The 111090-nt window shown below is 39.2% G+C and overlaps 2 protein-coding genes and 1 pseudogene across 3 annotated transcripts; all 3 read right to left on the minus strand.

The window, feature by feature from the left end:
• Positions 1 to 5166: 5166 nt before the first annotated feature.
• Positions 5167 to 32968, minus strand: LOC110311760 (OX-2 membrane glycoprotein). 2 transcript variants are annotated; one of them, XM_021185278.2, is made up of 6 exons: positions 32795 to 32968; positions 23765 to 23846; positions 20522 to 20848; positions 18120 to 18392; positions 15739 to 15882; positions 5168 to 6487 (listed from the first exon to the last, which is right to left on the minus strand). In XM_021185278.2, exons 1-5 carry the CDS (start codon positions 32804 to 32806, stop codon positions 15740 to 15742), a joined length of 837 nt encoding a protein of 278 aa, XP_021040937.1. In that variant the 5' UTR covers positions 32807 to 32968; the 3' UTR covers positions 5168 to 6487; position 15739. The 2 variants fall into 2 exon arrangements, with proteins under 2 accessions (XP_029326546.1, XP_021040937.1); XM_029470686.2 differs by lacking the exon at positions 23765 to 23846 and having other exon boundaries at positions 5167 to 6487; positions 32795 to 32961.
• A 209-nt stretch (positions 32969 to 33177) lies between these two features.
• LOC110311628 (OX-2 membrane glycoprotein-like) lies at positions 33178 to 73998 on the minus strand. The gene is made up of 6 exons (XM_085832277.1): positions 73886 to 73998; positions 64435 to 64773; positions 63050 to 63349; positions 45080 to 45191; positions 40296 to 40425; positions 33178 to 33356 (listed from the first exon to the last, which is right to left on the minus strand). Exons 1-5 carry the CDS (start codon positions 73947 to 73949, stop codon positions 40302 to 40304), a joined length of 939 nt encoding a protein of 312 aa, XP_085688403.1. The 5' UTR covers positions 73950 to 73998; the 3' UTR covers positions 33178 to 33356; positions 40296 to 40301.
• A 17215-nt stretch (positions 73999 to 91213) lies between these two features.
• On the minus strand, positions 91214 to 95139 carry LOC147000647 (OX-2 membrane glycoprotein-like; annotated as a pseudogene).
• Between the last annotated feature and the right edge of the window lie 15951 nt (positions 95140 to 111090).

Here is a 111090-nt window from a genome sequence, read left to right on the forward strand (position 1 = left end):
TGGGTCACAGTGCAGTTATGGGTGTGGACGGAAGTTTGAAGGACAAATGCTGGACAGGAAACCTAGATGTTGGAGCTGGAATTTTAACCCTATTTCAAATTCCTACTGCTGTCTACACTCTCACTTCGGATATCTATAAAAATGGGATTCAATATCTTTCCTACTCTGGAGGCTCAAATGAATGATACCTGTGCATGGGTTGAGTTGTATCATAACTCTCTAAGAATTCGTGGTCTCCTAAGAATTAATTTGCCTCAGCAACTCTAGGGAATGTGGAGGTCAAATTGGAATATTTCAAGGATACAGAGCAATTTAATCACTAAAACATACTGGGGGATTATTTTCAGTTTATTTCAGAAAGTAAAATCCTTGTATATAAGAATAACAAGTTTAGTTACTTAGTTTGATTTGCCTATGTGTTTGAGAAAAGGTATACTGTATTGTCCTGGCTTGGTTTGGAACTCACTATGTAAAGGGAAAGCCTACAGTGTCTAGTAACAATATGGATTTTGTTCTCTTTGTGCCCATGGTTGTGAATCACTCTCAGAGTTAGTGACTAAGCTGTGAGACAATCAGACCTCATCTCCAGTTTCAGATCAGCACCAAAGAATTCTTTTGTTTCCCCCTTGGTTCTAAATGAGCTATCACTACCATGGAATTTTTCTAAAATTTTTAGCTAAGATGTATGTGACTGAACTATTGTGAACCAAAAACTTTACAACTTTCCCAGTTTTGCTTTAATGTGCAAAGTTCAAATTATTCTTTCTAATTCATAAACATACAAAAGAGCTTTCATAGTTGAAATTTCAGAATGAGCATGGGAGAGCTGGTCTTTTTCTGGCTGTCCTGAAACTCAACTCTGTAGACCAGGCTGGCCTCCAACTCAGAAATCTGCCTACCTCTGCCTCCCAAGTGCTGGGATTAAAGGTGTGCACCACCACTGCCTGGCTGGGAGCATGTTCTTTTTTTTTTTTTTTTTTTAATTTTTTATTAGGTATTTTCCTCATTTATATTTCCAATGCTATCCCAAAAGCCCCCCATACCCACCCCCCCACTCCCCTATCCACCCACTCCCCCTTTTTGGTCCTGGGCCCATATGGTCCAGTACAGTTCCCCTGTTGGGGCATATGAAGTTTGCAAGTCCAATGGGCCTCTTTTTCCAGTGATGGCCGACTAGGCCATCTTTTGATACATATGCAGCTAGAGACAAGAGCTCCGGGGTACTGGTTAGTTCATATTGTTGTTCCACCTATAGGGTTGCAGTTCCCTTTAGCTCCTTGGGTACTTTCTCTAGCTCCTCCATTGGGGGCCCTGTGATCCATCCAATAGCTGACTGTGAGCATCCACTTCTGTGTTTGGTAGGCGCCGGCATAGTCTCACAAGAGCCATCTATATCTGGGTCCTTTCAGCAAAATCTTGCTAGTGTATGCAATGGTGTCAGCGTTTGGAAGCTGATTATGGGATGGATCCCTGGATATGGCAATCACTAGATGGTCCATCCTTTCGTCACAGCTCCAAATTTTGTCTCTGTAACTCCTTCCATGGGTGTAAGAAGGCATGGTCCCTCTCTCCCTTCCCACTTGTGATTGCTTTCTTCTCTCTCCCAAATGGGACTGAGGTGTCCTCACTTGGGCACTTCAGCTTGTTGACCTTTTTGAGTTCTGTGGACTGTATCTTGTGTATTCTGTAATTTTTTTGGGCTAATATCCACTTATTAGTGAGTACATACCATGCATGTCCTTTTGGGTCTGAGTTACCTCACTCAGGATGATATTTTCTAGTTCCATCCACTTGCCTGCAAAACTCAGGATGTCCTTTTTCTTAATAGCTGAGTAGTATTCCATTGTGTAAATGAACCACATTTTCTGTAATCATTTTCTTGTCATGGGAAATCTAGGTTATTTCCAGCTTCTGGTTATCATAAATAAGTCCGCTATGAACATAGTGGATTTCATGCCCCTGTGGCATGGTGGGGCATCTTTTGGGGTATATTCCCAAGAGTGGTATAGCTGGATCTTCAGGTAGATCTATTTCCAATTTTCTGAGGATCCTCCAGATTGATTTCCAGAGTGGTTGTACCAGTTTGCAATCACACTGACAATTGAAGAGTGTTCCTCTTTCTCCACATCCTCTTCAATTTGTGTTGTTATCTGAGGTTTTGATCTTAGCTATTCTGATTGATGTAAGTGGAATCTCAGGGTTGTTTTGATTTGTATTTCTCTGATCACTAAGGACTTTGAACATTTCTTTAGGTGTTTCTCAGCCATTAGAGATTCATCAGTTGGGAATTCTAGGTTTAGATCTATACCTGGTTTTTTGATTGGGTTGTTCGGCTTTTTGGTGATTAACTTCTTGAGTTCTTTATATATTTTGGATATTAGATCTCTGTTGGATATGGGGTTAGTGAAGATTTTTTTTTCCCAATTTGTTGCCTATTTGTCTTGTTGACTATGTCCTTTGCCTTACAGAAGCTTTCCAGTTTCATGAGGTTTCTTTGATCAATTCTTGATCTTAGAGCATGAGCCATAAAGACCAAACAAACAGCTGAAAGAGTCAGATTCAGATATTTGCACACAACTAATGGACAGAAGCATCTGACCTCTGTTGTTGAATTAGGGAAGGCTGAAAGATGCTAGAGAGCATGCCCAGAGGTGTAACATTAAGTGATCCCATCAGCATTGCCAGGGCCATCCCTGGCGCTTCCCATTCTATTACTTCTTTTGTGGCCTCTGGAGTGACATCTCGTGGTGCAAATCCCGTTCCTCCAGTTGTTAATATCAAATTAAGTTCCTTTTCATCACACCAGTCTATGAGTGTTTCCTTGATTTCTTCTATTTCATCTGGTACTATCTTGTATGCCGATATAGTCCCACCCAACAAAGAAGGATCTTGGACAAGATCTTTTAGATTTATCCCACTGCGGTCTTCTGCAAGATTCCTGAAGCAGCTATCACTCACTTCTTCTCAGCACCTCATGGTAACTTCTCCAAAATTGACCACATAATTGGTCACAAGACAAGCCTCAACATATACAAAAATATTGAAATTGCTCTTCCGGTCTGACCAGCACCGGAGTAGCTAGGGCGCAGGGTCGGCTGACACTCGCCAGCTACCCACAACACCTGCCACAGGATCTTAAGACTTCTGGTGAGTGGAACACAGCTTCTGCTCCAATCCAATTGCACGCGAGACCTGAGACTGCATTAGTTAGGGAAGCAGAAAACCGGCCTGAGTAGGGCCACAAGCCTCTTCCGGCCTGACCAGCAATGGGATAGCTAGGGCGCAGGGTCGGCTGACACCCGCCAGCTGCCAACGACACCCGCCACAGGATCTTGGGCAAGCATGTTCTTAATTACCACTTTTTGTCTTTTTTATTTCTCTCCAACCCTGCTACTTGTTGTCTCCATCAAACATGCCTGCCTTAAGTACAACTGCCTCAATATTCTGATAGGCAATTGATTAGCCATTCAACATGCAGATATAATCTGAACTATAGTGAACCAAAAATAATTAATCCAGGTATTCTCCCTCATCCAGTAGTCTGGGGATGGGTGACCCTAGCTGAGGTTTCTACCAGATAGGGATCTGGAGACTGAAGTGGCCATCTTCTGTATCCAACAAGGTCTTTCAGAGAAGGGGAGGGAGCATTAATCTACCCACAAAAACCTTCAACCCAAATTTTGTCTTGTCTACAAGATGTGCAGGGATGAAGATGGAGCAGAGACTGTATCAATAGCTAACTAATGACTCCCCCATGTTGAGACCCATCCCATGTGAGAGAGCCAACCCCTGACACTATTAATGGTACACTGCTATGCTTTCAGACAGGAATATAGAATAATTGTTTCCTGAGAGGCTTCATCCAGCAGCAGATGACACACACCCAAACATCAAGTGAAGTTCAGAGTGTCTTGTGGAAGAGTGGGGAATAGAATTGAGCAAGTCTGAGGGGTCAATGACACCACAAGAAGACCTACAGACTCAACTAACCTGGGTTGATAGGCGCTCACAGAGATTGGGCCATGTACAAAGGAACATACATTTGCTGGAACATGGCCTCCTACACATCAAATTTGTATCAAATGTGCAGCTTGGTCTTCATGTGGATCTTCTAAAAAGTGGAGCAAGGACTGTCCATGCTATTGGATATCTTCCTCTACCTGGACTACCTGATTGGGCTTCAGTGTGAGAGGATGTGCCTAGTCCTGTTGGGACTAGATGTCCCAGGATGGGGTGGTACCCAAGGTTGGGGGGGGGGGTCCACCTTTTCTGAGGACAATGGGAGGAACAGTGAGAGGATTTGTAAGAATATGACTGAAAGGAGAAGAGAGATGGAGCTATGATGGGGATGTAAAGTGAATAAAAAGTAAATTATGGGAAAAGTGAAAAAAAATAATTTAGGGCTTTCTGAAGTCTTTACTTGGAAGATGAACTCTAAGAAAGGCAATGGCCTCAATAAAGGGATAGTCCAATGATCAAACACTTATGGACATATCTATCTAGGTAGGAGTTGCTTTGAGAAAGGCACACAAAGCTTCATCCTATCCTTTAATTTACCCAACTTTAATTTTATTCCAAGACCATTTCAATGGGTCTGCTGAGTGAAGGTTACTTTTCCAACAGCAGCAATGAACTATTTGCCCTTTTTACCCTCAATCATTTGCTAGTGTGCTGTGGAGTTGGCCATAAACTCTGGCAGGTGGTGTTCAAAACACTGACAGCTCCATGTACTTATATATTTCTCTTTTAAATTTTATGTTTTCCTCTCAGATATGGTAGCTATCAAGATACAGAATTAATTTCACATAGAAATTCTTTGTGGGCCTCAGTAATGTCTTTGAATGATGAGAGGAGATTAGTCCTGAGAACACATGTTGGAGAAGTATTTCTTTCATTCTTCTTGCCTGACACAGCCGGGATTCAGCCAAGGTACCAGAAACACAGCAAGACAGAGTGCTAATTACTATGGTGCCAGAAACCATCTAAGCTACTCCTTTGTGAGGTCTGGTATTTAAAGTTAAAACCAAGAGAGCACACACAGGAACTATAACTCTAGAAATACATCAAAAGACTCTTACTTGCAGTAGCTCTCATTGACCACAACAGATACCACCCCCAACGAAGCAGAAAGGTTAAGTGACAATTTCGCATAGAGAAAAAAAAATTCAAGTGTTATTCTTTATTTCTATATTTCTCAAGGGAATGCCACATCAAATATTTAGTTGACACTTTTAATTGCTCAATATTTTAATACAAATATAGGAAATTATACAGAATTAAATAACACGTGAAAAGCATACCAAGTATATAAATATCCAGTTCAACAATGAAAACAACTTACACTCGAATTCCTAGGTCACTCTATAAAGACAGATGAAGCAAAAGATACAGAAAACAACTTCACTAGTTTTGTCAAAGGGTTAAGAATTAATAGTTCACGATGTCTTCAGAACAAAGCAATTGTATTCAGGAGATGCCTTCTCTTTGTGAAAAACAAAGTCACAGAAAAAGAAGCTGGGGTGGAGGGAGAGAGAGAGAGAGCGAGAGAGAGCGCATAAACAACTGACTGCTGTACAGGAAATTCTTAAAGTATCTGTTTTCATAATATATTATCGTTACACGAGACAGGATTCAGAATGGCCTCAAAGAGAGTGTTATTGTGGGCCCAATGGATAGGGAGAGCATGCTTTTGTAAAGGTGTGAACTACTCACTAAGACTAACAATATTGCCTAAGTGCTATAAAAATAAGTTAAATGGACACATTACAGTTGCCAATGTTACTTCACACTATATTCTGCTCTATTTTCATCATAGTAACCCTCATAGAAGCACATAGAGAACGGCAGGGGAGTCAGGGATTCTAGCAAGGCCAACCATCAGCAGAACAGTAGCAGGTAGTCAACTAGATACTCAAACAACAGGGAAACACACTGGCGGACCTAAGAACAAAACCAGAGCTGGGACACCAACAGAAAAGGCAAAAGGTACTCTCAGAAGCTCTTTGGACCCTTCTGTGTTCTTTCTTCTTTTGCTTATTCTTCAGTTTTCTTCCTAAAAATTCCATCAGATTTCAGACATGGCAAATTTTCTGGTCCCACTCCTTTCTACTTTGTGTAAGGACCAGAGAGCTCTGTGAGGTAAGTTGACTACAATTTGTCCCTCCGGTGGGAGTCCTAGTCGGTCTGAGAGCTGTCTTGGCACTGGTGGTTCTAAGTCTGGAGCCTTTCTAACAGCATGGCACTCATTGCTCTACCAAAAAAAATCAAGTCCTACAACAGACCCGAGGCACTCGACTTCTTCTTGGAATGCAAACACCAAGGATCTGGGACAACAGCAAAAAGTCAAATCCCTCACAGGCTCGCTTCTGGTCTTTTGCTCTTCTTAGGTCCTATGGAGAATGACCTTTTCCCTCCTGCTTTTCTTTCACATCAGATTCAAGTAGACCAGGGAAACGCGTTCAGGGTTCTGTATAATTTCTCTAGAGCTCTGAATAAAAGAAAGAGAAGTGTGTCAACATTGGACATTTCTAATTTCTCAACATACTTTAAGCAGTTAGCAACAGAATTAAGAAACATGGAAATTCAGAGATATATTAGTGTATAGTTCTCTGTCTCTCTCTCTCTGTGTTTTTTCTTTTCTTTTCTCTTCTTTTCTTCTTCTTTTTTGGATATAAAGTTTCACTCTGTAACCAAGGAGTCTGTCCTGGAACTCACTGATTCACTGAGAAGCCCAGAATGGCTTTGAAGTAGCAATGATCTAGTTCAAGGACCCTACCTCCTTGGTCTCTCGAGTGGTGGGATCACAGACTTCTGACCTAGTAATGAACTAGAGAATCACCTATCCAAAGAAAGACGCCTGGTTCAGAATAACAAATGATCAAAGAGGTTCTAATTAAGAAGAACTCTCAGCTCTGTTCCCTCTGGGTCTTAACTTGTGGACATCAGACAAGGAATCATCACTGAGGAGACAGAAAGTTTTCCAAGAGTTACTGATCGCCTAGCACGTAAAATGGGAGGATGTCAGCTTCCCCACAAGGAATGTAGACAGTGAGATAACAGCCCTAGAATTTAACCTCGGTCCCTCCCTCTCATCTGTGTCCTCTTAGGTCATTTTACTGGATCTTCCAGAGTTCTGCATATTTTAGATGCCAACATTTTAAGCATCAGTTATCAGCGATTCATGCAATCACTACCTTCTCCCTTAACATGGCCCAAGTGAGTTGTTACAATAAAAAGAAAATAAAAGAGAAGACATTTATGCAGTAATTGATTTTTAAAAATTATTGTGCTTAACAGACATGAACTTTCCCTGTCAAGTTGTTATAACACCATCCATTTCGTCTGAACCTATACTCTACTGCAGACTAGTAAGAAGTGGGTTTTTGGTGGGCAAACCTTCTCAGACCATGTTCCATGTAAGAGTGTTCTAAAACTTTAACGGTTTCTTTCTTTGAGATTTTAAATTTGTAATTCTTTTGCTAGAGGTCAACTATCTCTGCTCTCCTCCATGGCTGGCTTTTTTTCTGTTTCCTCATCCTTAGTCTAATCAATTCCAAGAAGCTGACCTCAGACTAGTTGTCTTAAATAAGTGGCCCCGCTCCCCAATCTTCCCTTTCACTGTATGCTTATATATGGTTTGCTCACAATGCCATGTTCAGGTTTTCATAGTATCCTTAGTTAGTTCATCTATGGTTTCTCTGTTTAATATAAATGTCTCTATAACAAGTCATATAATACATACATGTGTTAAATAACCAGCTTTCCCATCATCCTAGCCTTCTTACTCCCCCCCCCCCGAAAAACAACCCAGTTTAACCAAAATAATTCCACATCTTCAAAATGAAACAATTTACATTACCTATATCAATAAATTAATGTTAGGCATCATAAGGTCATATATATATATATATATATATATATATATATATATATATATATGTTTTTGCTACATATACCTTCTGTCCTTTCTCCCCTCTCAGCTTATGTTGCTTCCAAACTTCTATCCTTGCTTGTGAAATGAATACTGTGTGTTCTGCCTTCCAGTACTCCTATCTGAGTTCTGTTCCCTCAAATCCTGCTTGCTGTAATCCCCATGTCTTTTTCTCTGTTCACTTCCTCGAGCTCTCCTCCTCTTATCATGTGTGCAAATGCTTAATTACACATTGACAAAACCAAAAGGGACCATAGCCTTAGTAACAACAGAATCCAGCACTTACTGGAAGCTTACTATGATTCAGTGATGTGAATGGCATAGGCCAATGGTCCAATTGCTGGTAGCTTGAAATTATAAACGATGAAAACATTTGTACTAAATAATTGGACAAGAGCAACCCAGCTGGCAATCCCTTAAGCTGGCATAAATCCCTTGGTGCTGGCATTTTAAAAACATTTTTCTAATTGCATGTACTTCTTTTAAAATCTTCACAGCATTTGTATAATTACAGTAATTGGTCCTAATTTCCAAATGCAGAGAAAGGAGCATAGGTCCAAAGGTCCCCAGCTATTTGTTTTAAAGAAATAGGACTTTATCAGAATCTGTAAAGAAGTGATTATAGTAGCTAATAAAACAAATGAATGATCAGAAAATAGCTAATTCTGTAGGTCATTTAGAATCTCCTTTGCTAAAAGCAAAAGTTAAAATATTGGCTTATTGAGGACAGCAATACAATTGTAGAATTATCTCAAGCAGCACTGGGAAGATGAGGAGAATTTCAGTTAGACAGAGGAATGAGTTCCAGAGACTATTCTAACACATGGTGTCTTGAGTAACAATGTCATCAAGCAGATGAAAATTACTGAAACCTTAGCTTGTAAGTGTTCTCATAAAGAAGTTTAACATATAATGAAGAAGACCTTCCTTAGCTTGATTTAGCCATTCTAGAATTTGTACATACATTCAAAGCATGGTACTATATGTTATTGATATAATTTTGTCAGTCTAAAAGGTAATACAAATAATCAAGTTGAAATTATCAATACATACATTTTGAAGATGAAAAGCCCCAATGATATTTAGTAAAAACAATCTTCAAAGGACTTACAAAATACAAGGCTAATCTTTTCTCTTTGTTGTATAAATGTCATAAACTTTGTAAACCATTGACCTCAGAGACTTTTGGAGTTGGGAGCACTGACTGATCATGGCAAGTTCTGTCTAGTTTGTTTACTCAAAAGAAAAATAAACTGTATTGTGGTGCTCTCTGGTCTAAAGAAGCTTCCAATAATACTCTATTGTGAAATAGGAGATTGTAGTGAAGGTTGTGAACGAAAAAGTCACCAAGAGGACATATGTCTATATGCTATAGTGTGTGTGTGTGTGTGTGTATGTGTATGTGTAAATGTGTGTGCATGCTCATGTGCATGCCAGAATACAGTACTTATTAGCCCTGTGGGTTTCTTTTTTTAAAGAACTATGTTATATATGGGCTGGTGACATCAATTGAGGCTTATTAGTACAGATTTTAAAGAGCGATGAGGAAAATACCCAGGTACTTGACATCTACAATGGCCTCATAATATTGTTCTTTCAGTATTAGAGACTCAGAAATCTCCATTTTCCCCCTCTTTAGTCAGTCTTTGACTACATAGCACAGGTTAATCTTAAACTTGAAATTCCTTTGTTTCAACATCTCAGTTGTTGATATTACAGGCTTGTACCGTCATGCCCAGTTAGAAACCTGTGTCTTATTAAGTTATAATCGATTGGAAATACCACTATGGTCCTGTCTGACATCATGATGTACAGTGCTAAGTGTAATATTTTACCTTGCTCTTACAGAAAATCCAAATGAACTATGACTAAGCTATCAGGACAAGGTCAGTAACAGTAGCTGCTGTGATGGGCCTATGAGTAGAAAGATGCAGGAAGTATGTAAGAATTGGGATTTCAATGAAAAGAACCCAGGTTGGTAATGTTACAGTCAGTGACTAGTAATGAAGAAAGCAGAAGTTACATTTTTGTGTTAGACTTGAGACACAAAATATAATCTTGAAAAATATTGTAAAGTCTTGCTTCACTGTAAGGAGGCAAGGCTTGAATAAGAAAGCTAAAGTGATGTGTTCAGAGAATCTGACCAGGGTTTGATGTTCTTTGATATAGAATTTCCCTGAACTGCATGAGGCTAAGGAATATAGGTATATATTCCTATATATGGATGCTTGTACTTGGAGATCAGATAACAGCAATCTCTCCACTTACTCCAGCCCACCTTAACCTGTGTGGTAGCAGAACAAGGTTGTCTTATATCATCTCCATCCTAATTTCAAGAGAGTGGAAAGGAATACCTTACATAGAAGGATGGATTTATCTGTATGATTCAATTAAGAGCCCAGAGATATAGATGGACCTGCTGCAAGCACACATGTCTTTATGAGGGTAAGAGAAGTTAGTGAGAAACTTAATTTGAGAATGGCCTAAGTGGTCATCACTACTTCTGTGTATGGGAACAAGTAAAAAAAAAAAAAAAAAAAAAAAAAGCAATCAAGCAAGCAAGCAAACAAACAATAACAAACAAAACAAACAAACAAACAAACAAAAAACAAGGAATGAAGTTGATCTGAAATGCCTGGATAAACACAGGCCATTGATTTTCTTCAAGAATTTGAAGAAAGGAAGATAGCTTTAAAAGCACCTTGATTTTAGCCTAATGACTCCTATGTTGGATTTCTGACCTGAAGGATTATAGGAAAATGAATTTTTGTGTTGTAGGCCATCAAGTTTCTGATTATTTGGTAAAGAAACAATAGAAAACATAGTATTTCTCTTCCATGGCTAAGCCATTTATTTATTTTGTAAAGTAACTGAACCTCTTCCAATTTAGAGAACATAAAGTTCACTTCTCTAGTAACGAAGACTAAAAGTGTGGATCTGTTCAGCCAACGTTCAAAGTGTAGACTACAATGGTGAGGGGCATAGCAGTTCCAAAGAACACAACTGGTACTAGACAGGACGGAAAGAACAGAAGCTAAAATTCAAGGTAACAATGACATGAGAGGATTACTTAGTTTAAAAATGTTCTATTCCTTGTTATTTCATTAATTTGTGTACTAAATAATGCTAATATGAACAGGCAATCTCTTTTCAAAAAAAACTCCATGGTCAAACAGCTAAGGAGAGAGATGTCCACTTGAGAGCTAAACTGCCATTTAGTTGCTATAGAGAAGATTATGATGTCTTCACTCCTGGAGGTGTTCTTGATATGGAGTGAAACTCAGGATTTGGTTCATTTATGCTGAGATTATTTTTTTAGGGTTTTGGAGAATAAAAAGGAATAGTTCCATGCAAGAAAACCAAGACTTTGAGAGCCTGGTGGTCAAGAAATTGGTGGTCAAATTTTGTCATGCCATTTCGGAATGATGAGTAGCATTTTTACATATGAAAACAACATGCTTTTTTTTTCATATAGGCTTGGAGTACATTTTTCCCAGCAATGCTAGCCTGAACAGTTTATTAAAGGTTCCCCATTGCTTTGTTCATATAGAGCATCATCTTCCTTCCTAATATTATGAAGATTCTGGATAGGGTAGGGATTCTTACTTACCCAGTCCTGTAATCTGGAGATCATTAGCATTATTATTTAACAACAAAGATTTTAATTGCTTAAATAATAAATCTTCTTTGGATTATCTTCCTAACTAATGATGAATTTTATCAACACAAAATTCATGGGAAATCTTTGTTCCTTGGCATAATAGTGTGCTTAAAAGAGGAATCAGTATATGTTTCTATCCAGGAAATAGTAAATTATTAATATAATCATTATGTATTGTCAAAAGCCCATTCATATCTCAGGCTACTAGGAAGTAAGGGAAGTCAAGCTAAATATAAATATTATGTGGTCAAAAATATCTTTTATATGAAATAGCCAGCACTTTGAAAAGAAGTGAAGTCCAGAATATATGTCTCACTTGAGTGTCTGTGTTCTTTTGTTTCCAACCCAGTCTTGAATCAAGCAAACCAAAGCAAAGAAAATAGCTACTCAAAACAAAGCGTTGTAACATGGCTGAGATCTACAGTGATCTGCTCCATAGCAGACCCAGAATTTCATTCATCGTTTCTGAGAACTCTATAATAAATGGTAGGTAATTGTTGTGAAATGCAAGATTATTCTCAGCCTCCTCTCTGGAGAAGGTATGAACTTATGACATCATCAACTGTTACTAGAAAAAATGGTTGGTATCCAGGGATCCATCCCATAATCAGCTTCTAAACGCGGACACCATTGCATACACTAGCAAGATTTTGCTGAAAGGACCCAAATATAGCTGTCTCTTGTGAGACTATGCAGGGGCCTAGCAAACACAGGAGTGGATGCTCACAGTCAGCTATTGGATGTATCACAGGGCTCCCAATGGAGAAGCTAGAGAAAGTACCCAAGGAGCTAAAGGGATCTGCAACCCTATAGTTGGAACAACATGATGAGCTAACCAGTACCCTGGAGCTCTTGTCTCTAGCTGCATATGTATCGAAAGATGGCCTATTCGGCCATCAATGGAAAGAGAGGCCCATTGGACTTGCAAACTTTATATGCCCCAATATAGGGGAATGCCAGGGCCAAAAAAATGGGAATGGGTGGGTAGGGAAGTGGGGGGCGCTATGGGGGACTTTTGGGATAGCATTGGAAATGTAATTGAGGAAAATATGTAATAAAAAATATTAAAAATTAAAAAAAGAAAAAAAAGAAAAAAATGGTTGGGCATGGTAGAAAATTTCCCCAGGAAACTTTGAACTCTTTCTCACTTTCTATTTCAATAATAAAATAATGATTCACGGAAACGAAAGAAAGCAAGCATATTCCTGAAAGCTGTCTTAGTTTTATAAGGGTAGAGTCCAGGGAAATAACTGTGGTGATCCTGCTAGGAGTTGGATATAAGTGGCCTAATAGTTATCATAAGTTCCTCCAGAGCACATTAGAGGACAACGTCCTGCACTGTACTGAATCACAAGAGGAGTTAGGGGAGGCTGACCTCGATGCAAAGGCAACAGCTGTTATTACAGATTGCCCCTCTGGGGAAAAATAAACCTGTTCTCACTTTTGTGGACCATGAATTGTGATTAGAATCTAAAAAGAGTTTTGTTTTGATGGATTAGCAAACAAAGGTTGACATAACTGACCACATCCCTACTGGCTACTGAGTCCTCCATGGAGATGAGTCTGTTTAGATTTAGTTAGTATAAACGTCATTTATCTTTCTTTTTATCTACCTGCAAAGCACACACTTGCACATTCACACACACACACACACACACACACTTTCACACACACACATAGACATGTACACACTCACACATTCCCACATACATTCATACATACACAGCATGTGTGCCTGTGTGCGTACACACACACACCTACTGGCACATACACATACACACTCATACAGATTTACACCCGCATTCATATTCATATACCCAGCATGTGTGCACCCCCCCACACACATACACCCTGACACACACACATACATACACACCACATTCTGTTCCACTTTCTCATTTCCTCTTTCATGTTCATAGCATGAGCCTTTTGGAACCTCTATGTTGGTTTTGCCTGACTGCATTTCCTTTCATATCTAAAAGTTCTACTACCTCAAAAAATGAGGGGAAGAAAAAGTGAAAGAGGATGGAAGTAAAGGAGGGAGCTATGGAAGGCAGGTGCTGACCTGTGTGTTCACCTGTTGTGTGAAAAAAAAAAGAAAGAAAGAGAAGTGTTACCATATTCTTCGACTGTTTTTGGCTTCTCACAATGTTCTGCAGAGCTTAAAATATGGTTCTTTGGGAACCAGTATTTCCTTAGCTCTGAGCAATTAGGCTTTCAATATAACTGACACTTGGTTTTAGTAGCTTTAACCACAGGAGTCAAACCGATGGCTGCTAAAGTTCTGAAATCTTAAAAAAGAAATCAAGTCACTCAAAATATGAGCATTCAGAGAAATTGACTGATGTGGCCATATGTCATGTCAACACTTGCCAACAAAATGGCAACTAATTGTTCACAAGGTTCATCTGAAGCAGGAACACATATTTCTTAAGTGAGGCGAGAGTGTAGCACAGACATTGACTGCCTCTTTCTGGCATGTAGCAATTCTATCCCCCAGAAAATCTAAGACTGCTAAATGAACAAAGAACTATTACTTTGCAAATACGCCTGTTTAGTGGAATTTATCTCGGGCTTAAATATAACTCTAGTTAAGAAATGAATTCAAATACTTTGGACATTTTTGTTTGCGACAGAGAATAATTTACAGTGAATTGCAACTGATAACCACTGCTTTTTTTCTTTTTTTTTCCTTTTCTTTTTTTCTTTTTTCATTTTTTTTGAGTCGGGAGAGATCCAGGAAAGCCATTTTGAAGTTCTAACATGCTTATAAGAACTGACTGTGACTTTCAAGAAGGAAACTGGCTTCCCTTGCTGGGATCACACTACTTAATTAAAAAACAGAATTGTTTGGATAAGATAGGATCAAAGTGATTTCTGCCTTTGATATTGTGCGGGAGGGTTTGGTGTTTTATGGCTTATGTTTATATACCATGGAATGTTCTGATCTCTAACCTCACAGACAGAACAAATCCCTTCATCTACTTTCTAAAAGTGGGCACGGACATTGCAGGCTCATGGCTCATTTTGTAAATTCATATGAATTAATCTGGTGTTTATTTAAGGTTTAGGCAAGATAAGGTGATCAAAAACATTGTGAGGACACGAAAAACTGCCCCAAAACCATAAAGAAACCATAAAGTGAAAAGGAAAATAAGATTTTGAGGGTGATTTTTAAATCCAAATCTAAAATATTATTTAAAACCAACTTTTTGTTTCTTTCCCTGACCCTGAAGTTCATCATCTGGGATGGAAGAAACTCCCACATTACCCCTTCACCCTAGGAATTTCCCATTTCAAAGAAAAAATAAAGCCCAGCTTTGTGCTTAATAGGTTGAGCACAGGCTTCAGAAAGGAAAGAAATGCATTTCTTTCCTGAAATACAGCTCACTTCTGTTTCAGTGGCAATCTTATTCTTTGATGCTTTACATTGTCTAAGACTTGGCTGATGTTCATAAGGTACTGAGTTACAACAAGAGGAAGAGAATTTGGAAAATATCTTATTCATGGTAGTTCCACCCATTCCCTCACTTAGTAAATGAACACTTAAAGAGCAATATATCACTATTGCAATATATATCATATATATATAAATATGTATATGATCCTGTGGCAAATGTTGGTGGTGGGGGATGAGGCGAAATTCTCAGCCTGGAAAGGCATGAAGAATGCTATGAAATAACAACTACATGTGTGAATCACTTGGATGGGGAGAGTGTTTGAGGAATCATGAAAGTGTAGCATAGGAAGTGCTATTTAATGAGGCAGAATTGGACAATGTCACAGTCTCTTAACTGGTCAAATGGCTGTGGCTTGATGTAAAAGGAGACAAGATTGGCCTCATTAGCAGGTGGAGAGGTCCTTGTGTGAGTGTCAGATTTTTCTATTTGTTTTCACAACAACCCACTATTATCCAATCAATATATTCCTGTTTTCTTTCTAGAGTTTTTACTCTTGACTTACGGAATAGCCTTTAAAATGTCCTAGGAAACAAACAGCTGAAATGTCCATTTGCAAGTAAGCAAACTTGTTGCTTTTCTTAAACAGCATCAATATTTATAAACAATAGATGTAACAATGCAGTCCCCCTTTGTTTATATATTCAAACAAACCCCAAGGTATTATAAAAAAAAAAAGGAATTTTTACCTTATTTCATTCTTTGCATCCCCTGTGATGACTCACCCCGCTCCTGATTTCGGTGACGTTTCCAGTATAGTAAGATGGAGATCAAGACCAGAAGAATTACCAGAGAAACAATGCTTAGCAACAGTGGAACTGAAAACCAAAATCCTGTGTGTAGAGATGGGAGAAGGAGAAAGGGGAGTCAGAAGAGGAGTCTGCTAAGCAAAACGTGAAAAAGCAAGAGGGGGTTTTTATAAGAACTGAGAGCTCTTCTAAAATGATCCTTAAGTGCATACGCAGTTACATCTACAGCCATGACCTCAGAGGGTTTGTAAAACAATTAGATGTTAGTAACAGCCAGCATATTTCATGCAGTTACATATAATAATAAGATTTTTCCAGGAGTTAAATGTTATTAATATGTATAAGACTTAAAAATGAAACCACTCCTAACTGGGGAGGCTAGCTGAACTCAACACCAGGGTAGAAAATTTAAAAGCTGAGGGTTAGTCAAATCTTGTTGCCTTCAAATCTCATGTTCTTTAAGATTAAATAAACTGGGAATTAGGCAAGGGAAAAATTCACGAATCCCGTGATGTCGACCATTGGAAGTAATTCCTTCATTGTTCTACCTCACTTCTCCCAGTCTGTTTTCATTACTAAATCTCCTCCAGGCATGCTCAGTGGAGTCCAGTTAAACCCCGGCTCCTTGGTGTGGATAACGCAAAGGCATGCTCAGTGGAGCCCAGCTAAACCCCGGCTCCTTGGTGTAGATAATGCAAAGGGAGAGGAAAGTTCTAGCACCTTCTCTGAAGCAGACTTTTCACAACTGAACCAAAAATCTTCGGGTTTGTCTCAGTTCCATGCTTTCTACAGCTGCCTATGGGGCTTTTGCATCATCAGTAAATATTCACAGAATAAATAAATGCTGTGCAAACAAAAGAAAACATTTTAGGTCACATAAGTCAAACTTAGAATTCCTGGAAAAGAACTTATTTGCCTTTTCAAGTTCTTATTTTTCAAGGACATTTGCTCTTGGCCTTCGTTGATCCTGAGGCTCTCTTCATGAAAGTCCAAACAAGGGTTTTTGACCAAAATTTAGCTAAACACCCCATTTCTAACTAGCATTGAGGTTTTAAGGAGCTCAGCCAGACACGTCTGTAGGAGCTACTCTCAAGAGGCCACTGCACAAGAAGGTAAAAAGGACAACTCTTCTAGCTTTTACTTATTGGAAAGTGCGCACACATGGCTGCCGCCATTTTAGGCGCTTACAGGTGTGCCACTTCCAGGGCTTCAAAACCAGAGACAAAGCCATGCTTGAAACCAAGCACACTACAGTCACCCACGCACCATTCTCAAACCATGTGTCCATGAGTCCCAGAGAGAGTCAACTGGAAGGAATCATCTGAGAAGTTAGAAAACCAAATGCTAATACAGTTTTTCTTAAAAAGACTGATGAGCCTTCTGATGGGGCTTTTCTCAGTGATGGTCATCCAAAGATTTTATCACAGCTGTGGATAGGGTCCTCCAGGAAACCTTCCTCATCCCCAGACTGAGGAAGGCCCCCACCTCCTTCACCTTAGGTATTTTCATGGTCTACTGTGGCTTTCTCACTGGACACACAGTTTTGTGATTGCCTAGAAAATATTTCTCTATTGATGGATATCAGCCATAGGTATGTAAGCAATATGTTTCTAAGGTACTCTTTCTGTCAATTTTACTTTCTAGAGCTTGGGTTAGCTGTCGTGTAATCCAAGAATATGAAAAAGAAATCTCAGAAAGACATAATTCACACATTTTAGCTCATGTGCTATTGTGAGTGATGGGTAACAACTGACGTCATCTCATCTCACCCCACCAAGGATGTGAATTGCCACTTGTAAGGACACTGTGTGTGATATCCTTCTCTTAATCATGGAGTAACTGCCTTGACTTTCATAGTGACTGTTGTGTTTTTGTTTTTGTTTTCTTTTTTTTTTTTGTTTTTGCACGCCATACTTATATTCAATGACTTTTTCCATAAAGAAATTCTAAATACAAATGTTCACTAAAGTAGATTTCTGTGTGATTGTATTTCCTTAATTGGTTTTCACTGTTTAATCTCTTACCATGTGTAATTTGAGAGCCAAGTTAATTATAGGTACATGTGCGCGTGCATGTGCATATGTGTGTGTGTGTGTGTAAAACATATGGTTCCATACTTGCTGCAGGTTTATGTCATCTCTGTGAATGGGAAGACTACAGCAAAACTTATTGTATTTGCTGCCTCATGCTCTTGCCCCTTGCCCCATGCTCTCTCTAACCATGGCCTTTGCTCAGCAGTTGAGAGTCTCTGAAGACCATTACTATCTTCCCAGTGCATAAACATAGACACACCACAGTCTACCTTACCCAGTCTCTCTTACCTTTGTCCAGACTCTGCTTGTAGTCAATCACACTCCCCAGGTATAAAACCTGGCAGATCACTTCCTTCCCAACTTGAGTTTTGGGGTCTTTGACCCGGAGGATGCTGGTGACAGATGTAGTCCCATTTGAATGGAAGTGACTCTCGGTACTATTCTCAATTCCTGTCCCAGTGCCCTTCCAGGAGATGGCAGGGGCTGGACGGGCAGTCGCAGAGCAAGTGATGTTTAGGTGGTCTTCAAAATAGTTGTAGTGAAGGTGTACTATGGGCTGTACTGCGACAAAAATAAAAAATGCATGGCCTGCCGTCAGTTAAGCACCTCCCCTGGGTTCTGCATTTTCTTACAGGGATGAGGGGAAATTCCTCACAGAGAGACAATGGGAGATATACAGATAAACTGGCACACCTTCCTCCCAAACTCTTCCAGTGAGTTCAAACCTTGCACGAGAATTGTCACATTGGCAGTTTGTCTCTACCATAGCTGACTGGTTAGATAGAAACATGAAGATAAGATATGAAATGATAGTTTTCTCCTCTGTATAGTGTAAGCCTAATTATTCTGCATCTTTTGTGTGAGCAATCTTTTCTGTTTTGTGTTTCTCAGAAATCATCTGACAGTATCCGCCCCCCCCTTCAGCACCCCTCTATGGGTACCCTTTACCTATCAGAAGCAAAGGCAGGGTACAGTTCCCAGAGCCTGTTGTTTAGAAAAAAAAATCCATTTTTTTTCTCCAAAAAGCAGAGAGGAGACCTGCCCCCTCCCTAAATTGCCTAGTTAGAAAACCTAATCAAAATGCAAACTAGGAACTCTGAATCCATAAATAAGAAAATCAGAGAGTGACTGTCAGAAGGGCCACAGGGTTCACCTGACAGACCTGGAAAATTTGTTTAGAAAAAACGGATATAATTTCCCCACGAGTTTCAGCCTGTCCGCTTTATAATGGCCTCCCCGGCTAACAACTATATTTCTGTTGGAATGCTGGCCTTATTTTGCCAACCAGTACAAACCAACTCTTCTGTAGCTGGCTTTGCAGCCCACGAGTTAATTAGAAGCCAGTGGTAAGTGAAAGCTTGTTTGTGCCTGTAGGTTCAAGAGACAGGTAGATTGCAGTAGCTGGGGGAGTGGAACTGTAGAAGGGTGCTCAAATTCCAAGAATCAGTAAGTGCTGGGAGAGATAAAAAGTAAGGAAAAATGACTATGATTTATGTGATTATACTGTGTCTCATAGTTTATGGGCTTATCAGAGAATGGCTTAGATAGATGCAAGTTGTATGGTTGGATAGAAAGGGGAGGATTTCCCATTTGGGGGATGGAGGGAGAATGAGCAGGAGAGAAAAGAACTAGAGAAAAACTGCAGAAATTATAAAGTGTGAAATGAGAAGCAAAACAAACAAACAAACAAACAAAACAAGGAAAAGAAGACAAGAGGGAGGGATATGAGAGGGAGGAAGAAAGACAGTAAGAGAAATAGACAAGTGAAAATTTGGGGACAAAGCCTGACCTACCATTGAGAAGGTCCATCATGGACCAAGTAAGTAGAAGATCCCTGCATCCATCAGATTTCACATATCCTTGTACCTAGTAAATCTCTCCTTGCCCATGGCCAATTCTCTCAGCGTGCTTAAAGCCTTGCTTCAATATCAGTAATGTCTCCGCTAGGTGTGTCTTCTCCCTCCTAAAGCCACCACATCACATTGGATGTTACAAAGTCATCCTCAGCCCCACTTCCTAATGCTCCAGGCGTTAGTAAAGAAGAAACAATCTCTTCACACCACTACGCCTAGGATGTTTAAAGAATGCTTTCTATCCTGTTATACTCCCAGTTAGGAAAAGGTTCTGCTGGCTGTACCCTTAGGAATCTTAAAACTGCTTCCTTGAACTAAAACAAGAAAGATATCATATTGGCTCCAGGTTAGACTACTTTGCCTCTATCGCTACTTCCAGAAGTTGTAACGGGCTCTAGAGATAATATATTGCACATTTGCTATCCAAAAGCAGAAGAAGTAATGAATTCACTGCTGCGTGGAGAATGTGTCTCCTTCATCATTGTCTTCAATGTTGGTGATGGCAAGACCCTAGAGAGAAGACAGTTCCAACCAAACAACTTAGTGCAGTGATGTTAGCTCTCGGAATTCTGCAATAATAGTGACAGCAGGCATGAAAGGCTAAGAGTCTTCTAGTTAACCTGTTCATGTTTATGAATCAAAAAATCCAAGTACCATAACCACATACTCAATGCTCCTGGAAATTATATTTCTGAAAAAGAGAGAGAGAGAGAGAGAGAGGGAGAGAGGGAGAGAGAGAGAGAGAGAGAGAGAGAGAGAGAGAGAGAGAGAGAGAGAGAGAGAGAGAGAGAGAGAGAGAGAGAGAGAGAGAGAGAATGTATTCTCAAAGATTCTCACCATAGAGGGTAAGGCAAGCTGTTCCTGAGACCTTCTGAGAACCAAACGTGTTGAAGAGACACATGTAGCAACCCTCATCTTCCAATGTTGTGTTCCAGAAGGTGATGCTTGAGTTCCAGAGTCCCAGCTCCGTGACGTTTATCCTGTCTTTGTAGGCAGGCTGGATTACAACCCCATGGGTTTTGCTGTAGGTGACCATGTTTTCTGGGCTTACGGCTTTCTTTTTCTGCCATGTCACAATCAAGGGTTCCTGGGATGTTTTTAGAGAACATCGTAAGGATGCAGTTGTGTGCAGCGCCTTTCTTTCATCCTGGGTCACCACTTCCACTACAGAAACAACAACAACGACAAATTCTATTTTAGAACCTTATTACACACACACACACACACACACACACACTCCTAGTAATGATTAAATTCATGCTGAAACTCAAATGTAGAAAAGAATAAAAGAGGCAAAGAAAAAGACAAAATGTATGTTCATGCCTATGTGCTAGCAGAGAAATGTGTCTGTTTGACCTAGAAAAGCGGAGGCAGAGTATAATAACAAGGCAATGATTGGTAACCAGGAAATTGTGAAGAATCCCTGTGAGCTAGAAAGACAAGAGTGTGAAAAGTGCCAGATGGAATCTGCTCATTAGGTGAGTTCATGCTTAGTGATGTATGAGCCAACAGTAAAGAAGAGCCAAAGAGCAACAGGCAGAGTGAACAGTTTAAGCAAAGATGAGGGAGGTGCTACACACACACACACACACACACACACACACACACACACACACACACACACACACACATCACAGAGGGCTCAGGCTCTGGAAAATGAGGAGAGTGATCAGCAGGATGATGCTCTGGGAAGCTTGCTATACACAGCAGGTTCAAAAGATTTTTGGTACCCAACTGTCATCACACTCTATTTTTAATTAGATGTCATGACAACAATTTCTTCTCTGCAATGCAGGCCACTTATACTCTGACAAGTGACTTAATGTATTAGTCCATGTATTAGTCACACCATCCATGTGATAGCGAATAACCAATAGCAAAGGACCAATGCTTTGTTTGAGAGAAGGGACACAATGAAAGAGGAGTAATAAATGCTACATCTAAGAACTCACAACAAATGAACCTGGACATCATAAATCAAGAAGCATTTTGGAATGAATATGGGTGAGTGAAGAAATGTGACATTTTAAGTGGTAGAAATTAGAGATCTGGAAAACAGGAAATACAAAATCTCAACACACTGTTCAACTTAGCAGAATGGCTGTGACTGAATGGAGAATTCATAGGCCAGAAGGCCAGGCTTCAGCATTCCCTGAGAATGTAACCCATTAGGGGTATATAGGCAAAGAATTAAAAAAAACTCAACAGATATGCTTAAGCATGTTAACACTACCCCAGCGGCAGTGTTACGCAGTTCTACGCAGAGAAACGAAAAAATAATGATGAAGGAGCAATCCAATGTCATACTAACCATGAAACCTCACGTACTTGACAACCTAACCCTGAGACACACAAAGCAAACATGGCTGAAGTACAATAGCGATTTATAAACCCACAGTGATAGTATGAGAGTTCTCTATATGTCTCTCAGAATCTTAAATTCCATAAGTTTAAATCATTAAGGCAAACATTTAAATATGATAATATAGAAAATTTTAAAATAAGCTTATAAGTGTCTATATTTAATTTGAATACACTAGATTTATGTAGCCATTATATATTCACATATATGGATATGTATTATATATATATGTATACTACTGAGTCATAAAATGTATAATCTTTTCAAAAAACAAAATCTTTCTCCAAACTGAACTTGAAGTTGATCTTAAAAATTTACTCTTTCTGAACACCCTCCACAATACAGTAAAACCAAAAATTCCCCAATTACTTTTCAAACTCCAACTATAGCTGAACTCATAACAAGATTCATAAATTACCAGGAACAAATGCTAACCAGAACATAATGCACTCAGTGTCTAGAAAGCTCAATGAAGCATTTCTTTGATGGAAAGATTTAACACAATTACATTTACTGGACACCAAAGAAACTGAAACTGAATAGATGCCTACATCCAAATCTCCCCCTCCATACATCAAACAGCAGCAGGGAACTAAATAATAAAATGATAGACAACATATAGATGAACAAAACCACTAAATTTTTTTCTTTAAGGGTAACCAAGCAGTTGAAATGCTAACAAGTATAAGCAGGAAATAAAGGCTGCACAAACGTTCCCCCGGAGTGTCACAGAATAAAGAGAACATAGCAGCCAGGATACCTTGGGCACCATGTTACCTAGCTGGGAACTTAAGGATGGGAACTCCTTGAAGGCAAGGACAGTTATGGAAAGCAGAATCCCACTGATGAAGTTGAGGTTTCCTGAAAACCTTTGGGGATTTTGAAGAATGTGTTTGAAAAAAAAAACAACGTTGCTTTTAGATTGCAGAGTGGAAAAGAAATTACAACTAGTATTGGACATGTGCTGTGCTTGCCTGTAGAGGAGATCCCATAGTGGGAAAGTTACCAACTCTTTGATGCTTGTTTGGAATCTTTTTTCGAATCCTTTTCGAATCTGCTAGTTGGTCAGTAAGTCCTGTAATGGACATCATGTGTCAGGGCTGTGGGTGGGGTGAGGCCTGCCAGCCCTTCATTGGCAGTGTCTTTCTCAGAGAAGCTAACGATGAATGACATCATACCACAGTGATCAGAAAAGAGCCAACAGAAAGGGAGCAGCAGCCTCCCTCCAAATGACAGGAAAAATTAGGAAATTCAGAGATGGTGGAACAAGCAAGGTTATTGTACAGGAGACAATGTAAGCTTTTGCATCTCTGAGTGACAGTATTTTTTTTTCTCTACCTTTTACTTTTTTAAAAACACAGATGAACTCAATTTTAAGGATGACCTTCCAAATATTCCCAGGTCTTTACATTTTAAGTCTGGGGAATTTCAAATTCATTCCCCCAATTCTCTGGGTGAAAATCTGACATCATATTTTACTAGGGAGGGGATTGTTTTTCTGAAATCTAGTTTATCTACTGGAATTGCTTCTGAGTGCCAAATTGTTCTGCTGCTCTGAAAACAAAAGTGTGAAGAGCGGGAAGAGGAACTCCCACTGTTCCAAGGCTGATAGCATGCCCTCAAGTACCTCCTGCAGATGAGTGGGCCAGCCTAGTAGGCAAAGAAGAGGCCATCCTTCACCCCAGAGGCTCTCCAGAGGAAGAACTGGGTATCTTTACCTTGAGCTGTGCTCAGCGCTACTGCTGCCATGCCCCAAATCAGGCTGTAGGTGGAGAGATGGCAGAAAGGTCTCCTGAATACCTGAAGACAGAAAGCAAACGACAGAAACAGAGGTTGCATTTGGACAGAGCCAGGGAAATGTCCTTATAATACCTGTGTTAGGAAACGCAGGAGTCAAGTGTTTACCCACCAGAGTTTTGTGGAAACAGAACCCAAGGCTATAAATGGAAGAAAAATCAGTGTGCTCAGGATGTGGGGTGAGGAAAGCTACTGTGTGGCTCTTTCATAGCCCTGCTAGTGCGAGCCTTGCTTTTAAAGCTACCATTGTTAAGAGCAAAGTCTTGAGCACATAGGCTCCTTGAGCCAAACTGTCTCACGCTAATAGAGAAAAATGCAGAAAATACAGATGCCAGACAGCTTACCCTTCCCAAATAATCAGCTGCTGTTCATATTAAGGACAAAGCTCAAAGGGAAAACATTTTTCAGAAATGTTACTGCCCTGAGCTTTGCTGGGGCTGACTCTCTTGAAAATACAACCAATTAAAAAAATATTTAGAAGCCAGTACTAATATTAACTTTGTTTATTCCTTCATTGCATTATTTTTCTTTACTGGGCCAGGAATCCTCTGCCCCGATAGATGTCCTGGCACTACTTAGGAAAATGTTATTCTGGGCATTGCCTTTCTATAAACTGAGGAGACAGAGTGTGCAGATCTGCTACCCTTTATGGTTGTCTCAGAACTGTTTTACTGGACCTAAAGTATGCTTTCTAGTATTTCTGTTTGGAACTAATTGTGTGTGTGTGTGTGTGTGTGTGTGTGTGTGTGCGTGCGTGCGCGCACGTGCATGCACGTGTGATGATGATGGGTGAATCACAAGCTACACTTTATGTGTGAAGGTCAGGGAACAATTTGGTAGATGCAGCTCTCTCCTTTCACTTTTATGTGAGTTTCAGAGACTGGACTTGAGTCACCAGACTTGTGAGGCAGGGGCCTCAACACATTGAGCCTTCTCACTGGCCATAATTCTCAAATTTTTATACTAAAGGAATGTAAGACATGGTAGTTTTCTCTGTAACTTTCATGAACTGAATTTCATTTTTCTCTCATGTTGCCATTCCAACTGGGGCTAGAAACTTCCTTTCAGTCAAAGTAGTACCTTCTCTGTCCATTCAGCTTACAAGTACCCCAACACTCTATTAAGCTCCTCATTTCTGACATCACATTTGCAACCCAGGAACTTATGGGGTCTTACAGCACACCAAGACAGAGCATAGGGCTACCAGTCTTTCATTACAACCATTTTTCTACCTTGTATTCGCTAAGATAGCTATGTTTCTCTCAGTCACCAAGGCCATCTTTCTAACAATTATTACTTCAAAGGCCAACTGGAGCTCTCCTGTGCTCTTATAAACTATCCTAGGTTCTCCTTGTACTGGGCAAAGAAAATTCATGAATTATCTCTCTAAATGTTTGTGTCACTCTGTTACACTGCACCTTGTCTTCTTTTGGAACGCAAGACAGGTCTATGTTTGAGTCTCTATGGCTGAAATAGCATACAGTGTTCCTTCTTTTTATACAAGTTGGTGCCTGGCTGTAGCTGTAGACACCAGTCAGCCCTTTTCTTCTCTTGGACTGGAAAATTCTTATCTCCCTAGGGTCAGAAAAGCTGGTTCTTCCACTACCCTGGAGCCTGTCATCATTTCTTGCTGGGATAAACTTTTCCCTCCTCTTTCAGCCTGTGGGGTTTTAAAGCTTGAATGCCTAGCTTAGAGTTATTACAAAGCTTTGTTTTCTGAAATGTCTCTGACTTTCAGTGATCACATTCTTCACCTAAGGTAGAAGGTACACGACTGTCTGGTTTGAAAGAATAAATGACCGGGATAGATACATATCTGATAAATGTATCAAAAGTTTTATTTCAACTTTTAGTTTGCTTTTGGTGACTAAACTACTAAAAACCACAAGACTAACAAATCTTTGGACACATTATGTGCCCGGTGCTGTCATCAACACTTGAGATCAACTACTGCACCCAACACTTCAGGAACCTGTGAGGAAGGTGCTACTCATATCAACTCTTGCACAATACAGAATGTGAAGGAGGAGAGATTTTAAGTAGTTTTCCTCAGGTAGCATAGCCAGGAAGTAGTAGAGACAAGACTCAAAGCCAAGCACTGGCTCCAAAGTTTACAATCTTATCCACACCAAAACACTGCCTGACCCCATGCACAAAGCACTGTTTCTTTATTATTATTATTATTGGATATTTTATTTATTTACATTTTGAAATCTTATCCCCCTTCCCAATTTTCCCTCTACAACCCTCTGATCCCATCCTCCTCTGCTTTTGTAAGGGTGCTCCTCCATCCACTCCTGCCTCACCACTCTAGCATTCCCCTACCCTGGGTCATCAAGCCTCCTCAGGACCAAGGGCCTCCCCTCCCATTGATGCTAGATAAGGCCATCCTCTGCTACATATGCAGTTGGAGCCATGGGTCCCTCCATGTGTACTCTTTGGTTGGTGCTTTAGTCCCTGGGAGCTCTGGGGAGTCTGGTTGGTTGATATTATTTTTCCTATGGGGTTGCAAACCCCTTCAGTTCTCCTTCAGTCCTTCCCCTAACTCCTCCGTTGGGGTCCCTGTGCTTAGTCCGATGATCGGCTGCAAGCATCCACATCTGTATTGGTCAGGATCAGGGGACAGCTATAGCATCGTTGGTTTTTAAAATTAGTCACAAATGTAAAAATATTTTTGTACCTTCTATCTCAGAAGCACCATTGTGAGGATCCTCAAGCTCTTGCTGATTTGGCAGGATAAGAGAATCACATTTAATGAAGCTTCCAGGCCCGAGCAATCTGACAGGCACTATGAAATTGGCTAAAAGTTACCAGCAGATGCTCCATGGACTCCTAGAGGCCCATTTCCTACTACCTGGAGCTCAGTACCTACACAGGTGCTCTATAGCCTCAGACTGCTGGGCCTCCTCCTTGCACACCAGGCTCTTCCTTGCCAACCTTTTAGATCTTTCAAATTGCCAAGCTTCCTTGAACTCCAGTTCCTTTGCGTCTTCCTTTCCCCTAATGATCCCAATTGAAAAGATAAACGGAACAGCCTGGGTTAACAACTTATGAATGACAGGAAATCCATCATCATTTCATTGTGTGAAGTGTTTCTTTTGGACTTTATTTCCGAGACAAGAGAGTCTTCCTGCCTGCCAGATCTTCTCTTTCCCAGATATTAATCACTTTATACAAGAAATTCTCCCATGTGAAGTCCTTGCTCTAGTACCCTGGTCTTGGCTCTTATAATTGGGTGTTTTGTCCAATTTTTAGTTCTTTTTATAGCATAACTACTTGTATAGAAAAGTAGGATTCCTTGTAAAACCTTCATACATGGCTGAGCCGTTGGCATTGCTTCTTTCTTCATCTACCGAGTTTGATCTAAGCTAGGCACTATGACCAGTGCTTTGGAGACTGATACGTAAAGTAGATAGAGACCCCCTACTCTATTAATTCATTTTACATATTGGCATGTTGGCATTTACATATTATTAAAGTAATCTTCCTTAAATTCATTGTTGTATGACTTGGTACTTACTTTTTTCCATTTAAATATTTTTGAGATTATAATAAATATATTCTCCCTTTCTTTGTTCTCTTTCAAATAATACATTATATGCATTATATATAATATATTACATATAAAATGATATATATTACATTATATACATATAATACATGTATATATACATATTATTATTTGTGTATATACAATACATGTATATATATATATATATATTCAACAACAATTAAAGAAAAAAGGGGCAAAGAATTTGAAAGACAGTAAGGGAAAGAGGAATGATTGATATATATATATGTATATATGTATATATCACATATATACTTATATATGTATGTATATACATGCATATATGTATATTTATATTATATATGTAATATATATGTATATATGTAACACATATATACATATATATGTAAGATTATTCCCCTTTTCCTTGTTGCCTTTCAAATTCTTGGACTCATTTTCTTGCTGTTGTATATACATGCTCAGTCTGTATAATATTAGTTGTTTGCATGTGTTTTCAGGGATGACCATTTTTATTGGATAATCAAGTGCACGTTCTTCCATCTGGAAGATTATTTCTCTTGCTCTCAGCAGCATTCCTTTAATTGCCTATAATTCTTTGCCTAGGGTTGAGGCCTCATGATCTTTCTCCCCAAACTATCTATACCCCCATAGTAGAAAAGCTTTCCTTTCTCTGCTTTGAAGTGCACACATGATTTTCTACCTTGGCAGTTTCCTATGATGCACACCTCTATGTGTATTGGCTTCACTGACTTTCCTTAGGTGTACATTTGCATAGGCTTTGTCTCTAAAGAACTTTTCAGGCTTGTGTTTGTTAGAACTGCTAATGCTTCAGAGAGCTTCCTCCCTAAGGGCCTAATGGGCCTTAATCCTTTGCAGATCATCTTACCATGTTTAGGTCTTTAAAGATTTATTTATTTATTTATTTAATGTATATGAGTACATTGTCACTCTCTTCAGACACACCAGAAGAGGGCATTAGATCCCATTGCAGATGGTTGTGAGCCACCATGTGGTTGCTTACTGGTAATTGAACTTAGGACCTTTGGAAGAGCAGTCAGTGCTTTTTTTTTATGTAAAATTTATCTTTTTTCCCATATTTTTTATTGGGTATTTATTTCAATTACATTTCCAATGCTATCCCAAAAGTCTCCCACACGCTCCCCCACCCACTCCCCTACCCACCCACTCCCACTTCTTGGGCCTGGCGTTCCCCTGTACTGAGGCATATAAAGTTTGCACAACCAATGGGCCTCTCTTTCCACTGATGGCCAACTAGGCCATCTTCTGATTCATATGCAGCTAGAGACACGAGCTCCAGGGGGGGTATTGGTTAGTTCATATTGTTGTTCTACCTATAGGATTGCAGATCCCTTCAGCTCCTTGAGTACTTTCTCTAGCTCCTCCATTGGGGGCCCTGTGATCCATCCAATAGCTGACTGTGAGCATCCATTTCTGTGTTTGCCAGGCCCCGGCATAGTCTCACAAGAGACAGCCATATCTGCGTCCTTTTAGCAAAATCTCCAGCCCCCAAACTTAGGTCTTGATTGAGCTTACTGGTCTGCTTTTGGCCATAACTTCTTCCTAAGCATAGTTCACCATATGCCTTAGAATGAAGACACTGTCTGTAATATATTAACCACCTGCCTAGCATTTTCCTTCACTCTTCCTAAGACTATTCTGCTTTTCCTTCTTTGTTGTGAATGGGGAAAAATCTAACACTACAGTGTGGTTTGCCAGACTCCCAGAAAATACCACTCGCAGAGAGCACTGGGTTCCTGGAGTTGGGGCCAAGGCTGTGTCTATAGAGGCAGTCTGTTATTTCACCTTTCTCCCCTTTTCTTAACTCACAAGAACACCAATACTCACCAAATCAAGTTGCTCTGATCTATTGCTACAACAAACCCAGTGTGGATACCCTATTCTAAATGTGTATGTTATCAGCCTCTGCTACCATGATAAACTGGAGCTTATTTCTAAATCATTGGACCATAGTCACTTAAATGACCTTGATTTGGGGATTTGGATAAAGACGGTGGTCAAAGAATGGTTTACCATCTGAGGGACTCTTTCATTCTCAAGGCATGCCTGAACAAACCTCTACTTTTGCCATGCCTTTTAGATACAGTGGCCTCTGGAGATTATTTTCCATAACACCTCTAAAGTGAGCCAATCTCATTGCCCTAAAATTTCTCTTTGTCTTATTATGTCTGTTTTCCTGTGGGTTTAGGGTATGATGATAGAGGAATTGAGTAGAGTCTTTAAAAAAATAAAGAGTCTGGTTGGGGTAGGATGAAACAGAATAGCACGTAGTCGAGGATGGTCCTGGAATTTGATATGTAGTCAAGGATAGCCTTGAACTCCTAATCCTTCTGTCTCTGTTTCCTGAGTTAGAATTGCTGGTATGTTCTACCACACCCAGCACTGGAAAACAGCATTTGAAGATCTGGAAGTAGTTTTGATATGGTACAAGAATTCCTCTACCCAGTGAGAGCGCTCCAACTTTAATATCCTTTTCCTTCCCACTGTATGGAATTGTTGCGTTGGTTTATGTATGCCATGACCTAAAACTTCATGGAGGAAATGCTACGGGGAGAAGTGACACACCAGTTCATGACACATGGTGTATCACAGAGATTAATCTCATTATGTAAACTTGAGTTTTCTTAAACAAGTAGCTTTTTAAGTAGAGGCAGAATCTTAACTGGTAAAGGTCAATACTTGTCTTCCTTTGGGTTTAGGTAACATAAGAAGGAGAGTTGTGCTAGCCAGGGTCTGCAGTTTGGACTCAGAGAATGGACAGCAGAACAGTGTGTATGCCTCTCTTGAGGCCAATGGTACCTTGTAGGCATAGGCACTATAGTCAGGGAGAAGACTTGGCTCTGCCAGCACTCTTTGAAAGTGTCATAGACCCAAAACTTCCATCCTGGTGTTCCTTGTTATCTTCCATCACCCTGAAAGAGGTGATGTTTCGTCCTGTGGACATCTCCAATGCCACCCCATACCTAAGTGCTTTTCTGTTTTCACACCTCAGCCTTTCAGACTTTCTGCCTGGACTCCATGGAGAGTCATAAAGGTGTATGCTCTGGTACCCCATCTACATGGCAGAGTTGAGTCTTCCTTACAAACCTAAGGCTACAGAAAATTAAAAATTCCATCGTCTGAGTGATCCTTGGTACACATTATTATTCACCCAGAGAATTTGTTTTGGGGGTGGAGGTGGGGTGGGTATACCATGAGTATGCCACGCCTACTTTGAGACTTCTCTTGACTTCATTGATTTAAGGTTCACAACTAAGTCACTACCCTTTAGGAAGTTAAAAGTGATGAACTCCCTAAAAGGATACAACTTCGCTCTCCCTCCCCCTTTTCATGCATACCAATACCACCTTCTAAAAGGGCTGTGCCCTGGAGACTTCATCTATTTTTTTCTCCCTATTGTTGAGCCTATTCTCCATTTGTTCTTATCATGTAGGATAGCTGGAAAAAAAAAATCTAGCCAAATGTATCCTCTGGTTCTGCAGCTAGGGATCAATACATTTTACTTTATCTCCAGCTAACAGATTGTGGCGTGCTAATTCTACACCATTATTTTTAACCACTATGCCTTTCTCTCTCAATGAAGCCCAGGCCCTAGCAAAGACTGTAATAAGAAAATGCAGGGATATCTGGCTTTTGTAGTGAAAAAATAACAGTGTTATAGGACAAAAGAAAAAGCAGATGCACACAGACGACTGAGGAGTGGTTCCTGGGGATGGTGAAAACCAAAAACACAGAGACTGGGGACCAGGGAGTCAAAGGATAGGCTTCACTATGAAAAATTCACATCATATTTATTATATTCTCCTCTAGTTCATGCCAGACAGTGGTAGGCTTTCTGTTTCTCAGAAAGATGACGTGGAATTGCCGGGTGGTAACCAGGGAACACTCCAGTCTAGAATGAATCCAAAATGTATTAGGTAAGACACATTATTTAACCTCCCTGGAGCCTGGGGCCCGGGGGGGGGGGGGGAGACATTAGTACTAATCTCAGAGTTAAATGAAACATAGGTGGGAAACTGAAAGATCATAATGCTTCAGTATCTGAAACTTCTGAGTACTGACAATGTTATAATGAAAAATTCCACACCTGCCATCATGTGATAGTTACAGTCATCAAGAGGAACTGTATAATCATGGCATTATCTGAGGGTGTGTGTGTGTGAGAGACCTACATGAAAAATGAATGAATTTCCTGCTTAGTCTCGAGTCCCACTCCCAAGAGATCTTATTGTGCATATGCAAATATACAAAAATCTTTATTAAATAGCATTTTTGAATGGTAAAGATCCTAGAAGCTTGCTTGCCTACTGCAAACCCAGCAAGTCAGAGCTGCAGCAATATCACAGGTGTGAGGTGACAATTCCACGGTTAAAACCCTGAAGACAGTGCCCAGAATTTAAGGGATGCTAAAAGATTAACCAATCAAGAATTAACTAGAGAGTCCAATCATGAAGATAAAAAAAAATCCTCCTACAATTCTTATCAAGAAGGTGGATGTTCATTAGCTCCTGGGTCTTAGCTGACAACTCCACACCTGCTTGGTGCATAGCCCCCAATCCCCGATTCTTTCTAGGTCTGATTTTGTACCTTATTTCATTGCAGCCACAGAGACTTGGAGAAAAAAGAAAAGAACCCCTCTCTCCAATTCTTTGTAAAACAGAAAAACAATTCCTTATTTGAACATTAAGAGCATTTAGCTGACAGACCCACATTCCTCTTTGTTAAGAAAGGTAACACAAGTCGGTCTTTGCCAGCCTGATGAAAAGCAGTACCTGGGGGTTTAATTGCGTTTAGATTCGCGTTCAATTCTACCAATTCCGTGTGTATAAAGAATAAGGCGTATGGCCACCCTTCCTTTTACAATTTTCTGCCTTGTAAACAGTACCAAAGACTCAAAATGTCGGCCTCTCCTCTAAATACCTTGGCATTTAACAAGACCACTAAGCTGGGGCTGACAATCCTCTTGGAAGCTTGCTCGCTGCAGTACTACTAGATGCTTCATGGTTTCCTAGGCAAGGACCAGAAATGCAGCAAGAGAGAGGGTGAGAAAGAGAGCAAGCGAGATTACTAGGCTACACCCCTGCTGCAGGTTAAGGACCAACATAGGGAACGCAAAGACCTACTCCTCCCCTTCTGGGAGCCATGGAGCCCAGGCCGTGTTTTCGCAATGGAATCGCAGCAAGGAGCAAAGCCGCCCACCCCAGATACACGCCTTCCCCGGGCTTTCTACGGCCGATGCCTCCTTACAGAGCTCTGAGCCCCGGATACCACTTCTCCAAAGAACAGCTTCTTTGCTTTTCTCGCAGGCTCCACTGGCTTCTGAGAGCCGCGGCTCCAGATCGCCCATTCCGCCCTCCTTCGCATCTCTGACTCCACTCACCGGACTGCCCATCCTTGCTCTGGGCCGCAGCTAGACACCAGCTTCTCGGGGTCTGAGCTCTTCCACGATGGAGGCTATCTCCGCAACACCTGTGAGCAGGGACACTAGTATTCTCCGTAGAAAGAGCCCCCTCCACCGCACGCGCAGACTCTACAGCTCCTCTAGTGAGGAGGAAGAGACCGACCGACCACGCCCTCTCCCAACCTAGTCGCCCCTAGCCCCCGCCCCCGCCAGGTTCTCGCCTTTTAGAGTAATATAGCAAAAATGTGAAAGAATCACTCCATACTTTTTTCATTTTAGATTTATTTATCTTATTTTACATGTGTATGCATGTTTCGTCTGCATTCCCATCACTGGCCTCTCTCCCGTGCCAAATGGCAGTGAAGGGTGACGTAGTCTATATAGAAAAATCAGAGTGGGAACTAACTTGAGTGGACAGTAATTTGAGTCAGAAACCTGGTGCATCCTGTGGTTCTGTACAGCAAAAGATAAACACGGAGAACAGAACAATAGTGTGTGTGTGTGTGGGGGGGGGGAAGGTAAGGAGATTCATACAGACACCCTGGGGGAAAAAAAAGAGAAACTTTATTTTACGATTTGTTATATTAAAGGCCAGTGCATGCGTCTATGTGTGTCTGTGCGTGTGCGTGCGTGTGCGCGTGTGTGCGTGTGTGCCAGGCTGTGAACTCTCAAAGCCTGGTCCCAGCTACCTACTACCTCCATCAAGGCCACACCCCCAAAAGATTTCATAACATCCCTCAGACAATGCCACCAACTGGGGATCACGAGTTTAAATACCTGGCTCATGGAAGACTTTTATAACCCCCAAATTAAGATGTGTTGCAAAACAAAGTGTGTCTTTCTTACTCATAAACACCTACTGGTCTCTCCTCCAAGTCTTTGACTAACTCCATTCTAGTTGACCTCTTCCTGTAAATATTGTAATATAATATCAATCCCTCCAAAGCTATACTACACAGCCTAGTATGTGATTAAGAGTGGGTAAGCATGTGCCAACATTAGTATTCTGGGAAGGCCATACCTTGAAAATAAAGTACAAGAGAAGTTTCTGGAAGATTTTTTTTTTTTTTTTTAATTTGGAAGTTGTATCAGTTACTTTTCTCATTGGGGAGACATAGAACATGATCAAAGTAACATAAGGAAGGAAGATGGTTTTTGATCTGATAGGTCTAGATTATGGTACATCACAGTGAAGAAGGTATAGCATCAGAAACATCAACCTCTAAACCAAAGGTCTTCCTCAAGTCCCTTCCCTCTGACTGCATCCTGTCCCTTCTCAGTACTATCTGTGCCCAGATAGCACACAAACTCTACCTTAGCCTCTCAAGTACTGGGATTACATGTGAGCAACCATGGAAGGTTATTTTTTACGTTGGTGCCAACAATATTCTTTTCGTATAGATGGCATTTCATAAGTATGCATGAGGACGTGTGTTTGTGTGTGCAAGTCATTCTATTGGGGTACCTTTGAATATATCTTTCTCCTTGGAACTTTCTCTATTCTTATTATTTTATTGATATGTAAATGACACTTTACTAGGCATTGTTTTGCTTTACATCTACTAAAGCTTGAGCAGTAGATTTCAAGAGCTGAGTTATACAATAAAAGAATGAAAAAGGGCAAGGGAACCATGGGATTCTTAGGATATGTATTATATCCAGACTAACTGAAAAAAATTTAAAATAAATATTCTAATAAATGGAAAAATGAATCCATATATAGGCTACAAGATGTATGTAAGCACAAATAACTACTAAATCTATTATTGTGTAAAATTTGCATATATCAACTATTAAATAATTCACACAGACCTATATGGAAAGGAATCTTGATTAGAAAGTAAGATTATGGGGGGTGGGTGGGATAGGAGGTTTTCAAAAGGGAAAGCAGGAAAGGGGATAATATTTGAAATATAAATAAAGAAAATATTGAATAATAAATAAATAAATATTGTGGAAAAAAAAGAAAGTAAGTAAGATTATGATAGGTAGAGAAAATTATGCTAAGCTGTATGTTTGAAAATGTTTAAAGATGGCATTAAAAATGAGCATATGAGAGCTGGAGAGGTGGCTCAGTGTTTAAGTTCACTCACTGCTTTGCCAGAGGTCTTCAGTTCAATTCTCAGCAACCACATGGTGGCTCACAACCATCTGTAATGGGATCAGATGCCCTCTTCTGGTGTGTCTGAAGACAGCTACAGTGTACTCATAAAATAGAGAAGTAAATCTAAAAAAATATATACTAAAAAATGAGCCTATGCATTGTCTTCAATAAATAAGAAAAGAAAGTTGGAATAAAATTTATAAACACATATTTTTATGTATGAGTCTCAAGCTAGCAAAAAATAATTTAATGAAAGCAGGACAGAAATGTGAAAATGAAATATGAATACTAGGAATAAAATAGAAATACATGCTGTTGTATTAGTCAGGGTTCTCTAGAGGAACACAACAGAGAGAATGAGTGTGTATCAGGAGGTAGACAGCGGTTTTCAGAGAGTAGCATTACAGGCTGTGATACAGCTCATTCAACAATGACTGCCTACCAAAGGAAGGTCCAAGAACCCAGTAGTTGTCCACTCTACAAAGCTGGATGCCTCGACTGGTCTTTAGTATATGTTGGAATCCTGTCTCTACCTCTCCATCACACACTGGAAATACAAGCATACACCAGCATGCCTGTCATTTTCATATGGACTCTGGGGATAGAACTCAAGTCCTCATGCTTGCAAGATAAGCGATTTACTTAGAATCTCATTTCCCCAGGCATCATTCACCCTTTTATGGTAAACATTTATAAACTCAGAATAATAAGATATTTCTCATTCTCAATAATATTCTTAAATAGCCAGCATTAAACAAATGACATCTTAGATATTATGTTTAAATTCAGAAATCCTGTATTATTTGTGAGAGACAAGCCTATGCATGGAGAACTATCAGAATCTATCAAGACTTTGAATCTTGTCTCATTTCAGGTCTCTCTGCTGTGATGAAACACCATGACAAAAAGTTGGGAAGAAAGCGTTTCTTTGGATTATACTTTCACATGACTATTTACCAACAAAGAGAGTCAGAACCTGGAGGAAGGAACTGATGCAGAGGCCATGGATGACTACTGCTTACTGGCTTGCTCTTCATGGCTTGTTCCATGAACCCAGGATCATCTGCCACAAAGGCCTGAACCCACGCACATCAATCACTAATTAAGTTCAATTCACAGGAAACCACATGGTGTCTCACATCTATTTCTAATGGGATCTGATGCCCTCTTCTGGTTAGTTGACATAAAAACTAGCAAGCACAACTAGCCCTTTGTCAACTTAACCCACAACTATATCACTAAATTACTCCACAGTCCTTTCTTTCTTATTCATCCAAGATCTCACATTAAATACCCAAATAGCTTTAAAAGTCTCATAGTCTTTACAAATTCAAACATGTTAATATTCACTCTCCTTAAGAAAATCCGAAGTCTCTTAAAACTGAGGTATCTTTTAAATGCAATCTCTCAATTGCATGTTCCTGTAAAATAAAATAAAATAAAATAAAATAAAAAAAAATCAATGAAGTTCTTTCTTATTTCAAGAGAGAAGACCTAGGGCGCAGTCACAATCTGAACCAAACAAAACTAAATGCCAACAGAATAAATAACTCAACGCCTGATATCGACAGTTTACTCATGGTATCCTGAAGCCTTGGGTCACTTCCCTGGCTCTGCTCTCTTCAGCACACACAGCTCCCCTGCTGGCTCCTCTCCTCTGCTGTTGCTGTTCTTTGGTAGTCATTACATGTTTCTTACATTTCCAAAATTGCAGGGTCTTCTGCTGCAGTTGGGCTGCACTTTTACCAATAGCTTCTCCTAGGTTCTCTTCGTGGTGACAAAACAAGCATCCACTTCTCCGCATGCCCCTTTCAATTCTGCACCTTTGAAGTCCTCTCCTGACCTTTTACATGACAAGCCTCAGCTGTTCTCCATGATCTCTTCATGCCTTCAAAACTAGTACCACCGGGGTGACTCACTCTTACACTATCGTATTCAGTTGGCACCACCAGCTATAACCGTGGCCACCACTGAAACACAACTTCTGTGTGCTGACTCACGTAGAACCCTTCCCAAAAAGATTGTTCCTCAGTAATGCAGATTTCTCTTAATCACCACTAATTTCTCAGCTTCAGGAAACCAGCATCAATCACCCCAGCAAATCAAAGGTTTCACTTTAGTAGTTCTGATATCATGTTAATCACAGATTCTTTAGCCTCAGCTAACCAAACCCACAGAATCTTAATTTTTATTTCATTTTATTCAATCACTTTACCTTCTGATATCGGCTCACCTTTCCTCCCAGTCCTCCCAAACCCTCCTATTCAGCTCTTCCCCCATCTCTTCTGCACTTCTCCTCTGAGAAGGGAAACCCTTCCCGGGTATCTCCCTTCTCAAACCTCAGCACCTCAGTCACTGTAGGACTAGGGGCATCCTCTCTCATTGAGGCCAGACAAGACTGACCAGTTAGAGGAATGAGAGTCACAGACAGGCAACATATTCAGGGGCAGCCTCCACTGCAATTGTGTGCCCTCAATATTCTTATCTTCCAAGAGTCTACAAAACAACTCATCAAGCATTAGATGAACAACACTCAATGGCTTTTCTTGCACAAAGTTCCAAAGTCCTCCCACAATCCTCCCCCAGACAACATGATCAGGCTTAACACAGACATAGCCTATAACCCTGGCATTAACTTGTCTTAGTTAGGGTTTCTGTTTCTTCAACAAAACACTATGGCAAAAAGCAACTTGGGGAAGAAAGGATTTATTTGGCTTTCACTTGGGTTACTGTTCATCATCAAAGAAAGTCAGGACAGGAACTCAACAGGAAAAGAACATGGAGACAGGAACTGATACAGATAACATGGAGGGGTGCTTGCTATCTATGGCATGTGCAACCTGCTTTCTTATAGAACCCAGGAACACCAGCCTAGGGATGGCACCACCCACAAGGGTTTGGGCCCTACTACATCAATCACTAACAAAGAAAATAACCTATAGGCTTGCCTACAACCCAATCTCATTGAGGCATTTTCTCAATTGAGGCTCCCTCTCTCTCCAGTGTCTGTAGCTTGTCTTAACTTGACGGAAAACTAGCCAGCTCAACTCTATAAAGATTGAGAATCATTCCAAACACAAGTATATCTCAATACCCAGGAATTCTCCTTGCCACTGACAGCCACCAAGATTTCACTCTAAACAAAGTATGTTCATGACAGCAAACAAGAAACTAGGCCGTTAGCTCAGGGAAACTTACACAACTCAGATACAGAGAAAACACTCAGCTTTCTAAAGAGGAGCAACTAGAAGAAATGTATAACAAAGATTAGGTGAGAGAAATTACATTGAAATGACACTCAGCCTTCCCAAAGGTTTCCACGGTGAAAAAGAAGTCACAAAACATTAGACAAAGAAACCAAAAAAGACACACACACTGAAAAGACATCCTGTACTCAAAGACTGGGGGAATTCAATTCATAAAAAATACCTGCACTACTCAAAGTGATCCAGAGAGTTCATGTGATTTCAGTGCAGTTCTACACAGAACTAGCAAAAAAAAAAAAAAAAAAAAAAACAAAAACAAAACAAAACAAAAAAAACAAAACCCTGGAGACCTCCTGACTTCAAAATATACCATAAAGCTACAAACAAAACAAAACAGAGACACATAGACCAGCAGAACAGAATAGAAACTCTGTGATAAACCCACCTATCTACAGAGAACTAATTTTCAATAAAGATGCTAAGAATACAACCCCCCCCCCACATATACACACAAGTACTGATAAAAGACAGTGTTGTCGATGAATAGTGTTGCGGATTGGATAACCCACATGCAAGAGTGTAAAACTAGAGCTGTCTTTCACAGAAATTGCAAAAATCAAATCCAACTAGAGGGAAGGTTCAAATACTGTATTTGAAAACCTATATAACATATTGCATTATATAGTTTTCAAGTATATATTAAATATAAATATCAAATTCTATAAATATAGAATTATGAGTATTAAATATAAATATCAAATATAAATATAAAACTCTATAAATATAGAATTATAAAGCCACTAGAACAAATCTTGGGAAAAATACTCAGGAAAGTGGAATCAATAAGAACAATTCAGACAAGATCCCAAAAGCTCAGACAACAAAATCAAAACAGAAAATGAATTACATGATACTAAAACATTTCTGGTCAACATGGAAAACAGTTGCCAATAACATGAAAGACCATCTTATGAAAAGAAGATAATATTTGAAAAGTCCACATCTGCCAAGACTTTGATATTTAAAGACATATTAGGAACTTAAGAATTCAATAAAATTACTTGATTTTATTGGCAATAAACTTAAATAGGCATATCTGAAGGAAGGCATACAAAATGGCATTTAATGGGACATGAAAAATGCTTAATATCATTAGTCATCATGGAAATGCAAATCAAACCACCAGAAGGTAGCAGCTTACCACACAGGAGAATTTATTATTTAAGGCACCAAAGAAAATTGATGTATGCATATGGAGAAGGGAATCCTCACATAGTGTAGGTGAAATATAAATTAATATGGCCATTACTGAAAACACCATGAAGGATTCTCGAAAAGTTAAAAATAAAACTGCTATGTAATCAGGCTATCCCATTATTGGATATATATTGAAAAGGAAAAGAAATCAATATGTTGAAAATGTTGAGAAGATATCTGGACTTCCACATTTTTTTTGTAACACTATTCACAACAGATGAAGACTAAAGCAACCACTTGACTAGAACTGATGAGCAGAGTAAGAAAACATGATACACACAACTGTGTGAATATTATTTGGCCATAAAAGGAAATTCTGTCATTTGCAACAATGTGGATGGAACTCGGGGTTCATCCATACCAAGCCCACCCCCCAAAAAAAATCCAGGTACTTAAAGACAAGTGATAAGTGATCAAGATAAGGAATACACAATTCATGTCATAGAGTTGAGAATAGAATGGTATTGTTTAGAGACTGGGTTAGTAGAGGGTAGGAGAGATGAGGAAAAAGTGCTCAAAACTAAGTTTATAGTTAGAAGTGAGACTTTCTTGAGCTTCTGCACAGGAGGGTAATTATAGATAACAACTGTGTGCTGCATATTTTTAAAACCCTACAGGAAAGATTTGAAAAGTTTTAGGCACAAAGAAATGATAAATGTCTGAGTAAACAGATATGTTTAACTTGCTATCAAAATATACATGATACTCCATAAATATCTATAATTATTATGTATCAGTTAAATCTAATTTTAACTTCAAAATGCGAAGACATTAACATAAATAAAACCTCACTTGAAACAAATTCTTCTCTCCACTTATTTCTAACATGATAACTGATGCTAGTGAATGCATGTTCAAAAATTTGAAACATTCTTAAATTTAAAGATGTAGTGACAGAATAAAAATCACATACAATCAATTATGTCTCAGTCTGGCAATGATGTCTCATTAAGTTCTGAGTCTCTGTTGATGGTGGTGTGGGTACCAGTGTTGATAGTGGGTTAGGCATCTGTGTTGATGAGGGCTCGGGCATGTTATTTGACCTACAGAAACATAACACTGATATGCAAATAAACCGAATACGGAACAAACATTCCCTACCCCCTCCACGGCAGCACATTGCAAAAGCAGGCTATTAGTTAAAATTTGAGAGAGTTATACAAGAAAATCCCCTTGAGAGTTTGATCAAATTAGTAGAACTTGATTATTATTTTTGCCTTAAGTTGTGAAAACAATAATTTAAGATCTGCCTCAGTGGTGATCATATCTTCTATATTACAAAACTTACCATCCGTTCCAGAAAGCCCAGGTTTATACATGTGGGTACTTAATTAATACAGTTTCTGGGGTATAAAGTAGACATTTAAAAATGGCATGGCTCCAAACAGAATTCTTAATTCTCCCTGCAAAGCTTGCTATTTCTTTATTCTTTTGCATGGTTGTACAGGTTTTCTTTAGTGCTAACCTTACCTTTATGCTTTAATGCTTACCTGGAGTAAGATAAATCCTGCCTCTTACTCTTTCTCCACAGCTATCAGTCAGGAGATTCCATCCTGAATATAGCTTTAATACCTCCTCATCTTTTCTACCTCTTGATTCTAGACATGCCATCCTGACTAGTACAGCAGACTCTCCAAAATGGTCCTTCATTCTTGTCTTATAAGGCACATCTTCCCCATTCCAATGAGAGAGCCTTCTAGATATAAGATTCTCAAGCTTCTTTGGTTTATGCATTTCCTTGGATTAAGATGTTGTGGAACGCTAGGTGGTGGTGGGGGCACACGCCTTTAATCCCAGCACTTGAGAGGCAGAGGCAGGCGGATTTCTGAGTTCGAGGCCAGAGAGAGTTCTCACAAAAAAAAAGAATTACACATTAAAGCAATCATCCATCCTGACCAAGTAGGTTTTATTCCAGGGATGCAGGGATGGTTTAATATACGGAAATCCATCAATGTAATCCATTATATAAACAAACTCAAAGACAAAAACCATATGATCATCTCGTTAGATTCGGAAAAAGCATTCGACAAGATCCAACACCTATTCATGATAAAAAGTCTTGGAAAGATCAGGAATCAAAGGCCCATACCTAACCATGATAAAAGCAATCTACAACAAACCAGTAGCCAACATCAAAGTAAATGGTGAGAAGCTTGAAGCAATCCCTCTAAAATCAGGGACTAGACAAGGCTGTCCACTTTCTCCATACCTATTCAACATTGTACTTGAAGTCCTAGCCAGAGCAATTCGACAACAAAAGGAGATCAAGGGGATACAAATTGGAAAAGATGAAGTCAAAATATCACTTTTTGCAGATGATATGATAGTATATATAAGTGACCCTAAAAATTCCACCAGAGAACTCCTAAACCTGATAAACAGCTTCTGTGAAGTAGCTGGATATAAAAACTCAAAGAAGTCAATGGCCTTTCTCTACACAAAGAATAAACAGGCTGAGAAAGAAATTAAGGAAACAACACCCTTCTCAATAGTCACAAATAATATAAAATATCTTGGCGTGACTCTAACTAAGGAAGTGAAAGATCTGTATAATAAAAACTTCAAGTCTCTGAAGAAAGAAATTATAGAAGATCTCAGAAGATGGAAAGATCTCCCATGCTCATGGATTGGCAGGATCAACATTGTAAAAATGGCTATCTTGCCAAAAGCAATCTACCGATTCAATGCAATCCCCATCAAAATTCCAACTCAATTCTTCAACGAATTAGAAAATGCAATCTGCAAATTCATCTGGAATAACAAAAAACCTAGGATAGCAAAAACTCTTCTCAAGGATAAAAGAACCTCTGGTGGAATCACCATGCCGGACCTAAAGCTTTACTACAGAGCAATTGTGATAAAAACTGCGTGGTACTGGTATAGTGACAGACAAATAGACCAATGGAATAGAATTGAAGACCCAGAAAAGAACCCACACAGCTACGGTCACTTGATCTTCGACAAGGGAGCTAAAACCATCCAGTGGAAGAAAGACAGCATTTTCAACAAATGGTGCTGGCACAACTGGTTGTTAACATGTAGAAGAATGCGAATGGATCCATTCCTATCTCCTTGTACTAAGGTCAAGTCTAAGTGGATCAAGGAACTTCACATAAAACCAGAGACACTGAAACTTATAGAGGAGAAAGTGGGGGAAAACCTTGAAGATATGGGCACAGGGGAAAAATTCTTGAATAGAAGAGCAATGGCTTGTGCTATAAGATCGAGAATTGACAAGTGGGACCTCATGAAACTGCAAAGCTTCTGCAAGGCAAAAGACACCATCAATAAGACAAAAAAACCACCAACAGATTGGAAAAGGATCTTTACCTATCCTAAATCAGATAAGGGACTAATATCCAATATATATAAAGAACTCAAGAAGGTGGACTCCAGAAAGTCAAATAACCCCATTAAAAAATGGGGCTCAGAACTGAACAAAGAATTCTCACCTGAGGAATACCGAATGGCAGAGAAGCACCTGAAAAAATGTTCAACATCCTTAATCATCAGGGAAATACAAATCAAAACAACCCTGAGATTCCACCTCACACCAGTCAGAATGGCTAAGATCAAAAATTCAGGTGACAGCAGATGCTGACGAGGATGTGGAGAAAGAGGAACACTCCTCCATTGTTGGTGGGATTGCAAGCTTGTACAACCACTCTGGAAATCAGTCTGGCGGTTCCTCAGAAAACTGGACATAGTACTACCGGAGGATCCAGCAATACCTCTCCTGGGCATATATCCAGAAGATGTCCCAACTGGTAAGAAGGACACATGCTCCACTATGTTCATAGCAGCCCTATTTATAATAGCCAGAAGCTGGAAAGAACCCAGATGTCCCTCAACAGAGGAATGGATACAGAAATTATGGTACATTTACACAATGGAGTACTACTCAGCTATTAAAAAGAATGAATTTATGAAATTCCTAGCCAAATGGATGAACCTGGAGGGCATCATCTTGAGTGAGGTAACACAATCACAAAGGAACTCACACAATATGTATTCACTGATAAGTGGATATTAGCCCAAAACTTAGGATACCCAAGATATAAGATACAATTTGCTAAACGCATGAAACTCAAGAAGAATGAAGACCAAAGTGTGGACACTATGCCCCTTCTTAGAATTGGGAACAAAACACCCATGGAAGGAGTTACAGAGACAAAGTTTCGAGCTGTGATGAAAGGATGGACCATCTAGAGACTGCCATATCCAGGGATCCATCCCATAATCAGCTTCCAAACGCTGACACCATCGCATACACTAGCAAGATTTTGCTGAAAGGACCCAAATATAGCTGTCTCTTGTGAGACTATGCAGGGGCCTAGCAAACACAGGAGTGGATGCTCACAGTCAGCTATTGGATGTATCACAGGGCTCCCAATGGAGAAGCTAGAGAAAGTACCCAAGGAGCTAAAGGGATCTGCAACCCTATAGTTGGAACAACATGATGAACTAACCAGTACCCCGGAGCTCTTGTCTCTAGCTGCATATGTATCGAAAGATGGCCTAGTCGGCCATCACTGGAAAGAGAGGCCCATTGGACTTGCAAACTTTATATGCCCCAATATAGGGGAATGCCAGGGCCAAAAGAATGGGAATGGGTGGGTAGGGAAGTGGGGGGCAGTATGGGGGACTTTTGGGATAGCATTGGAAATGTAATTGAGGAAAATATGTAATAAAAAATATTAAAAAAAAAAACCAAAAAAAATGTCGTGGAACAAATATACCAAAGATTTTTAAATTTAAAGAATATACAATGACAGCAAAACAAGTCACATGCTACCAATTATGTATATAGTTTTTACTGCCACTGCCTAGTGTCTTATTTCCATTTATCTTCCCATCATGCATTGCAGTCCACCAGGGAGCTGAATAAATGGTGTGTATTTTATTATATTAATCCTATAAAGTAAGATTGCCATTTCATCTTATGGCTCAGTTGGATCTGTTTCAGGCTTCCTGGCTCTACATCTCTCTCCCACCAATTTCTTTGGACCTTGTGCTTTCTTCTGTGAAAATTTATTCTCAATAAAGAAGCTTAAGCTTGTGATAGAGAGATGGCTCATCAGTTAAGGCAAGTTGTTGCTTGATCAGAGGACCCTGGTTCAGCTCTCAGCACCCTAATGGAGGTTTCACAACTGCCTGCAACATGAGTTTTAACAACCTCTTCAGTGCCCCACAGGCACCAAACACACATTTAACATACAGAAACACACGGGTAAAACACATACACACATAACATATAAACGTTTTTGTTTTAAAAACAGTACACTCAATTCAGTATTATATAAAATGCTTGCCAGCAATCAAGTTTTGAATCATTGAATGTCAGGAACCATCCAGCAAATGGAGATAAGTTTCCCTTCACTAGTCTGGATGGATTTTTTTCCAGAACCCCTGGAATTTAAAAACTATTTTTTAAATAATTCTTTAAAGATTTATTTATTTATTATATGTAAATACACTGTATCTGTCTTCAGACACCCCAGAAGAGGGCATCAGATCTCATTACAGATGGCTGTGAGCCACCATGTGGTTGCTGGAATTTGAACTCAGAACCTTCAGAAGAGCAGTCAGTGCTCTTAACCACTGAGCCATTTCTCCAGCTTTAAAAAAATATTTCTATCTAGCTCTATTGTACCTAGTTTCTCTGTCATATCAGCTTGCTATATATATATAGCTTACCTTTTCTTTTGGAAATAAATGTAGAGAACAGCACTGATGATGCATGAAACCAAAAACAAAATGATGAGTGCAATTGCAGTTATCATCCACTTTAAACAAGGATTCGTGGTACCTGAAAAACATGAACCAGAATACATTAATTCTCTGGCTACACTGTGCTGCTATCTTGGGGTCTTGACTTTGTAAAGCTTTCTTGTCTTGCTACAGCTTGATTGACATTCAGATTTACTCTATAATAGACTTTGCCGTTACCATGGAATAAAAACTAAGATCCTGAATGGCAGCTGCTACTTCTCTTTATTAATTAGGAGTGTGCGTCTTTCTCAGCGAGGCAGTATGGCGTTACTTTTGGCTGCACCAATGTGGTTTTATCTAGTTATTACTATTCTTTTTCAACAAGATACTACATAACCATTTTAGATAGGTAGAGATTGAACGTGAAGAATTTTACACAGAAATACGAACTCTTTTCTAAAGATAATTCCAACAAAGCAGAAAAGCTACAAATGGCATTTCACCAGAATGAGAAATTCACATCCCTAATATTTAACATAAAAATAAGCAAGGCATAAGCTTCTTTTGAATTAATAAATACCCTATTATTGACACCTGCATTTTAATAAATAATTAAAATTTACCATAATGAGGGAGCCAATAAATTTATAGATGATACCTGTGGTATTTAGCTCATATAGTGAAGTCATTTGAGTTGGAAACATTGACCAGAAAAAGGAGTTGGTCAACAAGTAATTAAGAGAAGTCTTTAAAGGAACAAGCAATTTTAGCCCAGAGACTGCTAAGCCTGGGTGGAGCAGGGGCTCAATGCTTCCCACCACTCACTGCTGAGGTATTTCCTACTGATACATCCAGGGAAAGTGGGTAGCCTTGCCTGCAGTTGTGTGTCCATCCCCTGGTGACACCCAGTCTCCAGTGGATATTGCCACTAATGGACCTGGTTAAATTGAGTGGATCACAAGGCAAGACCAAAAATCATGAACCTAAGATGATAAGTCATGGGAAGAAGGGGCATGAGTGTGAGATGATAGGATTGGGATGGACATTAGAAAGGAGAAGAGAGCTGGGCGTGGTGGTGCACGCCTTTAACCCCAGCACTTGGGAGGCAGGGGCAGGCAGATTTCTGAGTTCGAGGCCAGCCTGGTCTACAGAGTGAGTTCCAGAACAGCCAGGGCTATATAAAGAAACCCTGTCTCTAAAAAACCAAAAACCAAAAAAAAAAAAGAAAAAAGAAAAAAAAAAGAAAGAAAGAAAAGAAAAAAAGGAGAAGAGAACAGAAAAGAATCAGAATGCATCATATACATACATGAAATTGTGAAATATATAACTTAATTCATAAAATGAACAACTTTCATTTTAAGTTGAAAAATAAATTTGTAAATTAAAAACTTGTTTCTTTGACATCTCCTATAGATGCCTCCCAGCCCATCAACTGCATATTTCTATTCAATCTCTTGGCCCTCTGGCCCTCTCTCCTGTTTCTCCTCACATATGTTCCTGAACCCCTTCATTTTCCTCCACATTCCCTCTCCTACCCAGGTCTCTCCCTCCCTCTACCTCCTATGACTCTTTTATTCCCACTTCTAAATGAGATTCAAGCATCCTCACTTGGACCTTCCTTCTTGTTTAGTTTCTTTGGGTCTGTGGGGTGTACGGTTGGCATCCTGTACTTTATGGCTTATTAGCCACAAATAAATGAGTACATACTATGTATGTCTTTTGAGTCTAGTTTACCTACGTACGCAGGATGATTTTTCTAGTTCCATCCATATGCCTGCAAAATTCATGATGTCCTTGCTTTTAATATCTGAGTAGTGTAAATGAACCACATTTTCTGTATCCGTCTTCAGTTGAGGGACATCTCGGTTATTCTGCTTATTATGAATTAAGCTGCTATGAATATAGTGGAGCATATGAACTTGAGGTATGGTGGGACATCTTTTGGGTATATGCCCAGGAGCAGTATATCTGGGTCTTCTGGTAGAACTATTTCCAATTTTCTGAAAAACTGCCAGATTGATTACCTGAGTGGTTGTACAAGTGTGCATTTCCACCAGCAATGGAAGAGTCTTCCCCCTTATCCACATCCTTTCCAACATATGTTGTTTCTTGAGTTTTGTTTTTTAGTTTGTTTTTGTTTTTGTTTTTTACACTCCAGATTTTATTCCTCACCCCATCCTGTTCCACATCCCATGCCTACCCCCCTCAACCCCTGTCTTGACAAGGATTTTCCTGCCCCCTACCTCCAATCCCACCTAACCTCTAAGCTCCCTGGGGCCTCCAATTTCTTGAGAGTTAGGTGCATCATCTCTGATTGAACACAGACCTGGAAGTTCTCTGATATATATGTGTTGGGAGCCTCATATCTGCTGGTGTATGCTGCCTGTTTGGCGGTCCAGTGTTTGAGAGACCTCAGGGGTCCAGAATAATTGAGACTGCTGGTCCTCCTACAGGGTCACCTTCCTCTGTAGCCTGAGTAATAATGTCAGGCCTTGGGACCTGCCCTTGAGCTGGATCCCACTTTGGGCCTGTCACTGGACCTTCTTTTCCTCAGGTTTCTCTCCATTTCCATCCCTGTAATTCTTTCAGACAGGAACAATTTTGGGTCAGAGTTTTGACTGTGGAATGGCAACCCCTCATTTGATGCCCTGTCTTCCTGTTGGAGATGGCTCTATAAGTTCCCTCTCCCTACTATTGGGCATTTCATCTAAGGTCCCTTCCTTTGAGTCCTGAGAGTCTCTCACCTCCCAGGTCTCTAGTGCATTCTGGAGGGTCCCCCCAACCTCCTACCTCCCTAGGTTGCCTGTTTCAATTCTTTTTGCTGGCCCTCAGGGCTTCAGTCCTTTTCTGTCACCCAAAACCAGATCAGGTTACCCTTTCCCTCTCCACACTGTCCACTTTCCATCCCAGGCCCCTCCTTCCCTCCTCACTTGTGATTGCTTTCTTCTCCCTACAAAATAGGACTGAGGAGTTCTCACTTGGACACTTCAGCTTGTTAACCTTTTTTGAGTTCTGTGGACTGTATCTTGGGTATTCTGTACTTTTTGGGGGGAGGCGTAATATCCACATATTAGTGAGTACATACCATGCATGTAATTTTGGGTCTGAGTTATCTCAGGATGTCCTAGTTCTTAATAGCTGAGTAGTAATTCCATTGTGTAAATGAACCACATTTTCTGTATCCATTCTTCTGTCGAGGGACATCTGGGTTCTTTCCAGCTTCTGGCTGTCACAAATAAGGCTGCTATGAACATAGTGGAACACATGCTCCTCTGGCATGGTGGGGCATCTTTTAAGATGAAATTTCAGAGTTGTTTTGATTTGCATTTCCCTGATGACTAAGGATGTTGGGGAAGGTTCCTAGGAGTCAATGCAGGTACCTTAGTGGAGACTTCTAGTAGTGGGGATATGGAACCTGAAGATGCCACCTCCTATAGCCAGGCAGGAGCCCCCCCCCCACTCCCCAGTGGAAGGATAAGGACAACAGCCTACCCACAAAACTCAAGATCCAAAATTTGTCCTGTCTAAAAGAAATGCAGGGACAAATGTGGAACAGAGACTAAGGGAATGGCCAACTAATAACTGGTCCAATTTGAGATCCAAACCATGGGCAAACATCAATCCCTGTCACTATTAATGATGTTCTCTTATGTTTGCAGACAGGAGCCTAGCATAACTGTCCTCTGAGAGGCTCCACTCAGTAGCTGACTAAAACAGATGTAGAAACCCATAGCCAACACATTCGATGGAGCTGAGGCACTCATATGGACAAGCTGGGGTAAAGGTTGAGGGAGTTGAGGGGCTGGATAGGAGCTCTACAGCAAGACCAAGAGAGTCAACTAACCTGGACCCAGATGGGTTCTCAGAGACTGAGACACCAACAAGTGAGCCTACATGGATTGCACCAAGGCCCCTGGCACATATGTATCAGATGTGGAGCTCAGTCTCCATTTGTGTCTCCCAACTACTGGAGTGGTGACTGTCCATAAAGCTGTTGTCTGTCCATTCCTCTAACCGGGATGACTTTTCTGGACTTAATAGGAGAGGATGCACTTAACTGCAGAGACTTGATGTGTCAGGGTTGAGGAGTATACCTGGGGTTGGGGAGGCGCTCCACTTTTTCAGAGAAGGGGAGTGGAGATAGGTAAGGGATTTTGTGAGGTGGTGTTTGGGAGATAGAGGTCGTGATCTGGCTGTAAAATGAATAAATAGATTAATTGAAAAAGAAAAAAAAAACTTGCTTCTTGAAAGAAGAAAAAAAAGTCCATGAACGAACTTGAAGAAAATGTTTATACAGTCTCCCAGATAATATGAAGAATTGAAAAAAAATCATGGATATGCCAGCCTGGTCTACAAAGTGAGTTCCAGGACAGCCAGGGCTACACAGAAAAACCCTGTCTTGAAAAAAACAAAACAAAACAAAACAAAAACAAACAAACAAACAAACAAAAAATGAAATAAAATAAAATAAGATAAAAAAGGCTTTGATGTTCAATAGCAATCCAGATGAAAACTCTATTTCAAACAGGTATTTGTTAATCCAAATAATTGGTTCATATATCAAAATGGTATATCTCCTGGCAAGATAGTTACCAAAATCTAATCTATGGAACAAAATGATTTAGAGGGTTTCTCTACAGTGTGAAAGATCTACTGTGGCTTCAACTCTCCAGTTTATTCAAGAAGGGAGAGGACCCTCTTTCTAGACATTAGAGAATAATGAAGGATGTTTGCTTGTTGCTGAATTCTTAGGTAGTCACTATATGAGGCACTGTATTTTGCCATAGACTAAAATTAAAAAGTTGGAAGGGAACTAGAAACAAAGAACAAACTCTCTTCCAGTTTGGAAAGTGTAAAGTTGAGAATCTTACATAATCATGCTGAGAGACGAATGGGTTAATACCCTTGACTTTTTTAAAAGTTCAGAAAAAGCCGGGCATGGTGGCATACACCTTTAATCACAGCACTCGGGAGGCAGAGGAAGGCGGATTTCTGAGTTCGAGGCCAGCCTGGACTCCAAAGTGAGTTCCAGGACAGCCAGGGCTATACAGAGAAACTCTGTCTCGAAAAACCAAAAACAAACAAACAAACAAACAAAAACCTTCAGAAAAAATCTTTCATTTGGTAAAAATTTTGTGATTGGAGATTTCATTAGGCTGTTCTTAATGTATTCAAATGTTATTCTAATTTTATATGATTTTAAATGTTATTACCTTACCCATATCACCGGTATAATAATTATCAGCACATCATGAAATCAAGCATGTTAATAGATACAGCCACATTCATAAAAAGAGCTCCTAATGAATGACTTCAAAACTGTATCTGGATTAACTATGGGGACAATGTCATTTGCATTAATGGTACATTGTTGGTTAGTGCACACAAGGAATAAACTAACAGAATGAAGACTTGAGATGCTTGAAATACATTAAAACTAGATTGAAGGCAATGGTAATCTTGATGAAAAAACATATTCTATTGACAGTGAAATATGAAATGAGTAGGCTGGTAGTTAATGTATATACCCCTTGGAGAGATTATTGTATAATATTTGAGTGTTATGCGAGTAAGATACAAGTATGTGTCCCTTACTGTTGTGGTTTGAGTATAAATGGTTCCCAGAGGTCCACATATCTGAATGCTTAGTCAACAAGCAGTGGTGCTGCTTAAGAAGAAATAGGAGTTGTGCCCTTATTGGAGGAAGTATAGCTTGGTTTGAAGAAGTGTGTCACTGGGTTGGGCTAGTTCAAACCAATCTCAGTGTCCCTCTTTTACTGCGTCCTGCAGGTCAAGATTGTAAAATTCTTAACCAGTTCTCCAGCAACATATGTGCTCACATGTCACCATGCTCCCTGCCATAACAGTAATGAACAACACCACTGAAACAGGCCCCAATTAAGTGCTTTCTTTTATGGGTTCCCATAGTCATTATATCTCTTCACAATCATAGAACAGTGGTTGAGACAGAAGTGGGTACTAAGGAGCAGGGTATTTTTCTGATAGGCCTGACTATGCTGTCTCTCAGAACAGGACAGACCTTGGGACTTCAGTCCAGAAAATCACTTGGATGCTTCAAGCTGGGCTTAGGAGGATCACAGAAGACAGTGATGCTGAGGCAATGTGGAATGCAGAGGCTCAGCTGGAGAAGTTTCAGAGGAGAAGAATATTAGGAAGAGGTCTAGAGATGATTATTGTGATATTTTGGAAAGGAATGTGGCTGCTTTTTGCCCCTGTCCTTAAAATCTGCCTGAGGCTAAATTGAAGAGTTTTGGATTAATGAATCAGAAGAGGAGATTTCAAGAGCACCTAGTATTGACTTTGTGGTGTGCTTATTAGTTATCACTCTTTATGCAGATCTATAATGAAAAGGATCAAGGAAAAAGGCACAGTTTGAGGAGAGAAGAAGTATCAGGAAGTGCAATGTAGGTAAGTCCAGTGTTCACACACCACACACCGCTTGTCTTCTAAGCTCCCACTGGCTCCATACCTCTGCTCCTCCTGTTCTTGGTGGTCATCCCAAGGCTTTGGCATCTCCAAAATGCTTGGGTCCCTTGCTACATTTGGAGTATACTTTCACCAATAGCACCACCCTGCCACGCAGTGCCATTCTTTAGCTGTTCTTCATGACCCTTTCAAGCCTTCAAAACCAGTACCACCTCGAAGACTTACATTGCCACATTTGACTGTTAGTGCAGGGTACAACCTTGGCCATGTTTGTAAGAGAGCTTCTTTGTATACACTCTGAGGAAACACCTTCCAGAGATTTTTTAACTCAGTGATGCAAGTCTTTTCTTAATCACCACTAATTTCTTCTCTCCAGGTGAGCAGTATCTACTGTCCCAGTAATGCAAAGATTTTACTTTATTGGCTCTGGTGTCTTGCTAATCACAGCTGATTTTTCAATCACAGCTAACCAGAACCACAGACTCTCAACTCAAAATATCAAATGGTCCTGATGTAGACTTTAATGGTCCCTTTGAAATTTCACAAGCCATGGTCTTCATATTCTGCATTGCTCTAAAAATTCTGAGTTTCCCAATTCCTAAAAAATATCCCACTGATCCCTCAATACTCAACAGGTTTGTTAGCCCAAAGTTCCAAAGGGCTTCCACAATCTACCAGAAAAGCCACATGGCCAGGCCTATCACAATGGTACCCTATAATCCTGATATAAACTTGTCCTAGTTAGAATTATTAATGCTCCAATGAAACACCATGACCAAAAAGTAAGTTAGATAGGTGCCATTTCACTATTCATTATCAAATGAAGTCAGGAAAGGAATTCAAATGGGGCAGAAAACTGGAGGCAGGAGCTGATGCAGAAGCCGTGGAGGGGTGCTGTTTACTAGTGTGCTGTACATGACTAGTTAAGCCTGCTTTATCATATAACCAAGGACCACTAGACCAAAGATAGCATTACCCACATGGACTGGGCCTGACGTCACCCATCATTAATGATTAAAATGCCACATAGGCTTGTCCACAGCTTGAACCAACACTTCATTTTTGACTATTAAGAAAATGTGAATAAATTATTTTAATGTCTTTTTTAAAATATCAAAGATTTAGCAAATCATAAAGCGTTCATCAGACCCAGACTTAGTGGGTGGAAGCATCCAGGTGACAAGCTTGACATTTAGAAACATATTTCACCTGACAAAATACGAATTATTAAATTCAAATTTAATACTGAGCTGCTGAAAGCCAAACGGAAATGTCAGCAATAAAATTGAACAATAAACATTGGAGGTAAATATTTGCCAGTGCAAAGAGCTGTGACATCTACCTCAGGCTTAGATCTCCATAGTAACATCTCAAGAGTTAAGCAGAAAGAGCCCTGGCTTATCTAAGACAGGAGCATATGTTAAATGATTTATATTCCACTTTTTCCAGTGCTAGAGATCAAACCTAGAGCCTTGCCCCTGGCAACCAATCACTGTCCCACTAAGGCATAGCCTTTCCTATCTATTTTTACCTTGAGTAAGGAAACTGTCTACCATAGACACTTAGACAGCTACAGCAAATATACTTTGGAGGGATATATTGCAAAGCCATTCACTACAAAAGTTCATGTATACAATACAGCTTCTGGGTGTATTATTACCAGGGAACTGAAACTATATGTTTATGCTCTTCTCATTGTGTCCTGGATTTCCTGGATGTTTTGGATTAGGAGGTTTGTGCATTTTGCATTTTCTTTGACTGTTGTTTCAATGTTTTCTATGGTATCTTCTGCACCCTCGATTCTCTCTTCTGTCTCTTGTATTCTGTTGGTGATGCTTGCATCTGTGACTCCTGATCTCTTTCCTAGGTTTTCTTATCTCCAGCATAGTCTCCCTTTGTGATTTCTTTTTGTTTTTGATTTTTTGCTGCTGTTTTGTTTTGTTTTCCATTTTTAGATCCTGGATGACTTTGTTCAAATCCTTCACCTGTTTGTTTGTGTTTTCCTGCAATTCTTTAAGTGATTCTTGTGTTTCCTATTTAAGGGCTTTTAGCTGTTTACATGAGTTCTCTGGTATTTTTTTTTTAAAGGGAGTTATTTATGTCCTTCTTAAAGTCCTCCATCATCATCATGAGAAGTGATTTTAGATCTTTTCTGCTGTGATGCATTTTCCAGGACTTGCTATGTTGGGAAAACTGGGTTCTGATGATGCCAAGTAACCTTGGTTTCTGTTACTTATATTCTTGCACTTGCCTCTTGCCATCTGGTTATCTCTAGTGCTACCTGCCCTCACGGTCTCCAACTGGAGCCTCTCCCTCCTGTTATCTTGGTTGTGTCAAAACTCCTTAGAGGCCAGCTGTCTTTGTGATTCTGTGATGCTGAGATCCTGGGTGTAAGAGCTCCTGGGAATCCAGCTGCCTCTGGGACCCTGAAATCCTAGTGTGACCAAGCTCTTGAGATCTTGTGATCCTATGACCCTAAGATCCTGGGCTTGGTAGAGCACCTATGAGTCTAGTTTCCTCTGGATGTTGTGGGACTGGGTGCAAAGATAGTGCCCAAGGTATTGCTTAGGGCACTGGTTCAGATCAGAAGGACTACAATTTAATTTTTAAATTCTAAAAGTAAGTTTTCATTAGCAAGCTATTGAATACTAGGGGCTGAGAAGACTACTCTTTTCCAGGCATTGCAAATTTTGCCACAGGTAGAAGGTGTTTGGTTTCTTCAGAGAGTGGTATAAATGTCCTATAATTAGACATCAGCTACTTTTGCAAAGTACTTAGAAAATACCAGCAAACTTTAAATCATATACTTTACTTTAAATCATATACTTTAGTAGAGTTTTGGTGAAAATTTATAAAGATAATCTATGGTGGATTTACTGATAATAATGTAAGTATATTAAAAATAATTAACTTGTATAATTCCAATGAGTTGGTTGTACACTGTATAAGTGACATTTAAATAAAATTGTTACCAAACTTGAAGACTCATTTATGTTTGCAGTTTCTCGTGGACAAGGTCTAACGTACAAAAACAACCAGCATAAAACATTAAGTTAGAAGAGTGAAAAGCAATGTATGTAGACTCTTATAAGTAAAGGAACAAAGAAAGGTGCCCAAAATTGTGAATATTAGAGTTTCTGATATATGTAATGTAATGTAATGATTTTAATATTAGATAGATAATAAAATTCAATGTGGTATTCCAGAGGTGAAGAGGACTATAAGAAGATTGGATACTATCATCTTTTGAAGAGATAATAGTTGTTGTTCCTCCAAAAGAAATGAAAAATTGTAACCTTCACATAGAAGATGTTTAGAAATGGTGGATCAGTGGAATAAGACTGTCAGCTTCAGAGACTGAGGCAGGAAGACTGAACATTTATTATTTATTTATTTATTTGATTTTTTTGAGACAGGGTTTCTCTGTGCAGCCCTGGCTGTCCTGAAACTCACTCTGTAGACCAGGCTGGCCTCAAACTCAGAAATTTGCCTGCCTCTGCCTCCCAAGTGCTGGGATTAAAGGCGTGCACCACCATGCCCAGCAAGACTGAACATTTAAATCCAGCCTGGGCTATAGAGTGAGCTGAGTGAGTTCAAGGACAACCTGGACAACTTAATAACATCAAAAAAAAGAAAGAAAGAAAGAAAGAAAGAAAGAAAGAAAGAAAGAAAGAAAGAAAGAAAGAAGGAAGGAAGGAAGGAAGGAAGGAAGGAAGGAAGGAAGGAAGGAAAGAAAGAAAGAAAGAAAGAAAGAAAGAAAGAAAGGAAGAAGGAAGGAAGGAAGGAAGGAAGGAAGGAAGAAAGGAAGGAAGGAAGGAAGGAAGGGAAAGGAAAGGAAAAAGGAACAAAGAAAGAAAAGAAAGGAAGGAAGAAAAACAGACCCTACATTTTAGTGCTTCAGCACCTGCCTAACATCCCCACAGCCTCTGGCTTCAGTCCCCACTCCTCTTCACCTGAGAATAGAAGTATAGAAAACCCTAAGACCTTAAGTGGAATATAAATAAGCTGGACATTAGGGAACATAGTAATGGAACTGGTGAAAAGGAAATGCAGAGACAACAGGGATTGGCCAGCAAAAGAGGGAGACAAATGAGAATAAAGTGTTACCTGGTTGATCCTGCCAGTAGCATATGCTTGTCTCAAAGATTAAGCCATGCATGTCTAAGTACGAAAGGCCAGTACAGTGAAACAGCAAATGGCTCATTAAATCAGTTATGGTTCCTTTGGTCGCTCGCTCCTCTCCTACTTGGATAACTGTGGTAATTCTAGAGCTAATACATGCCAAGGGGTGCTGACCTCCCTTCCCGGGGGGTGGGGGTGGGGGATGAGTGCATTTATCAGATCAAAACCATCCCCGGTGAGCTCCCTCCAGGCTCCAGCCAGGGGTCGTGCGCCACCAGCATCAAAATCAGAAATGAAAAGGGAGACATAACAACAGATCCTGAAGAAATCCAAAACACCATCAGATCCTTCTACAAAAGGCTATACTCAACAAAACTGAAAAACCTGGAAGAAATGGACAAATTTCTAGACAGATACCATGTACCAAAGTTAAATCAGGATCAAGTTAACTATCTAAACAGTCCCATATCCCCTAAAGAAATAGAAGCAGTCATTAATAGTCTCCCAACCAAAAAAAAAAGCCCAGGACCAGATGGGTTTAGTGCAGAGTTCTATCAGACTTTCAAAGATCTAATTCCAGTTTTGCACAAACTATTCCACAAAATAGAAGTATAAGGTACTCTACCCAACTCATTCTATGAAGCCACAATTACTCTGATACCTAAACCACAGAAAGATCCAACAAAGATAGAGAACTTCAGACCAATTTCCCTTATGAATATAGATGCAAAAATACTCAATAAAATTCTCGCTAACCGAATCCAAGAACACATCAAAACAATCATCCACCCTGACCAAGTAGGTTTTATTCCAGGGATGGTTTAATATATGAAAATCCATCAACGTAATCCATTATATAAACAAACTCAAAGACAAAACCACATGATCATCTCGTTAGATGAGGAGAAAGCATTTGACAAAATCCAACACCCATTCATGACAAAAGTCTTGGAAAGATCAGGAATTCAAGGCCCATACCTAAACATGATAAAAGCAATCTACAGCAAGCCAGTAGCCAACATCAAAGTAAATGGTGAGAAGCTGGAAGCAATCCCACTAAAATCAGGGACTAGACAGGCTGCCCACTTTCTCCCTACCTATTCAACATTGTACTTGAAGTCCTAGCCAGAGCAATTCGACAATAAAAGGAGATCAAGGGGATACAAATTGGAAAAGAAGAAGTCAAAATATCACTTTTTGCAGATGATAGGATAGTATATATAAGTGACCCTAAAAATTCCACCAGAGAACTCCTAAACCTGATAAACAGCTTCAGTGAAGTAGCTGGATATAAAATTAACTCAAACAAGTCAATGGCCTTTCTCTACACAAAGAATAAACAGGCTGAGAAAGAAATTATGGAAAAAACACCCTTCTCAATAGTCACAAATAATATAAAATACCTTGGTGTGACACTAAGGAAGTGAAAGATCTCTATGATAAGAACTTCAAGTCTCTGAAGAAAGAAATTAAAGAAGATCTCAGAAGATGGAAAGATCTCCCATGCTCATGGATTGGCAGGATCAACATTGTAAAAATGGCTGTCTTGCCAAAAGCAATCTACAGGTTCAATGCAATCCCCATCAAAATTCCCACTCAATTCTTCAACGAATTAGAAAGAGCAATCTCAAAATTCATCTGGAATAACAAAAAACCTAGGATAGCAAAAATTCTTCTCAAGGATAAAAGAACCTCTGGTGGAATCACCATGCCTGACCTAAAGCTTTACTACAGAGCAATTGTGATAAAAACTGCATGGTACTGGTATAGTGACAGACAAGTAGATCAATGGAATAGAATTGAAGACCCAGAAATGAACCCACACACCTATGGTCACTTAATCTTTGACAAGGGAGCTAAAGCCATCCAGGGAAAAAAAAAAGACAGCATTTTCGCCAAAAGATACTGGCACAACTGGTGGTTATCATGTAGAAGAATTCGAATTGATCCATTCCTATCTCCTTGTACTAAGGTCAAATCTAAGTGGATCAAGGAACTCCACATAAAACCAGAGACACTGAAACTTATAGAAGAGAAAGTGGGGAAAAGCCTTGAAGATATGGGCGCAGGGGAAAAATTCCTGAATAGAACAGCAATGGCTTGTGCTGTAAGATCAAGAATTGACAAATGGGACCTCATGAAACTGCAAATCTTCTGTAAGACAAAAGACACCGTCAATAAGACAAAAAGGCCACCAACACATTGGGAAAGGATCTTTACCTATCTTAAATCAGATAGGGGACTAATATTTAATATATATAAAGAACTCAAGAAGGTGGACTCCAGAAAATCAAATAACCCCATTAAAAATGGGGCTCAGAGCTAAACAAAGAATTCTCACCTGAGGAATACTGAATGGCTGAGAAGCATCTGAAAAAATGTTCAGCACACTTAATCATCAGAGAAATGCAAATCAAAACAACCCTGAGATTCCATCTCACACCAGTCAGAATGGCTAAGATCAAAAATTCAGGTGACAGAAGATGCTGACGAAGATGTGGAGAAAGAGGAACACTCCTCCATTGTTGGTGGGATTGCAAGCTTGTACAACCACTCTGAAAATTAGTCTGGCAGTTCCTCAGAAAATTGGACATAGTTCTACTGGAGGATCCTGCAATACCTCTCCTAGCATATATCTAGAAGATGTTCCAACTGGTAAGAAGGACACATGCTACACTATGTTCATAGCAGCCTTATTTATAATAGCCAGAAACTGGAAAGAACCCAGATTCCCCTCAACAGAGGAATGGATACAAAAAATGTGGTACATTTATACAATGGAGTAATATTCAGCTATTAAAAAGAATGAGTTTATGACATTCCTAGGCAAATGGTTGGACCTGGAGGGCATCATCCTGAGTGAGGTAACCCAATCACAAAAGAACTCAAATGATATGTACTCACTGATACGTGGATATTAGCCTAGAAACTTAGTATACCCGAGATATAAGATACAATTTGCAAAACACATGAAACTGAAGAACGAAGACCAAAGTGTGGACACTTTGCCCCTTCTTAGAATTGGGAACAAAACACCCATGGAAGGAGTTACAGAGACAAAGTTTGGAGCTGAGACAAAAGGATGGACCATCTAGAGACTGCCATATCCATAGATCCATCCCATAATCAGCCTCCAAACGATGACCCCATTGCATTCACTAGCAAGAGTTTGCTGAAAGGACCCTGATATAGCTGTCTCTTGTGAGACTCTGCAGGGACCTAGCAAACACATAAGTGGATGCTCACAGTCAGCTATTGGATGGATCACAGGGCCCCCAATGGAGGAGCTAGAGAAAGTATCCAAGGAGCTAAAGGGATCTACAACCCTAAAGGTGCAACAACATTATGAACTAACCAGTACACCCCGGAGCTCTTGATTCTAGCTGCATATGTATCAAAAGATGGCCTAATCGGCCATCACTGGAAAGAGAGGCTCATTGGACATGCAAACTTTATATGCCCCAGTACAGGGGAACGCCAGGGCCAAAAAATGGGAGTAGGTGGGTAGAGGAGTGGGGGGCGGGGTATGGGGGACTTTTGGGATAGCATTGGAAATGTAATTGAGGAAAATACCTAATTAAAAAAAAAGTGTAATGATACACACATAACACACACAGACACACATACACACAACACACACAAATGCTAATGAAGTCTAGTACTTTTTATGGTAACTTAAAAATTAAATTTGAATAGGGAAAATACAATTGCCAGTGCAACAATATCAAGAGGTATAATCTACAAGACATGCTTAGGTCATGGTGGCAGTCCCTTGTGAGTAGCTTAAGGTCATCATAATGAGAAGGAGTCATTGTAACAGCATTGCTGGCACCAGGGATTTTCATCTCCCTTTTGTTCTAATGGTGCATCCTACCATGCAAAGCCTTCCAATTATTAGCCAGCTCTGTGCTACATGTACGTCTCCAGTGCTTAATTTCATTTCCTTTTACTAGAACTTTAATTCAATTAAATTGCTATTATTTATAATTGTCCTAGTGACTGGTCCATTGCTGTAAAGAGCTTCCATGACCACAATAAATCTTATAAAAGAAGAGTTATAAAAATTGGCCAGAGAAAAGGCCAGATCTGCTAGAGTTGGAATTGCAGCATTTTCAGCTGCTATGTAAGTGCTAGGGATCCAATCTCAGCATCTGGAAGACCAGCCAATGTTTTTTAATCAGTGAGCCATCTTTCCAGCCCTCCAGTATTTTTTAAAGACTACTTAATGTCCCCAGTATTCAGGGAAATGTAAATTAAAGTTACTTTGAAACACCACACCATCTCAATCAGAGGACTATTAGGAAGGAAACTGACAACAGATGGTCAAGAGGATGTGGGGGGAAAGGAATGTTTACTCACTGCCTAGTGGTGATACAAATTAATACACATACTATGGAATTTGGTTTGGTGGCTCTGCAAGGAATTAAAAAGAAAATTATGAAATGATCCAGCTGTGCACTTCTGGACATATACCCTAAGGACTCCAGATTCTACTGTAGAGGCACTTGTACATCAATGCTTACAGCTGCTATATTCACAGCCTAGATGTCCATCAACAGAGAAGTTAATAATAAAGATGTGATGTATACCCACAATATAATATTATTCAGTTGTAAATAAAATTATGAAATCTGTAGGAAAAAAATAGATCTGGATAGCATGAACATTAAGCAAAGTGAGAGCGAACTCAGAGTGACAAAACCCTTATGTTCTACCTCATATGTGGATTCTAGCATGTGTGTGTGTGTGTGTGTGTGTGTGTGTGTGTGTCTGCCTGCTTGTCTGTCTGACTTCCTGTGTGTCTGCTTAAACAAGACCTGATGTGGGTAAAGTCTAAAAACCTGCTAAGAAGACAGAGAGCAGTAGTGGCTAGAAGTGTGAACACAGGGACAGTTAGGTAATGGAAGAGGAAAATGAAGGGATGGCAAGGGTGTGGGTGAGATGGAAGGAGGGGAAACGATAAGATGAAATGTCCCTTTGTTCAAAACTGTCATTATATGCTAATTTAAAAATAAAATTTTAAAATGAGGGAAACTCAATGGTGTCACCACATTGATGAAAGAAGGAAACAACTACTTAACATGAAATAAAGTGGTGTGGAAATGTCCCTTTAAAAATATAGTAATTTGGCCTTCAGGATGGCCTGAAGAAAAACACCCAAGCACCCACCAAGGGTGCCACAGTGATAGGCAAATATGTGATGGAGAGATGGGAAAGATGAAATATTCAGTGGAGGGATGGGAGAGAAAGTATGTACACTGTAGAGAAAGGTGGAAATGAAGACTCAGCAGCAGTGAGGAACAAGACAGATGTGAGAAGCCTGGGCAACAGCAGGGCTATAGTTAGGGTCTGGTCCAGGCTGCCACCAAGTTACTACCAAAGCCAAGTGGATTTTTGTGGTCTGGTCTGTCTGCCACCAGAAACCATGTGGATGTCTGAGAGCCATGCTACCTCAGAGAGTGGGTGAGATGTGCTGATCTGACTGGCTTGCATTGCTGTCTGAGCACATGCTGTTTCTGAGAGCCATGTCTAGTTCTGTGGTCCTATGGCAACTGCGGGGTTGTGTTGATGTCCCAAACCTGTGTTATCACTGAGGGCCATGCTTATATCCTTGGTCTGGACTGCCACCTGAGGCATTGTACTGAGCTGGCCCCAGCCCTCCTTGGTCATCACATTCAGGACAGCTGGCTTAACCCTTGCCAGGGCAGCACAATAGAGCTGACCCTGGTGGCAGGGGAATAGATGAGGGTGGGTACCCTCATCTGCCTTGATGCAGTGTGGGTGAGGGAGAGATGCCTTTCAGCCCTCACCCGAGTCAGGGAAGTCAGCTGACCCTGAGGTCATAAGAGCTGTCCTTGCCCTTCACTGGCTGCAGCACTCCAGAGAGCAGGCCCTGTACCTTGCCTGGGCAGCACAGTCCAGCTGACCCTGGTTGGGGGTGGGGCACAGGTGAGCTGGTCCTGAGGGTAGGAGACTAGGAGAGTTGATCCTGCACCTTGCTGGCTGCAGTACTGGGTGATCTATCTGTGACAGTGCTGGAGAGCTCACCCTGGTGGTGCAGACATAGGACAGCTGGTAAGCTGACCAACTGAGCTACCACTGGGGCTTTGCATCCCAATCTCTACCCCATCTATGAACTGCTCAAACAACATGAAAGCACCAGTCCTGCATATCCAAAGCTGCAGGATCCCCATGACACAGGGTAACCACAGGATATCCAAGAGGAGTCCCAGTGAGGATACAGTATTAATAGTGTAGCAGAAGCCTGAAGCCTCAAACCAGAGCAAAGAGTCATTGCAGTGAACATTTGCTAGATAAAGATGTATGGACAAAAGCGTATAGTGTGTAACGCACTGACCTACTACAGCTTCTATGACAAGTTGGTTTTGTTCTTTGTTTTTTTCTTTCTTTTTCTATGCTATCTTATGTACTTTTCTTCTGGGGGACAGGTTGCAAGGGCAGAGGAAGGATGTAAAGAATGGTGCCATGAGTGGAACTGGGGTACCTAATGGGACACTCACAGGGAATCAATAAAAAGCTAAAATAAATAAATAATAAAGATAGTATATGATGTAAATAAATCATAAAATAATATACGATGTAGATAAATAAATAATAAAGATACTATGTGAGGTAAATAAATAATAAAGATAGCAGATGAAAAAAAGAATGAATGAATGAATGAATGAATGAATGAATAAATAAAGCTATCTGCAACCCTAAACTAAAGGAAAACTTAAAGAAAATTCTCTGTGTAGGATTAAAAAGAATTCAACATAAAATTATGGATAACAAAAAATAAGAAGTTGTCTGCAAAGAACAGCACGCCACAAGACGAATGGTTAGGGTGAAGCCTCCTGACATTGTTTGATTTTTTTTTCATTGTTGATGTTTGTTTCTGATGACAGAGTTTCACTACGAATGGCTGTCCTGGAACACACTATACAGATCAGGCTGGCCTTGAGCTAACAGAGGCCATTCAGCCTCTGCTTCCCAATGACTGGGATTAAAGACATAGGACCCTGTAATTGGTTTCATTGTTTAATTTCTTAATCACGCATCGGTATTATATTGATTTATGTTATTAAAATTAGCCAATTTATGAAATTATTTCTTATAATAGATTTTTTAAAAGATAAATATCTCTGCAATTTCTTTCTCTTTGTATGTGTGTGTGTGTGTGTGTGTGTGTGTGTGTGTGTAAATGCATGTGCTGTGGATGCTAGAGATCAACAAAATGTGCTCTCCAACTTTGTCTATTCTTGCCGTGTTTGATTATGAGCACACTCCCATGTCCAGCTTTTCACATGGGCTCTGTGTTTTCATTGATAGCATTTTACAGACTAAGCTTTTGCCCACTTTAACTTCACTGTCACTTTTACTCACCTCCTTGATTGACTGGCAATCGGACTATTTTCTCTTCGTTTCTTACCGAGTGAGTCATTGACACAACCAAGTCCTGGAGACCCAAGATCCTCGCAGTTTTTAAAGAGATGTTGTAGATTTTAGTGACAGTCACTGTAGCATTGGCGTTCTGAGCAAAGTACTCTTGTGGTGCCTGCACTGTGACTTGGGAAGGGTAAACAGAGATTCCAGGGGCAGGCTTTCCCACAGCTGAACAATGAAGGCTATGAAGATCTTCAGAGCCAGGAACAGACTGGAGTTCAGTTACTAGTTCAGATACAGCTGAGGCAAAGAGAGGGAAGCAAAATTACTACAAAAGCAAGTCATACCAAATTCTCTGCTGTGAGAGGGTGGCATTTCCCCCAATTTCTATATGACCCACAAATGCTGAAAACATCCCTAGCTGATATATCCTGACAGATGTCACAAAACTTCTAATATCTTTTTCTCTGTCTACTGACTGCTGTTTCAACTTCCATGCATCTATAAATTATATTATATACATCCCAGCACTTCACACTCATCTAGACATGATAAGGTTCACTGTGTAAAGTTGTGTCTCTGTTGTTCCTCATCTACCTAAGCATTCTCTGATTGGCTTTAATAAAAAATTCTAGTGGCCAATTATATGGGCAGGATGTGGAAGGTGTGACTTTCTGGGATGGAGAAAGGAGCTCTGGGAAAAGAAAGGAAGGTCTTTCTCCAAGAGATATGAGAGGAGACAGATGTGACTGCTGGCCTGGATAGTATAGCTAGCTATACTATACGTGGCTGGTTGGAGTTAAGTGGTTGGGTTAACTTAGATGAACTAGTTGAGAATCTGCCCAGCTAAGGCCTATGCTTTGAAATATTAAAAGCTCTCTGTGTGGTTATTTGGGGGAAACCAGATGGTTAAGAAATGACTGCTGCTATATTAATTTCCAGCACTAATTAAGATACATATAATATTAATAATCATTTTACAGTGACATAATAAGGAACTGGTGTTCTCACTAGCACTGTGACATTTTGCTCATTTGAAGACTGGGCAACCCTAATTCCCTTAGCTTCATGTCTCCTTGTTTTTCTCTGATTTCTCTTTTCTCATACATTCATCTTAGTAACAACATTCTGACACTTTTCTGGGTTTTCTCCACTTAATGGAAACGAGTGCAGCACAATGTAAAGAAATGATGTACAGAGGGAAAAGATCCTGCCTGAGCACAAAATCATAATTGATCTCCATTATTTTTTTCCCACCTAAGTAACTTGGACCAATCACCACCAGCTATTTATTATCTTTCATTTTCTGGACAAAGTTATTAAAAACTATAACTCTACAACATATACCCCTCTTTATAGAAACCTTCAGGAAAGGGGTTATATACTTATAATGGTGAGGCAGGTTTGTCCTCCATGGCTGCCATGTGGAAAAGTGTTAAACAGACACTTGTAGCAGGCTTCATCTTCAAATGTCACTCCTTGGATAGTCATGAAGTAGGCACTGGGTTCCAGGATCTTGCACTGCAACCTGTTTACATATGGTGGTAGAATCTTTTCTCCATATTTATGACTGTAAGTGCCAATATTTTGAGGCAATGAGCCTTGGATTTTTTGCCAGGTGATTTGTTCAACATTTTTCAGACTTGTGAAGTTGCAGAAGATGGTCATGTTTCCTCCCAGGACAGCCCTCTCATAAGTGTTATGCTTTATCTTCGGTGAAGACTCTGAAAATGAGATTCATTGTTAAGAGATATATTCTGCATCTGCACACAGAGCTGATCCTGTGCTATAACACACCATAAAAAAATGCTGTTGGGAGAGAGCAAGTCTCCCAGGAGTACTGACACCTCTGCAAGCACAGGTAAGACCACCACTTCTGTTCAGATTTCTGGTCCAAGAGGGACCTGTCAAGAGCCATCAGGACACAGGAACCAAGGAATAGCCTGGGACAGAATCTTTCCAGTTTCTGTCTGAAACCCAGATCTGACCCTGTACACGGCTCTCCTTACCCAAATTCGTAATAGAGAGAACTGGTCTCCCAGGAGTTCTGACACAGAGGCTTGCAGAAGGGACAAACCACAGTCAGAGACAGCAAAACCAGCTAACACCAGAGATAACCAGATGGTGAAAGGCAAGGGCAAGAACATAAGCAACAGAAACCAAGGCTACAAGGCATCATCAGAACCCAGTTCTCCCAGCACAGTGAGACCTGGATATCACAAGACACCAGAAAAACAAGACTCTGGTTTAAAATCACATCTTATGATGATGATAGAGTACTTTAAGAAGGACATAACTCCCTTAAAGAAATAAAGGAAAACACAGGTAAACAGCTAGAATCCCTTAAAGAAGAAACACAAAAATTCCTTAAAGAATTGCAGGAAAACACAATCAAACAGGTGAAGAATTTGAACAAAACCATCCAGGATACTCAGAAAATTGGACATAGCGCTACCAGAGGACCCAGCAATACCTCTTCTGGGCTTATATCCAGAAGATGTTCCAATTGGTAATAAGAACACATGCTCCACTATGTTCATAGCAGCCTTATTTATAATAGCCAGAAGCTGGAAAGAAGCCAGATGTCCCTCAACAAAGGAATGGATACAGAAAATGTGGTACATTTACATGATGGAGTACTACTCAAATTAAAAACAATGAATTTATGAAATTCTTAGGCAAATGGATGTATCTGGAGGATATCATCCTGAGTGAGGTAACCCAATTACAAAGAAGTCACTTGATATGCACTCACTGATAAGTGGATATTAACCCAGAAACTTAGAATATCTAAGATACAATTCACAAAACACAAGAAAATCAAGAAGAAGGAAAACCAACGTGTGGATACTTCATTCCTCCTTAGAATAGGGAACAAAATACCCATGGAAGGAGTAACAGAAACAAAGTTTGGAGCTAAGATGAAAGGATGGGTCATCCAGAGACTACCCCACCTGGGGATCCATCCCATAATCAGCCACCAAAAGCAGACACTATTGCATATGCCAGCAAGATTTTGCTGAAAGGACCCTGATATTGCTGTCTCATGTGAGGCTATCCCAGTGCCTGGCAAATACAGAAGTGGATGCTCACAGTCATCTATTGGATGCAACACAGGGCCCCCAATGGAGGACCTAGAAAAAGTACCCAAGGAGATGGAGGGGTCTGCAACCCTATAGGTGGAACAACAATATGAACTAACCAGTACCTCCAGAGCTCATGTCTCTAACTGCATATGTATCAGAAGACAGCCTAGTCATCCATCACTGGGAAGAGAGGCCCCTTGGTCTTGTAAACTTTATATGCTCCAGTACAGGGGAACACTAGGGCCAAGAGGTGGGAGTGGGTGGGTAGGGGAACAGGCAGGGAGGGCGCATATAAGGGATTTTCGGGATACCATTTGAAATGTAAATGAAGAAAATATCTAATAAAAAATTGGAAAAAGAAAAAAGAAATACAGAAATTAAAGACTATTTAGAATTTAATGAAAATGAAGGTATAACATACCCAGATTTATGGGACACAATGAAAGCAGTGCTAAAAGGAAAACCCAGCTCTGAGTGCTTCCAAAAGGAAACTGGATGGTGCATACACTAACAGCTTAACAGAACACCTGTAAGCTCTAAAACAAAAAAAGAAGCAAATACACCGAAGAGGAGTAGACAACAATAAGTAAACAAACTCAGGGATGAAATCAACCAAGGAGAGTAATAAAGAACTTTACAAAGAATCAACAAAACCAGGAGCTGTTTCTTTAAGAAAATCAACAAGATAGATTAACCCTTAGCCAGACTAACCAGAGGCACAGAGACAGTATCCAAATTAACAAAATCAGAAATGAAAAGAAAGATACAACAAAAACTGAGAAATTTTTTTAAAAAATCACCAGATCCTACTACAAAAGCTTATATTCAACAAAACTGGAAAATGTGGATGAAATGGACAATTTTCTAGACAGATACCAAATACCAAAGTTAAATCAGGATCAGATAAACCATCTAAACTGTCCTGTAACCCGTAAAGAAATAGAAGCAGTCATTATAAGTTTCCTAACCAAACAAAAACAAAAACAAAACAAAACAAAACAAAAACAAAACAAACAAACAAACAAAACCAACCTAGAACCAGATCGTTTTAGTGCAGAATTATATCAGACCTTCAAAGAAGACCTAATACCAATACTCCTCAAACTCTACTACAAAATAGAAACAGAAGGAAAACTCCCTAATCTATTCTATGAAGCCACAGTAATACTGAGTATTCTTCCTTGGAGATGGAATTGTTTCTCTCTAGTCAGGAACTTGTCACAATTTCCTTTCATAGAGGACTTCATAAGAGATTTTTTTCTACTTCTACCATGTTTAATGTTCCAAACAGATTTTAAAAACTGGTTGAGTGTATATTAATTTTAGCTTCAGAAGATATCACGCATATTTAAGAGGCATTTAACTATTATAAATTATTTTGATGACTTAAAAATGTCAATACTTAGTTGTATATTTTAAAATAAATGTTATTAGTTTAATAAAAAATAAAAAGAGATACATTCTCCCATTCTTCTGTGGAGTACTCTAATAACACTTGTCTCTCTCTGTTTTGAATGATTACCATTTCAGTTGCCTCTTTTGCTCAATAAAAAAATGAAGCTCAAGGTCCAGACTGAGGAATAAGTTTATGCATTCAAGACCAACCTATGATATATAGTTGACACTGTGTCTCTCTAAAAACGAAAAATACTACATATTCTATGTACATTATCAGTTACCTGGCAAATTCAAGGGCCTGCATTAGATACTGAGAAGAGAGAGACAGAGAGACAGAGACAGACACACAGAGACACAGAGAGACACAGAGAGACTCAGAATCACAGAGACACAGAGAGACAGAGAAGACAAGGAAATGAGAGGAGTATAGTATATTTTTATCACTGAATATTTTCTTAATAAAATGGTTTCTGGCACATATTTCCTAATAAATACTTATTAAAGGTAGATATTAAGAATTATAAATTAACACATGGCACTATATATATATACATATAAGTAAATCTATTATCATAGATATAATCATATACATATATATAAATCAAGGTCTATTATATTTTAATGAATATGTGTACATATATAATTTAAAGTAGGTATTATTCTTCAATGTTCTTTGTGTGTACTTAAGTCATTTTACTTGTTCATCAAGGAAATACAGTTTAACTTGAGGACTACATATGCACCAAATATCTGAAATCAATGTCATGTGTTTGAGAATGTGCAGAAACAATATACCTCACATATATTCTGCTGAAGGGAGTATAAATTCTGTAGTACTCAGGAAAACTGTTAATGTTCTTATCTCTGAGTATAATCATCCTCTACAAGCAGTGAGACTACTCCTAACATAAACCTAATGAAGTACATGCATGTGTTCTCCAAAAACATGAATAAAGAAGTCCACAAGAGCATTACTTGTCATGATGGAAATGGAACATCAAGTTATGAATATATTTTATGCCACACTGCAGTAGCTAGGCCCATATTTATGAGTATAATGGCAGGACATATTGGAATAGGTAGGTTATTTTTTAAAAAGGTCATGAATTTGTCCTATGGAGGTGAGGGTGGATCTGAGAGGGGCTTGAGGAGTAGGGAGTATATATAATTACAACACATCATATGAAATTCTCAAATAATAAGTAAATTAAGACAATATATTACATAAATCATGGTATTATACAAAGAAATTCACTCAAAATTAGATTCAATGAACTGTTTCCTCTAAAATTATGGATGAATCCTATCAATATATTAAAGAACCAGTAGCAAATGAATACATGTTAAGTGGTCATGTACTTTTCTTTTTCAACTTTCTTTAATCAACAAATAAAATACACCCATAGTGTAAGGAGCTAGAATATGAAGATTGTGGGGGTTTGAAATAAGAATGGCTACTGTAGGCTTATATATTTGAACGTCAGTCCTCAAGGAGTGAGATGACAGGAGAGGAATTAGAAGGCGTGGCTTTGTTAACAGTAGGTGTGGCCTACAAAAGCATCATGAACCTCTCAAAGGCATGAGGCACGTTTCTTGCGTTCATCAGCCAGTTCTGTGCTCATGCTTTCCCTGGGCTGATTTGTGAGACTGTGGTCTTCTAACAATCTTTTACTTTTCTGCACTTCACCATTTTGATCTCTATAACACAAGTAATGTTACCTGACTCACAGCATTGAATACAATGAGAACACGCACTCAGTCATCTGACATAAGTCACGACAAACATTTTAGTTTCCATAGGTAGTTTGGTCCTTGCCTTCAGGAAAGGATTAAACAAAAAAACATGAAACCCAAACTAGCAACCAATAAATAAATAAATAAATAAATAAATAAATAAATAAATAAATAGATTTTTAAAAAAGCAACCACACTGTCCATCCCTTATCCTACAACAGTTTCTCTACTGATCTCCTCCTCCTCCTCCTCCTCTTCCTCCTTCTGTTCCTCCTCTTCCTTCTCAAGCCTTTCTAGGTTCTGTTCTGTACTATAGTTGGAGCTATTTCCTGACAGAAGTTTTCCTTATTTATCCTTCCTTCCTTCCTTCCTTCCTTCCTTCCTTCCTTCCTTCCTTCCTTCCTTCCTTCCTTCCTTCCTTCCTTCCTTCCTTCCTTCCTTTATTAATTTTACTTGCTGCTATAATTGAATGCAGGATCTCCTTCAGGCTAAGCAGAAGCTTACTCACTAAACCTTAGCCCCTCTTTTCAGTTTACCATATTTTTTGTTCCTGAATTCAAATTTGAGGGATTTATTATTTTTAAATTATGCTTGTGACATGGGGTATGTGCCCCTGAGTGCATATACCCTCCCAGGATACAAGAGGTTTATGTATCCCCTAGAGCTTGATTTATAGGTGCTTGTGAGCCTCCTGATGTATGTAGGTGCTTGGGAAAGAACTTGGGTATTCATGTAGAACCCAATATGCTCCTAACTCTTATTTACTGAGCCACCTCTCAAAACTCCGCACTTAAGCACTAGTTATTACCTTAACCTGAAGTAAACAAATGGACTAAATGTTCTTAATTCAATCATTCAGACTGAATGAAAAGTTTTCCTATCATTCTTTGTTGCACTCTTTCATGGGCTCAGAACCCAGGCCCCAACCCCAAGCTTCTAACTCCAACTGGAGTTTTTGCATTTCAAAATAGCTACAACCCTATCCTATCTAGAAGACTTCCTCCTACTTGAAAGCAGAGAAAACACTGTTCTATGGGTTTGTGGTCAGAAAGTAATACATTTTCTGAGGCTTCTTTTCAGCTTCTTATTATGTTTAAATAAAAATTTAAACTTTTAAGTCTCTTTAATATCGATGAATAGATTTCTGTCTTCATCTGCCAGTCAAATTCGGACTAATAAAACTGACATTTTCCGGGACAACAATCTCATAATCCTTATGCTCTGTCCTCTGTGAAGACTCTGAAAACAAGTGCCAGTGTTAAGAGATATATATTTCCATATTACAGTGGTGTATTCAAATACAACCTGTCTCTATCTTTAATGATTAACATTTTATTTGCCTTTTCTGAACAATAGAAGGTAACACACTCTGTAGACAGAGGAAGGAGGATTATGCATTCAAGACCAACCTATGGTAAATAGTGAGACTGTGTCTCTGTAAAAAGTAATATGGCTGGAGATTCTATATATATTATCTGTGGTAGAATGCTTGCCTAAAACATTCAAGGGCCTGCACTGGATCCTCAGAACTAAAAAAGGGGCAGAGAACTACAGTGTGTTCTTCAACACTTGCATATCAAGTTTCTAAAATGGTACCCAACAAATATTACCTAATAAATATTTATTAGGGACATAAAATAAGAATTATGATTTAACCAATATAAAATAAATTATATATATATACACATACATACACATGTACACACACACACACACATATGTGATTATAGTGGCTATTCCTGGTTGTCAGCTTGACTATATCTGGAATGAACTACAATCCAGAATTAGAACACTCACCAGTGATCCTAATCTGGAGGCTGGGAGATACAAGTCTCTGACCTGGATCTTGGCATGGTGATCTTTCAGCCTAATGGCTATGAATTCCAGAAGATTAAGTCAGGGAGATCTCTGAGTTCAAGGTCATCTGGGAGGTGGCACATATCTTTAATCTGGGTTACAACTTCTGCTGGAGACCAACATAAGGATATTGGAAGAAGAAAGATTTACTCTCTCCTTTGTCTGCTTGCCTTGTGGGACAGAGCAACTGCTAGATCCTTCGACTTCCATTCACAGCTGCTGCTGATCATTGTTGGGAGTTGGACTACAGAATATAAGTCATCAACAAATTCCCTAACTTTATAGAGATTGTGATCTATATAAGTTCTGTGACCTAGAGAATCCCGACTAAGACATATGACCAAATTTGTATTTTAATCCTAACATATATATTTACCTAATGTATTATGTACATATGTACCCTAAAGTATGTATTATTCCACACCTAGCTGTATAGTTTATACACTTAAGGTGTTCAACTTGGTTATCAAGAAAATAAAGGTTAAACTGAGGACCAAATATACTAGATGTCTAAATGAATGGTGAACAAAGTCAAGTTTGACTGGCAATGTGTAGAAATAGCACACCTCACACATACTGCTGAAAGGAGTTTGAATTCTCTTGGATACTCGGCGGGAATCCTTGGGGATTGATAAGATATTATCAATGAACAAAAGCATCTCTACAAGTAGTAAGACTAATCATAGCATAAAACTTGTAGATGTACACACATGCCTTCTCCAAAAATATGAACAAAAGAACATTTCATAGTAACATTTATCATGATCAAAACTAAATTGCAAATTAAGAACAGACTTCATGACACACTGCAGTGGATAAATCCACAGTCACTGGTAAAGGGGCAGAATAATGTGGATTCAGTTTAATTTTTAAAAAGAACATGAATTTAGCTGGCAGGAGTAGGTGACGATGTATCTGGAGAGGAATTGAGATAGAAGTAGGGGGTAAGTATGATTAAATGCATTGTATGACATACTCAAATAACTAATAACAATATATTAAAAATAATCAATTGCATAAATTATAGCATTATACAAAGGAATTCATTACACATTGAGATTTAGTGAACTACATTTCCTCTAAAAATGTAATTAAATCTATCAACAAATTAAAGAAACCAGACACAAATGAACAGATGGTAAGTGGTCATCTATTTTTTTTTTTTTAATCAGCAACAGATAAACCCATAGTGTGAGGAGATAGGATATGGAGAGTACAAGGGAAGAAGTCTGAACGCTGCTCTGGAACATGATCTCTTCTTCCCTAGTGTCTATGTTATTTAAATACAAAAGTTAAAAACCCAGCCACAGAATTTGATCCTCCCCACTTACATAATGTCAAACATTTTCCACTAATTTCATCTTCATGATAAAGTTACAAGCAACTTTGTACCAAATATTTTTCAAAATAAATACCATGAATTTAAACTGTCTCAAAGCATCACAAGCATCCTAAACCCACGACAAGTTAGTTACTAGAGAAAGCTTGTGTTCATCACCCAGGTCTTTGCTCTGATGGTTATGAGTTCCCACAAACAGTTTAGTTTCCATGGATAGTTTGGTTCTTGCCTTCTGGGAAGGATTAAACAAAACACATAAAAGTCCAAATTAGAACACCCCCCCCCCCAAAAAACAGTAGCATCCACGCTGCCCATCCCTCATCCCACAACAGTTCTCTACTGCTCTGATTCTCCTCCCCCTCCATCCCATGTCTTCCCGGGTTCTGTTCTCCACTATAGTTGAAGTCATTTCATGACCAAAAAAAAAAAAAAAAAAAAAAACCTTCCTCATTATGCATTTTATTTAATACCTTATTATTTATTGTTGTTATGGATTGAACCCAGGACGTCATTCATGCTAAGCAGAAGCTTTATCACAAATTTTTTTGTTTCTGCTTCTGATTTTTTTCATAAAGGGATCCTATTTCTTTTTATTTTTAATTATGCTGGTGGCATGGGGCACGTACCCATGAGTGCATGGAACTCAGAAAATACAAGAGGCCTTTGAGTCCCCTGGTGCTGGATTTACAGGTGTTTATGAGCCTTCTGATTCAGGTGCTTAGAACAGAACTTGAGTCCTTCAACAGAGTATTATGTTCCCATAACTCTTATCTACTGAGCCGCTGTGTCTCAAAGCCTCTCCTCCAGGAATCTTAAACGACACTGGATACTGCCTTAACCTGAAGAAAGCTGATGGGTTAAAGGCTGTTAATTCAATCATTCAAAATAAGCAGGAAAAACAATACAATGATGTTTGTTGAATTCTTACATTAGCTCAGCTTATGATAGAGAAATCCATAAGGCAAATTATTTATAGGCTTGCCCATATAATACAAGAGTCTTGATGACAAAGAAGAGGCTTAAAGCAAGCCATTCTCAACATTAAAAGGTATGTGTGCTGTTGACTGTGAACACAGAGCATAATCTAAAGACAAAAAAGATGTTGTGAAGTGATCATTAGCACCTAGTTGGTCTTCTACCTTCTTTGTTACATAAAGCAGATAAAAAGGAAACGATCTAATTTGAGCAAGTTGGGCACACCTCAGAAGCTGTGTTCCCACCTTCATTCACATCATTTTTCTATTCGCTATAGTCATTGTTTCAAACATGTTCATGTTATATGATTTACTAGCTGTGTAATTATATAGGTATGTGGATAACCCACTGAACCTATCTGACATTCCTCTTTACCTACTGGAGTAAAAGTAAATGTCCTATGACCTAGTATTCCAGCTAAACATCCACAAAAGAAAATAGACTTACCTGATTCTTGTGCACAGAGAGAAAGTATTAAGAGATGGTGGATGCAAAGGAGTGAACAGTCCATCGAATCTGATGATGAAACTCTTTTTCTAACAGTCACAATATTGTGTTTCCTAGCTGAACTGAAATTCTTGTCCCATCCCAATGTTTTCCATGGAAGTTATTCATTAACTGGGGAGGTTTGCCTATTGAAATTGATTGGTCCCAACAGAAGTGGGTGGTTCTATCCTTGAGCTGGTGATCTTGAGGTCTATAAGAAAGTGGGCAAAGTAAACCATGCAAAACAAACCAGTCAGCAGAATCCCTCCACAGCCTCTGCATCAGCTCCTGCCTCCAGGTTTCTTCACTGTGTAAATTCCTGCTCCCATTGCTTTTAATGATGAACTGCTATCTGGAAATGTGAGTAAAATAAACCCTTTCCTCTGCCAAGTTGCTTCTGCTCGTGGTGCTTCATCACAGCAATAGTAACTCGAACTAAGATACTTCCTTCCTCATTTTTTAAAAAAACAAACAATTTCTGTGAAGGTTTGGTGCTGTTCATCTTTTGCCTCGGCACCCAGGTGGCAAAGATAGTCAGATCTCTGTGAGTTGAAGTCCATCCAGGTAAGCACTACATAAAGAGTTTCAGATGCTCAGAATGACACAGTGTATTAATTGAAGAGGAAAAGAGGAAGGGAGGAGAGAGGAGGAATTGGAGTGAGAAAAGGGAAAGGAAAATTATGCAGATACAGTGTTCATGGTGTGAAATTCTTAGAAACCACATTCAAAAAATACTTTATGTTTCACTCCATTGCAACAATTTTTAATTTCCTGGGTTTCCTACCCTCTAGTTTGGTTTTTTTTTCCATAAACGTATGTTCCACAGGTGATGTGGGGTTCTTCTATGATGTAATTCCCAGGTTCTCTGTCTTAGGTGACAGAGAATTGAACAAAACCCAGAAAAGCAGTAGTGAAATGGTAGATTTTTTAATGGCACAGTAAAGCAGAAAGTATACCCATAGACAGAAAAGTGGGTCAAGCTCACGTGTGATCCAAGAACCATGGGGTCCCTATTTTGGATCTAGATGAAGTGAGGAACTAAGAGGAAGCAATAAAGTGGATTCTTATCTTTGAGACAGATGGTCTATTAAGTTAAGTTCCTATAAGCTTCATCATAAAATGGGGAACAGCAAGTAGATACTATTATTGTAAACAATATAAGATATTAAAGAAAGCTCTACAGCATCTGTTATCATGGAGAACACAAATATTTGTTCACAAGGCTGGGGCATATGAGAGTCTGTTTTAGGGCAATCTATTTGTGTTGAGCCAGGACGTAAGGGAGAAGAGCTTCCTTACCCACTGTCTTAGCTAGGGTTTCATTGCTGTGAAGAGACACTGTGACCAAGGCAAATGTTATAAATGAAAACATTTAATTGGGGCTGGCTTATAGTTTCAGAAACTTAGTCCATTATCACCATGCTGGGAAGCATGGCAGTGACCACAGTGCTGGAGAAGAAGCCAAGAGTTGTATATCTTGATCCACAGGTAACAAGGTAGAGAGTGCTGTTCCACTGGGGATGCTTTGAGCATATATAACACATTATAGCCTGCCTCCACAGTGACACACTTCCTCTAACAAGACTACACCTTCTACTAATGTCACTTCCTATGGGCCGAGCATTCAAACACATGATTGTGGCAGCCATACCTATTCAAACCACAATGCCCACTTATTTCCATGACCAATTCTATTCCCAGTAGGACAACTTCTCATATTCCATTCCTATGGGAATTATGTGTTTAGCCACATCCTGGTAGGAAAGATTTTTAAAAGAGCCTCATCTGAGATTCTCAGAAAGTGTACAGAAGCAAATGGACAAGGACTTATTAAAAGTCATATATGTTCAGACCCCGAGCGTGATTTGTTGACAGTTTAACATAAAATTTGAGATGATTTGTTTCTTTGTGCTAGTAATCTTCATATCAAATTGTGCTGAAATTCTTCATCCTGAGATGGAGAGGGATTCCAACAAGATCCCAGGATAAGGACATTCTTCCCCTTCTCATGCTCCCAACATGCTTCCTGTATTTCTATCTTATCTTTAAAGATAAATAAAATTTCCCAGACAGACTATTTGTGTGAAACTAGAACACAGAACTTGAACTCTGGAGATAATGATATTCTCTCAAGAATGCAATTGGCCTTGGCTTCTCAGAACTGGGATCAGTATTCAGTGAGCATAAACATGTATGTTTATACTACTCTCCTTCATAATCAATAACAGACAAACTAACCAACCACATAAGCAACAACAACAACAACAACAAAACAACAACAACAATCCAACCAAACCAAACCAAACTAAAACCTCTAACGCCAAAGTCAACCAACCAATACAATACAGAGTCCATAAGGAAGACAGGGCTGGATCTGGGAGGAATTAAATGATGTGATGAAAATGATCAAACCACATTGTACAAAATTCCAAAAGAATGATTAAAAACTTTAAAGATTATGTAAAATATGCATAAACATAAACAACAACAATATCAACAAAATATAAAACTCAACATTCATATCAGGGAAGTGCAAATTAAAACTATATTGAGATCCCACCTCACATCAACTGGAATAACAAGAAATAGTAACAAATGGTGGCAATTATGCAGGGAAAGGAATATCCTTAGACACTGTTAGTGGCCTGTAAATTAACACTTGCACAGTGTAACTCCCCATGAAAAGGATTCTAAATCAATATTCCACAGAAATATTTGCATGTTCATGCTTATAATAGCATCATTTAAAATACAATGTATAGAAGAATCAGCCTAGGTAAGAGATGAATGGATAATAAAAATATGGGATATATACAAAATAGAGTGTCCTGTGTTCATGAAGAATGACATTAACAATAAATAAAGGATGATTTTTCTGGAAGATGGCTGCAGCTGGCCATCAACATACAAGCAAAATAGGTCAGCCTTAGAAAGACAAATGTCAACTTTTCTCTCATTTGTGTGTCCTAGATTTTTTATATACTTATAAACCACATGTATTTATCTCCATAGATAACATGAAAGTAGGAATCTATAATAATGAGGGGGTGGTAAAGAGGTAAAAAGAGAAAGAGCAGGTTATCAGTGATGGATATGGTCAAATTTCATGATCTGCTCAAAAGAAATGGGTTTTTGAGACCCACACAATGGAGCACCTGTCAGTATCAATAACCTTTCTACAAGCATAAATACATACCGGCTATTTCATTTAATATTATAATTCTATCTCTAGTATAAGACATATATTTAATTATCGTATTTTCCATCTAGATGATTAGAAATACTCCTAACCTCTATTTCATTCAAAATTGTAGGTAGATTGTTATCAGTTTTAAAATCTTTTCATGGTATCTTTGACCATTCACTAAAATGGGTTTACATTGTTAACTTGTGGAGACAATTCCCTTCAATGATCTCTGATGTTTGGAGTTGTCAGGCTGTATAAGGCTGGGAAAGTTTTGGTGGTTTCTATGAGTTTTAGACCAGCCAGAGCTAAATGATGACACCCTGTCTTCAAACAAACAAACAAACAACACTTAAAAAGTGAACCAATTTAGACAGAAACAATATCCTTGTGAAAGTCATGTGACCCAGTATCATTTACTTAGCAACCTTAGACTCATTGTCTAGACAAGATTTATCAAGAGACCATTGACAGAATTGTCCTTGAATCACCCAGTTTTTTGCAAAGCCTCATCCCACAGACCAATGCTTCTCAACCTGAGGTTCTTGAACTCTTTGAGGGTCAAAAGACCCTTTCACAGTGATTGCCTAAGACCATCTGCTTTTCAGATATCTATATAACTGTTCATAATAGTGGCAAAATCACAGCTATGAAATACCCCCAAAAATAATTTTTTTGGTTGTGGGACACCACAACATGAGGAATTGCTTAAGGAACCACAGCATTAGGAAGGTTAAAAATCATTGTCATAAAACTTTTTCAAAATGACACAAAGCCCAGATGTTATAGGGGGTACTTTGTATCATAATTTTACCTTGGTGCTGCCACAGTTCCACAGGGGAAGTAATTATCCTAAGTTCTATGAATAATAATATCTGCTGACTACACATGTATTTATAATTATAGGCATCTTTGTCACAAAATCAGAGCTTGGCTTTGAGACTAAAAACTGAGCAATTGTTTCCCTGGACCAGAGAGAGTTGTGTTGATTGTTAGATAGCTACATATTAAAATCACCTAGGACATCTAAGGGATCTCCAGGCATATTTCTCAACATCATTATAGCTCCTAGGTGATTTCAGAAAATAAATGTAGGGAGAGGAGTTATGTTCGCTAGGAAATGAAACAGATTTGAAAACAAGCCAATGGAGAGAGCAGGCTTTTCTAAAAGAGAAGCTGACCAAACATCTGTGTCCAGGCAACCTCATCATGTAGTTTGTGCTAATGTGATCCAGTCATTATAAATATTGTGTACAGTTCTAGTTGAGACTGATGATGCAGTAACAGGGAGAAAGCAGCATGCAGTACCATCACGGGGAAAAAAAGCTCATTAGTGTACAAAAAGCTACTGGATAAGATTCATGTGAAGATTATTTTTGTTTTATTTTCATATTTATTTCAATGCTAACAATAAATTAATTTCAGTTCACTCTGCAGATGTCTTACAGACAGAAAACTATCACATACATACACTTATACACTCATACACAACACACACACACACACACACACACACAGAACAAAACACCACAGTTGGGTGTGGGGGTCCCTGGAATGAGGGTCCTTGAAGCTAGGTGGGTAAGGATTCAGCGGCTTACAAACAGAAACAATCACAGAGGCAGTTTGAATCTGAGTGTAAGCTGCAGCTCTCAAGTAGGGGATTTACACATTAAAAAAACAAACATTACATCTCTTAGAAACTATATCCAGTGAAACAATCACAGATACCAACAAAAATCATTTGGCACACTAAAGCACAAAAATCATCCAAGCATTACAACTCATCTAAACTATGTACTCAGTGAATCACAAACAGAACAGGTAACATCATTATAAATCATCAAACTAAAACAATTCTGAAAGGATGTATTCAGTGGGGGCTGTCGTCCAAGGCTAGTGGCATACTTCCAGGAGCAGGTTAATAAATCTTTAATAGTCAGTACTCTTAACGGCTGAACTAATTTTCCAGCCCCATGGTCAATTATTATTTAACATCTAGTGCCTGATTTTTTATAATCATATGTATAAATTTAAACTATTTTAATTCTTCCTAATTGAGGCTTTCTTTACCATATACCAAAATCCACCTTCGATGACACACATGTAACCATATGAAATTTTATTGTTGGGAAAGTTTTATCATAATAGTTTTGTAAATGATTTAGAAAGTAAAGCGTTGGTTTCCCTGGGGATAAGGTCATGTTAGTGGCCCCATCTCTACGGATGGTTTCTTGCCCATTATTCTCGCTTAAGATCTTGGCCTAGGCTACCAGGAACATGTAAATTAGAAAAGGAATAAGAGAAAAGAAAGCAGATAGATTGGATAGATTGTCACGAGAACTACAGCTCAATATTTTTTCTCCAGCGAAGACTTCCACAACCGGTTCCTGGAGGCCTCCCCCTTTTGAGGTCAATCGCCTCAGTCTGTGGAACTTGTCACACAGATCCTGCTGGAGGCGGTGTGGCATCTCTCCCTTTTTTATTTTTTAATTGAACCTTGTAAATATCTCTTTTGGCTGTAGAAATGATGGGAAAGACTAGTTGGAAGGTTATTGGAAAAATAAGGAGAAGAAGAAGAAGTATTATTCCTGTAGCCATGGCAACAACAATGATCCAATGTAGCCAACTAACAGTATTTAATGGCCATAACTAAAGCTAATTGACTGAGCCAAATCTTCTATATCAGTAGATTCAACATGTGCTTTGCTCATAGCAGAGATCTAGGCTTGTAATTGAGCCATATCATGAGTGATATCATTGACTTTCCAAATTCCCAACAAATTATTTTTAGTAAAATTTCAATTAGGACTTTTATTATAAGTTAATGGTGTTACACACATATACTGAAATCTGGCATGGCACTTGGTAGAAAGCTGAACTTTAATATTTTCCACTTCTTGTCCTAATGCCAAAACTACATCCTCTAAAGCTTCAAGTTTTACTTTTATTTTCTTATCTATAATTCATTGCCTTGCAAGTGTTAAAGAGACATTTTTGTTAAAGTCATCAACAAAATGTGCAGACTTCATATCTGAGACTAAGGCGACTGTTGAGACTGTAACTGAAGTAAGAATGGCTATTAAAGCACTAAAGCCTAAAAGAGAAGTAATGAAGAAAATGAAGGAGCTGCCTTCATTTCTTCTTTTGCCTTCTTTTTCTTCTGGGTTCTCAAAAGACTTTTTCTGGTGTAAGGGTCAAATAAGTCTGTCTGGGATCCAGAGTGGGGTCTCTGCATTCTGTGGAAAAACACATGCATATCCTCTTCCCGAGGTGATTAACACATCTGCCCTTTCCAGGTGTCTGTTAAAAGATCCTTCCACCTTACTAAAGGAGTAACAGTCTGTTGTAGAGGAGCCCAATGCTTTTGCATATGGGTAAAGCCTTTATCATCTGTATTAAGGTGATTAATAGTAAATAAAACATGGCATAATAATTGATGAGGTGAGTAGTAGTGACCACTAGATTTTAATCTCTGAAGTTGTACCTTAAGATTTTGTTGAGTCTTTTCTATGATAGCCTGACCTGGGGGGTTATATGGAATTCCTGTTGTATGTTCTATGCCCCATTGAATGCAAAACTTTGAAAAAGCTTGAGAAGTATAAGCTGGAGCATTATCAGTTTTAGTTCTTTTTGGCACACCTAAGGAGGAGAAGCACATAATAAGATGTTGTATGACATCTTTCATGGCTTCTCCAGTTCTAGCAGTATCCATAACCACACAAGAATAGGTATCTACAATAACATGTACACAGGGCAACTTTCCAAATTCTGGGATATGAGTTACATCCATTTGCCACAAAGCTTAAGGTTTAAGGCCCCTTGGATTAACTCCCATTTTTAATGAATGATATGCATCAGGACAATGTTTACAATCCTTCACAATTTGTCTAGCCTGATCTAGTGTCAAATTGAACACCCTGCTCAAGGCCAATGCACTCTGATGATGGAAAGTATGACTTTCCAATGCTTGTTCAACCATACTAGCAATCTTGTGGTCCTTCATTAATAAATCTGCCATAGCATTTCCTGAATCCAATGGACCTGGCAGGCCAGTATGTCCTCTGATATGTCCTATAAATTTTTTTTCTTTTTCTTGATTGAATTATATTTTGCAACTGAAGCAAGAGTGATATAATTTTGGAATTTCCAGATATCAAAGCTGTCTCTATATCAGGAAATAAATGAACTACATATTTTGAATATATATAAAGGTTAAACTCTTCAGGTATGTGTTCAAGGGCAGTAATAATTGCAATAATTTTTACCTGCTGTGCAGAAGTTTCCTTTGCCTTTTTAATAATTACAGGTCTACCTTTTATATAAACAACTGAGGTTCCATTAGATGGCCCATCTGTAAATACCATGAGGGCATCATAAATAGGCTCCAGTGCTATTTTAGAAGGCAAGATTATTTCTGTTTCTTCTACAAACTTTACTATAGGATGTTGAGGTACCTGATATTCAGTTTGTCCCATATAATGAGTTAATGCTATTCCCCAATCATCCGCAGTTTGAAGTAAATACTCCAATTGCTCTTTATTGTAGGGAATAACAATTTCATGCATTTCTTTGCCAAATAATTCCCTAGATCTTATCCTCCCTTTAATAATTAATTGACTACACATAAAAGGATAAGAAAATATCATTTTTACTTGAGTATGAGGGAGATAAATCCATTCTAGTATACCTTCTTGTCATAAACATGCTGTAGGGGTGCAAGATGTTTTAAGTATAAAGGAAACCATGGTTTTAAATAATTTATTTTTAAATTATTTATCTTGTATCTTTTGTTCTATCAATTCTAGTTGTTTTAAGGCTTCTTTTGTAAGCTGTCTCTTAGACTTAGGATCAGGATTTCCTTTAAGAATTTTAAATAAGCCGGGGGTGTGGTGGTGCATGCCTTTAATTCCAGCACTTGGGAAGCAGAGGCAGGGGAATTTTTGAGTTCAAGGCCAGCTTGATCTACAAAGTGAGTTCCAGGACAGCCAGGGCTATACAGAGAAACCCTGTCTCGAAAAACCAGAAAATAAAAAAGAATTTCAAATAAATGATGCAACTGTCCTGTGCTAATTTTTAAATAAGGTCTAATCCAATTAATATTTCCCAATAATTTTTGAAAATCATTAAGTGTTTTTAATTTATCAATCCTGAGTTGCAATTTTTGAGATATGATATATTCATTATGAATTGTTTTTCCCAAATAATTTATTGGCCTGTTATGTTGAGTTTTATCAGGGGCAATAATTAGTCCATGTTGGGTTAATACCGCAATCATATTTTTCAAAATTAATTCAGTTAAATCCTTTGTTCTTTCTGCTATAAGAATATCATCCATATAATGTAAAATAAAGCCTTTTTATACTTAGCCCTAATGGATCTTAAAGCTTGATCCACAAATTTCTCACAAAGAGTAGGACTGTTCTTCATACCTTGGGGGAGAACCTTCCATTGATACCTTTGAAATGGCCTTTGAAAATTGACAGAGGGGATGCTGAAAGCAAATCTTTGTGTGTCTTCTGGTTGTAATTTTATAGTAAAAAAGCAATCCTTTAAATCTATAACTATAACATAATAACCCCCTGGAACAGTTACTGAGGATGGGAGTTCTGGCTGTAAAGCTTCCATATCATGCATTGTCTTATTAACAACCCTAAGATCTTGTAAGAGCCTCCATTTACCTGATTTTTTTCTTAATGACAAACACAGGAGTACTCCATGGACTGTTAGATTCTTCAATATGTCCTCATTGCAGCTGTTCTTCTACTAATTGTTCTAAAGCCTATATCTTTTCCTGAGTTAGGGGACACTAATTCAGCCACACAGGCTCATCACTGATCCATGAAATTTTATCCAATAAATTTTATTTATTTTATCTTATATAATTCATAAGCAGCCCCTATAAAAATGCTGCTCACTCTATTTTTCATCTGTGGTTAATTTTATTTTCATTTCCCCTAAGATATCTCTTCCCCATAAGGAGAATGGCAGAGAGGAAATAATGTAAGGTTGAAAAGTACCTACTTTATCTTCACATTCCCATGTCAGGATTTTTGAACTTTGAGCTACATTGGAAGCTAGCCCTAATTCCACCAGAGTAGAGGTTGTATGAACTAGAGGCCATGGCCAAAGCCAGTCTTTTCCTGCAATGCAATACCTATTGGCTCCTGTGTCCAATAATCCTTGGATACTTTTTCCTGCTACTAGTATAGTTTTTAAGGGTCTTTGTCTAGTAATTTCCTGAGTCCAAACTGCCACCTCTGTGGAGCCAAACCCTTTATCCTCTCTAGTATGTTTTAATATTGGATTGAGGAGTTGTATATAAGGGAGTATTATTATCTGAGCTACCTGTTGGCTTTTATGTATTTGTATTGTTTCTTTTAATGGCCTAATCATAATTTTTACCTCTCCCTGGAAGTCTGAGTCAATTATTCCAAAAAGTACTTCAGAAATTTTTCTTATAATTTGAACTTCTCCCTATTATAAGACCAAAGGTGCCAGATGATAGTGGCCCTTTAAATCATGTATCTACTAATTGTACTCCCTCATAAAGAGAGAGTATATAATCTTTGTCTACAGAAAGATCTAATCCTGAACTTCCCTGTGTTGCTCTGGGTAAGCTTCAGATGGGCCAGAGGAATCAGTTTACTTTTACCTGCTTCTGTCTCCCTTTCTTGCCTTTTTTTTTATTTTTTCTTTTTCTTTTTTCTTTATTTCAGGGCAAAGGGCATGCCCCTCAAAATGCTTTTTGTCTCCTCATCTTTCAGAGGGGTTCCATCCGTATGAAATTTTGATTTACATTTATCTCTCCAATGCTTTCCTTTCTTGCACTGAGGACATAATCCCAGAGGTTGGTTTTTCTTATTTTTATTTTTTGACGTCTGCTCTTCTTTTTTACAGTCACAGATCATATGTCCCTGCTGGCCACAAGAAAAGCATGAAACCTTTTGGTTTCTTCCTCCATTTAAGTTCTGAACATAGGCGCTAAAATGTTGCCCTTGCATTGCTGGAGCATAGGCCAGACCTTGGACCACTGCTGGCGAGGCATCTATACATGCTTTAATGTAATCTTGCACAGTCTCTGTTTTTCTGATTGGTCTAATTAGTTCCTGGCAGAGAGTGTTGGTATTTTTCCATGCAAGTTATTTTAATAATATGTCAGAGCCCTCAGAGGGAGGAAGCATCCTGCCTAGTGGTTCTTCCAATCTAGCAATAAAGTCTTCATAGGATTCATCTTGCTTTTGTTTGATTCCTGCTGTCTTAGTTAGGATTTTACTGCTGTGAACAGACACCATGACCAAGGCAAGTCTTATAAAAACAACATTTAATTGGGGCTAGCTTACAGGTTCAAAGGTTCAGACCATTATCATCAAGGTGGGAGCATGGCAGTATGCAGGCAGGCATGGCGCAGGCAGAGCTGAGAGTTCTACATCTTCATCCAAAGGCTGCTGGTGGAAGACTGACTTCCAAGCACTAGGGTGAGAGTCTTAAGCTCACACCCACAGTGACACACCTACTCCAACCAGGTCACACCTATTCTAGCAAGGCCACACCTTCAAATGGTGCCCCTCCCTGGTCCAAGAATATACAAACCATGGCATCCCACTCCCTGGCTGCCATAGACTTGTTCAAACACATGAGTCTATGGGGGGCCATACTTAAACATAGTATAATGCAAACTGCATTTAGTCCAACTTTCAAAGTCCTGATGGTCTATAGCAGTCTCAACAGTATTAAAAGTCCAAAGTTCTTCTGAGATTCATCCAATCGCTTAACTGTAATCCCCAAAGAAAGACAGGAAACCAGCTGGGCAAACTCCAAACTCTGCACCTCCATGGCCGATGTCAAAGCAGTCTTCAGATCTCCACTCCCTTTTCACCTTTGTTGACTGCAACAACTGCTTTCTCCCGGGGCTGGTTCCACGACCTATAAAAAGTTTTCCTCAGCATGTATCCCATGGCTCTGGCATCTTTAGCATCTTTGAGTCCCCAAGGCAATTTCAATGTTACAGCTTCTTGTTTCAGTGTCTGGGATTCCACTTGATCTTTTAGGCTCCTCCTAAGGGCTGGCATCCCTTCTCCACCTCTTCCTTCTGTAGCACTCTAAGCTCAGGTTGATCCACTCCACTATGGCTTCTGTTCTTGGTGATCATCCCATGGTACTGACATCTCCAATACACTGGGGTGTTCCACTCCAACTAGGCTTCACCAATAGTCTCTCATAGGCTCTCTTCATGGTGCCAATCCTCAAATCCTTTGCATGACTCCTTCAGTCCTGGGCCATCAACTACAGCTGAGGCTATACCTTTTCCAGTGGCCTTCCATGACTTCTCACAGTGCCAAGTCTCAGCTGTTCTTCAAGACACGGTCATGCCTTCAAAAGCAGTACCACCTGGGTGATTCTTACATATTACCAAGTCCAGTCCCAGCATGAGGAATAACCTTGGCTATCTCTGAAACACAGCTTCTCTGTGCTCCCAGAAAATACTTCCTAGAAGATTACACGTCAATGATGCTGATCTCTTCTTAATCACTGCTAATTTCTTAGCTCCAGCTAACTAGCATCAATTGTCCCAGTAGTTCATTCCATTCTTTTTTTTTCCTTTTTTTTTAATTAGGTATTTTCCTCAATTACATTTCCAATGCTATCCAAAAAGTCCCCAATATACTCGCCCCCCAGTCCCCCACCCACCCACCCCCACCCCTTGGCCCTGGCATTCCCCTGTACTGGAGCATATAAAGTTGGCAAGTCCAATGGGCCTCTCTTTCCAGTGATGGCCGACTAGGCCATCTTTTGATACAAATGCAGCTAGAGTCAAGAGCTCTGGGGTACTGGTTAGTTCATAATAATGTTCCACCTATGGGGTTGCAGTTCCCTTTAGCTCCTTGGGTACTTTCTCTAGCTCCTCCATTGGGGGCCCTGTGATCCATCCAATAGCTGACTGTGGGCATCCACTTCTGTGTTTGCTAGGCCCGGCATTGTCTCACAAGAGACAGCTATATCTGGGTCCTTTCAGCAAAATCTTGCTAGTGTATGCAATGGTGTCAGCGTTTGGAAGCTGATTATGGGATGGATCCCTGGATATGGCAGTCTTTAGATGGTCCATCCTTTCTTCACAGCTCCAAACTTTATCTCTGTAACTCTTTCCATGGGTGTTTTGTTCCGAATTCCAAGAAGGGGCACAGTGTCCACACTTTGGTCTTCGTTCTTCTTGAGTTTCATGCATTTAACAAATTGTATCTTATATCTTGGGTATCCTAAGTTTTTGGGCTAATATCCACTTATCAGTGAGTACATATTGTGTGAGTTCCTTTGTAAATATGTTACCTCACTCAGGATGATGCCCTCCAGATCCATCCATTTGCCTAGGAATTTCATAAATTCATTCCTTTTAATAGCTTAGTAGTACTCCATTGTGTAAATGTACCACATTTTCTGTATCCATTCCTCTGTTGAGGGGCATCTGGGTTCTTTCCAGCTTCTGGCTATTATAAATAGGGCTGCTATGAACATAGTGGAGCATGTGTCCTTCTTACCGGTTGGAACATCTTCTGGATATATGCCCAGGAGAGGTATTGCTGGATCCTCTGGTAGTATTATGTCCAATTTTCTGAGGAACCGCCAAACTGATTTCCAGAGTGGTTGTACCAGCTTGCAATCCCACCAACAATGAAGGAGTGTTCCTCTTTCTCCACATTCTCGCCAGCATCTGCTGTCACCTGAATTTTTGATCTTAGCCATTCTGACTGGTGTGAGGTGGAATCTCAGGGTTGTTTTGATTTGCATTTCCCTGATGATTAAGGATGTTGAACATTTTTTCAGGTGCTTCTCTGCCATTCGGTATTCCTCAGGTGAGAAGTCTTTGTTTAGCTCTGAGCCCCATGTTTTAATGGGGTTATTTGATTTTCTGCAGTCCACCTTTTTGAGTTCTTTATATATATTTTGGATATTAGTCCCCTATCTGATTTAGGATAGGTAAAGATCCTTTCTCAATGTGTTGGTGGCCTTTTTGTCTTATTGACGGTGTCTTTTGCCTTACAGAAGCTTTGTAGTTTCATGAGGTCCCATTTGTCAATTCTCAATCTTACAGCACAAGCCATTGCTATTCTATTCGGGAATTTTTCCCCTGTGCACATATCTTTGAGGCTTTTCCCCACTTTCTCCTCTATAAGTTTCAGTGTCTCTGGTTTTATGTGGAGTTCCTTGATCCACTTATATTTGACTTTAGTACAAGGAGATAGGAATGGATCAATTCACATTCTTCTACATGATAACCACCAGTTGTGCCAGCACCATTTGTTGAAAATGCTGTCTTTTTTTCCACTGGATGGTTTTAGCTCCCTTGTCGAAGATCAAGTGACCATAGGTGTGTGGGTTCATTTCTGGGTCTTCAATTCTATTCCATTGGTCTACTTGTCTGTAGCTATACCAGTACCATGCAGTTTTTATCATATTTGCTCTGTAGTACAGTTTTAGGTCAGGCATGGTGATTCCACCAGAGGTTCTTTTATCCTTGAGAAGAGTTTTTGCTATCCTAGGATTTTTGTTATTCCAGATGAATTTGCAGATTGCTCTTTCTAATTCCTTGAAGAATTGAGTTGGAATTTTGATGGGGATTGCATTGAATCTGTAGATTGCTTTTAGCAAGATAGCCATTTTTACAATGTTGATCCTGCCAATCCATAAGCATGGGAGATCTTTCCATCTTCTGAGATCTTAATTTCTTTCTTCAGAGACTTGAAGTTCTTATCATACAGATCTTTCACTTCCTTAGTTAGAGTCATGCCAAGGTATTTTATATTATTTGTGACTATTGAGAAGGGTGTTGTTTCCCTAATTTCTTTCTCAGCCTGTTTATTCTTTGTGTAGAGAAAGGCCATTGACTTGTTGAGTTCATTCCATTCTTAACTCTGGATCCAGAGCCACATGGCTGAAGCTGTGGAGTTCTGATGCTTGCAGGAACAAGAACATGACCAGCTTATACTGTTACATTGTCACTGGCTTTCTGTTTTCCACATCCTTCACTGCCTAAGCTTGGCTATCTCGTGTCTTGCTCTGTAGATTGACCTTAAACACAGAGATCAGTATGCTTGTCTCCTGGAATTAACGGTGTGTACCACCATGCCTGGATCTAAATTTACCTGGGTAAGATCTTGCCCCAAGGTCCCACTCCCTTAATTTGTTATCTCCTAGAACACAGGATTTTGCTCCATTTCACTTCCTGGTACCCCTTTAATACTCGAACCATATATTTTATATTTTTCCTTTCTAAGTTTGTTATGCTTGTTCAAACTTCTCTTTATAAGACTTAACCAGAGAACAAAGGGTATAAAGGGTATAAAGGACTTTCGGGATAGCGTTTGAAATATAAATGAAGAAAATATCTAATAAAAAATTGAAAAAAAAAGAAATAGAAGTAATCATGAAAAATTTTCAACAAAAGCCCAAGGCCAGATGGTATTAGCACAGAAAAATATCAAACTTTTTAAAAAGTAATATCAATAGTGTGAAAATTATTCCACAAAACTAACACAGAAGAACCATTGCCAAGTTTACTGTTATGAGGCTACTGTCACTCTGATCCTAAACTACACAAAGACTCAACCAAGGAAGAGAATTTCATATCAATTGCCTCATGAACGTTAATGTAAAAATACTCAATGAACTACTCTCAAACTAAATCCTTTAATCAAAAAGATGAATCACCATGATCAAGTAGGATTTATTTCAGAGATGCAGCGGTCATTCAACATACAAAAATCAATAGAATTCACCATATAAACCAACAGAAGGGGAAAAAACCCACCCAATAATCTCATTTGATTCTAAAAATGGCTTTGACAAAACCCAACAACCTTTCATGATAAAAGTCCTGTAGAGATCAGGGATATAAGCTGCATTCCTGAACACAATAACCCCAATATATAGCAAGCTGATAGCCAACATCAAATTAAATTTAAGTTAGAGAGGAACTTAAAGCAAATCCACTAAAATTGAGGACAATTCAAGGCAGTCCACTCTCTCATATCTGTTCAATACAGTGATTCCATTTCTAGCTAGAGCAATAAGACAACTAAAGGAGATCATGGGGATAAAAATTGCAAAGGAAGATGTCTACATATCTCTATTCACAGATGGTATGACAGCATACATAGGTGACTCCAATGATTGTACTAGTGAAATCCCACATCAGATAAATACCTTCAACTATGTGGCTAGAAACAAAATTAAAACAACCAAAAAAAATCACTAATCTTCCTATATAGAAGTGACTAAGAGGCTGAGAAATAAACTAGGGAAGCAACACCCTTGACAATAGCCACAAATAATATGTAATATCTTGGTGTGACTCTAACCAAGCAAACAAAAGGCCTATATGGAAGAACTTCAAAATTTTTGAAGAAAAAAATTAAAGAGGTCATATGAAGATGGAAAGAATTCCCCTGCCCATGAATCTCTAGGATTAACATAGTAAAAACTGCTATCTTACATAAATCAATCTACTTATTCAATGCAATTATCATCAACATTCCAACAAAATTCTTTATGGATGTTGAAAGGACAATACACAACTTCATGTTGAAAAAAATGCAGGAGAGCTAAAACAAACTTTTACATGAAAAGAACTTCTGGAGGTATTCCAATCCCTGATTTCAAGCTGTACTACAATTGTACATACAAGCTGTATTACAACTGCAGTAAAAACCACTTGGCATTGGCCTAACAACAGACGTGTTTATCCATGGAATCAATTTAAAAATGCAGAAGTAAATCTATATATCTATGACACTTGACTCTTAACAAAGAATATGAAACTATACAATGGAAAAAAGAAAACATCTTCAGCAAATGGTGCTGGTCTAATGCAGAAGTAAATCTACACACCTATGACACTGGATTTTTTTTAATTAGGTATTTTCCTCATTTACATTTCCAATACTATCCAAAAAGTCCCCAATACACTCCCCCCTCCCCACTCCCCTACCCACCCACTCCCACGTTTTGGCCCTGGCGTTCCTCTGTACTGGATTTTGACAAAGAATCCAAACCATACCATGGGAAAAAGAAAGCATCTTCAGCAAATTCTGCTGGTCTAACTTGTGCTACTTCTATATGTCCAAGAATGCATATAGATGTATGTCTATCATCCTGCACAAAACTCAAGTCCATCCATGTGGATCAAAGATCTCAACCTAAAACCCAACACAGTAAATGTGATAGAAGAGAAAGTGGGGAATACTCTTGAATGCTCGGGCACAGAAGATCAATTCCTGAACATGGGCACAGAAGATCAATTCCTGAACATAACACTAATAGCTCAGGTACTAAGAATAAGAATCAGTAAGTGGAACCTCATAAAACTGAAAAGCTTCTATAAAGCAAAGAACGGTGACAAAAGGACAAAATGGCAGCCTATAGGATGAGAAAAGACCTTGACCAACCCCACATCCAACAGAGGTCTGATACTCAAAATATATAAATAACGCAGGAAACTAGACATCAGCAAACCAAATAACCCATTTTTTTTTTTAAATTTGGTATAGATGTGCCAAGAAGCAGTTAAAGGATTGTTTGACATCCTTAGCCATCATGAAATTGCAAATTAAAGGGACTCAGATTCCACCATACACCCATCAGAATGGCTAAGAACAAAAACACAAGTGATAGCTGATGGATGTGGAGCAAGAGGAGCACTCCTTTGTTGCTGGTGGGAGTGCAAACTTGTACAACTATGGCACTTCCTTAAAAGAATTGGGAATAGTTCTATCCCAATGCCCAGATATGCCACTTCTGAGCATATACCCAAACAATCTTCCACATACCACAAGACACTCAACTATGTTCATCGCAGATTTTTTTAAAAAGATTTATTATATATATGCACTGTAGATGTTTACAGATACACCAGAAGAGGGCATCAGATCCCTTGCCAGATGGTTGTGAGCCACCATGTGGGAATTTCTAAAATTGAACTCAGGACCTCTGGAAGAGCAATCAGTGCTCTTAATTGCTGAGCCATCTCTCCAGCTCCCCCCACCCCTGCCCCATTTTTTTCAGGTTTTTTTTTGTTTTGTAATAGCCAGAAACTGAAAACATTTCAAAGCCCCTCAACTAGAGAATGGATAAAGAAAATGTGGAACATTTACACAATGGTGTATTATTACTCGGCTATTAAAAACAGCGACATCATGAAACTTACAAGCAAATGGATGGAACTAGAAAAGATCTTTCAGAGGGAGGTAACCCAGACCCAGAAAGACAAACATGATATAACCCATGGACCCCCAAAAATCTACTTAACAATGAAGACTGAAGTGTACATGGAGCCACACAAATTTCACTGAGAATAAAAAATAGAATGAATAGACATCATGGGTGGATTGGGGAAGAGCACTGGATGAGGTTGGGTATGGGAACAGGATGACACTTGATTATTGAAAAAGAATCCAAAGTTGGGGAAGGATGGAGGAAGAGATTACTGGAAGAGACAAGTGGAATGGGGCGGCATCTCTGATACAAGTTAGAAACCTAGGGCAATGAATTTCCAAGGAATGTATGTGGGTGACTCCAGATAAGACTCTTTGAAATGGGAGTTATAGAGCCTGAACAGGCTATCTCTTGTAACCAGGCAAAACTTCCAGTAGAAGGATTTGGACAGGAACCCAACCACAAAACATTTGACCTACAATTTTTCTAGACTAAAAAATGTGCAGGGATAAAGACAGAGCAGATAATGAGGGAGGGGCCAATGAATGGCTTGTCTAGATTGAGATCCATGCCATGAGATGGAGCCCATCCCTGACACTGTTATACTTGCAGACAGGAGCCTAGCATAATCAAAGAAGCTTTCATACAGCAACTGATTTAAACAGATGTAGAGACCCACAGTCAAATATTAGTCAGAGATTGGGGAAGTCTATAGATGAGGGGGAAGAAGGATTGTAGTAGCCAAATGTATCTAGGACACCACAAGACAACTTTCAGAATTAATGAACCGCTGGGCGGTGGTGGCGCACGCCTTTAATCCCAGCACTCGGGAGGCAGAGGCAGGCGGATTTCTGAGTTCGAGGCCAGCCTGGTCTACAGAGTGAGTTCCAGGACAGCTAGGGCTATACAGAGAAACCCTGTCTCAAAAAACAAAACACAAAAACAAAAACAAAATTAATGAACCTTGAGTCACAGAGACTGAACTGCTAACCAGGGAGCATGTGTAGGACTGACATAGCACCTCAGTACATATGTAAAAGTTGTGTAGCTTGGTCTTTATGAAGGACACCTAACCGCTGAAGCAGGGACTGTCCTTGACTCTGTTGCCTGCCTTTATGACACTTTCTCCCTACTGAAATGCCTGTCTAACCTCAAGAGGAAAAGATGATCCTTGTCTTACTGCAACTTGATATGCCAAAGCTGATTAATATCCATGGGAGGCCATCCCTTTTATGAGTAGAGGGAAAAGGTGGTGTGCAGGGTGGGGGGACTGGGATGAGAGGAGGGAGGAGAAACTGGTTGGAATATAAAGTAAATAGAGAAATGTAAATAGATAGATAGATAGATAGATAGATAGATAGATAGATAGATAGATAAATTTGAAAATAAAATTAAATTCAGAATGAGGAAAAGCCAATGGCTGTCACCAAATTGATGAAAAGAACAAAAACTACCTAACATGGATTATGAATTAACATGTTATAGAAAGAAATTATATATATATGTACATACACACACATATATATGTATATATATATATATATATATACACACACAAACATTGTGTGTGTGTGTGTGTGACAAAAATGGCCATTGGCAGACTCAAATATAGGAAAACAAAAACAAAAAGTATGAATGACAATATACATGAAAGATTATCTGTTTTAAAAAAAGGTAGCATACTGGGTTAGGGTAGAAACTGTCAGCATTGTTTAATTTAATTTAGTATTTGTGTGTTTGTTTTCTTTTTTGGAGACAGGTTCTAACTGTATACGTTTTGCTGTCCTGGTGTACTCATTGCTTAGACCAGGCTGGCCCTGAACTCACAGAGATCCTTGTGCTTCTACCTCCTGAGTGCTACCCATCTTCCTTGTATGATTCCTTAACCATATGTGTACATTATGTTGGTTTCCTTCTTCAAAACTAATTGATTTATACAAATACTTGTAATGATGGATTCTTTTAAAAAAGATATGCATCTCTCCTCTCTCTCATGTGTGTATATGTGTGCACTTGTATCTGCATTTGTAAGTGAATGCTTGCAAACATGTGTGTGTATGTGTGTGCATGTCTCTGCTTCTGTATGTGTATAAGTAAGTGCATATTTGCCTGTATGCAAGTGTTTGTGTAAATTCATATGCCACGAAAGCCAGATATCAGCCAGACTTGTGGTTTTGTCATCATTATTTTATCTTAGAGACGTTCACTGAGAGCCGAGGGTCACTGATTGCTTGGCTGCCTAGGCTATGAGCCCCAGGGATTGGGCTGTCCTTGCCTCACCAGCACTGAGATCACAAGGAAACACACCTACAACTGGCTTTTCATGTGGGCATCAAACTTGAGTTCTGTGCTTTCATGACAAGCATTTTACAGACTAAGCTGTTTTTCCCACACCAGCTGCCTCCCTTTAACCTCACTGTCACTCTTACTTACCTCCTTGATAAACTGGCAGATGGACCAACTACCTTCTCTTCATATCTTACGGGGTGAGTCATGGACACAACCAAGTCCTGGAGACCCAAGATCCTCGCAGTTTTTAAAGAGATGTTGTAGATTTTAGTGACAGTCACTGTAGCATTGGCGTTCTGAGCAAAGTACTCTTGTGGTGCCTGCACTGTGACTTGGGAAGGGTAAACAGAGATTCCAGGGGCAGGCTTTCCCACAGCTGAACAATGAAGGCTATGAAGATCTTCAGAGCCAGGAACAGACTGGAGTTCAGTTACTAGTTCAGATACAGCTGAGGCAAAGAGAGGGAAGCAAAATTACTACAAAAGCAAGTCATATCAAATTCTCTGCTGTGAGAGGGTGGCATTTCCCCCGATTTCTATATGACACACAAAGGCTGAAAATGCATCCCAACCTGATACATCTTATAAAACTTCCAATATTTTTTCTCTGTTCACTAACTGCTGTTTCAACTTCCATGCATCTATAAATTATATTATACATATCTTCAGCACTTCACAGTTACAGAGGCATACTGAGGAACTCTAAGGTTCCCACTAGTACTGTGACACATTGCTTGTTTGAAGACTGGAGTTCCCTTAGTTTCTACCTCTCTCGGTTCTTGACTGCTGCCTCTTTCTTTGCTCATATCTTCACCTTGGCTTAATGACTACAATCTGATACTCTTCCTGCCCCCCACTCCCATTTAATTGAAACCAGTGCAGCATAATGTAAAGTGATTATGTGAGGTGAGAGAAGGTGCTGCCTGAGCACGCCATGTCCATTGGCCTCCATTATTTTTGTCCTCCCTAAGTTACTTGAATTCTTCATCAACAATTCTTCTCCTTCTCCTTTTCTCCTCCTTCTCCTCCTCCTTCTTCTTCTTTCTCCTCCTCCTTCTCCTCCCCTTCTTCTTCTTCTTCTTCTTCTTCTTCTTCTTCTTCTTCTTCTTCTTCTTCTTCTTCTTCTTCTTCTTCTTCTTCAGTATTTTACTATCTTTCTTTCTCTGTACAATGGCCTTAAAAACTATAACTCTACAATGTCTACGGCTCCATTATGAGACCCGTGAGGAAGGGGTTATATTCTTAAAATGTTAAGGCAGGTTTGTTTTCCACAGTTGCCTGTGGATAAGTGACACTTGTAGCAGACACTTGTAGTAGGCTTCATCTTCAAAAGTCACTCCTTGGATAGTCATGAAGAAGGTGCTGCGTTCCAGAGTCTTACACTGTAGCCTGTTTACATATGGTGGGAGAATCTTTTCTCCATATGTATGGCTGTAAGTGCCAATATTGTGAGGCAAAGAGCCTTGGATTTTCTGCCAGGTGATTTGCAAAACATTTGCCAGACTTGTGAAGTTGCAGAAGAGGGTCACGTTTCCTCCCAGGACAGTTAGTTTCTCTCTCTCTCTCTCTCTCTCTCTCTCTCTCTCTCTCTCTCTCTCTCTCTCTCTCTCTCTCTTAATTAATTACTTTATTTATTACATTCAAAATGTTGTCCCTCAACCAGGACAGCCATTTCTTAATTGTTATGCTTTTATCATCTGTGATGACGCTGAGAATGAGATCCATTGTTATGAGATATATAGATGTATAGTCACATAGTTCTGTGGAGTATTCTAATAACACTTGTCTCTCTGCCTTATGATTACCATTTCAGTTGCTTCTTAAGCTCAGTAAAAAAGCCAGATAATCAAATTAAAAATAGGGTATAGAGCTAAACAGAGAATTTTCAATAGAGGAATCTCAAATGGCTAAGAAGCATAAAGAAGTGTTCAACATCCTTAGTCATCAGAAAAATGCAAATCAAAATGACTCTGAGATTCCATCTTACATCGCTATCAAAATGGCAAACATCAAAAATTCAATTGATAGCATATTCTGGCAAGGTTATGTAGCAAGGGGAACTCTCATCTATTGCTGATGGATGTGCAAACTTGTACAACCACTTTGGAAAACAATTCTGTGCTTTCTCAGAAAACTGGAAATAGTTCTACCTTAATACCAATCTATACCACTCCTGCTGCACCCAAAAGATGTGCTATCATAACACAAGGACACTTGCTCAACTATGTTCTTAGATGCTTTATGTGTTATAGCTAGAAATTTGACACCTAGAGATATAGTAAATTCCTCTAAAAATTGATTAAATTGATCAATAGATTAAAAAAGAAATTAATAAATCTCAAGTGGCCATCTATTTTTTTTTAAGATAACAATAGATAAAATAAACCCATACTATGGGGAAATAGGATATAGAGGTTACAAGGGAAGAAGTCTGAATATTGCTAGAACACGATCCATATCCCATAGTCTCTGCTTTGTTTAAATACAAAGGTTAAAAACTCAACCATGGAGCTGGAGAAGTGGCTCAGCAGTTATAAGAGCACTGACTGCTCTTCCAGAGGTTTTGAGTTCCATTCCCTGAAACCACATGGTGGCTCACAACCATCTGTAATGGGATCCGATGCCCTCTTCTGATATTTCTGAAGAGAGCAACACCATACTCACATGCATAAATAAATAATCTTAAAACAAAACAAAAACAAAAACAAAAACCCTACACACCCTGAACCATTTTATGACAGCTTCCCCTCATTTTATCATCACAATCAAATTACAAGCAACTTTGTATCAAATACTTTAAAAATAAATACAGTGAATCTAAACCATACAAAAGCATCAGGAACCCCTCAAAGGCATGAGGCAAGCTTCTTGTTAGAGAAACCCTGCGTTCATCAATCAGCTCTATGCTCACGCTTTCCCTGGCCTGATTTGTAAGACTGTGGTCTCCTGTTAATTTTTTTCTTGTCCTGCACCTCATTTTGATTAAAAAAAAATAGGTGTAAGGTTACCTGCCTCAGCCTTGAATAAAATGAGAACAGGAGGTCATCTGACAGTCATTTGTCACCACAAACATTTTAACTTCCATAAGCAGTTTGTTCCTTGCATTCAGAAAAGGACCAAACAATACACATGAGAACCCAAACTGTAAAAACAAACAAACAAACAAACAAACAGTAAAGCTGTCCATCACACACAGTTTACTCAACAGTTTCTGTGCTGCTTAGCTCCGCATTGTAATTTGCTCCAAGATTCTCTTTTCATTTATAGTCTGAGCTATTTCACAACAGAAATCCATATCATCTTGCATTTTCACTTCTAATTTTTTATTGGTGCTAGGGTTTGAACTCCAGACTTTATTCAGGCTAAGCAGAAGCTCTGTCATTAAATCTCAGCCCCTCTTTTCAGTTTATGGTAGTTTTTGTCTTCTCTCCTCAATTATTTTTTAGATTTGTATTATAGATTTTTAATTAAGCTGGGCAGTGGTGGTACATACCTTTAATCCCAGCACTGGGAGGCAGAGGCAGGTCGATATCTGAGCTTGAGGCCAGCCTGGTCTACAGAGTGAGTTCCAGGACAGCCAGGGATACACAGAGAAACCCTGTCTCAAAAGAAAGAAAGAAAGAAAGAAAGAAAGAAAGAAAGAAAGAAAGAAAGAAAGAAGGAAGGAAGGAAGGAAGGAAGGAAGGAAGGAAGGAAGGAAGGAAGGAAGGAAGGAAGAAAGAAAGAAAGAAAGAAAGAAAGAAAGAAAGAAAGAAAGAAAGAAAGAAAGAAAGAAACAAGAAAGAAAGAAAAAAGAAAAAACAAAAAAAGTATGATACCCTCTTCTGCCCTCCTTAAACATGGCATGCACCCAGTGTAGACATATATGCCAGCAGAATCCTATATGTAAAATAGATTTTAAATTATGCTCGCGATGGGGATGCATGCCCTTGATTGTAGGTATCCACAGAGGATAGAAGAGACCTTTGGATCCTTTCAGCTGAATTTAAGTTGCTTGTGAGTCTTTTGGTGTAGGTTCTTGGAACAGATGTTAGTTCTCATATAGAATGCTATGTGCTTCTAAGTCTTATCTACTGAGCTACCTTTCAAGACCCCTCACCTAAATTCAAGAAACTAGTGTTTGCCTTAATGTGAAGAAAGCTGATAGAATAAACGCTGTTATTTCAGTCAGTCAGAATAAGCAGAAAATACTACGACAGTGTTTGTTGAATTCTTATAATAGCTCAGCTTGTAATAATGGAGAAATCCATAAAGCAAATTATTTATAGGCTTGTCCATATAATAAAAAAGTGTTAATGTACAAGAAAAGGTCTTTCAACATTAAAATGTCTGCATACGTGACTGTGAAAATGGTATAATTCAAAGACAAAGGGTGCTGTGAAAAGATCCTTTGCATCTACCTCATCTTTTACCTTTATCATTACATAAAGCGTATACAAAGGAAACTATCTAATTTGAGCAAATTTTGCACACCTCAGAAGCTGTATTCCTGCCTTCATTCTCACCCTTCTCCTATTCTCTATACTCACTGTTTCAAATATGCTCAGATTAAATGACTTGCCAGTTGTGTGATTATATAGGTATATAGTTAACTCAGAGAATCTAGTGTACATTCCTCTTTACCTACTGAACTAAAAGTACATGTCCTATAACATAGCCTTCATTTGCTACTCACTTCCAGCTAAACATCCATGAAAGAAAACAGTTACCTGATTCTTGTGCACAGAGAAGAAGCATTAAGAGATGGAGGATGCAAAGGAGTGAACAGTCCATCGAATCTGTGGGTGAGAGTCTTCACTAACAATCACACTAACAATCACAACATCGCCTTTTCTAGATGAACTTCCAAATGGGGCTGAGTTTCATGCCCTATCACAAAGTGTTCCGTTAAAAGGTTATTCATTAACAGGAATGTTTGCCTATTGTAATTGTTTTAGTGATCAAAGAAAATGGGCCCAGTCCATTGTGAGTGGTTCCATCCTTGAGCTGGAGGTCCTGAGGTCTATAAGAAACCAGGTAAGCAAGCCATGTGAAACAAATCAGTTGGCAGAGCCGCTCCACGGCCTCTGCATCAGCTCCTGCCTCCAGGTTTCTTCACTGTGTAAGTTCCTGCCCTTATTGCTTTTGATGATGAACTTTGTTTAAATTTTAAAAAAATATTTATTTATTTTATGAGTACACTGACATTCTTTTCAAACACACCAGAAGAGGGTCCCAGATCCCATTACAGATGATTGTGAGCCACCATGTGGTTTCTGGGAATTGAACTCAGGTCCTCTGGAAAGAGCAGTCAGTGCTCTTAACCATGGAGCCATCTCTCCAGCCCTATGTTGAACTCTTATATGAAACTGTGAATAAAATAAACCCTTTCCTCCACCAAGTTGCTTCTGCTCGTGGTGTTTCATCACAGCAATAATGTAAGAAACCTCCTTCCTCATTTTTTAAAAACATTTTTCTATCAAGGTATGGTGCTGACCATCTTTAACCTCAGCACCCAGGAGGCAACATCAGATCTCTGTGAGTTGGAGTCCATCATAGTGAGCACTCTATAGTTTCAGATACTCAGAATGATACAGTGGATTAATTTAAGAAGAAAAGAGGAAGGGAGGAGAGAGGAGGAGTTGGAGTGAGAAAGGGGAAAAGAAAATTATGCAGATACAGTGCTCATGGTGTGAAATTCTTAGAAAAAAATGTTCAGAAATTATTTTAAATTGAACTACATTGTAACATTTTTCAATTTCCTGGCTATCATATCCTCTAGTTTTTTTCATAAATTTATGTTCCAGGGAAAACGTTGGAGTTCCTCCATGAGGCAATTACTGAGTTCTTTGTATAGGTGACAGAGAATTGAACAAGACACTGAAAAGCAATAGGGAAATTGTAAATTTATTATCTGGGCTGTAAAGCAGAGAGTATACCCACAGATGAGAAATGGGTCAAGTGGATACATACATGATTCAAGAACTATGAGTTCTTTCCTGGAGTTGCTATTATGAGCCTAGGTGGAACGAGGAGCTAACAGACAGGGAAGAAGTGGATTCCTATCATGAGTGGCATATGAGCTATTAGGTTAAGTGCATGTAAGCTTCATCATAAAATGGGAAACAGGTTAGATTACTGTAAACAGCTTAAGATATTAAAGGAAAGATCTAAAACATATACAGTCATAGAGAAGACAAATGTTTGCTTACTTGCCCTGGACAAACATGATCCAAAGTCTTAGGGGTATTTTGTCCCTGTTGAGACAGAATCTAAGGAAGAACGTCCATTTCCCACTTATTCCCATGACCCACTCTACTCTAAACAGTACAACTTCTCACATCTCTACTCATTTGGGAAGTGTATGTTCAAACACATTCTGGTAGGAATGATTTTTAAAAGTTAGCCTTGTCAGCATAGTCTGTTAACTTCAGTCTGGTTAAAAATAACACAAAGTCAAAATGTGTTCCGTCATAATTTCAGACAGTTGGACAAACCGACAATGTATCTCTCAGTGTTCCATTCCCAGAGATGTGTAACTTGAACTAGTCTCAATGGAGGGAGAAGTGTTCTGTGAAGAATCCCTTTGGGTAGTTCAACAGATATAAAATGGGCAATGGCTGGGTAGCATTCAGGACTGAGAATGGATACAGGGCATCTCTGACTAGTCTCTATCTCCTGGGATTTGCATTTTACATTTCATCCCAGTAGGAAGTGTCACAGAAAGAAGAAGCATCCCTAATGTTTACAGGCCATGAGTGAGGACTTGAGATACTTAAAGGAGAAATATGTGATTTTCTTCTCTTTTAGAAGAGCATTAGTGTCAATGTCTAGTGTGTTGGGGTCCCAAAAGTAGTGTCACATTAATCAGGGCATAAAGGATTCAGACTAACTGTGCACCACTACATACTTTATTGAATTTTCCCAGCATCTTTTACAGGTAAGCAGAACAAAGATTTCTCACAGCTTTTAATTCTCAACAGCTTCTGTTTCTCTAGCAATAGTTTATCTGGGTTCAAGGTGACCCAAACCTCCATGCATACTGAGAAATCTGTCATCAGTCCAACTCTTTCATGTGTTTCTTAGTTTAACTAAAAACAAAGTGAATTTCTCATGAAAAAAAATGATCATAAAGGCCACTTCCTTGGGCATCCAGCTAACTTGACAGAACATCCAGATACTCTGCTAAGAAAGTATGCTTTCTCAGTGTGCCAATGTGCTAAGATTCACAGATATCTTTAATTCACATTGAAGCTAACAGGTTGGGAGCAGTCACCTCATCCCCCTTCTCTACATATTAAGAGGACAGGAAGAAGAAGAAGAAGAAGAAGAAGAAGAAGAAGAAGAAGAAGAAGAAGAAGAAGAAGAAGAAGAAGAAGAAGAAGAAGAAGAAGAAGCCCTTCTCTTTGTTCATCTTTGAGTTTTACAGAAACACATAGAATTAGAGACAGACCAACTGCAACTAAACACAGGGATAGAAGAAATTGCTGAGAATTTAACTGTGGCCCAAAGAGTCAAACTGACTAATGTATGGCTGGAACTTCTCAAAAGTGTGTTTCTGAGCAATCCCCAGGACCTCCCTGAAATCATCCTCATACTATCTTTGATTTGTACTACTGGAGGTAAGCTAAGACCCATCCCTCCTCAGTCAATAGATACATCTTGTAGGTGATACCATATAGAATAAAGGAAAGTAGAGGTAATAGAAAATAGTATTTTATACATGAATTCATGCATTTACTCTAATATTTTTAACCGAAGGAATCAATTCTGACCCTGTGAAGACATGTGTCACATCGGTCATCAGCGTCCTTCACCTCTGTCAGGGTAAAGCATTCACAGATTAATTACTTCGAGGTCAGACTTAGCTCCAGAAGAACAACCAGAAGCAACTTGCTGTCAGTTTGCAAGGCCAGCAGTATACATTTATAGTTTTATCTCAAGGATGTATTATCTCTTCAGCCTTGTGACATGACATAGCTATAAGGGCCCTGAATCCTATGTCTCTTCCATAAAATGTTACATTGTTGCACTATATTGATGACATTATGATGATTGGACCAAGTGATCAGGAGGTAATAGCTGCTTTGAACTCAAGGGTAATACTCATGCACAAAAAAAGGATGGAAAATAAATCTAATCAAAGTTCAAAGGCTTTCTACCTAAGAAAAATTCTGAGGAGTTCAGTGGTATGGGGCATGCAGACATATTCCTTCTAAGGTAACATACAAGTTATTGTACCTGGCCTCTCCCACTACCAAGAAAGAAGCATAATATTTAATGGGCATATTTGGATTCTGGAGATTGCAATTTCCTCACTTGGGTGTGTTACTCAGGCCATGTGATTCAGAACAATTCTAGCTTTGTATGTGCCTGGAACAGAATAAGGCTCTTCAACAGGTCCAGGATGCTGTGCCAAGACCATATTTGCACTTGGGCCATATGATCCAGCAGACCTGATGGAACTTGGGGTGTTAGTGGCAGATAGGGAAGCTGTCTGGAGCCTTTAGTGGGCACCTCTTTTTGAATCACAGAACACAACTTTAGGATTTTTGGAACAAGTGTCTACCATTATCTGCAGACATCTATTCTCACTTGAAAAGATAGTTTTGGGTCTTCTATTTGGCCTTAGTGAAATCTGTGTGTTTGATAATAGGACATCAAATTGTCATGCAACTTAATCTATCTACCCATCATGATTTGGATATTACCTAACCTATCAAGTTATAAAGAAAGACATGCACAGCAGCAATATATTATGAAATGGACATGATTCACAATTGATAGATCCTGAGCAGGTCCTGAAAGTACAAGCAAGTTACATGAAGAAGTTGCCCAAATGCCTATGGTTTCTATTGCCATTACAAAACTGTCTGTGGCCTAGTATGTAGCCTCAAGGGATTTCCCTATAAAAGTTTGACTAAGAAAGAGAAGACTGGGGCCTAGTTTACTGATGATTCTGTACCTTATTGGATCACCACCCAGAAGAAAACAACTTCTTTCTGGGATGACTTTGAAAGACACTGGCCAAGGGAAATCTTCATAGTGCAGAACTTTGGAAAGTACACATACTCGTACATTTTTTTGGAATAAAGAAATGGTGAGATGTGTGATTATTGACTGATCTATGGGCTGTGGCCAATGCATTGCTTAGTGATCAGGGATTGTAAAGTGCATGACTGAACAATTGGTGAGAATGACTTCTGGGGGAAATGGACAGAGAAACAAAAGAATGTCCTTCAAGAGACATTGCTGCCTATTCTAAATTAATGGTGCATATGTGGTTGTACAAGGCACGATTATATCATGTTAGGGATAATTATGTCCTGGTTAAATATATAGTATATTTGTGGTTGTATGTGGAATAGTTATAACATGTTAAACATTATTATTGTTTTTATTTGGAAGTTAATCACGACATAAGGCAATATGTGTATGTGTCAAGTTGAGATGTTTTGACTTGGACTTGAGATGGCTATTCTTGGTTGTCAACCTGACTACAGCTGGGATTAACTAAAACCCCAAACTGGATGGTACATCTATGTAAATCTTTCTCATAAATCCCATGTGTGTGTGTGTGTGTGTGTGTGTGTGTGTGTTTGTGTGAGAGGAGAGAGAGAGAGAGAGAGAGAGAGAGAGAGAGAGAGAGATTTATTCTAGAAGTTTTATTACTCTAGACAATCCCAACTAATACAGAAGGTAGCTGTACCTGAAGGATAATTAAATGACCAGTTCCCCAAGTAGGTAGGAACCCAGGCACCTAGGCACATGCAGGTTTGCTAGTTAGTTCATGGAACAATTAGGAAACTTTGATTAGGTGCCGTGTGGTTCAGATAAAAATAATGGATAGTTATTATAGTAACTCAATCTCCGCTTAAGATTTCAATGATTTCGCAGCTCCCAGTGTCTATTGCTGTTATGCTCAGGGTTTCTACATATTCTAAATCATGTAATCAATTCAACTGCATAATAACTTGCTATCTTGAGAAACTCTAATTTTCATTAACTTGTAGAATGTTGTATTTATAAGTATTCAAATTTACCCCTCAACTTGGGCATCAGAAGCATCATTTTATAAAATGTATGATGAGGTTATGTTGTGAGTTGGTCTGGTGCTGTTGTTTTCAAATGCTAAGTTCTGTATCCCAAGATCTGGTTGTCCCAAAAAGAGTGAATTTCTATGTTCACCAGCCTTTATTATGTAAACATTGATCCCAAATTTAAAGCTAAGTGGTTAATAAAAGGCTAGAGCCTATGATTCAGCAGTAGAAAAAGAAAGGCTCTCCTTGAAGATGGAGTGAGGGGTCTCAGGAGAGACAGGAGGAAAGAGAAAGTATGGAGAGGAGGACAAGACTGCCATAAAAGGAGATGAACCAAGAGCATGTGGCCAGGAGAAACAGCAAGTTATAAGGTACATACAACTGGCATGAAATTGGAATAACTCAAAACATACCCAATCTAGGCTTACAGCTTGTAAATGAAGTAACAGGACTTTGTGTCTTTAATACAGGCTAGCTACAATGTACAATTCATTTTACAGACACATTAGTCAATATTCACTAGAGTAACAGAACTTAAAGATAGAATCTCTCTACACACACACATACACACACATATATGCATATAAATGCATATTTAAATATATTTTGGTCTTTGTTGATACATGTTGCTCATATTACCATCAAAGGCCATTGAACATTCCTGATGTGGGACCATGTTATGTCCAAGGGTTATGACAGGTTCTCTCTACCCTTCACTGGCTGTAGCACTCAACAAGAGCTGGCCCTCCAACTTGCCTGTTGCAGCACCCAGGAAAGCAGGCCCTGCACCTTGCTTTGGCAGCACAGTAGAGCTTGCTTTGATGACAGGGATGCAGCTGAGCTGGCCTCATGGGGATGAATACAGGACAGCTTACCAAGTCTCATCACCTCTCCCCAAATTGCATCTAGTCAGCTGTAATGGGTGTGAGAGATGGCCCAGGTTCATGAGAGCAGAGAGCCATCCCTGCAACTCACTGGGTATAACACTTTCAAGAGCAGGTCCTGCATCTTGCTTGGTCAGCACAGTAGAGCTAGCCTTGATAGTGGGGGTACAGGTAGACCAGCCCTGATGGTGGGTAGGAGAGTGGGAGAGTTAACCATGTCACTTGCCCGCTGAAGCATTGTGTGAACTAGCCACAGGAGTGTCAGAGAACTTGCCCTGATAGGGTAGAAGCAGGGAGGGGAGAGCTGATGGTCTAACCAATCCAGCTACCATGGAGACCCACATCGAGGGCTTTGAGTGACCAACTGCAACATCAACTCATCTATAAACTTCTGGAGCTATGAAGAGCCTGGTTCTGCAGATTCAAAGGTTCAGGATTTCCATGACAGGATATCCAAGACTAGTCCCAATAAGGATCCAATATTGATGATATAGCAGAAGCCATAGCCCTCAAAAGGGTATAGTGTGTGACACATTGTGACACACTACAGCTTCTATGACATGATACTTTTGTTGTTGTCTTTTCTTGTTGGTTGTTTTTTGTTTGGGGGTTGTTTGTCTGTTTGTTTTGATGGGAGTATGGAAGGGCAAAGGGCAGATAGGAAGAAATGGGGAAATGAGTGCATGAATTAGAGTGAATGATATTAAATACACAAAGAATCAATAAAGTGAAAACATAAGCATATGGATTCCCTCTAGTAAACAATAAGAGTTAGACTAAGTGCTTGTAACATATGTTTATAAGTATGAGCCTTTAACTAGTAAAAAAAAAATAGGTTGATGAAAGTGGGACAAGAAAGCATGCCCAAATGAAATGTTAGTATCCACGCCTTTAATCCCAGCACTCAGGAGGCAGAGGCAGGCAGATTTCTGAGTTCAAGGCCAGCCTGATCTACAAAGTGAGTTCCAGGACAGCTTGGGCTATACAGAGAAACCCTGTCTCAAAAAACCTAATAATAATAATAATAATAAAAAATAAAATAGAAACAGTGCTGCTTGTAGTAGTCAAGGTTCTCTAGAAAAATACAGCTGACAGAATGAATGTATATATAGATATAGAAAGGGGTAATAAGAGCTGTCTATGAACAGTGGCTCAGCTCACAAAGCTGGATGTCTCAGCTGATCTTAAGTATATGTTGGAATCCTGTCTCTACATCTCTAGCCCACACTGGGATTGCAAACATACAACACTATGTGTGGTGTTTCTATGTGGATTCTGGGGACAGAACTCAAGTCCTCATACTTGCAAGATAAGCAATTTTTTCTTTTTTTTATTAATAATTCCATTCATTTACATCTCAAATGATATTCCACTTCCTGGTTACCCCTCCACAACCCGCTATCCCACATATGCCCTCACCTCCCTCCCCTTTGCCTTTTGAGGGTGCTCCCATACCCACCCACCCTCTCCCACCCCACTGCTCCAGCATCCCCCTATGCTGGGGCATCAAACCTCCACAGTAACAAGGGCATCCTCTCCCACTGATGTCAGACAAAGCCCTCCTCTGCTACATATGTATCTGGAGTCATGGATCCCTCCCTGTTCACTCCTTGGTTGGTGGTTTAGTCCCTTGAAGCACTGGGTGATCCGGCCAGTCAATGTTGTTCTAACTATGGGGATGCATTGCCCATCCACTCCTCCAGTCCTTCTGCCAGCTCCCCCACAGGGGTTCTCAGCTCAGTCTGATGGGTGGCTGTAAGCATCCACATCTGCATTAGTCAGTTGCTGGCCAAACCTCCCAAGGATTCCTGTCAGCAAGCGCCTCTTGGTAGCAGCAACAGTGTCCAGGTTTGGTGTCTTCAGACCGAATGGATGCCCAGGTGGGGCAGTCCCTGGATGGCCCTTCCTTCAGTCTTTGCTCCATTTTTTGTCCCTGTTCTTTCTTTGGACAGGAATGTATCTAGGTTAAAATCATTGAGATGGATGGACAGCCCGATCCCTCAGCTGGGGGCCATGCCTATCTACTGCAGGTGGTCTCTACAGGTTCTATCTCCCCTTCACTGCACATTTCTACTAAAGTCATTCAGATTGGGTCCTGGGAGCCTCTGATTTCCCTGGAGTCTGGGACCCTCCAGTGGCTATCCACAGTTCCTATTTCTATTTTTGAAAAGGTAACATGAGGTGCTTAGAAAAAGGAATACTCTTTTGATTTAGGATGAAATGTTCTGTAGATATCTGTCAAATCCATTTGGTTCATAACTTCATTTATTTCACTGTGTGTTTGGTTTCTGTTTTTATGATCTGTCTATTGGTGAGAGTGGATTATTGGAATCTGGTACTATTCTTCTATAAGTTTTTATGTGTGCTTTGAGCTTCAGTAACATTTCTTTTATAAATGTGGGTGCCCTTGCATTTGATGCATACAAGTTCAGAATTGAGAGTTCATCTTGGTAGACTTTTCCTTTGATGAGTATGAAGTGTACTCATACTCATCATAAGTACTCGTACTTAATTTTTTTGATAACTTTTGGGTGAAAGTCGATTTTATTGGATATTAGAATGGCTACTCCAGCTAGTTTCTTGGAACCATTTGCTTGGAAAATTTTTTCCCAGCCTTTTACTTTCAGGTAGTGACTATCTTTGTCACTGATGTGTGTTTCCTGTATGCAGCAAAATGCTGGGTCCTGTTTATGTACCCATTCTGTTAGCTTATGTCTTTTTATTGGCAAATTGAGTTCATTGATGTTGAGAGATATTAGGGACCAAGGATGGTTGCTTTCTGTTATTTTTGTTGGTAGGAGTGAAATTATCCCTGTGTGTTTCTCTTCTTTTGGATTTGTTGTGAAAAAAATAATTTTTTGCTTTTTCTTGGGTGTAGTTTCCCTCCTGTGTTGGATTTTCCAGTATTGTCTGTAGGGCTGGATTAGTGGGAAAATATTATTTAAATTTGGTTTTGTCTTGGAATACCTTGGTTTCTCCATCTATGGTAATTGAGAGCTTTGCTGGTTATAGTGGCTTGGGCTGGCATTTTTGTTCTCTTGTGGTCTGTTTGACATCTGCCCAAGATCATCTGGCTTTTAAAGTCTCTGTTGAGAAGACTGGTGTAATTCTAATAGGTTTGCCTTTATATGTTACTTGACCTTGTTCCCTTACAGCTTTCAGTATCCTTTTTTTGTTTGTGTATTTGGTGTTTTGACTATTATGTGATGGGAGGAATTTCTTCCTGGTCCCATCTGTTTGGTATTCTGTAGGCTTCTTGTATGTTTATGTGCACCTCTTTCTTTAGGTTAGGAATTTTTTTCTATAATTTTCTTGAAGATGTTTGCTGCCCTTTTGAGTTGGGAATCAACACTCTCTTGTATACCTATTATTCTTAAGTTCAGACTTTTCATTGTGTGCTGGATTTCTTGAATGTTTTGAGTAGGAGCTTTTTGCTTTTTGTATTTTTCTTGACTATTGTGTGGGTGTCTTTGGTTTCTTCTACACATGAAGATTGGTTTCTTCTTCTTTTGTATTCTGCTGGTGATCCTTACATTTGTGACTCCTACTGTCTTTCCTTGGCTTTCCATCTCCAGAGTTGGCTCCATTTGTGTGTGTGTGTTTTTTTAATGTTTCTATTTCCATTTTTAGATTCTAGACAGTTTTGTTCCTTTACTTGTTTGATTGTATTATGCCAGGTGTTGGGACTGGGTTTTGGGTTTCATCTGTGATCCCGGATGTGGGGGTTGATCTGCAGCTGGGGTGTTTCCTAACTGGGTGGGATTTCAGAGCAGAGGATCTTCTCCTGGCACAGGTGAAAATTGGAATTAGCAATTTTCTTAAAATGATATTTTCACATACAGCAAATCACCTTTTTATGATAAAAAATAAAACTCAGAATAAAAAGACATTTCTTATACATAATAATATCCTTAATAGCCAGCATTGATAAAATATTTTTAAATTTTTAAAAGAAAGATATAAAGTGGTTTTCCCTGATATTTAGCATAAAAGTGAGATATAAAGTTAAAAAACAGAATCCACATAAGTATTTGTCTTAGTTAGGGTTACTATTGCTCTGATGAAACACCATGACCAAAAGCAAGTTAGAGACAGGATAGTTTATTAGGCTTCCACTTCTATATCATGGTTCATCACTGAAGAAAGTCAGGACAGAAGATAAAATACGGCAGAAGTTAGTGTAGAGGCCATGGAGGGGTGCTGCTTAGCTTTCTCCTCATAGCTTGCTCAGCCTGATTTCTTATAGAATACAGAACCATCTGCCCAGGGTGATCATACCCACAATGGGCAACACCCTCCCATATCAGTAATTAATTTAGAAAATGTCCAACAGCTAGATCATATGGAGGCATTTTCTCAGTTTAGGTCTCCACCTTTCACATGATTCTAGTTTGTGTCAAGTTGAAATAAACTATCCTCGAAAGCATGATATGTGAGAGATGAACGTGTGCAAGGAGAACTATCAGAATAAATTGGAAGACTGGATCTTTAACGTTTAGCAAGGATTCCAAACACAAATTAACTTAAAACACCAAGAAATTACCTCAAACACTAACAGCCACTAAGATTTCACTTAAAGAAAATAAATATCATTCATGAGAGTGAACAAACACAAAGAACCAAGAAATTACAAAAATTGTATACAGAGAAAGACGTGGGCTTTCCTAATTAGGAACACATGAATAAACATATAACAAGATAAAGTGAGAGAAATAACATTGAAAGGGATAGCAGCCTTCCCTTTTCTACAGCTAAAAATCACAACCATCCAATACAGTAATTATTAAAGATGCACACACTGAAAAGATAACTTGTATTCATAAATTGGGAGAACTCAAATCATCAAATAACTGTACTACTAAAAGTGGTGCAAAGAGTTGGTACAATTTCCATGACATTTTATCCAGACTAGCAGAAGAACCCAAGATATTTCTGGGACAGTGAAACCTCATCCCTTGTTAGAGGCACTGTACTTCTTGACTTCAAAATATACCATGAAGCAGTAGTTCATTACAACAGCATGGCATTTGCAAGACATGGGCTCATAGATGAACAGAACAATAGAGACTGTGATAAACCCATACATCTACAGAGAACTGATTTTCAATAAAGGTGGTAAGGACACACTCAGAGGTACACTCAGATGGACAGTGTTTCTTTTTTTAAAATACTGTAAGAGAAATAGGATAGCCTACAAGGAAAACAGTTATCTATAACTGCAAAGAGACCATCTTCAGAAATGAAGAAAATATTCACAAACCGCATATCTGACAGTTTGATATTTGAAAACTTATAAGGAACTTAAGAACTCAAGAAAAATAAATCACTTGATTTATGAGTAACAAACCTAAATAGACATCTATCAGGGAGGCATACAAAGTGGCCAATAACAAGAAAAGAAAAGAAAAGAAAAGAAAAGAAAAGAAAAGAAAAGAAAAGAAAAGAAAAGGAAAAGAGGAGAGGAGAGGAGAGGAGAGGAGAGGAGAGGAGAGGAGAGGAGAGGAGAGGAGAGGAGAGGAGAGGAGAGGAGAGGAGAGGAGAGGAGAGGAGAGAAGAGAAGAGAAGAGAAGAGAAGAGAAGAGAAGAGAAGAGAAGAGAAGAGAAGAGAAGAGAAGAGAAGAGAAGAGAAGAGAAGAGAAGAGAAGAGAAGAGAAAGGAAATGAAAAGGAAGGAAAAGAAAAGGAAAAGAAAAGAAAGGAAAAGAAGAGAAGAGAAGAGAAGAGAAGAGAAGAGAAGAGAAGAGAAGAGAAGAGAAGAGAAGAGAAGAGAAGAAAGAAAAGAAAAGAAAAGAAAAGAAAAGAAAAGAAAAGAAAAGAAAAGAAAAGAAAAGAGAAGAGAAGAGAAGAGAAGAATGCTTAACATCAGTAATCATCAGGGAAATACAAATAAAAGTTACCAGAAGATAGCAGTTTAGTTCATAAGAATAGTTACTATCAAAGACTCCAAAGAAAAAGGCTGTGTGTATGTGAAGAAGGAAAACTTTGCATCTTGTAGGTGAAATGTAACATTAGTATGGTCATTATGAAAGACAGTAAGAAGGCTTCTTTAAAAGGAAAAAACAGAAGTGCTCTATAATGAATCTATCCTGTGTGTGTGTGTGTGTGTGTGTGTATATGTATGTGTGTGTGTGTGATATGTGATATATACACAGAAATATGGAGAAGAAATCGATATATTTAATGAGGAGACATCTGGATTCCCATGTTTTCTGTGGCACTATTCACAACAGGTGAGAAATGAAGCAATACCTATCTATAATGATAAATAGATTAAGAAATTGTAATACACCCACCTGTATAAATATTATTTAGCCACAAAAAGGAAATTCTGGCATTTTTTTCAACCACATGGATGGAACTAGGTGTTCATCCATGTTAAGTAAATAATCTATGAACACAAAGACAAGATCTATATAACCTTGTAGGTTCCTGTTAAGGAACCTAAAAAATCATGTCATAGAGTTGAGAGTAGAATGGTAGTTCTTAGAGCCTGGATTAGTAGAGGGTAGGGGGGTTAAGGAGAGGTTGATCAAAAAGACTAAGCTACAGATAGAGTGAGACTTCTTTGTGATAATGCATAGAAGGGT

Source organism: Mus caroli, unplaced genomic scaffold, assembly GCF_978045245.1.
Source record: "Mus caroli unplaced genomic scaffold, Mus_caroli_1 scaffold_17, whole genome shotgun sequence".
Lineage (NCBI taxonomy): Eukaryota > Metazoa > Chordata > Mammalia > Rodentia > Muridae > Mus > Mus caroli.

Excerpts from the sequence above, each read along its gene's own strand:
- LOC110311760 (XM_021185278.2), bottom strand. Across the intron at positions 20,849-23,764 it reads AGCGCTGAGCACAGCTCAAG|TGGAAGTGGTGACCCAGGAT; the intron begins GTAAAGATACCC and ends TTGTTTCTGTAG. Across the intron at positions 15,883-18,119 it reads CAAGCAGAGTCTGGACAAAG|GATTTTGGTTTTCAGTTCCA; the intron begins GTAAGAGAGACT and ends CTCTACACACAG.
- LOC110311628 (XM_085832277.1), bottom strand. The coding sequence starts at position 73,949 with ATGGACTGTTCACTCCTTTGCATCCACCATCTCTTAATACTTTCTCTC. Across the intron at positions 63,350-64,434 it reads AACCTGCCTCACCATTATAA|CTGTATCTGAACTAGTAACT; the intron begins GTATATAACCCC and ends TCTTTGCCTCAG. Across the intron at positions 45,192-63,049 it reads ATTGCCAGTCAATCAAGGAG|GTACCACGAATCCTTGTTTA; the intron begins GTGAGTAAAAGT and ends CATGTTTTTCAG.